Source organism: Nesoenas mayeri (assembly GCF_963082525.1).
Source record: "Nesoenas mayeri genome assembly, chromosome: Z".
Taxonomy (NCBI): Eukaryota; Metazoa; Chordata; class Aves; order Columbiformes; family Columbidae; genus Nesoenas; species Nesoenas mayeri.
The window spans coordinates 66,250,352-66,363,104 of record NC_137542.1 but is presented as its reverse complement, the minus strand read 5'-3'; the positions used below and the strand labels follow the sequence as shown (position 1 = coordinate 66,363,104).

Genomic DNA, 112,753 nt, shown 5'->3' with positions numbered 1-112,753 from the left:
TGCAAAGCTTAATGTTAATGTTTTGTCCTCTTATAATAATTTAATTTTTTTTTCACAGTTTAAAAAAATATTTTACTGTTAATTATTAGTTATGGTGATGATTTCATATAAATAGGTTTGTATGTAGGTGCACTTCTGTGAAATATCAAAAGAAGTATTTTCTTTGATTTACACTGGAGGCATACTTGTTTGACAGCAGATGTATCAAATTTGTTATAAAAGGTGCTTTTCATTGGACAACTAGAAGACACTATTTTGATAAAATTGTGAGCATTCAAGGGGATTTTTATAATAACTCTGGAGGGTTGGGAAGAGCTAGTTTCTTTCTGTGAGAAAGAAGCGAGTTTAACTGACAGAATAGTAAAGGAATGTGGTAATGTGTACATCATAAACATACCTAATTATCTGACCATCATGTAAACAATGCAAGCTTCCTATAAAATCAGCAATTCCAGGTATTATTTGCATACCAGTTCCTCTGTTTTGAAGACTACTGATTTTATATGTTGGGCCACTGAACAGGTGCTTTAGGCTGTTGAGTGGTACTGTAGTTGTTAGAAACTGAAGCTAAAAAAGAAGTGACTTGATTATTATTATTATTAATTTTATGTGTACGTGCTACTTATGCTGAACTGGACATACAGGAAAACATTCCATTTGGATGACTTTCTTCTATTCCAGGTCTTTTCCTACTAGTGGTTCAATCTGCTGCTCTTAGAAAAGATGATTTATAGAATGCAAGGAATGTAGCAACCTTGCATCATTTTCCTTTCAAAAATATTTCCTTGTTGTTAAAGTGGATTTAAATTTTTACAGAAATTAGATAAGGCAGTGTAACTGGCACACCTCACTTGTACTTATTCCCAATTGTGTAGAATTTGAATAGGTGGCTAGATGGACCATTGCCATTTAAGAATGTACATCAGGGATCATTGTACCTCGGCTATTACATGGTGCCTTAAACAGAACTGAAGCTAAGACTTAGTACTTTTTGTTATTCTTAACTCTTAAATTAATTCAACAGGTGTGCCTGTCATTTTCAAATTCCCTAAGAAGTAAGGACAGGTTACATAGCCTTCAAAAGAATAAAAGGATTTTTTTATTATTAAATGATTTTAATATCCCTCTTAGAATGACAATAAACCTATTTTTTCTCATTTCTAGCTGGATTTCACTTTATTACAAATAAAATTTGCTTGGGAATTTGGAAAGCAAAACTAGCTTTAATACCAGCTTCAAATGTCAAAATAGATTGACCATAGTCCTAAGCATGGTTATGTATTTTCTAAACCCTTGCCTACTTTTAATTTTAAAAACTAAAAAGAAATAAATGAGCAGGTACATAACGCAGTGCATGTTTTCAATTTCTATATTTTGTGAGGTATCAGCCAGATTTGCATTTTAATTATGAAGTAATGACAGTTTATAGAGACCATATTAATTGACATTAAACAACTCAATTTTTTCTTCTTAAACATTTCATTATGCAGACACATTAATTTGCTACACTAAAGTAGTGGAATTAAATAAGATAAAAAGCCAAAAAGTGAAGGAGAGCACAAAAAGATCAACTTTATAGAAAAGACTGTGTAAGAAAATTAGGGCTTTTATTTTGGTTTATCTAATGTGTCTGAAAATGACTTTACAGTCATATATACCAAATGGGAGAAAAGCATGTAAAACGAACAGCATATTTATAGCAGACAAGTTTGTTGCTAGAGTTTACATATGCTCAAAATACAGCTGCACATTAACTAAAATGTCCTAACATTATTGGTGTACAAAATTAAAATTTTCATTCCTTTGCAGAATTAGGAGGTGAACCCATTCTGCTCATTCTCTGTAGGTTTAATTCCTACTGATGTCAGTAGATGGCTTTTGCCCCAGTTAAAAGTGAAAGTGAGGTTTATATTCATTATTTCTAAACTCATAAATGCACTGAATCTCATTATAGGTTTTGTTCTCACATATATTGCTCAATGTGTCCTGATTTTTCCTTGGAAATCAGCACATCTGTACCCTTCACCAAAAATGCTAAAACTAAGCTGTGATAAATATTTACTCCCCTTCATTGTGCATTATAAGATGTTTACAAGTAAAATAAAGTGAAATAATTCAACTTTTTTTTTCATTTTCAGCTTTTTTTAATACTGTAGTACTTGTTTAATTTTTTGTGTTGATGGAACTATAATGTTTTCTTATTATTGTCCTTTCTTGGTTTAATGTTGGATTTGTTGTTGCTGAGAACGATTGTAATAGGCAAATCTAGGTTGCCAAAAGAGGTGGGACCTGAGTATCTTTCATTATTTAGCTCCACGCTCCACTCAGTTGTTCACTGCTTACAAAGTGCAAAACAAAACTGAACAAAAATCTGAATACAAAAATGGAATGTATTTCATAGCTTCTAATAAAATAAGTTATCAAAACAAGTTGGAACTATCCCAGATTCAGAAAACTGAATGGAGTTTGTGTTCCTTAAATTCTAAAGATTTTACCAGATTTTTTTAGAACAACTATGTTACTGTAAGCTGTGTTGTATACTTACAGTTTTGGGGGGTCTTCTGTTTTGGTTTTACATTTACTGACGTTTTAATCAAACACTTAGATAAAATATTTTGCACACTCTTGCTACTTAATAGTTGGGTTCTAGTAATCATTGAACTACAGAGATACAAATACCTCAGGCCATATTCTATAATGTGTAGCATGTGGTTGCATTGCTGCACCAGCTCTGAAGTTATTGTTAGTGCTCTGGAGAGGTGTAGTGTGTAACCACAGGGTAGACATTAGGAGAGTTGATATGGTTAATGTGTTTTATCTAATCTTGACACAGAATCTGAAACAGTGGTTTTAGAGGCATTTTCCCCATTAGCACAAATAACACTGAACAGTGTGGGGAAATGGGTGTTGTTGAACTACCTTTTCAGAGCACAGGGCCCAATTTTCAAAAGTTATATGTTTATTAAAATTTGCTGATAGATTTTCATCTTTCTCATGGTAAATCAGTTTTAAAGCTTTCATTATTTCTGTGTTTTGGTTTGTACTGTAGCATGCTCTAAGCACCTTCTCTAAAAAAAAAGTTCCATACAAATTTGGAAAATAGATTTTAAATTATTTATCTATAAATACGTGATTCACAGCATTACTGCTTTTAGTTTAAAAAATAAGAAAATAGATAATATTCTGACATGCAGGAATGTATAGGTCTATATACAAATTTAATTTAAAACGAGGTATTTTTAAGCATCTAAACCACTTCTTTTGCTCACCTCTGTTTTCGTTCTGATATCTTTGTCGTTCACACCATCTGCACTGTCTAGAAAAAAATTTTAATAGAGATGCACTACACTCCAATTTAATTCAGAATTTTTCGCCAAAATAGAAACAACCATTAATAGCCATAAAAGAGATGATGAAAAATAGATAAGCAAACAACAATAATTGTAGAGTTTAAGACATTAATTTGAGAGAGCAGTATGAATTTCTGAAAATTGGGCCCTTGTCTCTCTAACAGGACATCCTCTTTGTATATGGTTTAAAAAAAATCAATAATGGAATTCTAGTATCTCTGATAATTCATTTGGTGATTATAGACAAACAAATAATAAAAACTGGAATAGAAGCATAAACATGCAGTGCTTAGTTCTAGTATTAGAAAATTAATTTGATATAATGCCTTGCATTAACCCTTTGAGCATTGTAAGTAACATAATGGGAACAAAGCTTTTTAGATAATTTATTTAGTCCATTGAGGATATACTTTGAAATAGCTGATAGTGTTGTAGATTTTTTTAAAATTATTTCTAAAGTAAATACTTGCATACTATACGGGAATGGTTTTGTCATAGGAGGCTCAATAGATGTAGGCAAAATATTCACTGCCATTGATGTAGTACTGTCCAATAGAAAATGGTACTTCAGCTTCCTTATTTTGTTAATTTCATAAATACATGAAGAAAAACAAGCATATGTTTCTACAGACATGAAGCTGTCTACTTTAATATGCCTTTAGAAGATAAAGGTTTAGAAAATATATTCAGACTATTTTGAAAATCTGAGGTAGGTTAGTATAGGAATACTGTGGTACTGTAAAAGAGAATCTTAAGACTTGGAAGAAGGCTTAGTGAAAAAAAAATAAATTTTGCAGAATATTTGGTACGTTTGCATTGAAATTTTTGGCAATGTTTTTGATAACAACAAAAATTGCATTATTATATTGATATTCCTTTTAAAACTCCATCACTGCAATAATAACTAGCTAAAAGATGAAGGTTTTATTCATCTACAGGGGCACAGTTTGGATGGCCCTTGTTGAATGTCAGAATTTTAAAAACAACTTAAAAATTGCACAAGCCTTTTGACATTTTAAAAAGCCCCTTTGTTCTTACAAACACTGCTTAAAAGAACAAGGGGACAAGTGTAGTAGCAAGTAGATATTCTTTGAACTTAAAGATAGAAATGCCACCTTACTAAATGAGAGTACAATACATTTTCTACTGATTTCTTGCAATATCAATCAGTCAGCAAACACTAAGTGCAGCTGCACTTACTTAAGTCTAGCTGAGGACAAAAAAAAAGGGTCTCTTTAAGTTATTTAATGGAATTATGTCAGTAGTATAGTGCAAGTAAGTTGTAAACATTTTTAGTCAGTTAATGCAAATTCATGCATAATTAATTAACATAAATGCAATACTCAAAGGGTTTTAATTTAACAACTTTTTTTATTCATAATTTATTGTAAATGCTTCTGAGTTTGCATGCCTTGATCATTGCTGCTAGTGATTTTATGTGCCAGTAGACCTGAGTTTAATTTACCAGTTTACCTAAGAAATAGTAAAAGCCACTTACAAAGTGACTGCCTGGTGTTTCTTTGAAGTAAAATATGCCTTAGTTTGAAAACGATCATTTTAACTCTTGTTTATTCTGATTATTTTTTTTCCCTTTTCCTGTTGAAAAACTAAACTAGCATTTTGGGATTGGAAGCCCTGAGTAGTTAAATATTTGGTAAGAATTGTTCTTGTAAATTGCTCATTAAGGCTGAAATTCGCTGTAGGGAGGAAGGCCCAGAACAAGCCTGTGAGCGTCAAATGAGCCTCACTTAAATCTAAATCAGGAAAATGTTCTTTGGTTGTTCTTAAGCACTTTCTTGGTTATTGTGCGAAACATCTTACAGCAGTTTTCAGTTCTGGATGGATTTTACTCTGAAATAATGAACATCTTTGTAAAAGGAATTTAGACATCAGAGGAACAACCTTGTGTGGATTGATATTTACCAGGAACTCAGATCAATTCTTTTTGACTCACTGATACCAGCAAGAGCTTTTTACACAAAGAATACTTAAATGGTTCCCCAAGTTTTCTTCAGTACAATATTTGAAGTTATTGCCTTGTATTTAAACATTAAATATCCATCTTTAACCCAATTAAACAATTTAAAATATGCTAGGAAAATATCACTTTGTACCAAAGCAAGTTGCCCATCTCCACTCATCTTCACTAAAAATTTGGATTTACAGTTAATAACCAATGAGGCTGTTAAAGAAACTTTGAGTGCCTTTCAAAAACTTGGAAAGTTGTGCCTAAGGTGGTAAACTTTAATTAGGTTAATTCTAGAGCTATCAATCAGTGATTTTGCCATCACTCAGGGCTTTCTTACCTTCTAGGAAACTTCCTTTGTTGCATTTGTTTTATACTGTATTTTTTTTAGGTGCCATCATTTAAATTTCACTTAGTAAGTGGCAGATTACATTATTCAGTCCCACAGCACAGAAACATCGTAACACTAGGACATATTCAAACTTTTATTTTGCAGTTGACTGAATATATTATGTAAATGAGGTAAGCAACTTTTTGTAGATTGTATGTGTGAGATAATGTAATGTTCTTTTCCAGTTTTTGGACTACAGTTGAATATACTTTTTAATTATTTAAAGAAGACATCTTTACAGAATAACGTGATGGTTTTTTTGTATAATGTATTTGATTTTGTAAATACGTATTTCCTGATGTGATTTTTGTGAGAAATGCTAAATCTTTTAGTATATCATGTCCTCTCAAAACTGCAGGAGCGAAATAATAGTTTGTGGGCAATTTGTATTGTGTACTGTACAATAACTGGGGAACTTTTATAATTATAAAAATATATATTAACTTTTAGTGTGTTGTTTAAAAAAATGACTGGAACATACTAAAGACAGTAGGATTTTTCTGAATATTTCAGACTTGAACTCAGGCTAGCTTTCTTGTGTTTTTCAAAACGAAATTGTGTCTTGTCTTTTAAAATCAATAAATTTGTTTTCTTGTTACAAACATATCTGAATTGCTTAATTTTTTATAGCTAGATATTTTGGAATGTGGTACTATTGATTTTGCAAGAAAAAATATTTCAACTTAGGCCTTTTAAATAATTTTGTATTTAGCATCAACAGAACTAAGTAAGAAGAGTGTTTCAGACTGTAAAATACACTAATATTTTGAAGAGTCAGTTAAGTAGCTGTGACATTCCCAGTAAATACAGATCGTAAGATACTTACTAATTTCATCACTAACAATAATCTCCCGTTACACATTTAGCTAGTTAACAGCCATGAGTGAGGGGCATGCAGACTTTGGCCTCCAGGAGTTAGTGGTGTCAGTTCATTACCAGCAGAACGTACTTCTGCAAGTTTTGCTGTAAATATTCTGCAGTATGATAACGCATTGGATGTTTTCGCATTTTTAGAGGCCTAATCTGATCAGGTCATTGTCACTGTTTACTGCAGGGCAACAATAAACCATGGCAGATGCTCTTTGTTAATCCCCCGCCCACTCAACTAAGGAAAGGGAATAGGAGGAAAAGGGAGGGAGACTTGCAAGTTAGAAAAGTTAAAAATGCTTTACGAATGCTACTAATAAATAGAGAAAATAATACAAAATACACAAAACCGATCTTGTATTTCCTGGGTAGGGCAGTGTTGCTGGGGCAGAGCTGGCATTGCTGCGGTAACTGCAGGGCAGGCACCCAGAAACCCTGGTCTGGACTCCACACTAAACCGAAACTGGATTCAGGGATGCAGGCTCTGGAACCAGGCCTAGGATTGCAGGGACAACAGGCGGTGTCCTCTTCAGATGCTGGCCGTGGCCGAAGAGAGCGAGACCCTCGTGATCTCCCACTTTCTTAGGGTGCATGACGTGAATGGGGTGGAATACTCACTTGGTCAGTTTTAGTCATCTGTTCTGTTTGCCCCTCCTTGCAAATATGCCCCTCTCACTCATGCAAAATTTATCAGTAACACTGGGTGCCATAGCAATAAGTCCAAGCCTGGGTCTCTTCTGCATACCACTGCTACCGTTATCCACTCTGGAGCTAACAGTGTCTGAAAAACATGCAGCCAAAATCAGAAAAGTACAGTTCCTTAGAAGAACTTAGCTGAAAGGAAAAACCAGGACATTCCACCCTTTATTCTATACCTTTTATGGCATGCTTAGGCCTTAGCAATACATTCTAGTTCATTACTACTATATATATATATATATATATATATATATATATATATACACACACACACACACATATATGTACATATATACATATACACATATATACACAGATGTATTTCATCATTCCTTTAGTCCATGGATCATCCTTTTGAAAAGCTCATTAAGTACCTATAGTTAATGACTTTAGGTTTCATTAATCACAACAGTCTCCCAGGGCAGGAAAAATGGTACATCTAGTGCATCTCATGCCCACGGTTTGTGGGTTAAAGACATCAACTTTTGAGAAGTTGTCAGGCACCACTTATTGAAGACAGCTCTGGTTTCATAACCACTGCGTTGATCTGAAAGACACTTACTGAACACTGTTAGTATGGCATAGAGCATCGTGTAGCAATTAATATCATGGAGTTGAATATTGAATATTCTCACTTAAATCAAATCCCTTGAGGTATAAATTGAACTTTTCCAGCCTTCTGCATTACCCACCAGGTGCTTCCAGGTCCTGGGGCAACAACAATCCCATGAATGGGCTTGCCTTTGCCTGAGGCAGGAGTAACCCAGACTGCCTTTCCTAACATATTTTTCATGTGAACTACAGGGACTTTACCTCTTTCTACAACATGCAGAATTTCTGTTTGGGCAGGCCCAGTTCAATTGGTTGATCCTCTAGTGTTGACCAACCAAGTGGCTTTTGCTAAATGTGAATCCCAGTTTTTAAAGGTTCCACCACCCATTGCCTTTAGTGTAGTTTTTAACAAACCATGGTACCTTTCAATTTTCCCAGAGGCTGGTGCATGATATGGAATGTGATATACCCACTCAATACCATGTTCTTTGGCCCAGTTGTCTACAAGACTGTTTTTTAAATGAGTGCCATTGTCTGATTCAATTCTTTCTGGCGTGCCGTGTCACCAAAGGACTTGCTTTTCAAGGCCCGAGATAGTATTCCAGGCTATAGCATGGATTATGGCATATGTTTCCAGCCATCCGCTGGTTGCTTCCACCACTGTAAGTACATAGCGCTTACCTTGGCGGGCTTGTGGAAGTGTAATATAATCATATAGTCATATATCGTAGGGGTCTCTAGTACATGTTGCGGGCACTGTTTCATAGAAAGAAAGGCAGAATGTTATTTTAACTGGGAAGGACCCACCAAGTAGTATGTGCTAGAATATAAAAATGAGTATTGGATACCAAGATTGAAACATGTATTTCACACAGAGCTGTGGTAAAGATAGAAAAGCCACATCCTAAATTTTATTTTCTCAGGAAGTCCAACCATTGTCTATCCTTTAATTTCAAATGAAGACCAAAAGCTTAGTAGAGTACAATAGTGTCTCCCACAATGCATCCTGTCAAACCAGACTATAAATTTTCTGCACCAGTGCCAGCGACATGTATGTTTACAGAATACTCCTAATTGATTTGCTCATCGAGACTACATTTCCTAGCTGATGCCCTGCTGACACTAATGGTTTCTCGTTGCATTCACCAGCAACGAGAGGCGTGGAGCTGAAGTACCGTGGTGTGGCAGTACACTCTCCCCCAGCCCCCCTCCTCTGCTGAGAACTGATGTGGCAGCTGCATGTGTGCACACCCCGCCATCTTCCCCAACACCTCCCCCCTCTCCTGCAATGGAACAAGTTAGCGGCTCTTACTGTAAGACCCAGGCCAGAGTCGTTAGGAGAGAGGAGGGGGCGCACCCAGCACAGTAGTGGGGTGCAGAGGTGCCCATAGCCACAGTAGTGGGGTGCAGAGAAGTCGCAAAGCTTCTAGACTGCCCACAGCCAGATCTGATGAGCCTATAAACGGGGTCCGCCGAGGCTGCCTTTTGTGTGGTCCTTTCGGAGCATGGGCCAAATGGTGCCGCCGAGAGCCCTCTCGGGACTGGGACGCCGTCTAAGGTAACCTCCCGAAAGAAAAATGGGACTGCCTCATCTCCACGTGTGGGTGAGTGATAACTTAGATATTTCCTCGCCAGATAAGTGAGTGTATTAAATAACTCCTCGCCACTTGGGCAGGTGTTTTCCTCACTAGACATGTGAGTGTATTCCCTACTTAAATATAAGCATGTGTATTTTCTTTAATAATTCCTTGCCAGATTCAGGCAAGTGTATATCCTTAATATAATTTCTCACTGAACACGTGGGTGTATTTTTCCTGGAGTCAGGGACGGCTCTGGCATTGTTTTTGGTGAGCCACATGTATGCACACTGTGGATCTCCATTATTCTTATTTGCTATACCCCAATAATTTCCTCAAAGTTGATATCTGAATCTGTATTTTATGTTACTGGATTAACTGATTGTATAAACCCCATTTCAAATTGGTTGTTTTCCCGGACTTTCCCAGACAGAATAAAAGCCTGTTTTGGACCTGGCTGTCTGCCTAAAACTAACTTCAGGGTCCCTCTGTGACACATGGCATGCAGCCCAGGCTCCGGATGGATCAGCCAGTGAACAGCATGATATTGAAGTTGTTTCAGGTTGAGAGCATGACATAGCAAGTAGGAAAGCTGTCACTTCTATGTTGTTCAGTGTTGGAATGATGCTCCCACATAACTTGCGGATCTCATCTCTACGTGAAAGACGCGTCCCCAAACACTGCTTGTTTTAAGAGCTCAGAGAGCGCTATCTGGTGCTTTCTTTCACATTTGGTAGGTGCAGCTGTGTCCTCGCTATGGAGTCAAGGCAGACTTCTCTGAAAGGCCTTTCAGAGCATCTATTATGGTCACAGATGTGGCTCACAGTAGCTCTTGCAATGATACTTATCCTGAGAGCTTGCAAAGGTGAATTTTTTCCACAGGAAGTAAATGCTGAATAGTTCTGAAGTTACTTTGGCTGTATGTGTTAAAAACAAAACCACTTTATCCATAAATATGGCTAATCATCACCACATAAGATGTAATTCCCTTCAGATGGACTTCTGGTAGTGGATCCATTATGTGTGTCTTTGGAACACATGATCCTTCTACCTGTACACTGTACGTCCATCCACTTACCTTGGCAAATCCAAATGAAATTCATGCTTCTGCTGCACAAACTGCATCACAGGTAGACAAGAAAATGTCTTGTTGTAGGATGTTTCTGCTGGCTAAATTGCCAAAAGATCTAACAATATCTATGCTGAATAATGTTACACATTTAAGTTTTTTTATGCTTTTCCTATTAAAGTGAATTAATTGGTTTTAAATTCCTGAAAGTTTGGTGGACTTTTTTTTAAAAAATAAAAAAAAGTGGTCAGGTAGCTAATGCATTATAGACAAAGATTATTGCGATGTCTGGAAAAGAAATAACTTTTCTTTTTTAACACCACCAGTTCCTATACCTTTGAACTCACTTAGCAGGATCATAACTGTAGTTGCCATTTTGCCAGTCCGGGCTCTCCGCCAGGCGCCGAGGCCCGTGGGCAGGGCCTGTGGGCCGCCCGAACCAGCGGGAGAGCGGGTGTCAGGGTGTCATCGTCTCCCCACAACGCGTCCCCGCGTCCTTCCCCGCGGGACAGCGCCGGGGCCGCCGGAGAGCGCCCGCTCCGCACCGGCAGCACCGGGAGCCGCCGCCGCGGCCGGGAGGTGTCGCTGCCCGGCGGCAGCCGCCCCGCTCCCCGCGCTGGGCCGCCGTGCGGCGGCTGGGGAGCTCTTCGAGGCGGGGTTTGGGTGCGGATGCCGCGGGAGGCGTGTGAGCCGTGGAGGTGTTCTGCCGGTGAAGGCACATGAGCGGCTGTCCCTGCGCCGCAGCCGTTTTCCCGGGGCTGGCGGGAGGGGCGGCAGCCGCTGTCGGCGGAGGCGGGTGGCGGGATCATGGCCGCTCCGTCTCCGCACACGCAGCAGCTGCTGCTGTGCAGCGTGAAGCTGCTCCTGGCCAGGGAGGAGCTGGCGGCGGGGCTGCAGCTCACCAGCCTCGGTCAGGAAGCTCTGCAGCTGGAGGTGCGGGCGAGAGAGGAGGACGCGGACGTGGCTGTGACAGACGGTTAAGTACCGAGCCCCGTCGCGCCTCTGCCGGTCGCCCTCGGCCTCCTCCTCCCGCGCGGCCCCGACTCCGCCGCCCAGGCGGTCCGCGCTTTTCCCCTCCGCCGGGAAGTGGCTGGTTCTCGCCGGGGCCGGGCATTTCTTGACGGCTCGGGGAGAAGCGGGTCTGTGGCCCGCCCGGCTGTCAGCTCCGACTGTCACTGCAGCGCGGTGCGAGGGGCTGCCTCGGGGGCCGTGCGGCGCGTCCCGGGCCGTTAGCGGCCGTGAACGGCCGGGGTGCGGAGCGGCCGCTGTGCGGGTTGTGGGCGCTGGGACCGCGTCTCTCCCGACGGGGCACGGCTGGGGGTTCGGCACCTGCCCCGGTGGGCGCCGGGCTCTGCAGCGGCTGCCCTGTCCCTGCCGGGCTCAGTTCGGCTCATGCAGCAGATGGCCACTGTAGCTGCTTTCCTCGGGCTTGCCGGGCTCTGGGGCGGCCGGGGAAGTGGAAGAGCGATGAACTGCCGGTGAGGAGCCGGCTCGAACTCCAGACGGGCGTCGCGCCGGCAGCCGGCGGGAACTGGTCCCGTCTGCACGGTGGGCAAAGCGCTGCCCTGTGTGCTGCTGTGCCAGCCTCGGCAGTGAAAGGTTGCTTTATCGGGGAAAGGTACAAACTCGAATGTCGGGGTCATTTTTCCTCTCTGTTTTTAAGCGTTACAGAGTTTGTAGCTAGGGACGGTCAGAAGATATTCCACCCCCCCACCCCCCCCATCTGAAGGACGACGTCTTGGTTTCTTCTTATGTAGCCAAATCAAAGAGATAAAATAACAAAACTGGAAAGGGGAGGAAGTAAAGAAGCCACCCTGTAGTTTATAAACAGCACTCTGTCTTTCTCCTGCTACTGGCAGCTGGGCAGCCGTGCCGCGGGTGTGCTGCGCTGCTGGGACAGTCCGAACTGGTCTAGAAGGGCAGCGCTTAGCCCTGAAGCCTCTCTGGCTCAGCTCATGATCGGTAGGCTGTCCTAAGATGCACAGGTGATGTCAGCATGCACACACTTTACTGATTTTCTCCAAAGCAGTCATTCTTTTGGATTTGTGTATTTACAGGACAGAAGCAGAGTCAGTATTTTAAAATAAAACAACCTACTTGAATCTGGGTGGTGGGAAGACCAGGGAAAACTGAAATTGCTGTAGATATAGAAAGTAATTAGAAATGCTCTCAGTGAGATGGGTGAATATGAGACCAATCCTTAGCAGGTCTCGACACACGATGCCTGTTGTGACTTTGATTTTTCAAAAGCAACCTCAGTAACTTCTGAAAGGATTGCTGGAGTAGATGGATTACAGTCATGTTCATTTTTCAGTCAGCAGTGTAAATCGGTTCAGATGCCAGTTGATACTGAATATTTGCTTGCATTATCAGTCATTTAACATATCATCTTAGAAATCATGAGTGATGATGCTTAATCAGTTGACATGTGCTTCTGTCTTGCATTGTATTGTTTTGAAGATTGGTCTGTGGTTCATCCATGCATACAAGTGAATGAAAGACCTGTTGGCAGCAGAGTGAAATTCAAAGTTATCAGTGTGTTTTGGTGGTTTTACTTTGTTTTGTTTTGTTTGGGTTTTGTTTTTGGTGGGTTTGTTTGTTTGTTTGTTTGCTTGCTTGTTTTAATTGGAAGTGCTCACGTGGGACAGAACTGGAAACTCTGTAGACATGGAGGTTTGTTTTTGTTTGTTTTTGTTTTGTTTTTGTTTAGTTTTTTAATACCCAACAACACTAGAGGGTCATTTACTAAAGACTCATTTAATAAGTTTTGGATGAGAGTGCATCAGTGGGCATCAATGTATTGTTGCCAAGGGAGGAGAACTTTGCAGACCTGTTTTGAGGTGCAAGCTTTTACTTCTTTCAGTAACTTGATGCTTGAATACTTTTATGTGGTAGGTGAGAGGAAAGTGTCTGTAAACAGATAGATGACATACCCTATTATTAGTGCTGCAAATGCAGTGTGTTTTTCTAGCATTAGTATCTGCTCATTAAAGTGATCTTACTATTATGTTGTCTCACCTAGGATGGACAATTTTGCTATGAAGAGAAAAACTGTTTTACAAATCTTGAATAGAATTGATCATACCATGGTGCCTTTTGTTCTTGTTGGTAAGATACAGGTTATTTAAGCAATAAAGAAATTGACGTAATTTGAAGTGTTGACTTTTTTTTTTTTTTTTTTTTTTAGGTGCATACTTCACATTGAAACAATAAAAATTACTTTTTTTCAAGCTTTGTACCTGAATACATCTCCCAAAGCTATGTATTGGTTATGTTTGGAAAAAATAATTTGTTGTAGTTATTGTGATTCTTTAAACACATCTTGCTGTATTTTCTGATTATTTAAAAAAAAAAAAAACCAAGCAAACTAAAAACAAACAAACCCACAAAATCACACAGAAACAGTCCAAAGAACCAAAGCAATAACAACAAAACAAAACAAAACAAAACCCCACAAACAAGCAACACCAAACAACACAAAAATAAACAAACCCCCATTCTAGCTGAGGATACCTTCTACTTTCTTCACTGGTAAGGGAATATTTATCAGGAAATATTTTTCTGGAGAACAAAGCATACACTTTTAATGTACACATTCAATGTGCCCCTGGTCAAACTGTCTGGTCAAAAATTATGCTGATTTTAAAGGCAAACGTGTGAGTCCTGCTGTGGTTGATTGACTGCTGGAGTTCATGCTCCTTACTGGCAGTGTCAGTAAGAATTATACCAGCTCCAGCCTTAACATTTCCCTTTCATTTGGATGCACATGGGGGCAATACAGCATCTAAAGTAAAGAGAAATCAATGCAACCACTCTGTTCCCCAGAAAGGAACCCGAAGCAGTAGAATTTCTCCATAGGTGAAACAACTGGTTATGATCCTGAGACACGTAGAAACTGGCAAATAAATGCGGGATGTTAAAACAAAGAAGAATGAAGGATTATGCTTTATCAGGCAATGGATCTGTTTTATACGTCGGACAGGGGAATGCAAGAATCTTCCCAGTGTAGTATGAATATGTGTAGAGTGGGAAGCAACACTGGACTTTATAATGTACGGGTGCCCAAGGCAGCAAGCAGGTGAGTATGTTGAGTGCTGTAGGGGTACAACCTGCTTGGCTCGAAGGAAGCCTAAGAGCAGATTGGCAAGGGTCGTAAGACACAGGTGTGGCAGTATGGTGGCTTCTTCAGGGCTGGGAGACCTTTTGGATTCCCCTTCCTGTGACAACTGGGAGCTAAACAGGTGGTGACCTTAAAACAGGACCAGTGAAGATCGAACTGGAGGTTTCAAAATTTGGCAATGTCTGGAGGTTTCTCCTAGACACAGCAGCTCAGCTTTAATGCTGTTATATTCTTGTTTAGTTGCTCTGAAATACCATTAGTTACTGTTTCTCTGAAGTACTTTTTGGCTCGCATTGCACAGGTAGTTCTAGCATCAACAGCCTCGTTGTGCTGGTAGAGGGCAATCATTGCCAATAGTTCTGAACAGCAGAACTGATGTAATTCACCATTTCCTTTTCCACTATGAAAATCTTCATTTTCCTAGTAGGGGAAAATCAATTGCTAGAGGAAATTAGAAAAGACAACATAGTTAATATTTTATACATATTATTCATATAACCTCTGACATGCAGGTGACATGGAGGCTCTTAGTTGTCCTTTTCCTCTTCTTTCTACATCTTTAGGACAGCACAAAGGATTTCAGGGGGGGATAAAAAAAGCACTATTTTTTTAATTTCATTTTATTCTATTCTGAGAGGAAATTGCAGGTCAGACAGTTGTTGAAGTGGAATAGTTTGTGTGAAGGAATAGTAAAGTAGTTGAAGGAGGTATGGTTAGAAACAGTAATCCTGCAATTTCCTGTTAGCTGTTTCATATAGTACTAAGTATTCCAGTGGTTAGTTGACCAGATAAATCCTTAAACTTACATTTCATAAGGTTGGTAGTTTTTTTTAAATTATATATCAAGTGCTAGGGTTTTTTTTCCATGCAGAACTTTTGTAACAGGTAAGCAGTTTGCTAGTCAGTCATGGCCCTTTTTTTACCTTGGAAGAGTGACCAAACAAAAAGTGCAAGTTTTGCAGTAGGAGCATGCCTCACCTTTATTGTTTGGTAATTATAATTCATTTTTGGTATTTGTATCAATACAGATAGTGTAACTATATATGCACATGTGTATGTTTATATAGGCAGGTAGATTAATACAGAGATAATAAATTGAAGGCTGAATCAGGAAGCTCAATAATTACTCAGAAAACAACTACAGTGTATACTGTATAGCTTAGTAGGTTTGTGATGGTGGTTTAGGCCTTTTGTTGGTTGGTTGGTTTTGCTTCTACTTCTTTTTATCCTATCTAATTCTCCTTGTGTTCTTATATTGTACCATCACATTGCATATACTGTGTATTATGACAAATGTCATAATACATTTGGCTATGCATGCAAATGTGAGATTTGAGAGGTCTAGATTCAGTTCTGTGCTCTCCCATTAAGTGTATGCATGAAAAATACACCTAATCCTTCTGTAAAATGTGGTGATGGGAATTCCTCACCCATCAGCCATACGGTAAAGCTAAATGTTTTAAAGTTGTGAGGTGCTTGGATACTGTGATAAGACCATCTATAGATGGGTTGAAGTAGCTTTATAGTATCTGGGGCAAGAAGCATTGAAACTGAGTTTATAGTAAATAGTGTTGCCTATAATGCCTTACACTGAGAAGCCACTATATATTCAAGTATGCCGACATCTGCTGGAAAAGTACTAGAGTGAGCTGCAGGCTATACCAGGAGACTGCTGGAGTGCACCGAGGATAACTTCTTAAGCCAGGTAATACACAGCCCTACCAGAGGGGGTGCGTTACTGGACCACTTGCACTGGTCACTGGTGCAAGTGAGCTGATCAGTGACACCAAGATTGGAGGCAGCCTGGGCTGCAGTGATCATGCACTGGTGGAGTTTTCATTCCTGAGGGATGTGGCATAGGCAAAGGGTAAAGTCAGAACCCTGAAGTTTAGGAAACTCAACTTCCAGCTCTTCAATGAGTTAGTCAATAGGACCCCCTGGGAAACTGTACTCAGGAACAAGGGAGCAGAACAGAGCTGGCAGATTTTTAAGGGTGCCTTCCATAGAATGAAAAGCTCTCAATCCCCAGTTCTAAGAAATCTGGAAAGGAATACAAGAGACTGGCATGGGGGACTGGAGACTTGCTGGTCAAACAAGAGGGCAAGAAGGGAATGCACAGGTGGTGGCAGCAGGGACAAGTATCCTGGGAAGAGTATAGGGATACTGCCCGATTGTGTAGGGATGGGGTCAGGAAGGCCAAGGCACACCTGTAGATGAACTTGGCAAGGAATGACACAAGGAATGGTGAGAAGGGCTTCCATGTCTGCTTCAGCTAGAAAAAGAAGGTCAAAGAAAGTGTTCCCCCATAATTAGCGAGGCTGGCAAACTGGTAATAGCGGACAAGGAGAAGACTGTAGTCCACAACTCTTTTGCCTCAGTCTTCACTAGCAGCCATGCTTCCCACACCTCTTATTTGGATGGACTGCAAGATGGGCTCTGGGGGAGCAAAGTCCCTCCCACAGTTAAATAACATCAGGTTCAAGACCACCTGAGGAACCTGAACATTCATGAAAAAGGGTTCATTCTCTTGTACTAATTAACTTGTCATTTTAAGGTACGGTTTGATGGCCCTTATAATAGTATTAGTAGTACAACTTTCTAGGAAGGTTTTCAGAGTTAGCTTTCTTTGCCTGTTTAAAGACTTCTTGAGTGAGTTTATAAGATGACTCCAGCTCTTTCTGAACTTAAACTCTGAATAAGGGCCTTGAAGAAAGAGTGTAGAAATTTCTCAGACCTAAATATGTGCTAGTAAAATGAAACTGCAGGAAATCATCTTTTTGAGGCAATAAATTAAGAATCCTAAATGAACCAGAAGACATTAAATGCCTTGCTGAATAATGGTACTTTCAGATTTTATTACTTCTGCTGTAGCTTGAAATGAACTAAATTAGGACTTTGAACATCTAGTGCTTATGTCAAGAAGAGATAGTGTGGATGGAAATAGTTATCATGGAAAATTATGCATGATTTTCCATTTTTGTACTTTGTACACTTTTTTCCCCTTACTTTCTAAGTAGGTGTCAGACGTCAATGAAAATTCCTACTTAGCTTGTATGTGTTTGCTTTTAAATGTTTTGCAGTGCCGCTGAGATATTTGTAATAAACACAGTTGTTTCTCAAGGATTTCCCAGCCTGACTAGAGCATAGAGGTGAATGATAGAGGAAAGAACGAAAGAAGGGAAGGAAGGAAGGAAGGAAGGAAGGAAGGAAGGAAGGAAGGAAGGAAGGAAGGAAGGAAGGAAGAAAGAAGAATTATCTTTGGATTTTAGATCACAAAGCTAAGGAAGAGGACACTTTACCAGGAAGATTTTAAATCTAGGAGTCAGCCAGTACATGCTGCAGTAAATATTTAGATTGAGTTTAGGATATGCTTTTAGTTGAGGGAGGAGAACGTACTTCCTTCTGAAATAAATTTACTTTTCTGGGTTTGCTTTGGGGGAAAAAAAAAGGAGGTTATTCAGGTTTGTAGGGGCATGGAATTGTTTTGCTGAATTACTTAAATTGCATGCACAGAGAAAATGAATGGATAGATGCCAGGGGAGTTTTATTTAAAGGCAACTGGTATTAGTGAAAAGGTTCTTATTGGCTTCAAGGGAGCCTGGATCAGCTCCTGCCTGTCCCTTTTCTCCAGCCAAAGCCACCTAGAGAGATCAGTGTTTATAGTCAAGGCAACAACATGGCAACTGAAAGCTGGCATCACACATATGTTTTACTAGCTGGCAGAAGTTGTACGCAACAATGCATTTAGTGCATTAGATTTGCACTTCTGTCTCTTATACCCCAAAACCCAGTACTGTTTTGTTATGTGTACTATAGATGATTGAATTAGGGTTTTTTTTAATAAGTAGAAGGATTTACATACAGTAGTAATGTCACAGTCCTCTCAGAGGATACTTGCACGTGTTTGTGGTAGCATAGTAGGAGTCCTTTTGCTAGCTCTGTTGTTTTTACAATCTTTTCATGCTCTGTCTTGAATTTTCTGTGGGTGCATTTTAACTTATTTAAACTGCAGGGGAAACTCAAGCTATGTTCAAATATATTTGCATCTTTAGGTAAATGTCAACATAAATTATTTTCTCATTTCAATAATCTTACTTGCTATCTATAAATTAATTAGGAACTCTGCATCTGAAAGTGCAATGTGAAAATCTTGCATCCATTTGTGTTTAGCTGTATAACTTTGAGTGAGTCAGGCACAAATCTTGATCCTGCAAAAATGCGTACTATTAATAGTATTTTTTCCCTTGTGATTTATTGCCATTGGCTTCAGTTGACAGTATTCCTGGAAGTAGCATGGGTGTCATTACATCTACATCTGTCGGTAGGATCAGGTTCTTTTTATCTAGAAAACAAATTGCAACTATTTAATAACAAACATCTGGAAAACAAACCATCTGCACTGAGGTCATGATGGACTGATCATTTCACTGCCAGCTGCTTGTATGCCAGGTTCTTCTGGTAGCTAAGGAGTGTCTACTAGAGAGAGGCTTTCCATTCATTTCACACTGTCGCATGTACGGAATGTTCCAAATATGCCCTGGACTTTACAGTCACTTCCCAAACTGTAGCAGAAATCCTGTGTTAGGAATTTAGTTTTCCTAAAGGCAGGTCTGCTTATTTGATTTCCATAGTAGCGTGATATAAAGGGAATGCAAGGGAGTGTTGGTGCAGACAGAGTGGTACTAGGGTCAAACATATGAAGGGAATATTTAATGGAAAATTGTTCCTTTTTTTTTTTTTTCCCTAGAATTCTTCAATCTTTATTATTAGTTAATATGTTCTGGTTTTAATACTTCAGTACTCTGCCATGTACAGTGGCTGTGTGTTTCTGACTAGAAATGAAGTAACACTGTTCTCTAGTTAAATGGCAAATAATGTGTTAAAAACATTTGTGAAGTGAAAAAAGCATTCTTGAAGTAGGAAAATTATATCAAACATATCACCTATAATGAAAGTACAATAAAGTAATAAACTGAGATACTTCTGCTGTTTCGTAAGCAGCAGCAGGAGATGGCTGAGAATTACAGACTACATGGCTACTGCAGGGTACTGAGATAAGGCAGTACAGATCAGTGATGACTGAAGACTTGTCTGCGTCTTTTGTTTCTTTCTTTGCGGTTTCAACACACTACTGCTTAAAAAAGATAAATACATCTGACTTGTTGACTAAAATGTAACAAATCTTATACATGTATTGGCCAGTGACTACAATTTATTGATTTCCCTCTTTTAAAATTGTCACTTATAATCAGAAGGCTTGTTCCATTAGAGATCCATAGATAGGAGATTCTTAATTTTTAATTCTTAATTTACTGCTCTCCTCATTTTCTCTCTGATTTTTAAAAGATAATGTTTTCAGGAAACAAACTTTATTTTTTAAATTGACATTTAATGATGCTTTGTAGTAGCCACTAAATATTTAGATATTAAATGTAGCATGTTAGTTTAGTCTTGAGTGAAAAAATGAAAGAAGATTGTATCTCAAAGGATACAGTGTAATTGCTGATGGCATTTTTTACTGTGCTGAACCCACCAATTCTTTAAAAAATATTGCTTTTAAATCACATTAAAAAAATACTACTTTTCTTTGAAAATATTGGGTTTTCCAGTTCAGAGAATATTGTGGTTTTTAAACCATTGGTTTTTTGTTAGGATTTAAATGCAAGTGGTCAACAGTCATGTATCATTGCAGCTTTTCCTTGATAATTTTATGGTAGCTTATTATTTTTAAGTCTTCTTTTTGTAAAACTATAGTTGAAATGTAATGATGCTCTCAGAAATGTATGGGCATAAAATTTGCAAAAATAAAAGTATATCTATATTGTAATTAGAAAAGGACTTGGAAAGTGACAAAAGAAGTGTGGGTGCCTCTTTCTGCAAATCTGGTAACTTTACACAAGGCCTGTCCTCTCCAAAGTGTTTTTGTACAAGAAGGAGATGCACTGAAAATGTAAAGCTGAGTAAACAACAGCAGTATCAAATCAGTTTATGAGTAGCAGTACTGAGGTATTATGATATGCTATTCTTGCTTTTCTTATGCTAAGTCCTTTAAAAGTAAGAGGAGGTAGCTTATACAGTGCTATTGTATTCCTTTATCCTATTTTACTTGAAAGCCCAGCCCTTTGTTGGTGCAGTGTGTCTAAACGGCAGTGGTTTACCGCAGTTATCTGAGATTAATACTTGCTGATTTCAAGTAAATAAAACCATGTCTGTTTATAGTAGAAAAGAAACTTTTTAATACATTTACAGATATTAGTGTATAATTGAGAAATAAATTTCTCAAACTCAAGTTTAATGTCTGTCGGAATAAATATTCATTTTTTTTAAAGTACCTGATTTCTCGTAGTACAATTAAAGTAGGTCTCCTGTTCTGTGTGTCAAATAATTTTCCCTCGGTGGTTATTTCAGATTATTTGCTTGATCTCTAAGTGCCTTAGAAACTACATCCCAGACAGTCAGGGTACCAGGAGGGCAGTTGTCCTAAATGGTCACCGTCGTAAGTCTATGTCACAGAGATTCTTTACACCTTATGGGTGCCAGTTTTAGTCACATATGAGGTTTTAAATGTTTCAGTAAATATTTAGAGGAGGTATCACTATTGAGATTACAGGCAGAGGTGGGTGTTTGAGTGAGGTGGCTTGTGTATCAGAAAAATTTTAGAGCCCATGATTCTAAATCCCAACTTGTCCTTCTGTCTCCGGCATTTTTTATGAACCAAGTTATACTTTTGAAACCTGGATGTGTCAGTTACACCAGTAATTAGAATTAACTTGTTCTAGTCTCTTGTTATTGCAACATGACAATCTTCTTGAGGCTGACCGAATAAATAGGAACACTCTTAAAATTGGCACAAACTGTTCTGTACCATGGTATTCTTCTAACACTGCTTGCAACTGGTGTCTCTTGATCTGCTTGTGATGCCATGTTTCCTTCGTTGAGTTACATGACTGCAGACAAAGGCAGAGCTCTGTTTGGGGGCTGTCACACCTGCACCCTGACAGGTGCACCGTAAGAACCAGCTTTGCCCGCAAAGCTCGGGTTACATATTAACTCAAGACTGTGTTGCCTGTAGATAACTTCCAGGCTTGAGTCAGTGTCTTTGGAAGATGTCTTTTGCTGTGTGAGTGTACCAGCTTTGGTTAACTATTACTGAGGGATGTTTACATTACACTTAGTTGTGGGCGGTAAACATTCTTTGTGGTGTTTGGTGTCTTAATGGGCATCATGAGTCAGCTGAATGAACAGGCAGTGTGATACAGGTGAGCAGGAGTATTTGAAGCCCACTGTTGGTAGGGCTGTGTTTCTTTCATTTTGTGTTTGCATCAATGGCAAAAGACAATGTGATGTTGAAGGATGTGAATTGCTTGGAAATCTCTTTTTGACATTAGCCTCCTACATGCAGTTGGTGCTGACCTGTATTCAAATTGGGATTTATAGTACATAACTGTGTCAAATTATCTCTCTTCTAAAGCTGATTAGCAGTAATTTTTAAATTAATGTAAGCATCATCTTCTTCTTAAACATAAAGGCCAGGAAAATCTTAAATGAAAAATATTTTGTCATGGGAGACAGGATGAAGAGACCTTCCAGGGAAACATCAACAAGTGTTACATTTTCTATTCCCCAAAAACATACTTAGGAAAAGTCATTCTGTGTGGCAAATGCCTTTTCTGGTGATTAAATGTTTTAACTTTTAACAACTTTGGTTTTTTTAAACTTTAACGTTAGTTTCAAAAAGTGTGTACCTGGAGAAGTATTTAAAAAACACTTTGGTTTTTAAATAGTCTTCAGTAGTTCACATAATATCTTAATTGGAGAAAGACCAGTACAAAAGTAAGTATTTACTGCTCAATTCTGTAGAAGACATTTGTGGGTAGAATAGATGTATTTTCCAAGTAAACAGCTACTGCTCATAAATATTTCCAGCAAGAAGATAGGGGGGTATCAATTCAGTTGCCTCTCCTCTCCTCTCCTCTCCTCTCCTCTCCTCTCCTCTCCTCTCCTCTCCTCTCCTCTCCTCTCCTCTCCTCTCCTCTCCTCTCCTCTCCTCTCCTCTCCTCTCCTCTCCTCTCCTCTCCTCTCCTCTCCTCTCCTCTCCTCTCCTCTCCTCTCCTCTCCTCTCCTCTCCTTCTCCCTCTCCTTCTCCCTCTCCCTCTCCCTCTCCCTCTCCCTCTCCCTCTCCCTCTCCCTCTCCCTCTCCCTCTCCCTCTCCCTCTCCCTCTCCCTCTCCCTCTCCTTCCCCAGAAGGCTCTGGGGAGACGTTATTGCAGATTTTCTATACTTACAGAGGGCTTGAAAGAAAGCTGGAGAGAGACATTTTACCAGGGCTTGTTGTGATAGGTTTTAAACTGAAAGAGGATAGATTTAAATTTGATATAAGGGGGAAATTTTGTACTATGAGGGTGGTGATACACTGAAACGGGTTGATCAGGGAAGTTCTGGATGCCTGGAAGGTTGGATGCGGCTTTGAGCGACCTGGCCTAGTGGAATAATACCCCTGTGCATGGCAGGAGGGTTGGAGCTAGATGATCTTTAAAGGTTCCTTCTGACCCAAACCATTCTGTGACACTTTGGAATTGTGTGCTTACTGTGCAGAGCAGCTGATGACTGGCTGTAAAAGCCTAGGTACATTCATCAATCTACACTGAAAGTGAAATTGAAGTAAGATTGTATTACAGGACAGTACTTGTATGTCAGCATAAGTTTCTGGGTAAAAGTACGCTGTACTTACTGTACTCTAATTGCTCTCTGTGTGAACTGCTTTGGTAGCAGTAATGAGATGGTCTGGAGACATGTATTTTTTAATCCAGAAAAGGGCAGATTGTATGATTAAAATATGTTTTCCTAATGCCTAATAGGTTATGCAATACTGGCAACCTCTGCATGTGTTTTGTTTCTAATACTACCTTCTGAGGAAACTAACACTTGCAGGGGGATAAGAAGTTGTTTCTTAGCCATACATTCATAAGCAACTTACAGTAAGTGGATTGGTTTTCCAAAAGTGTTTTCTGAGTTAGAAAAGTGCCCTCATGGTGTGCAGGATTCATGCTGCCTAATTCTAGGCAAATGGCTTTGGGCTTTCTGCAGGAGACTCTTTTGCCATTATTTGAGAAAGTTTAGGGTCCTGAACATACAGACACAGAATCAATAAAGCGGGCGAGCTCAAAGTAAACAAGTAGACACAGTATAAATACCTTTCTCTTGTAATGAAATTGTGTTTTGTTAAGTTGTGATTTGAAGTTGGGTTTGACTCGGAGATGATCTTGTGGTTGAAGTACATGATTAACAGACACTGAGTCTATACATTCTCCTGTTGCAGAGTTTCTGTAAGGGGCCAGTAAGGTTTTAGGCTCTCTTCATGGTACAATATTGCCTGATGTAGTGAATGCAGAAGAACGCCATGACATGTTTCATATGTTATCATGTTTTCACATGTTATCATAAAGACTGTTGAGAGGATTTCTTGGCTAAAAAAATTATTCCATGAACATCAGAACTGATGAATCCTGGTTTTCCTTCAGCTAGTTTACTTTGTTCACGTCTATCCTAGTGTCTTTCTCATCCTTTCTCATTCTGACTTCAGAGCTTCCTTCTCTCTGTCCCAACCCTTTCTGTGATTGCTTAAAGTTACTCCACTGCTATGCATGACTATGAATCCCCCATCTCCTACTTATGTACAACCAGCAGTGGTTGACTCTGGTGTTAACTCGTGCATGAGCTGAGAAGAAAAAAAAGCGTGGTTTTGGCATGTCAGCCAAATTTTATTTTAGTCAGCTGGAGAGTTCAAGAATTAGGAAAGATGGGATTGCCAATCAACACAGCTGCATAAACCAGCTTCCTCAGAAATGGGACTGGAATAGCGGCCATGTGGGAAAGCTAGGCATGGATCTATTTAAGTAAATTCTGCTTTATTCTTTGAGAAATGCCACATCATGCTGTCTGAGTTTAATAGTTTTTAAATCCTCTTCCTTGACTATCAGCTAAACAGAGTATCCATTGGTCAGTAACTTTAAGTGAAAGAACACAATTTCTATCCTTCTCCCCATGCCACTTGGTATATGACTGACCTTTCACCCTCTTGCATTCTTGTTTGTGAACAGATTTTTTGGAAACTTCAGTCATTTAGGTTCACTGTGTTTAAATTTTGGTGGAGTGACCATTAAGTCTGTTTTGCTTGGACAAAATCTTCGTACAAATTTTCTTTTTATTGTTAGTTATCTATCAGACAAAATGCTAGTCATATGCTTGGTTTTCTTCTGAACAGCTATTCTTGACTTTTGTAAAGCTTTTTGTAGTGTTCTGCAGGTGCTGTATGCAGTAGGCTGTGACATAGTTAGAAGAAGATGTGCTTACTTGATTTTTAGACTTGAAAACCTAGAATTTCTTTGAGAGGAATTGTACAGAAATATTTGTATCCTTGAACACTAGCGAGTCAAAGCTGCAAAAGATGGGATGGGTTTATTATCTGTTGTTTGAATATGAGCTCTTATGAGGACTTTAAAACCAAACCAACAAACAAAAAGCCAAACTAAGCAAACAAACAAACATCAGCAAGTACCAAGGTTTGGATTTGTTTGTTTGTGTGTTTTGGGATTGTTTTGTTACTTAATGTAATGCCATTTTTTCCTTTCCATTTCATTTTCCTAAATTCTTTCTTAAACCCTGCTAAGACAAATTGTATGATTCCACAGATCTTGAAATTAATGTGTTCATGACACATTTCTCATAAATCCATTTTAGTTGTAGGGTTATATCTACATGCATGACAGCATAGTAGGAAGAGACAAAAAGACAGTCCTTGCAGTCAACTCTGGTAAAATCTGCCTCACATATTGAATAAACATAAAGACTTGTGGAAGGGAACTAATTTCTCTGACCACAAGAGAAGGTGCTGTATGTGACCTGTTCCCATAGGCTTAGGAGAGAATAATGTATCTTTTTAAAATACTGACTTCTGAGACAAGGGTAAAGGAAATGTCCTTGGGACCCTCCTTTAGTAACCTGTTAGTATTGTAAATAAAATGAACACTCTGACATGGAATTCCCAGTTTGGGGTCTTATTTTAAGGAGCTGCATTGAAGGAGTGTTACCACCTTATGTTTGGTGCCACTGTACCACTGTTTGGGTTATAAACAGTGCATATTGTAGTTTACGAGTTTTGTCTTTGTTTATGAATGGCAATACTTTGGCTTACCATCAGCTCTTTTAGGGAGTCTTCGTTTGTTTGTTTGTTTTTTAAAAAGATGATGCAGTAGAAGAAGCTCTTCTCATTGTTCTTGACATTATTTTCTAGTTTCAAGTCTATTTGAACTTTAGCGTTCCAAATACCAGCCCTTCATGGCTGGATAGACAGACAGATTAATTATCCATGGATTTGCTTTTTTGACAATAAATATGTGAAATGAATGTACGATATTTCTGTAGAGATTCTGAATTGTATATGATGGCTGTGGCTTTAGGGGTTTCAAGCAACCACTAAAACTTGAAGTACTTAATACTCCTATGATATGACCTGTTTGGTATGGTCTTAGTGTGATCACTGTTAACTGTACATTGGGAATTTAAAGTAGAATAAATTCATAATTGCAACCTATGCAGATAGTAAAATTTAGTATATATATATATATATACACACAATATCATTTATATAAACAAAATAGATGCATATTTCAAGAAGGACATAAGAAGAAATAAAAGTGAAAGCATTTTAGTATGTCTATCTGCATTTTTAGATCAACTCAGAATTGTTTGGGGTTTTTTAAATCTCTCTAAGATATTCTCAGCTGTTAATTTCTCATGAAACTTCCCAATGATACATCTTACATTCTTTAGCAAACTCTGTGTACCTAGGTTTCCTTATCAGGACAGGAACCAAGGTCTGATGGTGGTTTCTTTTCATACAGGCATCCATGATCAGGGTGCTGTTTAACTCCAGGTCAGAATCATCTCCAGAGGTTACCAATCATTTACTTAAGGAAGAAGCAGCCTTGAGGCCATTGGCAGACTTTTGACTACTTTCTGCCACTTTGGAAGTGCTGCTTTTTCTGAGCTTGGCTGGGTACGATCATCTTTGCCATGATTCAATGTAACCTGTGAATGACCACCATACAGTTTGACTATCCCAGGAACAAATTAATATCCATTCTGGGATAAAGTTTTCTGTGCTTTGCAGGGTGGTGTTCAGCTCTCACATGCTGATAATCATGTTTCTTTAGGATGAGTGGCTGTTAACATAGCTATTGAGCAATACTGTGCTAACTATTGAAGGATTTGTTTAGTCTGAAATAATCACCATGAAGAGACCATGTATAACATAATCTTTATTATTCTGATGCAGCAAACTTTTGAAACTCCTTTTAATGAATATCTTTATAATGAGGATCTATCAAGGTCCTGTGTGTGATCTTATGAAACACTTGGACTGTTTAACAGGTGAAAAAAACACCAAACCAAACCAACCAAACACACACAAAACCCACTCAAAATTAAGACCTGAATAAAAAAAAAAAAAATCAACATATTTTCATCCTGCTCTGTAAAGACTTCTTCCATGTTACATATTCTGAATGTAAAATGTATTCTGAGAATGAATACACAAATTTTTTCGTTTGAAGATTTTATTATATTTGTGTGGTATGTTATCAGGCAGGACTCGTTCCAACCCTATTTTGTGCACAGCTTTCTGCATAACAGTCTCTGTCTTTGGACCTCACACATGAAATGAGGCAGGAATTTATCCTAATTCTTCATACAAAACGTCAAGGATTTAAAAATCATTCCCAGGTCTGTTTATGTGTGATTAAACTTTGCTTGGTGTGTGGAACATCATAGTAGTCCTCCTATCTGTTCTGTTCACTTCTCATCACAGCAGATGCTGTGAAGTATAAGTCTTACAGAAATGCACGGAGTGCTTGTATGGTATATGCATATGTATGCCTTCTCACTCTGGTCTGTGAAATTTGCTAACAGAATAATATAGCTCAGCTGTGCATAGTTAGATTTTTAGTAGCTTTTAATAATAATAATATATTTATTACATCTCTTGCTTTTCAAGATGTGTATTTTCTTTCCCTTCTTTTTGGCTTTCCTTCAGTTTTTCCTATTGCAAGCTTTTTAGTATATTGCAGTGTATAATTTTTCTGTGTTACTGCCAGTTTGTGAACTTTTGCTTTTAGTTTTCTTTTTGTTTCTATTTTGTCCTAAACATTTTGTTTTGTTTTGTTTTTTCTGGTTCTGTTTTCTGTTGTTGTTGTTGGTGGTTGGTTGTTGCCATTTTGTTTTGTTTTTGTTTTGTGTGTGTGTGTGTGGTTGTATTGTTTATCTCCAGAAGGATAAAATGTGTGTGGGAGATGCATAATAAACAGTTGTTGTCAGCAAAGTAGGCTAAAATGCGTGAAAGAATGATCCAGGGGTATTAAGTCCCAAAGCTTTGCTGCTTGAGTGATGAAGATATCCATAACGCAAAACCTTGATAACCTAAAAGCTTTACATATTGTATACCATGTTCATAACTGCTATTTGCATGAAGTTTCCTTTCGGACCTCTGTCAGGTTTCTGAAAGTGACAATGTGCATCTTGCTTGATGTGCTCACACAGTTGCCTCCTGAGAGCTGCAAGGATGATGGTGAGACAATGTGTGCTGATGTACCGTTCCATGGAAGCCTCTGATTTTGGATCCCCCTCCCCAAAGAGCCCAGCATACAGGCTTGCCCCCACTGTGCCTGTTCCTAGTACTCGCGTGTTCTCCATTGTCTGAAAAATTGCATCTTTTTTTCTCACACAGTAGATTTATTGATAGTTGTCATACCTGGTGTGGTCTGTAATGTGTGTTTACTGGACAAAGCTGGTTTGCTTCTCCTCATTTAGTCAATGTAATTGATCCCCGACTCTTTACACTGGCATTTCATTTGCCAGAGCAGCATCTCTGTTATCACGTTATCAGTACATCAGCACATATGATTGCAGAAGCAAAAGAAGCATTAAAAAATGTTAAGACCTTGTTAGGATTCGGGTAAAAATTAATTCAGTCAACTCTCTTTCCTTCATCTGAGGACAGGGCAACTTCAAGAAACTATGGATGATGAGTGTGATGGAAACTGTAGGTTGCTGGAAAATTGTCTTAAGAAACGTCAGAGAAAGTGTATTTTTGCCAAGTTGTGTACTTCAGGCACATGCTTATGTATATATTTTTAATCAAAAGGGACATCTAATTCTTTATATAGTTTAGGTTTTAATTGCTAAAAGTTTTCTAAAGTATTTTTTTCCCTTCAGCTGATGGAGTCTGTGTGTTTAAATGCTTGGTTAACAGAGACACTGAATACTGTCGTGTGGGAAAACAGTCTGTGTTGATTACATTGGGATACAACAGTGCCTTGCTTCAGTTCAAGTCACAAGCTGGTAAGTACATCTTGGACTTCTGAGTATCTTCTCCTCCCTGTGTTGGTAAAATTCATGTTAAAATCTGTTATCTTCTATATCTGTTTCATATTTAATTATTATTTAATTTAAATATTTAATTTAATATTTAATTTAAAGATTACATTTTGTTATGATAATTTGTGTGACTTCATTTGCTACTAGCCCATTCCAGCTGCCTTTTGTGGAGCATGGACCATTCATGAAGCGAACATAACATTTTTGCAAAACAAATGCAGATTAATTTTCTGAAGAAAGGAAGAGCAGACAACACATTCAAATGACTTTGTAAACTCAAATAACTCGCAAATGCTTTTTGTGGGAAATCTGCCACTTCTTGCTCCCCATTCAGAAGTTGTCTTGCAGACCTGTACATCTGTATAGTTAATTGAGGTAGTTTAGCATACACCTGCAGTTCTTAGGATAAGTATTTTGTGTTTAGTAATGCTGAAAGAGAAACTCACTCTGTTGTAGAAATGGGACTGTATTTTAGTAGAATGTTGAGATCTGTATTTTTATAGTTCCATGCAATGTGCTTTTGTAAATCCAACAGCTGAGACTTTTTAATATGTGATATCCTCATGTCCTTGTATTGGATTTTGGAAAAGCATTCTTAGTTTTTATGCAAGCATATTCTGAAGGCTGCGTATCTCTTCTGAGTAGTGTGCAGCATGGCCACAATTCATTTTGAAATTGTGTGACTGTAAGTAACATACAGCTTCCTCTTTAATAGTAGATACGCATTCTTATATAGCAGCCTACATCAGTAGGCCTGGTGATTTCCAGGAGGATATTATAGTTATTTTAATTTTATATTTTGTGGAAACTGATGCACAAAGCAATTAGATTTTATTTTTGGCAGCTTATTTAAAGACACATACATGTTTCAAAGCATCAAAGGATGAAAATTTTGATTTAGATGGATTTGTTTGTGCAATGAGTTGCTAGTCCTGTATCATGTAGACACAATACACGAACTCTTGAGTCCCATTCTACTAGAAAACACAGATTTTAGACTAACTGTATTTTCTCTTGGGTGCAAAATCTTGGTGGCCTTTGAAGTCCTACCTGGTTACCACTTTTCATCTGTATCTGTCAGGAATAACTATTCACATTTTCAACCTCTTGCCTTGCTAAAACAATATGAATGTAAGCTGAGAATGACTGTGAGTTTCTGTTTTGTTGTTGTTGGTTTTGTTTTTTACATGTATGTATCTGAATGTTACAGATCAGTGTTATGCTTCCATTAAGTTATTATAATTTCTCTTGAGACTGCAATACAATAATGTCTCTTACAGAAACCCACATCAGAATTGAAGCAATAATTGAGATTAGGTTGTTTAGCAATTTATTAGCTCACTGTTCATAATTGAGGAGTCAGGCAAGTTTGTCAGTACTCTTTGGTCTGCAATCTCTGCTGTGTCCTGCCTACCTAGGACGGTTCTGATTCCAAAAGGCATTGATAGTTTGGGATCTCAAGGCAAAATAAGTTTCTCTTAGTGCTCTTCACCACCTTTACAAACAAGTATTTGTAAAAAATCCAGCTGATTTCTGTACAGTCTGCTATTTTTCCTGAGAGGAAAGTGGTAAGTGGTAAATTCAGTCCTCTCTAGCTTATATTCCTTCGTGATTTGTGTTTAATTCATTTATATAGCTACGTATTGTGAAAAGATAATAACAGTATAGATAAGTCTCTTAATGTATCATTTCTGATTCTGCTTGTTAATGTGAAAAAATTGATTGCTTTCTATATTTTTCCATCTTTAAAACTCAGCAGAAAATAAACTGAAATGGCCTGTTAATCCATGCAACAACTCATGGATAAAATGACAGAAATATAATGGATTGGTCAAAGTAAAGTCTGTTCAGATTAAATGACAAACCTATTGATATTAAATGGAATGTATTGGCTGCCGCATTAATCTGAAAGTTACTTGTAGAATATTATTTCCTCTTGCCATAGAAACAGCTTGCTGGTACCTTCTTCAATGTGTTGGGTAAATCAAACATTGTTTAGTGTTGAGGAAGTTTTATGTTTTTCCAAAGAAGTTGAAGCTAACCTTTTGTTGTTTGCTGTGTAGAAGTGTAGGTGTTACCCTCAGTTTTATGTATTTGCAAGTGTGCATAATAAATAAAAATAATTGTTATTCAAAAATGGAATGAAAGGTCCTTTATCATATGTTAAAAGTGATAGTTAGGAAAATGCAATAAGGTTTTTTAAGTCTTCTGTCTTTTAGAAACATAGAGGAAGATTAGGAGTGAGGAATGGGGAGAGAGGGAAATTCATCACCTGCTTGTGCCCACACAGAGAATTGCTGTTCTGGTTCCAGCATGTAGACAATCATAAGTCATAGACTGTATCTTTCATTTCCTGCTGAACATATGTTAGACATCTGAGTATAATCAAGCAGGCAATAAAAATGAAAGTTAGTAGCCTACAGGCTTTACTTTCAAAAACAAAGATCATCTATCTGTAATACACCAACCAACCAGTTTGTAACTCATCTGTGACAGACTTGGTATGCAGCTCTCTGCTCCTTAGTGGAAATAAGCTGCTCAATTTAGCATGGAATTAGTTCGTGAGCACAGGATGAATTGTTGTTTCAGGGTTGTGGTAGAAGACTGGTTCCTTTCAAACCTCATAACACTGGTCTCCAGCCACTTTCACAGTACATCCAGGCATTTGACATGCCAATGGCTGGTGTCTGTAGGTGTTAATTTTTCTAGTTCAACTCACCTTGAAAATTGTGTGCCAGCTCTAATAACTGTGCTACTTGCATAGAAGCACAGTACAGATGGGGAAAAAGGTGTTATTTACTGTTTTCTGTTATTTCTAACATATAGTACTTGTGTATCTCTGCATACAGAACTGACCTAGAGACATATGAGTGTGAGTCTGTAGATGTGTATATATATATAGGTGAAATATATTAAAAGTATACATTGAGTTTTGTATGTGTAAACATACATGCTGTTACTGCAGTTAATTCAAGTAAAGGAACATGGTATGTCTTGCTGTGATTTTCTTTTTTTCCTCAAATTATTATTTCATGTAATGGCATATGGATCTAATGAGCTATGATTCCATTAGCAAGTCACACAGTCCAGACAGAACAAGTTTGTAGAACAGAACAATTGGTGCTGGGGCCCTGGTATGCAGACTGTTCTCATTTGAGAAGGAGGGAAGGAGGCAAGAATGGAAAGTGTGTTTACTTTGGATTAGATCTAGTCTGGTCACATAGACTAAATGACTATTGCCTGTCAAAGTTTATTCCTGGAGTGCATAATTTGGTTTAATTTCATCCAAACAAATTCCAGTTAGCGTCCACTGAGACTATTCGGTCATGCAAACCAAGGCAGTGTACATGGGAACAACTGGCTGATAAGCCTCAAGACCCACAGGTTGCAAGGGTGCTGTTCAGCAGTTTACACCTAGGAATTTGTGTCACATAATAAGTTTGGTGAAGTAAAGGACCAAATGGCTCCATGGTTGCTTGCTAGTTGCTGTCTAAAGTAGTGATTTTGTTTTTCAGAAAACTAAAAAAAACCAACCAAACAAACAAACAAAAAAGTTTCATTACCTGAATCTTGTTTTATTTGAGTTAATTTAGAAAGCAGTTAAATTCACAAATGTATTTAATCTTGCAGCTTGAAACTCTTGCAGAGTTTTATTGTGTAAACAATGAGGTGCAACTTGTTGAGAGGAGAACTTATTCAATGCATTAACTATAATTACACCTCTGCAATTTGCAGCGATTGTGAAATCCAGCATTTGCTAGTCTCAAAAGAGTGGTAGGACGTGCTGCTTCTGGAATGACTTAAAAAAGCAGGAAGGTTTTTACTTCTGATCACATTTGTAATCCCCAACTTCTCACCTCTGGGGCAGAAACTGGTTCTGTGTCATACTCCAGTCTCTAAATTAATCCACTGTCATGAAGTGGCTCTGAGATTTCTAGATGCTTTTCCTGTGTTAACTCGTTTATGTGGCTGTTGCAAACACTGGTGGGCATTGGACATGTGCAGCAATCAGTTTGACCTGTTCAGCTTCAACAGAATTAAGTGTCTGATAATAACCAAAGAAGAATTAATTGGAAAACAAGTCATTTGGTCATCTGGTGAAGCTTCCTTTGCAAAATAGGTTCAGCCCCAAGTTGCTCAGAGCTTTGTACAGTAATGTTTTGAAAAGTTCCAAGGACAAAAATTTCTACAGCATAACCTCTCTAGGCAAGCTTTTCCAGGGTTTTTTTTTTAGTGTTGTGATTTTGAAATTCATTGTCATTCCTAGACAACAAGGACTAAAGACAGTCTTCTGGGTTATCAAACAGTCTTTGCAGAGGCATGAAAATAATGTTGAAGATTGACTAGAAAAGAAAGGACTCAAGCATGTCACTGAATCTGTAACATCATCTCTTACCTTCAGATAGCAAAAAAAAAGGGAGAAGATTAAGAGAATGTGTAATTACCTGGAAAAAATCTCCACTGTCCAGTGTCAGACTTTCTTCTGGTTTTGTCTTTTCATGCAGAGAAAGAAAGAGAAAGACTAATCTGTTTTAAGCTAATTTTTGCATCTTCCAGGAGAAGATTGGCATTGTCTGTAATTTTGACCACTCTTCCTTGTCATGAACTGTTGTAGGAGTTTCCTGTCTCTCTGGTTTAGCAAATTACAGATGTTGTGTGGTCTGCTCTCTCTGTCTTCTCTTGTCTTTGTATGAACAGAAGATGCAAAACTTCCATCCCTGGTTTTATTGTTGTAAGCTATGTTCCTTCCCGACAATTTTTCCTTATAGTGCTTTTTTCTAGATATTTTCTCCACTTACTGTCATGTACCTTTCTTTTAGACATCAAGGAACTACTTTTTGCTTGTGGAGCTGGTTTAATCTTAAAAGCTGGACACAAAAGCCTCTGTGTTATTTGTTTTATTGGTCCACATGATTTTTCCTGTTACTTACCTAATGTGAGAAGTGACCTTGTCAGAAGCCCAAGGGCTATACCTGTCAGCTTTTTAGCTAGATTTCTTCCAAAGGAAGAAAATGTGGTCCTCAGCCTGGCTTTTTAGGCCAATTGAATTTGAGTGTTTTGTTCTTGGTTATAAACCTCCTCACTCAAATCCACATGTTTCTCAATAACCCTCAGTGGTTCTCTGTGTGGAGCTTGGATTGGTTTGTGTAGATTAACCTGAAACAGCAGGTTGAGGCTTTATGTTCAACCACTCCTCACTTAGAGTTCACCAAGAGTTGGCTAAACTGAATAGAGACTCCTTGACAACACTGTTGAATGCATCTGGGTGCTCCTTAAAATCTTTTAGTGGTGACCAGATATTTGCAGGAGTTCTTGCCTGTTTAATGAAATTTGAAACTGTTTACTGTGTATTTATGAACATCATAAGCCAAATGAAACATTCCTCTCAAGTGTGACTGAATGTGTTCTTATCTTGTCTTTGAATGTTTATCTTTAATTACTATCCTTGTAATTTTTGCTACATTCATGTCTTTTCTATTTTTCTTTTCCAGAATACGACACATTTTCAAATGCATTGCAGAGATGCTGTAGCCAGAAGAAGTACTCTGTGTTCAATCAGCGAACAGAGGAAGCATCTGCTGCTCAGTATTTTCAGGTAATGAAACTTCAGTGCCGGTTTGTGAAATCTAAGTTGCTGTTTGCTTGGCTTTAGTAACCAGGTCAATTAGGTAGCTGAGGTTTATTGAGAGGGTGCTTAGGACTTTGGTAACTTAATTACTAAGTAATTTAAGGTAAGATTGATAGAAGATGGACTTTATCTTTTTTTTTTTTTCTTTTTTTTTTTCTGTTTTTCCTCTCCTCCTTTCCTTTTAGTTTTATGGCTGTCTGTCTCAACAACAGAATATGATGCAGGATTTTGTGAGGACAGCCACTTATTACAGAGCTATCCTACAGAACCACATAGATTTTGCAGACAAGGTAAGGTCTATTAAAAGTCTTAAATGTTCCAGTATGCTGCTGAGACTCTAAACTTCAACTTGCTCTGATCAATGCTGATCAGACCGGAGCCTTTTCTCATCTTGGACTTTGTGCATGAATATTCTAATTCATGTCTGCTTAATATATGGAATATTGTGTCCAGTTCTGGGCCCCTCAATTCAGGAAGGACAGAGACCTGCTGGAGAGAGTCCAGCGCAGGGCAGCAAAGATGATGAAGGGAGTGGAGCATCTCCCGTATGAAGAAAGGCTGAGGGAGCTGGGGCTCTTTAGCCTGGAGAAGAGGAGACTGAGGGGTGACCTTATTAATGTTTATAAATATATAAAGGGTGAGTGTCATGAGGATGGAGACAGGCTATTCTGGGTGACAACCAATGATAAGACAAGGGGTAATGGGTTCAAACTGGAACACAAGAGGTTCCACTTAAATATGAGAAGAAACTTCTTCACAGTGAGGGTAATGGAATATACTGGAACAGGCTGCCCAGGGAGGCTGTGGAGTCTCCTTCTCTGCAGACATTCAAAACCCACCTGTACACATTCCTGTGTAACCTCATCTGGGTGTTCCTGCTCCGGCAGGGGGATTGGACTGGATGAGCTTTTGATGTTCCTTCCAGTCCCTAACATTCTGTGATTCTGTGAATATTATTAATGCATTTTATCAAGCACATGGATGACAGTGCATGATGGTGATGGTACATCCTCAGGATGAATGGCGCCAAACATGGATCCAAACATGAGCTACACATTCCTCTGCTGTCTTCTGTGGGCAGTCTGGGAACCTACACATATATGTTTCTTGACATTCTGGGCTGTTATCATTCCATTTGGCATCCTGTAGTTCATATACAATGTTAATTTCACTAACTGTTGATTGTGTATTTCCTATTGTGCCATATAGTCTCTTGCAAATACCTGCAAATGTATTCTAGTTTATATCTCATTCATGGAGGTCTACACTGAATGTTTTTGCACCTCACAGTCATTACAAAGTTAACAAGTGCATAAGTGGCTGGTGTGACTCCATTTGTAGAAGGCAAAGATTTGGAAACAATGCAGAAACTTACAACTTCAGATGCAAAAGTCATCTCCAAAATATGTATTTAGATCTTGAAGACTACTGTAATGAGTATAATGATGTTTGTTACTTCTTTATCTAGTCCTCTCCCTCTCACATTGTCTAAATCAGATACTTCAGCAAAAGACAAAAGGAAAGTTACACTGAGGAGATCAGGGATAATCTGCCTCCTAGCCACAGATGAAGTAATTTTCTAATTTCATTTTTTAGGGCTCTTGAAATGCAAAGCATAGACCTAGTATATTTTACTTCCCTCCACCTCCCCCCCATTTCAATCAGTCACACTAGCTAGAGACTGTCTGACCCTCTCCAGGACACCAGTCCCCATGCACACTCTTCTCTGATTCCACCCTTAATACAGCAACAAATTCTATAAAGTAATCACATGTTGTTCAGAAAAGTATATAATTTAGTAAGATTTTTAATTTATCAGCTTTCTAATGCTGTCATTTTGCTCTTATGTTGTGAGGCAAAGGAATATTTAAGTTCTAATTTTCTTTATATCATTCCTCCATTGTGTCATTTTTTGTTGTCTCTCCTTATGTAGCCTCGCTTCTGAGGTCAGTGTTCCTGGTCTTCTCTGTTGTCTTCTGTGTGAAGAAATTGCACATGCCCTGTTGTCATCCTTGCCATATTTCTCAGTGTCACCATTAATTTTGCAGCGCCTGTTCCGAGCAAAATTGGCAGTAGTTATGTGTGGTAGTGTAGATTGTTCCATACAATTGATTTATATTGCAGAAATCTAACTCCCTAGTTACTTGTTATTGTACTTCTCATGATTCTTGACTTTTTTTCCTGGGACTGCATCTGTCCATTGGCCATTGATCTTCACCAAACAATTCAAAATGCTGTCTAGGCTCTTTGTTGTTGTTGTGGATGATGATGAGTCATTTAGGATTTGGATTGACAGGAACAGTTCAGATTTTCCACAAAGTTATATTAATCAGCACTGGTTCTACAGTGGATTACCTTCACTAGCTCACTCTGCTCTTTAATCACTAGATACTGTGTCATCTTCATTTCTTGCTATGACACTGCTAACCTCTCTTAACAAATTAATAAAAACAGCAAAAAAAGTTGACTACATGTGACTTTCTGTAAGCAAATAGGTAGTTTATAAGCAGCAGCCTAGCAGAAATGTTTTCTAGGTCTCAAAATGTCAGCTGAGACCATGGGAGCTCTGTTTATGATGTTTGGCCGTCAGATTGCAAACAAAAACAATGGTGAAAATGAAGCTGCAATTATTTGTCATGCTGTTGTAATTCTTTTGTCCCTTCTCCTTACCCCTTCCTTTCTCTTATCTTTCTGTGTGCACTTCCTATGAAAAGCAGCCTCTGACTTTAGCTCATGCCAGTACAAATGGCTTTATTACATCACAGAAAATAGTTTTTAATAACATATAAGCAAATACCAAACAAAACATTTTTCTTTAATTGTGTAGCATATTTATGGCCAAAGTGAGGAGAGTCGTAAATGTGAAATTTATCTGCATAGTTTTAAGATCATTATATTTTAACTATTAAGTATAGTAACAAAACCAAGTACAGCTGATAATTTTTCTTTGCCATGCAACTTCGGTGAACGGTGCATGTTTCAGAACTACACGTAACTATTTACTTTCATAGAAATGAATAAAACCTTTATAGAAATTAAACAAATATGTTTCAGTCTCTGTAATTTGTTTCAGACCTGAGACAATCCTCCTCTCTTACTTAATTCGATGAGGTTAGTAAACAAGTGCTGTGCTATGAGCATCATAGAATCATGGAATAATTTTGGTTGGAAAAGACCATTAAGATCATTGAGTCCAATCATTGACCTAGCACTGCCAAGTCCACCACTAAACCAAGTCCATACGAACCTCATCTACACATCTTTTAAACACCTCCAGGGATGGTGACTCAACCATTTCCCTGGGCAGCCTGTTCCAATGCCTGACAATCATTTACATGAAGAAGTTTTTCTTAATATCTAGTCTAAACAGAATCAAACACCAGAGCATGTGGTATTGGATGATACCAGCTGGGTACACGAAGCTACTGTATTGTTAATGGATTATATATGTAGTGGAATAGGTAACTTGAATATATGGGAAAAGAAACAGAAAAGAGGATTTGATTTGCCATTGTCTTCTTGCCAAATAGGATGCTCCAATGTCATATTGCAAAAGGCAGATTTATCTCTGTAGGTAACATATCCATTCCGATTTTTTTGTGCCTGCAGTAAGGAACTGAGGTTTTGCATACTCTTTGCCTCTGTAGGAAATCTCGCTGCTGTGTAGCAGTACAGCTTGCTTGCCTTAGCTCTTGGTTTGTTTACTTTCCCAAATGTTGGAGGTGCTTTGGCTTCTCTTCAGCATACCTAATACTAGGACTATTACAGGCTGGGTGGTGTCGACCACCCACCTAGAAAATGATCTCTCTTTTTTCTGATTCTGTTGAGAAATGGCAATTTTTCAGGATAAATGTAGCTGAAAAAACTGCACTTCCTACATTGTAGCAAAATGCTTTGCCATGAGAATGTGAGAAACCCATTGTGCTGAGACTTGATCTGTTGGTAACATGCAACTTTATTTATCCTACATAAAGAAACTGTAAGGCAGGCAGAAACATTTAATAATGGCAGTGAGGAGATTAAAAAAGCAAAAGGGAAATAATTATTTTTATTGGAAAAAATTTTATTCAATTGCTATTTATCTTTTTTTTTCCTACCTACTCTGCATCCCCCCAATATATTTCTTCACCTTTGCTATCTACTTCCCTAAATTCTGTAGTAATTTATTATACAACTATTATTGCATATAGTGGAATAATATGAGGTGATGAAGTGTTTTTTTTCTTACTCTAAGCTTTGTTTTTGAAAAAAAATCTTTATGAGAAAGTTCAACAGGTTTTCTAACTTGTGCTGGACAAAATTAATTCTGGAGCCTTTGAGAAGGATCTTGGTGATAAATTCAAATACTGTCTGTGAGAGGTGAACTACTTTAGGACAACTGGGAATAGTGCATGAATTGACCATTTTTACCTATAGAAGCTTAAAAGAATAAGGATAACTCATTCAGAACCTAACAAATCTGAGGCTGGATTCTTCACATTAATATGGTAATTCTTACCCACAAATACTCCTTTGTATTTTCTCTTGGAAGGATTCACCTTAGAGCTTTCAGTAACTTTTTTAGCAAAACTTTGTCTTAGATTTTGAACTGTTACAGAGGCAAAAGGGAGAGTTCAAAGTGTTTTCATTAGTTATGCTAAAAAAAAAGACTCATAAATAAATTTTACAGTAGCAGTGTATAATGCTGTTTCAAACTGAATAAAGGCTGACAAGTTTACACTTGAGCCTTTTGAATTTTTCATTTGTAGTCTATTTATGAATAGTTTACTTAAAAGTAAAGCAACTAGAATTAGAATATCTGCAATGATCCTGGATGAAGTATCACACAAATTAAACATTCACAATGTGCAGCCAAAGGGAAATGCTAAAAAAAGTGTATATATATATATATTATTTTTTTTCTTTGTATAATCTTGGTGATATATAGTAATTTTGAATGAAAAATGTCATTGTTGATATATGACATTTTTGCTTTTGGTTTTGTATGTTCTCCCTGTTGTTGCTCTTCCTTGTTTGACCTATCTGCCTCAAACCTATCTATTCAAAAGTGCTTTTCAGGACTCTAATCATGCACGTACTCAAGTATACACACATGTTTGTACATGTGGATAATTCCCATTAAATTCCCATTAAGAAAGTTATTCATCTATGTAGATGAAAGCAGGAGCAGCACAGCACTGTGGACAGGAGGGCAGAGTGTAGGTTGTTCCTGATTCTGATTTCTGATAATCAGTGAAGTCACTGCATTCACATTTCAAAATAAATACTGAAGCACATACAGTCTACCACCTTTCCTCTCAATATGCATGACACCCAACTATCTGTTTAAAATTCTGCTTTGCAGAAAAACACATGCTAGTACCATGTATTGTTATTTCACAGCACTTTGTCTTAATGGCTGCTCCTACAGCTCTGTTAGGATGCTTTTCCTGTCTACAGTTAGCAAAGCTTTCTGTAGGAGAAGCCAGCAATAACACCAGTGCCACTTGGAGAGCGAGCTATGCTATTACAAGTTCAATTAATTGAAGTAATTTAGGTCAGAAAGAACCTCTGGACATCTCTAGTCCAAACCTCTACTGAAAGCAAGGCCAACTAGACCAGATTACTTAAGGTCTGACCAGTTACATTTTGAATGAATCCAAGGATGGAGATGCCACAGACTCTGTAGGAAACCTGTTCCAGTGTCTGACAACCCGTACAGTGAAAAGTTTTACTACATCTGTTGGAATTTCTTGTGTAATGACTTGTCTGTTGCCTCTTGTCCTATCACTGTGTGTCTCCTTCAAGAAAAGACTCTCAGTTTTCTCTGAAATCCTATTAGGCAGATGAAGACAGTAGTAAGCTCTTCCATTAGCCTGCCTCCTCTTGTTAAAACTAGACAAACTGATTTCTCTCAAGCCTCTCTTCATTTCATGTCCTTCACTCACCTATTATCTTGGTGGACCTCCATGAGACTGCACGTGTCCGTAGGTGTCATGTGCTGAGGATATCAAAAGTGCAGAGACCCCCAAGTGTCATCTTAAAAATGGCCTTTCCCTGACCTCTACTGGTTGCACTCTTTCTAATACAGCCCAGTAGGCAGCTGGTGGCCTTAGCTGCAAGGGCTGACTTGTATTCAGTTTGTTGTCTGTCAGGAGGACCCTTAGGTCTCATTTTTTTTTTATAAAGCTGCTTTCTAGAAGTTGTCCTTTCACTAGAGGCGGGGGATGTTTGTTAGCAGCTCAGCTTATTGATCACTACTATCAGAAAATCATCAAGATACTCCAGAAATCCCTGGATTGGTTGTGCCCCACCATACCACCCTTCCAGAAGGAATTAGGGTGGTTGAATTTCCCAATAAGTAATGGGCTTATGATCATGAGGCTTCCTCCAGAAAGCATCATTTCCCTCCTCTTCTTGCTCATGTCCTCTTCTTGATCAGATGCCTACGTCAATAATATCTGTATCCCTACACTGTGTCTTCTCATCCCTACCCATAAACTCTCAGCTAGCTCATTGCCTGTTCCCAAAGCTCCGTGCACTTGAGTCATTCTTCGCAGAGAGTACAACCCCTCCTCCTGACCTTGTCAGCCTATCCTTTCTGACAGCCTTTAGCCATCCACTGCAGCATTAGATATGCAAGCTATCCCACCATGCCTCTGTAACCCCAGTGAGATGAAAGCTTATTAATGTTTACAAATATATAAAGGGTGAGTGTCACGAGGATGGAGCCAGGCTCTTCTCAGTGACAACCAATGGTAAGACAAGGGGTAATGGGTACAAATTGGAACACAAGAGGTTGCACTTAAATTTTAGAAGAAACTTCTTCCCGGTGAGGGTGACAGACACTGGAAGAGGCTGCCCAGTGGGGTTGTGGAGTCTCCTTCTCTGAAGACATTCAAAACTCACCTGGACACCTTACTGTGTAGCCTCATCTAAGTGTTCCTGCTCCATGGGGGGATTGGACTGGATGATCTTTCAAGGTTCCTTCCAATCCCTAACATTCTGTGATTCTGTGAAAGCTGTGCATCTGTGCATGGACTTCAGATTCCTGTTTGCTTCCCATGCTATGTGTGCTAGTATATGTGCATCTCAGATGGCTCTCTTGTCATGCTGCTTTTACAAGGGGTGCATTGTGCTGTCTTCCTGAACAGTTCTCATCATGCCTTCACTTCTCTTGAGGCTACGATGACCTCCAACAACATGTACCTAGTTTTTTAGCCCACCTTGTTAGGTTGGAAAACTGATGCCAAAGATACACTCACCCCATGGTCCTGTCTCTCCCCATCAGTCTTAATTCCTCAAGAAGGTACTGTGCTCATAAAAGCCAAACTTCTATCTATGATACCAGCTGCACAGCCAAGTGTTGATGCTCAAGGCTTTTGCCTCTAAAAAGTGCCTGTGAAGATCCCAACTATCTCCTGTTCAGTCTCCCCACTGAAATCTTGGAAGATTCCAGTTTCAAGTGGCTTAAGTCACCTAACAGGTTCATGAATTTCAGATCTTGAATAAAAAAATTAATGGGAATTTCAGCCACAGGGACAGGAAAACCATCGCTTCTTGTTTTCAGTCAAGCACCAACACATAGGAGAAGCCTGAATGGTGAGCTGCTCTGTGTCCTGTCCCAACAGATGGGATGAGCGATGAGTTAACTCTGAATGTGACACACGCCCTGACTCAACAGATGAGATCAGGTGTGAGTTAACTCCAGGTAGTTCTGCACAGCAATGTGAAGTGAATGGCAGACAATCACTCAGGGGGTCCAATTATGAATTTACTAAAAGCACATGGTGGTATACAAATTACAGCAATTAGTGACTTGGCAAAAGTATGTTATAGTACCACAGAACTTATCAATACATTGACAGCAAAAGCCTTTCTAAAAATGGTGGGTTGGCAAAAATTAGTAACTGTAATGCAAAACTTAACAAGACTTTAGCAGCAGAACTTACAATGATATTACTTTATATGTTTAAGAAAAAGGAAGAGATAGAGAGAAGAGGAAAACTAAGATATCAGAAAGGGAGAGAGAGACACAGAGAGGGAGAGTAAGATATCACCACTCCACAGGTACATCAGTCCCACGACAACCTCTGGAGGGGGGGACGCGTTGAAGATTTACAAGCCACCAGCCTGTATCATACGTGAGGTTGTTTCATAACCCAGTTCATTTACATGTGAGATAGGAGAAGGCGGTTCATCTCCTCCCTCTGCTTGCTCTTCATACTAATTAGGAAGACTCTTCTGGAAATGGGTCTGGGGTCTTCAAACTAGGGGAAAGTTCATGGTATTGACCAGAAGTGAGTTGTCTTTCCTGTCAGGGGTAGCTGTTGGCTCTTGGTTTCTTCTGGTAGCTGGTTGTCCAACAGATGGTTCATCTCTATTATCCCAATCAGGCTTTTAAATATATATGCTGTTGCTGCTAAAATACTAAAATAAATAGTAAAGGCATTAAAACTCTTCATTAAGAAGCTTTTTCACTTTTTGGAGTGAAATTAGTAATATTTTTACATAATGCCAGGTTTACTAAATGCAGGGTACAGCTGTGGAAATTTAGTCACTTAAAAGAGGTGTCAGGAAGTGACTCTTTGATTATTTTGGTTTTTTTGGTCTGCCTCTTGTTTTCAAGGTTGTCCTAGATGTTGGCTGCGGGTCAGGAATCCTTTCATTTTTTGCAGTGCAGGCTGGAGCTAGAAAAGTCTATGCAGTTGAAGCCAGTTCAGTGGCAAAATATGCAGAGGTAAGTGTTTTTCACCTTGCTGAAGTGTTAGAATGATGTAGAGTGAAAATGTTAGAACTGTGCCTGAAAAAGGCTTCCATTTGATTTTCCTAAGAAGTCAGGTCTCTAATGGCCAACACTTTTTGGAAGGTAATTGTTGAAGGTGCTCTAAATGTTCTAACATGTGAAATAAATAAAGCGTATGATTGTCGTTTCTGTGAAAAAAAGGTGGTGTCTTGTAACTGTGATTAAACTTTTTACTTTCAGAAGGGGAAAAAAAAATTAAACCAGATGTTGTTTTCATAGGTTCTGTGCAAAAACGTTTGGGTGTTTTTTTTCCTAAGGCTCTTGGACATCTATGTTATCAGAGAGTTGAGTTAGTTTCCCGCTAAGAGTGATCGGTTAGGTCTCTTAGCCTTCTTACAGAACTGTGTTCTTGGGATTTAAAAATGACATGTCCAAAGAATTCACTTTATTTTTTTAGATATTGTTTTTTCTAAGCATTCTAATGTGATTTTTTTAAAAAAAGTTTTCATAGTGATATTGGTAACAGGAGAAGGAGAAGGAGAAGGAGAAAAGGAGAAGGAGAAGGAGAAGGAGAAGGAGAAGGAGAAGGAGAAGGAGAAGGAGAAGGAGAAAGAAGGAAAAGTTGACTTCCTAAAATGTGCTAATCCTAAATAGTAGCAAATTTCTCAGTGTTTTTTTCTCACAGTCTCTACTTATTTAGATGAACATCAGAATGTGTGGGGAGAAGTGTGAGCATTATTATTATAAATTTTGTTTACACTGACCACCTCTAGCTGAGTTTTAAAAATAGTTTTAATGTGGAAGAGTGTGAAAAGTGGTGAAGTGGAGGATTTTTCATCCCATACCTAGAAAAAGTTTTCAGTATCTAGATGTTTATTTTTCTTTTTGCTTTACTGATCTATAATATAAATGTTCATGAGCAACTTTGGGAGTTCATAGTTCTCTAAGCCCACAGCATGCAGCAGTTCAGTGAAAGCTCCCTTATGTCCTGATGCAGCAATCCAGCCTTGCTCTTGGTGAAGGCTGGCCAACACCTGCTGTTGACTGTAACACTGTGAAGGAAATGCATTGGTATAGGAAATAGAGATAATCTGTTCAGGTCTTAAATAAGAAAATGTGGATATTATATTTTTTTTTATTTCTCTTCAGATAGGAGTAGCTATTAATGTATGAATTTGTGGTGGTTTTCATGGTAGTGTAAATACAGGACTCCATAATCTTCCCATATGCATTTTGCATCAACTTATGTATTGAGGAAAGGTGTTGTTTCATACAAGCATTTTCCACTTTCACCTCATTCGTGTTGATATTGACAAATGTTTTCTTATTACGTGCATTTTACTTTTGGAATTGGCAAGAATTTACTAGCCCAACTTAGCATGTACGTTCTGAAAGAACATATAGATTCTGCCCACAGCAGGAGGTTGGACTAGATGACCTTTAAAGGTCCCTTCCAACCCAAACCACTCTATTACTCCTTGTGTTCTTTGGAACTAGTGTAGGCTAAACATCTAATTCACAGACTCCTAGCTTACCTCTATATTTAAAAGGCTTGACAGTTCACATGAACTCTGAAGTGTGGACCAAGCCTTATATTTTAACTTCTGATGTAAGTGTAATTACTTCTGAGACCTCTGGTTAGGTGAGGTTGGGAAAGTGACTTAAAATCTTGGATAAATGCAGCTGCTACTGAAGTGCAGACTCTTAGAAGCGGAGATGTAGAAAGCTGCCTGATAAACTAACCTTACTAATTTGACTTTCTTTTGCAGGTGCATAACTGCACTCTTACCTATGACAACTGATGATTACAGCCAATTAAAGACTCTGTCACGTTTTTGCACAGGGGCTTGGGTGGGTCATCTGTCATTCTTGCTGTTTACTTTTCAAAAAATCTATAGATAATGTGTATATCAAATTAACTTCACAATTTTGTTAGTGCTTTTTGAAGTGTTGCACAAAGGCACGTTGTTAACACATATATGTGTTTACACCTACATCAGTCTTCTATGTAGTGGGAAGAAGTTATGTTTTCTCTGTATCACCCAGCATTCAGTATGTTAATAAGTTTGATTACAGAAAAACTTTCAAACACGTAGTTCTTAAGCATCTCTAAAAATATATATAGTTGCTCAATCAGACAGAAAGCCATTGGACTATTTCTATTTCAGTATTAAGGGTGATGTCATGCTGTTTAGTGTTTTGTCAGAGTTATATATATATATATATAGCAGTGCTTGCACAGATTGTCTTTTAAATCTATGTGAAGTACTTCGATCTGTTTGCAGCTTTGAGATTCCTTTGGGAGTCAATTATTTCATTTTCAGAGTTTTGTTTTTGTTCCATGAGAAATTTTTGCAGACTTTTGTTTGGTCTCCACAGAAAACAGACTCTTTATTTTATTTTGGCTTGGATCTCGGTGTCAAAACGTAAAACAGTTAATGATATTTTATAGAGTTTCATGATATTTCTAGGGGAAGTCATATGGAAAAGGCTTGAATTATTCATGGCTTTGTATAATCCATGACATTGATTATCAGGCTTTCAGAACAATTAGGCATCTTTTTGTGTCTTTCTTTCACTGGGTGAGAGATCAGCTGTGTCTGGATATAAAATGGGACCTTTCATGAGGAGAGAGATATGTGAGAAGCTTCTGCTTACCTGAACTTTTTACAGAAATCAGTTTTGATCTAGTGCTGGTGTTTGTTTTAGTTTGTTTGGTTTTACCAAAGACTTTTGAACATTTGATTTTTATGAATGCTGCGTGAAAAAAGGTAAAGGAAAAAACAGCCAGACACAAATAAGACCACATGTGGTGTCAAACTGACACAACTCATTTGAAGTGAGTGCATATACCAGATACAAATTTAACTGTGTTCTGGTTTGTGGTATCAATTTTATTCCCCATCACTGTAATTGCCCTGCTTTCAATTTCTCCTGAAATCCAGGAGAATCATGAGAGCACGCAGCTGTTGAAAACACCACACTTATTTCACGCATTGAAAAAATTATAAGGTACTGGGTGGAAATTTTTTTTCCTTAGTAAAGCTATAAAATACTGAAAGTACTTCACTCCTTTTATTCACACATATTGTGCTCCTCATAACTTGGTGATTTTAGGAATTTATTAAATAGTGTGTGGGAGTCGAAAACATTGTCAACACACCCACTCAGATATACCTCTTCTTGTGCCACAGATTTGCTGTTGATTCCCAAAGGCACTGAGTCAAAAAGCTCTACTGCCATCACCCTTAGCTTCTTGCTCTTCATTTGCCCTTAAGATTTTTAAGAGGCACAAAATTTGCTGTTATTTAAAAAATAAGCTTCAATTTAGATGAGAAAAAACAGCAATCTGTCAAAATGAAGATATGGCTTGGGAATTTCAGTATAAGAAATGAAGGAATAGGGAAGTCTTTTAAATTGCTTGGCCAACATTCCTGCCTGAGCAGCAAAGCCGTATTGGTGATGGCAGAAATAACTTCCTTATGTGTAAAACCCTCAGTTCATTAAGGTGCTGCAGAGGGTGAATTAATTTTAAAATCCTGTCGAAAATAAGGTTAGTTTGAAGAAGATGGAGGTAGTTGGGACAAAGAGTTAGTATGTAGCTGTTAGCTTATCACCTCTTCAAAATGATTAGTTAATTTATTTATTTTTAAAGCTCAGTTTTGGACTAATATTGCCTGGAAGTAGACGTTAGTCTTTTAAGTGCATTTGATATAATACATTTGTGTTCTGTATCTGTTGTAAATCAGTTCTGTTACTTCTGTAGAATCTTCCTCTTGTACAGAAGAGGTGCATGGAATTTGTGGGAGACTGTAGCTCTCCAATATTTACTCTGAATTAATTGATTTTTGCTTCTGTTCTTGTAATAATGAGCCACTAATCAGAGTTTATGAATGCAAAATTGCCTTGATTCTTCACATCACTGTTAGAGCATATTAGTGGGACACTGAGAAGAATCTTGTGTGAATAAGCAGAGGTTTCTCATCTGTAAGGCTTTGGCGCCAAAACCCGACATCAGCTAAACTCCTTTTAAAAATGAAGTTTCCATCTGTGATAAGGTTCAGAAGGCCAAGAGTGCAGGAACATTAGCTTTCCCAAGTCATACTACAATCTAAAGGAAAGGATTAGTACTGATAGTGTTTCTTTGAATTTTTTTTTTGGTTTTGCACTGTCTGAGGGTAGAAACCAAATAAAAATTGACAATATTTTTAAAGGTTGTGTAATAATACTAATAATAATAATAATAATAGTAATACAGAATAGCAATGAAAAACCTTTTCTAAATGTCTCCGTGCTACTTCAAGTAAAAGTAAACATTTTTATACTGTAAGCATCTCCAATGGATGGGATAGAGATATTGTAATATTCTGCTGCCCTCTAGCCAACTATGTGAGTAATGTTGTAGTCTTTGAGGGTCTCAGATGATTTAGGCTTCTTGCCTTTTGTACATTCATGCTGCTGCTGAGCTGTCATTTGACAGTTTGTTATTTTTAGATTCAGAATTCACCTGTGAGCAAAGATGTTAATTTCATTTCCAAAATAAAATCACATAATCTGTCTTCTCGTGTATTATCTGGTCTAAAGGACTTTTCAAATAAAATCTGTCAACCTGTTCTTGGAAACAAATGCTTGTCAGTAAAAGAAGCAGCAATGATATTTACCTAATTGTCAGCATATTAATGTACAGTGGGTTTTGGTTTGGTTTTGTTTTCTAGTTTTATTATCATATTAACATGTAGTTTATATTGGCAGGTTATGGCTGAAAATCCTTAATTGTATCACTCATTCAAGCTTTCATGCAAGTCCTTCACACAGATGTTATATTTATTAGGTTAGCTATAAGCAAAAAAGTGTTATAACTCCACTGCAGAGTATTGAGAAGGTATTTAATGCCTAGCATTTCACTTTGTTTGAAGGAAGCTAAATAATTCAAATATTTGATATAGGATCATGAAATTATTAGGACTTTATTAAGTATTCTGGTCTGTTCTATAAATTATTCTGGGCTGGGTACCAGCAGTACCAATGGCTTTAGCATATTCACATTTCAGTGAATTAGCTAATAACAACATGAGTCTGTCTTTCTCTAGTTGGAACAAGTAATAAGTTTCATTGTTGTTACCTAAGGCCCAGGCTGTTTTGGAAAAGATTTGCTGAAGTGATTATGTACTTCTGCTGGTGTTACAATTATACCAGTGCAAGTACATCTGTGATGGAGTGTTTTCTATGGCTTACTGGATTGTGTATACTTCTTTTCCCTGGTGTATCTGTAAATCAATGTGTACCTCAGATTACTGTGAAATAATTGTTTCTTTATAAGTTTGTGTCAGAAGAACCCAGATTCTACTCATTATTTAAACATTAGATGTTTAGATATTTCCCCTTATGTCTGAGTACAGTACAGCTAAATAGGATACACATCTATATGTAGATACACAGAGGCTTTGAAAAGGTTGTTATTTTCCTTAAAAGCTTGCTGTATTGAACATAAAATTATAGGTAAATTGCTTCTATTCATTAGACGTTTTGCTCTGAGGTTCACTATGCACACAGAAATAGATAACTCTTCAGTATCCTAGCTATAAGTACTGGCCCATTTGAATGTGTTAATGTGAATATAGTGCTTTGCTCCATTTATGCTTAGACATTCCTCAGTGCAAACTTTTCAGCTCTTGATTTTCTTTATCTTTTCATGACTATGTAACTCACTTAAGACAGTATTTTTAAAAATTTGGAGAATTATGAAGACCCTTTCTTTATAATCTTCTGTATTGAATTGAAATATCCACTTTTTTCTGTTAGCTATTTTTTCTTGTAGATATTGATTACAGTTCTCTCTTACAGAACAATAGTACTTGTACTGTCAGTTGCTGATTCCACACAATACATTTCTCTGAGTTTGCTCCAGTGACCCCCCAGTCTTTAGAAATTTTGATGTAGAAAGGAAGAATATGCTACCTTTCTATTTTATTGTGATTAACAGATGGAGTTAATTAGTTTACACTATAGGGGGTTTAATGCTAATTAAGATTTCAGATATAAATTCTGCTAATCAAAGGAGTCAACACTTTTTGTGTGCTTTTGTTTTCCCTCCAGCTGTTGGTGAGAAGCAACAACCTTTCTGACAAGATCACAGTTCTGTTTGGAAAAATCGAGGAGATCTCCCTGCCTGAGAGTGTTGATGTGGTAATTTCTGAACCGATGGGTTATATGCTGTTCAATGAAAGGATGCTGGAAAGTTACCTGCATTCCCGAAAGTGGTTGAAATCAAATGGTGAGTGTGGCACCACAGTTAAACCCTGCATAGAGAAAGGAATAATTGTTTAGGAAGTGAGCTGAAATTGTGACATTTTGAGTAAGTCACTAATATTTAGTATTAGTGAGGTTTGGAAAGTTTCTGTCCCAAATTCTCTGCAAACATGTTAATATTGTCCCCACAGACAGTTTTAAACAGCATATATTTTGTGAGTTGGTATAGGTTTTATTTCAATTCCTGTAGACTCTTTCTACAGGATGTATTTACAAAAGGAAAACTGTTTCCTTTTCCCTTCTCTTATCTGTCCTCCCATTCAACTACGCCTTATGTTTTATACCAGATGAAAAAAGGTAAAGAAGTATACTGAACTGCAGCTCAAAATGACCAAGCTTTGTTCCTGCTTCCATTGGCACATGCACAATAGAACACAAGGGCTTTTATTTAAGCTGCTAGGCAGTCTGATGCACTGTCCACAGAAAATAATGGAAGGTAATTTCTCTGGCTTCCTGAGCCATTAGAGTGTGAGATTCTAATGAAAATTCATTCTTGCAAACTAGTAGATCAGGATTTCATTCCATGCTCTGTCACTGATTTGCCACTTCGTGCAAATAAAATTGTGTTTCTTAACTTGAGCATCCATTAAAAAATAAATTTAAAAAAAAAGTGGAATATACATTTTTGTGTTTGTAAAAATTTCAGTATTTACTCTGAAGTAAGTACGTAAGTTTTTCTGGGCTGAATTTTTTACTAACTGCTTTATCATATTCACATTCCGGTTGCACATATGTTAATTAAACTAAATGTTGAGATATCTGAAGTGTATGGCAATTGCTGCTTCTGAACTGCTGTTTTCTTACTAGTGAAGACATTCCTGTAGAGATACCTGTGGGACTAGAGAATCACGGAATACCCTGAGTTGGAAGACACTCATGGTGATTATTGAGTCCAACTCCTTACTCTACACAGGCCAAGCTTAATGTTAGATAATTTATTTAACAGTGTTGTCAAAATGCTTCCTGAAAACTTGCCTTTCTACTTTGTATTGTCTTTTGTTTACTAGGAATGATGTTCCCAACATACAGTGACTTTCATTTGGCTCCTTTTTCCGATGAGCAGCTGTACATGGAACACTACTCCAGAGCAAATTTTTGGTAATGATTATTTACATTATTTTATTTTTATCAAAGATTCAGTAGAAGTCAAAGATTAAACCAGTTATTTGATTCAGCATAAAATGTCTATCAACACTGGAAGAGAATGCATTTATGTTTTCCATGCTCACTTCTGCTCTGACCTATAGTCATGTTGTTTATTGCACAAGTCTGAAGGATGTCTCAGAAAGTGCTAGACCTGACTGAGTCTCTTTTGAAAGAGAAATTGACTCCATGCAGTACAAGAAAAACAGCTGAACAGATGCTAGTGTTTCCTTTGCTGCACCAAAGTGTAGTATGCTGTGAACGCTGATGGTTGTACTGACTCAAGTCCCAGGTGCATGAGCACGAGAGAGATTTCTTGGCAGTCTTTACAGAGAAAAGGTATTAACTCCCATGTCCTGAACAATTCCTAATTTGGTAGTTACTTTCTCTCCACCTACACTTTTCACGCAGCTTTAACTGGAAGTTGTACCCCTTTTGCCTTGGAGTATCCTCCTGCTACTATCCACTGTTGAGCTGTTGCAGTGTTCTATGTAGGAGGAAACATTTACCGCAATATTCTAATGACAAGATTGACGTGATACCTTTTTAGCAAAGGGCAAGTTTGTTTTTAAACATCTCCAGTCCCTTATATGATACAAATCCATTTATTTGTAGATAAGCCATTTCTAAATTATTATTTAAAGGTTTTGGATAAAAGGTACTGTGGAACTCCAGGGTCAACTATTTTAAAATCTTCTGGAAGATTATAAATTTAGCCTTTCAACTGTTCTTTCGTCTTACAATGTGGAATGTTAATTTTATGTAGTCTTCATCAAACCTATTTTTTGGTTTCTTAAAGGGAAGGGATTAAAGGGAACGTTTTCTTCCATGACCAAATTACAATATAACTGAAGGTTTCTTCTGGTGTCTCTGAAGTAGAGTTATGATGAAATCTTACTATTTCTATGCTGATTAAAGGAGTGAGAGAAATTTGAGTGATTTACATGCTGAATTATTTGCTAGCAATGTTACTTTATACAGCCAGTTTGTGCCCTTTTGTCTCACTGGGTAGGTTTGGCCAATTATGAAATGTTCCTATCGTATGTTTACAATCACAAAAACTGCAGCAGTACTTTTCTATGTTAAGAGACTGAAAAAAGAAGGTAGAAGTACCTTCTGATAAGTTTTCACATCTCCAATGCCATTCTGGTCCCTGTTCTCAACGATCCTGTTATTTTTGCTTATATATATGACACCAATTATATGTATTGGACTGCAAATTACGAGACTGAAGCACAGCGTTGTACCATGATGCAGATTCTTAATCACTTAAGAAGGAAAACAGATGCACACATAGATACATACACACTAGTTTGAGGCAAAAACGTAGCTTTTTTTTCCAGGTCTACACAGGACTGGGTGTTACTACTAATATGAAAGTATTTGATTTCAGACTGCTTGGGATGCTTCATCTTAATTTGTAATAAATATAAGACCCTTGTGGAATATCTGCAGGGTAGATACAGTGTATGAGTGTGTATCTCCATGAACACTGAGGTATATGGGCATGTTATTGGTGGTGGGAAAAAATCTGCTCCCTTTCGTTCTTTAAGGAGTGTACATCTGGGACTGAATAGTCCAGCTAGATAAGTTTCTTATACCTTGTTAACACAAATACACCATTTGCATTCTAAAAAAAAAAAAAAAATGCTGACATGATTTGATTCCAGATGTTCTACACGCATGCTTTTAACAAGCTGAATTATCTGTCAACCACTGCAAGGCTTCCAGAGAATTGCATTAAGGGGAAAAACAAATTTTTCAAATCTGCTTTATTAACTTATTTCTCTTTGCACCAATAATATTTCTGTGATTGACATTATTATCACAGACTGTAGTAATATTCTGTAATTATGACAGCAATCAGGTTGGTATCTAGATCACAACATACTACAGCCCATCATCCACCCATCTTTGCTAAAGGATGTCTCTCATTTTTGACAGATCTTTTTATTACCTACTTTTATTTTTTTATATGAGAATGTATCAACCAAATTAGCCACAGAAATGTCACACAAATACCCTTCATGATACTTTTTGTAATATCAGGTTCTATTTGACTTATTCCTAGACAAAATAGTTTGTGTGCTTGCAACACAATTTATTGCTGTCTTGAGACATGCCCTGAGCAGAGGGATATAGTATCAGTCCTCATATTGGTCCACATAGTTGGAGCTTTAATGGATGTATGTTCAGGACATTGATTGTGCAAGAAGATTAAGTACTCTTGAAGCTACTGAGTGCTCTAGAGACCAACAATTTAATGCTTCTAATGTCTTTAACCAAATGTGGGATCAAAATATTCTAAGAGTGCAGTAGTTCCGCTTCTCCACCACTCCAGGACATTTGTGTTCTTAGTATTAAAAGGTCTGGATATCATGATAGATTGAGAGCTATAAATGTTCTATTTCAGACAAAGCGTTTTCTCAGGGCTTTCTTGGATGTTTGAAGTAAATGAGCAGTAAATAGTTGGTGACAGCCTGTGATTTGCTAAGCTCCAAATTCCAGGCCTGAAGAAACAGCTTTCATTCATTGTCCAGCTTTGTTACTTGAAACATTTTGTGTGTAATTAATCCTTTCTTATTTAGCTAAATCTACGTCCTGTGTTTTAGAGATTGGATATGGGTTTGGATCCAATTGGGTGATAGTACTTGAGCAAAAGACTGAAAGAAATATCTAGATTTGCAGCTTGAACTTCCATCTGGCAAAGGCACCAGGACTTTAAAAAACTTTCAAAATGCAATAAATCATGCTGTGTGTTCTAACATTAGATGCAGCAGTTAGCATAGCCTGCTTACTATATAAAGGAAAAGCTACATGTTTTTCATACCTGGGAATTATTGTCTTGGATCTATACTGTAATAACAATTATGAGACTGTGTAAGAGTGCTTTGTTTCTCTTCAAGTCTATAGATTGGCTTACTGTTGAGCTTCAGAGTTGCATATTAATTTGCATTTACCATACATAAAGAGATGTATCATCTGCCACAGAGGAGCAGAGTACTCTCTTTGTTGGTGAAAAGCTTGTAAAGTTAGAAAGATACAAAGCATAAATACACAGAAAGTAGTTAAAAATAGTGTGCATTTTGTCTGTTTCTCATCAGTGGTAAATAACCAACTCAATTATACAGTACAGCAAACATATAGAAAAGGGTAAAAGAGCTCTTGCAGTTATTGGTGTCAGCTCATTTCCTCTGCTGTGCTTATTTGAGTTCCCTCCTGAAAGATATGTTCACAGACGTATGTCAGGCATGCAGGCTTCTGGGCATCTTTCCTTTATGCAATTAGCACAGAACTAGTAATGCAGAATTTATCAGTATTCAAGGGATATTGCCAGATTGGTTTAGACTAAGTCATGTACTTTGAAAACAGTTATGATAGTTTATGAGTTGTATGATGTTGTAACAATGTGGACAAACATTTTAAGTTTCTATCCCAAGGAGTTGAACTTCCTTGCCCTCTCCCCTTTCCATCCCCTTTTGTTTATATTATCTGGAAGGCAAGGTACCTATTACATTTTTCAATTAGTTGATCAGAGGGTTTTATGCAGGAGGAAAATTACAGCAAGCATGTATATCTTCATTTCAAATTTCATGCTGAAAATACTCTGAGTATACATTAAATACACATTTACATAATTTAGTAAGATAAAAATACTATCTTCTTCTCTACTCGGTATAGGATGACCTTTATTTTCCCCTTTAATGTCAATAAAAAGAACAAGAATTGCAATACAGGTGTCCTCATCACTATTTTGATTTATATAGGGTCCACCTCACCCTTTGAATAGCTTAAGATTACAAAAGGAGGTCGAGTCCCTCAGTCCTTCTCCCTATTTTCTGCTTGCTATGTGAGTTCTTGCAGAGGTATGGCATTAAATGTCTCTGCATGTCCATTTGAGGTGACATGATCCCCTCAGTGCTGTATAGGATATCTGTGGGGAAGGTAAGCAAAGGAGGCTGCAGTTTGGCTTTTTGGCAGACAAGAGAAAGGTTAAAGAGGTGCTTAGCCATGCTTTGCCTGCCATTTACAATTATTGTGTCTGGGCCTGGTTGGAACCCAGAAAAACCATCTTTTCCTAAACATTTTATATGTTACTGTTTCTAGGTACCAAGAATCCTTTTATGGGGTCAACCTGTCCAGTCTGCACAATGCAGCTGTGGATGAGTATTTCCAACAACCTGTTGTGGTAGGTTTTTATATCTGGGGGTTATTTTTTGCATTTATTCCTCTCCCTATCTCATTCCCTCCACAAAATCGTACAGGTACAGTAGCCTCCTAGTTTAACAGAGCTCTGTCTCTGTTCAGTAGAGATCCAGGAACTAAGCCTGCAAGTGTGAACAGAGCTGCTGTCAAAGGTTAACTACTATATGTTATATGCCTGGTTTTGCTATGGATAACAGATCTAGAGATATGCACCTATTAGGAAGCCACAGCACGTGAACAACTGTCTTCCTAACATGCAACTATCTTCCCTCAGTGTTTCCAGTCACTTAAACAAGTGACTTGACCTTGACTTTTCCCTTCCCATCTCTGACCCACAAATTAAAGAAAAAGATAAAGTAGCCAAGCAAGCAGGTTTCTGTACTATGAAACAAACTTTTAAAGATATGTAAATATCCTTGTTTTATTGGTAACATGGATCTAGCACCTGCCATTCCCCTTTCTTCTTTTTAGTAGAAGTCTACATGGTACCTATTTAGAAAGAATGTGGGAGAAATTCTTCTCACCTCTCTGGGAAAAAAACCTAAACAATTCCCACCCCCTGCCACAGTGTAGAGCTTCAGTGTAGGTGCAATGAAAAGGTTTGCTCTCAGAAATTTCACTGCAACAAATCTTGGGTAGCTTTAAGCTAACTAGTTTAAGTAGAGACAATGTACCTGCTGTTGCACAGAGACTCTAAAACCTGCCCAGAAATCTGGAAGGGCCACCAGACAACTGATGTGACCTTCTGCACTCGACTGCTTTTAATACTTGAAATGGATAAGAGAATATTCTCATTTTTCTTCATAAATTTTGGCCATATCTTTGACTATAGCATGGTCATTCTCAGTACTAGCTATTTAGCTTTCAGTTAGAGAATGCAGTAATCCATAGGACTGCAGCACATACTTGCATCCTGTGTGTTTGGCTTTGATTTCTCAGCTGAGATTCTTCCTCCCTTGAAGATCAGAAATGTGTTCCTCAATAAAGGCCACGTTAAATTGTTATTTCTTTTAAAAAATCACATATCTCCTTAGCTTCCCCTTACTCTGTAGACAGATTTTAGTCCTGAGATGCGTTCACTGGCGGGGAATGTGATACAAGGCTTTATGTTCAGTTTGCTTTACTTGTGAAAGAGCTTGTGAATAGTGATAGAATAGGATTAGCACATGTGATTAAAGAAAGAAAAGAAGCTAAAAGTTTTCTTTTGCTGACTGACTATTCTAATTTTTTTTCTAGAGCGCAATCTCTACCAAGTAATTTTGCTTCCTGTACTTGATAATTTAATTTTCAATTATTTCCATACTATCTTAGTGTGGCTTACCTAACTGTGAAGTGCTGCAGAAGAGGCCATTAAAATGTGTGTAGTTTTAAAAAAAAAACCACCAACACAAAACAAACCAAACAAAAAAATAACTAATAATAAGAAAACAACGCTAAATAAACCAGCCAAGTAAAGCCACCAGTCTTACAAGTGATCAATTTCTGGACAATTTTTTCCTTTCTCGGCTAAATAAAGCAGTCTTTGATAGTTGTGTAAGCTATCAAATATATTCAATCCTGATAATAATGCAAAATCTAACTGTGTTCTAAGGAATGTCAAAGAAATGAAACACTTAAAGTAAGTTTCTTGGGGTGCAGGTTCATTTTTGTCTTTTTTTTTCCCATTTTATTTAGCATAAAACAAGTTTATATTCTGACAAGACAGAATAGTAACACTTTCAACTATTTTCTTTTTCTGTTTTTTTTTTTTTTTTTTCTGTTTTTCCACCCCATAGGATACTTTTGATGTGAGAATTCTGATGGCCGAGACAGTGAAATACACCATTAACTTCCTAGAAGCTGTTGAGGAAGATTTACATAGGTCAGCAGATGCCAGCAACGTACTCTTTCATTTTTGTAACTGTCTGTTGATCGTTGGTGCTCAGAGAAGGAAGCTTTGGTAGTGAACGTGGAGGAGAGAAGGTAGCTTGCCAGGATGCTTATTACAACACTCGTAATGGACCGGGGCATTCATCTGCATGACGATTTGTCTGTTATTAACAACGAAGCCTATTTATGAGCCTGTAGAACACCAGAGATCAGTCCACAAAATTTTCCTAGTGGAAGGGATAAAATGGGCTCTGGAGGACAGTGTTTTCTTCTTAGCATTATGTGTTGTGACACACTTAAATCTAATTACAAAACAATTTTTGTTTTCCTATGTAGACACCCTAAAAGACCTTGTCAAATGGTGCCATCACAAGCTACCTTGCTGGACGCTTGTACATTTTATTTTAGAAACATTTTCCAGTCTAACAGGAGTCAGCTGCATCTCTTTACTTCTCTCCAGAGCTCCTTCAAATCTTTAGTTGTAAAGTCTTATATATAAACCAACCCACATCCCCTGTGTCCCAGAATGACAGTAGAGAAGACTCCTTCCAGGACATCTGTGAAATAAAATGTACCAGATGGGAGAAATTGAGGAAGTACTTCAAGTCCTTGCAAGACACTGTCATAAGGGGAAAATATCACGTACTGTCTTTGAAACTCTGAACCCTTATTGTTTGAACATTACTCACAACTAATTGTACGAAAGACATGGTCTAGTGAGAAAGAATAATTGCTCTAAGAGGGATGAAACAGCTGCAGAATGGCTTTCTAGTTTCAGCTAGCTGGTACTGACTTCCTTCAGTGGTTCTCAGAACTAACATGTTCATACCTGAATGCTGATTTTACGACATGTTTCCACAAAACTGGATGAGATTTAGGTTCAACTACATAGCCAGTAATAGGTCTTTTGGAAGGGAAAATATTCCAGCTCTTGTTCAAGCAGCTCAATTTTTCCTTCTGGTCCAGTAGTAGTTCTGTTTGTCAAATTCGTAGTGGAACATTTTCCTGTTCAAAATAGCATTTAAACTAAATCCATGTTCTTCTGGGAATGGGAAATTTTCCACTGGGAAGACTGAATCTCCATATTTATAACAGTCTGCAGTGTTGCCCCAAATTATGCATTAACAGTTGTGTAGTGGCATACTTGATTCTACTATTGAATAAGGCACATGAAAAACTAACACCTAAATTGGTGTCATTGATTAATTCTATTGAAACAGAGAAAAAGAGCATATCCTTTTAAATATGTGGAAATTTGAGACATAAACTGATACCAAAGGAAATACGTAAATTATTACAAGGTAGGTTTCTGGAGGAATTTCCAGTATTTTTTTGGAAATTACTTCAGCAACATATTGTTTATTCTCCTGCAGAGTGGAAATCCCTTTTGTTTTCCAAATGATACAGTCTGGACTAATCCATGGCCTGGCCTTCTGGTTTGATGTGGCATTTATAGGATCGCTGTAAGTACTTTTTCCTATTAAATACCAACTACAGGGGAAAAAATTGCATCTTTCATACAAAGTGTGCCAGAATTAGACCTTTATCTGGTGCTGACCTGGTTTGTAATGTAATTCCTTCGTATTCAAGAAATTATGCCTTCTAGAGGCAATAAAAAGTGTGACAACCTAGTGCTAGCAGTATGACTAGATGATGATGATCTTGCTTTCAGGGTGCACTGGGGTGCACATTATCTGTGGTAGACCACATCCAGGAATTATGGAAGATCAAAATGCACTGTTCTGCGCAATGCTGATTCTTTGTAGTATTATATACCTTTCTGGTTTACATTGTAAGTAAATCAGCAGCATTTGAATGTAAGTTGGATTTCCCTATTTGGGCTGGTCTTATTTGTAGGCAAAAAGGAAGGCAGGTTACAAGTTCCAGCTAACAAAATGAAAATGCAGAAAATTTCACCAGGCCCGGGAAGATTTTTCACTGTAGCACCAGACATTTATTTCAAAATCGAGACATTAGGTGGAATTTAGATGAACTTGCTAAGGTAGTCAATACATTGACTTCAGGTATCTATATTTAGCTCTTAGATAGGAGTTGTTGATTTCTCCGTTAAATTGATGTAGTTTTAGATGAGGTGTTGTTTTTCAATAAAATGTAAAACACACTTCTATTTATATGACAAATGCCTTTTATTAGCCTTTGAAATGAGGATTGACAAGAATTCACAATAGTATATCCATTAAAAGAAAATTGACATATGTGCATTTGTATTTAACAGCTGATAGTAAAGTTTTTAATCTTAAAAAAAGGAACCAGAAGCTCCACATCAGTTAAAACAGTAGAGAAAATTGCAGGCTTGTAGGAACTGACTGAAGTCCTCCACTGAGAAGGCCTCCATTTTGAAGCAGGCAGTTGCTTCACCAGCAGCTCTTTCATGTTTCTTCAACTCTGTAAGTTCTTTGTCTCAGCACTTGGAATCTCAGTGGATCAGGCTCATGGTATTACTTGCGCTATCCCTTTCTTCAAACCTTCAGCCCCTTTCTACATATTATGGAAATACCGCTTGCAGGTGAAAACTAGGGACTTCTTGGGGAGTGTTGTATGGAGGATGAAACTACCATTGTGAAGAATCACACTGCCACATTCAGGACAAATGTTTCCTGTGGTTTCTTGAAATTGTCTGAGTGAAATGAGTATTCTCTGTCCTGGAAGTGTGGAAAGAAGAGATGATAGGAGTCTGAAGTCTCTTTTTCAAATGTCCATGATTGGCTTAGGCTAACAGATCTGGTGGTAAGAGTCATAGTATAGATAAAGAAAGAAAATGAGGCATATTGTCTTGATCTCCCAACATAAGGTAGAATCACTCTCTCAGTTCACTTGAAGGCAGTTTAAGGTTTATTTTATGCAGTGGAGGGCTCACATACATAAAGGCCTAACAACTTAAAATTGTTTCTAAAAAGAGAAGACAGGAGAGAAAGTCTAGATAGTTTTTCTCATTTGTTTTAGGGTAACCGTTTGGTTGTCCACTGCACCGACAGAACCCCCCACTCACTGGTATCAAGTACGCTGCCTTCTTCAGACGCCTCTCTTTGCTAAAGAGGGGGAAACGCTCTCAGGGAAAGTCTTATTTGTTGCCAATAAGCGGTAAGTGTAAAAGCTTCTCAAGCAGGTTTTCTAGTGTGGCTGTTCTTGTTAGAGCTACCCAAAAGACACCAGTTAATTTTTGGGTACACTTGTACTAACATTTGTTATGTCTGGTAGTATTACCAATTCATATGGCATCACTGACACAGTTACACAGACTGTTGAGGAAAAAATTCTTCACGGAAATGGTTGTCAGGCATTGGAACAGGCTGCTCAGGGAAGTGGTTGAGTCACCGTCCCTGCAGGTGTTTAAAAGGTTTTTAGATGAGGTTCTTAGGGACAAGGTTTAGTGCTATAGTTAGGTTAGGTTATGGTTGGACTCGATGATCCTGAGGGTCTCTTTGAACTGAAATGATCCTATGATTCTACGACCTTGTAAGACTGCTTACCAAAACGTCTCCATGTTCCTTCTCTTACACCTTCTCCTTAACCACCTCTCACATCCTGCCCTTGCTCACAGTTCTACTTGCAGCTTTTTGTCAGCTTTCCAGTCTGCTGTCTTTCATGCACAGGTTCTCAGGTCATGTCCAGTGATGTTCCACACCTTGTTCTGGTAGTGTAACCTCTGGCCATGTCTTTGTCAGCAGCCTGGTTGTTTGCCTGAAGATCTGTTGTCTCTCAACAAGTCCTGTGCAGAGACAAGGACAAGCAGGGTTGATGCCAAATCCATTACATTTTTTAATTCTGGAATATAATCCTCATGGATGTGCTCCCCTGTTTAAGAATAGTGCTTTTTCCGCGTTGTTTGTCCTTCCACTGAGGCTGATGAAGATGTCTACTTTTGGAATGGCGTATTTCCTCACTAGACTGCTCTGCTGTTCCTGCTGTCAGTCAAATGTTTGGTAACTCCATTCCAATGCTTTATGTTGAAAACAATCCTCAAATGACGGGGTTACAGAAGTTGCGGCCTGGTTTGCTTATGTGTATGTGTAGCTTTAACAGAAAGGAAACCCTTCTCTCTGCAGGAAGGTGAATTTTTTCTTTTTCTGAGGGGGCAGGGAGATGGGGGGGAAACACACTGACCAGTCAGGGGATTCCAGTGACACCAAAGCTGTCAGTAATTCTTCCAGGGTTCTTTAACCACATCAGCAACAAATACTTGATTTGGCATTTGTCAAATTTCCAGATCTTCTGCTTAGAAACTCCTCATGTAGAAAATAAATAATATAGATCTTGATATGTCTCTTTCAAACTGAAAATGTATTGATATTTTAATACATTAAAAAGAACACTGTATACCACAAAGTGATCCCACAGCCACTGCTGTAAATACATGAATACATAAGGCATATCTACAATGGAGCATAGCTCAGAGACACCTGAGCTAGTGACCCTGCCAGACTGAGAATGTGGAGCACTTGAACCATCTCCTAGCACTGAGCTAACAAGTCCTACCACAAAGCTGATCTGCTTTTTGGATCAACATAGCACCTCTGTTCTGTGCAGGAGGACCTTTGCTTGCTATACTAAGTGGTTATTATTCTGACAGTCACTACACTGCTATTTTTTTCACACAAGATGTTATAGTTGGTTTAGTTCCATTACCTCTTTTTTATATTTCTCTTTCTGATGCAGACAAAGTTATGACATTCAAATTGTGGCTATGGTGGACCAGACAGGATGTAAATCTGGTAACATTCTTGATTTAAAGAATCCAATTTTTAGGTAAGATATGCTTTTGACTAAAATAACCATTGTAGACTGGTAACAAGTTTCTGACCTCTTGCAGTGTACTTTATTTCTATAGGTAGAAGGGAGTAGTTACTTATATAAGGCAATAGGCTGTTTAGGCTGTGTGACAAAGAGCAAAAGAAAAAAGCTTCATTTAAGATGTCTAATGATTTAGTGCTGTGACAAAACAGTAGACATTTACTTGCTTGAACTAATGTATATTTAAAATCTTTTGCTGTTTCCTGTTATGTGATGTGCATCATTGTGACTCAAGGAATCAGCAATATGCCGAGAGGCACTCTGTTAAGTACATAAATTGCTCCTACTATTTGACATGAAGGACCTGTCCTTTCTGTATTAAATGGGGGGGGGGGGCGGGAAAAACCTACCTGCTGCAATCCTTTCCAACCAAGCCGAGACCTTCCTTTGGCATTGCTACAGCACCATATTTTGGGAAAAGCTGTCAATTACAGATTGGAACAAGCAGGAGGAAGGAGCCAACAGCTTTTCCAAAGGAGAAAAACAGGCTGGCTGTGTTCTGTTCTCATTCTTATGCTGTATTAGGTATAAAAATAGGCTAATACAGCTGGTGAAATTTATTTTTTCCAGAGGTATACATGGGAAATGCTTCCCTTGTTCACTTTGTGTTTCCTGTTTCCTATTTTTTAACTTACACCTATATGACAATTCCACAGTAATCCTCTAAAACAAAAATATCCATTGTGTCTGATGAAAACTGACTAATTTTCATCTGTACATCAAATGTGCAGCACATCAATTCTTTTGGCCTTAGAATGGGGACCTTTTGATTTAATTCATAAAATGCTTTTGTAATAAAGACTGTTCATGTAAGACTGCAATAATTGTAAATAAAATAATGCACTGGAAAATATGTATTTTCTCAGATTTGAACTGTGACATGGACAGTGTCTAGCTTGCTTATGTTTTTGGTTTGGCTAATGCCAGTTTTAAATCTAAAAGCTTTTTGTGAGGATGATTATGAGTAAGTTTACTGGTCTTCTAAAATCTCTCCACTTACTCTTAGCACAAATTGCATAAATGTGAGTGACTTTTCAATGATATAAGACTACTCATTTAGAAGCACAAGCAGCTTTTGTTAAAAGAGTTTTTAACCTACATAAAATGTAGAAATCACTTTCGGAATACTATCACTCATTTGCAAGAAAGCAGGGAGGGAAATGGTCAAGTTGTGTGTTACACAGAGAAGTACTTTAGGTTATATGAAGCAGCATTCTAGTTTGGAAATTGAATATAAAAATGTCACTGTGTGATTTCATGGTTGCTAGCTAGTTTGCCATATCGAGTTTGATAATTTAGACTGTTGTTCTTTTATACATTAATCCTGAGAGTGCTTGGTTGTGAAATCCAGCCATAACACACTAACCTTATTTAATAGGCTTCCCCTGTGAGGTTAGGATTTTTTGTTGTTGTTTATTGATCCTATTCCATTCTGCCCCTGCCTTCCCATAACAATTACCAGAACTCTAAAAGAGTTGAAAATCAAAGGCAAAGAATACTTCCCTAATTAAAAATGCTCATTTATAAACACAAGGTAACTTTCAAAGTGTTCATAAAGTTTTAAAAAAACTAAATATAATCCAGGTTTTAAACTAGGACATTGAAATTACTGTGCATGGTGTAATGTTATGCCAACACATCCAGCCCAGCTCTCTTCTATGTCACTGCTTCACAGAGTCCCTGATACAAATATTTATCTCTGTACCACAGGGATGGATAGCAGGGAAGGGGCAATTCTGGTGGACATTTATTCTCATTTAAAACAACTCCACACTAATTCTATAGCATAAGGTAACAAAAACAAACAAACAAACAAACAAACAGACAACTACACTGGAAAGCCTTTCGTTTCTGTGAAGGCAATGGACTGAGCTGCTATATGTAAAAGCGAAAGAAAGCCTCAGCCTTTGTAAAATACGCTACAGTGAATTTGGTAGCATTTTACACTTGCTTGCACAGCTGCAAGTCTAAATAAAAAAGACAATTTAAATTTGAAATCACTCTGCATTTAATAAATCCAGTAACAGCAAGGGGACTGATTTCTTAGCTTTATTCCAATGAGACTTATCTGACATACATTGGGTGAGTGCTTACACAGAAGTCATTAAATATCAAAAAGCTATCAATTGTTTTTATTCCAGAGTAGAGTAACTTACATTAGAATTTATTAAATCTGCTTAGTTCAGCTAGTGCTGTAAGCTATTGAAGAATTGTATATTTTATTGTAACTATTTTATTCTTTCATCCATTTTTAGGTATGCCTAGAATATATTGTAGTATGACATCTGAAAACAGAAGCGAGATTCTCACCAAGCTGAGGTGTTAATCTTCTATCTTTCCAGAGAACTGCATTAAATACTTCAATTTTATCTCGGTGAACTCATTAATTTAGTTAATTTTAGAGACGCAAACCTAAAGTTATCTTGCATATACTTTGCAAATGTTCTTGAGATTTCCCTACTCCTATAGAAGTGTAAGAGGACACATTTGTAAATAACTCCCAGCCTAGTGTGATGATATGGTATGTGTGACTTTCACTTTTTCTGTAGGTCTCTGAGAAGTATTGATAGTCCAAGGTATACAAAGAAGTATTTTTGGCTTAGGTACCTAGCAAATGAAGAAAACTAGAAAGTTGTAGCACAGATTTTAATGAGATCTCTCTCCAGACAATGTTACCCATAGAGACCACGAAGTGACTTCTACAGAATAAGTTTATGTCATTCAAAGCATAATAAGCTGGAGTCGCATCAGAAATGTATACATCATTTCACTACCAAAACCGTAACTGCAGTGATACCTCCAGCAAGACATAACCAGCCTTCCACACAGGGGCAAAGGCTGGTTTGAGTGAAAAGCCTCACAAAACCTGATCCTTTTCTCAGGAAGTTACATACCACTTTTGATCAAAAGACCAGCTAAGGACACCTGCTAGGAGGAATTGAGAAACAGCTGTAGTTTATGAGGTTTTTCTCCAAGTCAACAGCCATTTGCAGCTATTTAAAGATAGTGGAAGGAGACTGTAGAAAGTAGTCCCTAAAACTGTGAAGCTGGTAGAAGTAACATGAATGTGAAACCATTGAAGTGTCAGAAAATTATTGCCTTGTTATTTCCAGTAGCATTTAGTACAGCAGGTGAGAGACTTCTAGTATAAAAATGTAGATTGCACAATAAGATACTGTTTTGTTACTCAAATATATAATATTTATTTTTAAAATGTATTTAATGTGGGTTGCTGCCTCAGAAATTATCATTCTAACCTGTACAAGAAGTGTAATGAGATTTCTGATGGCTGGGTATCTGTCCTTCCTAAATTTAGTCTGTACAGTGGTTGGTGGTTTTATATGAGACAAAAAACCAAGTCCTGGAATGTCTAAATCCAAATACCAGGCAGCTGCAGTTCGGAGTTTTATAAAGTTTGGCAGGCTTTCCTCAGCAATTATGAAAGGCATATAAGAAACTTGAATCTGAATTCAGCTTATAGATTTGTAATGTCTCCTATTGACCTGCATGTCTGTCTGGATCTCTCATTTCAGTTTCAAACGTCTTCTAAAAAGTATCTGTGTATCAAAGACTACTATTTTCTATAGGGACAAAACTTACATTATGAACTTCATGTGGCAACTTCAATTGTTTTTAAGGAAGAAAGTACATAAAGAGGAGGAAAAACAACAGCAGCAGACAGCAGTGTCAGGTTGTGCATCTTGTTTTATTTCCAGAGCAAAAGGTGTATGTATCTAATAGCCGCACCTTCAATATGTATAGAAAAGATTGTTTCCTTACACACTAACAAGTATAAAGAATATTTCACAGTGATTGCTACTTTGAAGTGATTTGGATGATCCAGGACTGGTGTTTATATTTCTCCGTACTTCAGGAATTCACTTTATTCCAGATTGTATGCTAAAGCCAAAGAGAAGATTGAAATCAGACACTGTACCATTTGCAGTTTGAAATAAGGTCCTGTGACTGTCTTCATTTCCTTATCATTTAACATTTTCTTCTTCTTTCTGACTTTGAAACAGTCCCTCAATGACTACAATGTACTGGTTTCACCTTACAGGACTTTCTGGGTATAAACATGAGAATATAGTTGTAAAGTATTTTTGAAAAATTTTTGAAAAATCAATGAAAATATTTTATTGAAAAAAATACTGGTGTTTTGTTTTGATTTTTTATAAAGGCAACATTACTGAATCCTAGAGATATAGGAAAACTAAAGCAGAATGGTAGTGATGCTGGAGCAAACAGTGATGATGTAGTTTTATAACATAAGACACTTGAACAAATTTGAACACATAATAAAATACAGCGTTTCCTCATTTATAGTTCAAGAGGCTATAATAATCTGTTTGAAAAGTGATACATTGCCTTGCATCCAGTAGACTCAAAAGCCACAGTAGGAAAGACAATGAATATCATATTAAGGAGCTATACATTTTCATGCTTTGTTGTATCCATGGTCATTTAGAAGATTAATCGTCAAGAAAGAAATGCTTTTAACAGCTTATTTTTCAACACTTGCAAATGGTTATTTTCTTTTACCATCACCCCAGGGAAATGCATTTAAAGTTTTGCAAGCAGTCATATATATGTGGTGATGAATGATAAATTGCATTTTCACTAGTAAAGACTCCCATTTTGAATGTCTATCTCTATGAATTCTCCCATCTGAATGGACGATTAGAATATTCGTTTCTCAGGAACAGTATAGGAATTCTATTTGGTTACTGTTACTATAGTGGTTGCTAGAAGTAGCGATTTACAGCATACCCTGTGGACTAGACCCAGAGAAATCTTTGTGATAACAATTCTTCATACTTATGACAACTATGACATCGAAAAGCAACCTTGATGCATCTGGATCTAAGAGCAGTGAAACACAATGCAATTGCTGTTAATTTGTTTAGCTAAGTTTCTGCAAGTTGTGCTTTTTTTCTCAACATGTAAAAAGAAAAAAAACAGAGTGGGGTAGAAAAAGGTATTTAGAGGTTGGAAAACAGTCTCCAGGTGGTTTGCATTTTATTCTTCCTTCAGCTTTGACACGTGGTATACAGGGTTTCACTCTTCTTGATTAGATAACACCCATAGTGACAATTCTCCACTGATCAAAGTTGAGAGCTAAAACTGGGGAAAGATACACTGTCAAGATGCAGATGAAGAGTTGATAGAATGGAAGTCAGCAGTTCAACAGGAGATTGCAGGCAGAAAAGTTCGTTTACTGCTCGAAGCACCCATGAGGGTATAAAATACCCGAGACTAACTGTTCAGGTTCAGCTCACCAGGTTTGACCCAAACTGATTTTAGCAATATTCAGATGCACTTGTTTCCAGAAGAAAAAGAAACTAATGTAAAGTGAAGAAAACCACAGATAAAGGAGAGGGAAGTACAAAAATGTCTTTCCTGAAGTTGCTGTGTCTCCCTAGGTTGGCCAGCTTTCAGGCATGCCATCTTACAACACTGCTGGGCCTTCAGCCTGATTTTGCTGGCACTTCAGCCTAATTTACAGGAGGCTTTAGATGTCCCTTAGTTAACTGCTCAGTCAGTAGTCAGAAATCCAGTGTATCATAATTAAAATCTGCTGTGAACAAAGCATTGCTCAATAGCACTGGAACTTACAATAATAAATCGTAATTTTATTGGCCTCTGAACAACAACCAGCATTCATGTTTCCCTTCAGATCACTGCCTTTCATTTGAGTTTGGTGAACAATAGACATTTTTGAGTATCTGTGAAGATACTCAAAGCAATCTTTAGTCTTTTTCACTAACACTTCTTCAGTGGTGGAAGAAGCCAAAACTTTAGTTTCATGGGTGTCTTTCTTTGCTTAAGTGCTACAGCTAACAAGACAGAAATCCTCTAATGTACATTAATCCAGTAACACTACTGTGAGTAGTAAAAGAGGATGGTACCTCAGAACGCTCTTGAGTTCAGGAAATAGCATAGAACTAAAACAATACATTGAAAAAATCACCATCACCCAAAATCCCAACAGTACAAGTTTTCCTTTGCTAATATATAATTGGTGTGTACTGAGAGCAGGAACATGGATCCAGTTTTGCTAGAATTCAAGTGGAATTTCCAAAGCATTTAAAGAGAATAGTGCCTTCCCAAGATCTGCTATGAACAGAGGCCTTGGTCTGGCAAACCTGTAGATCAAAGAGCACTTACAGTCTTTATATGAAAAACAACACAAGAGAAAATGGCCCATCTTCACTCACAACATTTAACTATAATTCTGGATTTCAGAGGATATCAGAAACTCTTCCAAGAATACTGATGCGAGGACATACACATTAATAATCTTGTTCTTTGCCATACTCCATCCACCTTTGAAATAGTGAGCTAAGAAATGAGAACAAATGACTCTGCAGCTGAGTGTTTTGAAACGACTTTGGAAACAGGGAAATATAATTCAGTTCAGATGTCATGTGGACAGCAGTTTTATTTCACAAGAAACAACAGTGAGCATATCAAGATGCTCAGGAAGCCTGCCCTGTGTTTTGCTGAACATGTGGCCAGATTACTTTCACTCTGTCACTTCTGCCAGGTATCAGTGAGGGTATCAAATACTTTGGAAAATGACTGGAACTTCAGTCCTCTGTCACTGACTGAACTCACCATAGCTCTCCTCAAGCTGGAAGCCAGTGCCAGAAAAGTGCTGCATCAGGGACTGGCCCTAAGTGTGAGTCTGCTAGCACTGCTTCTGGTACTACTGTAACAAATTAATTACACAGAGAAATCAGAATGGATGAGGATGCACCGTGTGAAAGACAAAAAGGCTGTACACACTTCACGATCATCTTATCCAGCCTATGACTACTCAGTGACACATACTCTTGGAATTCTTACTGCTCATTTTTGCTGCTCAGACAGCATGATCCTTGTTTTGTTTTGTTTTGTTTTTAAAAAGTTGTCAGAACTACATTTTCAAAGGTATGAGAAAAAAAAATGCTTGGGATACCAAGTTGGATACCTCATGCTGAAGGAGTGACACACAATTGTGTGAGCACAACACAATTTTAGAAGAATCTGAAGGTAGATCTGGATCTTGATATGAGGCTTTCGCTAGAGAGACAGACTGATAATACTGAATTTCAACATCACATACCTTGTTCACAAATTACAAGTGCACTTTTCTGAATTTTTGTATTTTGGTTTCTTTAGTATCTCCATGGAATAAAAACAGCATCCAAGAGAGACAAAAAACAAATATAAAAATAGACATTAAAATATCTGTGCTGACACATAACTCTGAACACACTTGGGAATATACTGGAGACGTGATTAGGTCAAGAACTATGTTCTACAATTACAGCCTGTTTTAAGGTACCGGAAGATCTTTAAGAAACCCTTAATTAGTTTTCATCAAGGATAGATGCTTGGATCTGTAAGCTGCTAGACTTTAAATGTCTGGCTGACATTCAAAAATGTCATTGGTTTACTCTCTGTGAGATGTTTGCATTATATCAAACAGGCTGAGTATGGCAATATATTTTTTAATGTCTTAACTGGATGTAGTCCTGATTCTTAAAAAGAAAACACACAAAAAATTGGAAAATGTAATTAGTGTGGACAATAGACTTATCTCAAGTATCTATTCCCAACACTTGGGCTGTGAAAGTGTACCAGCTTGGGATATTATGGCCTTTAAGCCAAGCTTCAAAATACACACTCTTCCTCCCCCCTTTTAAAACACATGCTTTACATGTAATATTGACAGGCACAATCTCAACATTTCAAGGAGTGAGAAAACTAAGCACCATAATCCTGTTCCCTCTATCACCTATGCCTGCTCTATTTTGTTAGTTACTGCCAAGTGCTTCCCAGGAGACAAATACAAGAAAAAAAGTATTATCACCAGCTGTACAGAAGAAAAAGCTTTACTCCACCAAATAATTTCCCTCTACATCACTTCTGTACTCAAATATGTTACAGGAGGTATTATAGAAGTATTTGCTATGCTCTGACTTTGTGTCATTGCTGGTGTAATCACACAAACTTAATAATTACATTTATGGTTATGGGTCCCTTTTCTGTTTGGAAGCGATGACTTTATTGAAACACATGGATGTGAAAAAACGCTTCTGCCATGAACTGTTCCATCTGGCGTTCTCCTGCATCAGTGCGGCTTAATCTATACCTCGGTATGCTGCCTTGTTTTTAAGTCGGGATTTCACTTGTGCAGGGCGCTGGGCGGGCTGGGCTCCGGACGGTGTGTGGGAGGGGAGGCAGACGGCAGGAACACAAGGAAAGCACAGCAGATCGTCACAAAGTGATGCCATGACAGAATGAAATAACAGTAGGAAAAGGCCCCATGAGTGCATAATTTTAAACAGCTGTGTACAACTGAACAGTGCTGAGTATGTGGCAGTGTAATTGTTGAACCAAGATTGCACGTAGTTTCTTTCCCTGGGTTCTGCTAACAGTTACTATGGAAATGTAAATCAAAGAAGTGCCAGTGTGTCGAACTATAAATACACCTGTCTGCCGTGCCCAATTTTTAAAGCAAAATAATTTTGCATTAGATGTTGTGAAAAATGCAGTTGTGATTCATTCTAAGATGTTTAATGTTTACAGGTATAACCAAATGAGGCACGGACTCTGAACTTGGAAAAGGGAAAGGTGGTTAAGTTCTATGTAAAAAGTTATGAAACTTTTTTAGGAAGTTATATTGATAGAAGGAACTAACATTTTAAGGGTCAAGCAACTATATAATAAGGGCCTACTAACAAGCTAACATTAATAATTAATATCTAGTTTAGAGCTGTATGTAACTAATTGTGCTAAAAAAAAAAAACAACAGGACTTCATTAAATGCTGAGATAAGAAGTTTTACAGCACCAGCTGCAACCTTGAGGAGACAAGATAGCCAAGATTTACAGCAAAAAGGAGGCACCAGTCTGGTTTCAGTCGGTTTGGTAGATTGGATTCCAGGCAGTTCCTCCTAATGAGCCAAAGGTAAAAAGTCCACTGTGATGAAGCTGAAGGAGCCTTCATCCAAAGACCCCTAAAGACCCTTCCTCAAATTCACCAAGTGACATTGTGCAGGCGCAACAGGGGAGGATCAAGAAGGGGAATATGTAGATGGTTATCTGAGACTCATTTTAATAAAAAGCGGGAAAGGTCATGAATATGTACAGGCGTTCCTGGGGTCATTATGAATATGTAATACCTTACTGTATTTAAGCACACTTCTTATTGTTAAGAGTGTGGGTGTTGGGCGGAGCGAATCCCCCGCGCACCCCGCGCTGTTTTGCTTATGCTCTAATGAACACGTGTTTAAGGAATACAAGGAATGTTGTTTATCCATAGAAAAAGCGTAGGTTATTTATTTCAGATGTAAATGCAAGAAAGTTTTTCCTGAAACAAAACACAAAAGACCTCCTGTCATCTTCACAGACTTGCTCCCCAGAGAGCACTCCCGGATCTGAGCGAGAATTTATGCTGATTTCGGGATACAGTAGTAGATGAGGGTTTCATAATTGTTTTGGAGGGAAAGAGGAAGAAATCTTTGATTGGAGAAGGCTCTTTATGTTGACAACACAGAACTCCAGAGACAGCTACAGCGCAGTCACTGCAAACCCGCTTGTTTTACAAGCAAAATATGTTACAGATTCTAATTATAAAACCAAAAATATGTGCTTTAATTTGGCATACAGACAGAACTTCTCTTACTATTTTCCTAAGTCTTGAAACTGCCAAGGATTAGTTCTGAAATACCAGCTATTCAGCACACACAACTGCTACTGTCAAAAATAGATGTCAAAAGCAGATGTCGAAAATAGGTGTCAAAAGTAGATGTCAAAATACATGTCAAAAATAGGTGTCAAAAATAGATGTCAAAAATAGATGCCAAAAATATAAAGTGTGTTTGATATCGTGTTCTGGCTCAAGATATGTATCTGTCCAACACTGCACTGTGATGTACATGTAAAGTGGTCTTAGGGAAAACATTTGAGATTAAACCAAAACAAGCACCGCTTGCCGTCTGATTTGCTCATTTTCTTAAACCGAGAAACGGACGCCGCGGGGAGGCGCTTTACGGCACGCCGCTTCGGCACTGTCGCGCGGCAGCGGCCAGGCGGGCCAATGGGGAGCCGCGCCCGCCGGAGGAAGCCGCAAAGCGCGGGCGGGGCGGCACGTGTGGAGAGAGCGGTGGGTCCGGCGGCGGGTCCGGGGGCCGCGCTGGGGGGCGAGGGGGGTTTAGGGGATTCCCGCGGCCTCACGGCCCCGCACCCGTCTGCGGGCCGGCGGCGTGCTGCGTCCTCCCGGGCGCTGTCATTGCGCTCGGTCCGGGGATCCCTGGGGAGCAGGGTCACGGCCGCCCAGGCCCGGGGAAGCGCGGTCTTGCCCGGCCGACCCCCCGCGCCCACCGGGCTGCGGGCGGCCCGTTCTCGGCCCGCAGCACCCAGCAGCGGCCGCTGAGAAGGGTTTAGCCTGCTGAGTGCGTTGAGGGGTGTTGGAGGAAGGGCAGGCCTGTTTTCCACACGTCAGTAGCCGGGGAGACGCGGCGTCCCGGTAATGCTGACTCTTGCTCCGTTTGCAGTGTTGCCACTATGGAAACCAAGGGGAAAAAGAAGTTCGTGGGGAGGAGTGGAAAAACACCTCGCGGAAACGTGCCACACGGGAAAAGGAAATTTAAAAAGGATAAAGGTAAGACGGCAAAGGCACCCAAACAAGAGTCCTGGACAAGTGATTGTTGTTTTGCACAGGCATGCTTGGACTTCGGTTTTTATCTTAGTAAACTTACGTTATTGAAGGATTGGCTTGGTAGATGAGTGAAGAGACGTGGATGTTGTCTAGCTGGACTTCAGTAAGGCTTTTGACAGTGTCTCTCAAAAGATCCTCACAGACGTGCTGATGAGTTGTGGTCTGGGTGAGTGGACAGTGAGGTATATTGAAAACTGGCTGAATGGTTGGGCCCAGAGAGTGGTAATCGGTGTGACAAAATCTAGTTGGAGGCCAGTACCTAGCAGCATACTTCAAGAGTCAGTAGTGGGTCCAGTACTGTTCAGTGTTTTCATTGATGATCTAGATGAAGAGGCAGAATATGCCATCAGCAGGTTTGCTGATGACAGAGAACTGGGAGGAGTGGCTGATGCACCAGAGGTTGTGCTGCCCTCCAAAGGGACCTCCATGGGCTGGAGAAACAGGCTGACAAAAACCTCATGAAGTTCAACAAGGAGCGAAGGGCAAAGTCCTGCAACTGGGGGGGACACAATCCCATGCACCGGTACATGCTGGGGAAAAGCAGCTTTGCAGAAAAGGCTCTGGGGCTCCTGGTGATCACAAAGTTCAGCATGAACCAGCAGTGTGCCCTTGGGACAAAGGCAGCTAATTGAATCCCGGGCTGCATTATGAGGAGTGCTGGCAGCAAGGGAGGTGTCCGGTTCTGGGCTCTTCAGTACAAAAGAGACGTGGACATACTGGAGAGACACCAGTGAAGGGCCGTGAATATGATGAAGGGACTGGAGCACCTCTTCTGTGAGGAAAGGCTGAAAGAGCTGGGACAATTCAACCTGGCAAACAGAAGGCTGGGTGGGATCATGTCAATGCGTAGAAATATGTGAAGGGAGGGTACAAAGACAAAACCAGGTTCTTCTCAGTGGTGCCCAGTGACAGGACCAGAGGCAGTGGGCACAAACTAAAACATGGGAGGTTCTCTCTGAACATCAGGAAACACTTTTTTACTGTGAGTGTGACTGGTACAGGTGACCCAGAGAGACTTTGGAGTCTCCCACCTTGGAGATAGTCAAAAGCCACTTGAACATGGTCCTCGGTGACCATCCTGGAGCAGAATGGTTGGACCAGGAGACCTGCAGAGGTCCTTTCCAGCCTCAGTCATTCCATCATTCTGTCTTGCATGCAAAGCTATGCTGATGGTATGATCAGATAACCTGGAAAAAGTAAAGTTAAAATGCTTTAAATAGGTTGCATTGCAAGCCCTTCAGCTCTATTTATTTGACCTAAAATACTCCTTAAATTAAAAGTTTGAAGTTGATAACTTTTTTATTCTAGACTTTGCTTTCACACATTAAGAAAAAGTTTATTTGAGATGTGAAGCTATGGTGTTATGAAGCGCTGTAGGTTAGGATTGAGAAGATACCTTTCAGTGTTTGATCTCTTCTGCTTAGAACAGATTGGGTTTGATGACTTCGATGTCAAGGGTGGTGAAATTCTTAATTTAGAATAATCCTTTTTATGCCTGGGCCGTTCTGCTTCTGTCTGCAAAATACTGCCTCAGCAAAAGTTCTCTAGGGAAAACTGACATCCAGGGACCGCAATGAAAACCACTCTCTTTAAGTAGCATGTAAGAATTATTGTTACATATATAACTGTTATTACAAATTATTTCAATTCTTGGCTCAGTAATAATTTGTTACTTTGAAGCAACATTAGGTCCAGGATAACATTTTAATTTCTGTTTTGTTGGTTAATAGATTCGGGTCCACCAAAGAAATTTCTTAACAAAGGAGATGAGGAGGGAAAGCCTAAAACCATTTCCAAGAAATTCGTGAAAGGACAGTTAAGACCTGGAAGAGGTAGTATCAAACAATTCAAGAATAAACAGCAATCAGAAAAGTTTGCAAAGAAGAGGAAGCTCCAGGATGGTGAAGAGGGAGGTGAGCAGATTTTTAAGGCTGGTTATCAATGGAAAAATAGGTTTTGGGAAATACATTGTTCATCTAAGTCTTCCTCTTTTCCCTTGCCATGTTATCATCCTTCAAAATTGAATGACTCCAAGTTTACTTCATGTGTAATCTTTGCTGTGGAAAAATTTACTTCACGTGACTAAGCTTGAGCTTGCAGTCATGAAAATCATCAGTTACAAATTTTCTTGGAAGTAAAAAGTAAAGGTGCAGTAATAAATCCAAATAATTGGTGTGCCATCATAAAGCTATGATTATTTTGATGACAGTATGAAGTGGGTAGCTTGAAACTTGCTGTTTTCACACAGATTTGGAAAATGCAGAGTTTTTCACAGACTGTTTTAGAAATAATCCTGTATTCTAAAAGTACTGGCTATAAAATTTGGAACATAAAAATTCATGAAACAAAGTTGATTATCCTTTTCATTTTTTTTTTTCTGTGGTCCAGACTAGTTAGCGCTTCTTTTTTTTTAAAAAAAAAGGGGGATGGACGGACAATATAATTGATGTTATCACAGCATTTTACATTTTACAGCTTATTTTTGTGTTTATACAGAAAGGCTAAATAGATGTCTGGTTTCATCAATGTTTACAAGGGTTTATTTTGTAACTTTGTTTCTGGTACATGAGAACTTCATGTTGTTCCTTCCTCTGCTGTGAAGCAAAGCTCTACTGGCACAGTTAAACAGCACGGTAAAATGAGAAATGGAGTCTTATCTGAGGGATTCTGAGGTTCTGCAGAAAAGCGTTAGTTATTTGGAAAACAGTAGGAGGTGTTGAGTATTTTGCTTTTGTTGTTGCATGTTTGCAGTAGGGCTTCACAGGGAATATAAACTAGATGTCTGGAAATTTAATAGCAAGAAAATGTTCATATTAAGCTGCTTTAAAAACCAAAAAAAACCCCCAAACAACAAAACAAAAGACCCCACAAACCAAAACACTAAAAAAGCACAACAAAACAAAAACAAACAAAACAAAACAAAACCCCAACAAACACCAACCCTAAGCAACACAATGACAAACCTTAAATGTTGTCTATAAGAATAACAGAAAGCTGGTGTGTATTGCACAGTGGCACTGCTCTGAAAGCAAAGTGTTACTGGTTTGGGGTTTTACTTGTCACTATTACTTTAGGAGAGTGATAGAAAAAATTGTTAATAAGCTTTGTAAAAAGAGAGCTTTGGTTTTGGATGGGTAAGACAGTTAAGTGCGTGCTGCTAAATACCAACAAGTCGTTTGTTAAGGTCTAAAAATTGAAAGCTGGGTCTTAATTGTTCCATATAGAAGTAATGGTTAACATGACTTGCTTTTTTGAAACTGTGTAATATAAGATGATGGTTTTTGTTAAGGTATGAATAAAACTGAGATAAAATACTTGAAGTTTTTTCATAAGTCATTTGTGGCACTTTCTATAAAGTTACTTTAAATGAGTTTGTTGTGTGGCAATGCATAGCTGTGGTATAGTAAAATCCCATGTTTAAGGGATTTCACTAAATAAAAAGATAAAGCACTTTTTTACTTAGGGTTCTTTTGAAAGAGGGAGAAGGTATGCATGGGTACAGGATGAACTAATCAGGGAGAATTAGCTGGGCAGCCATAAGCTGTTAGGTTCATCTTGAGGCAATTTCCATTGAAAGGTTTGTGATGCATCCTTTGACAGAGCTTTGAGGAAAAATCATTGCTTGCCTTGTTCTTCCAGTATTTTTCAAGTAGAAATTGCTAGCTTAGCATGTATATTAAACATTTACACTTTCATACTAGCTAGCTGGGTAACTTCAGGCAAATCTCCTGGATTGTTAACCGTTCAAGTTACAGAGCTGCCACGGTTTATACTAATAAAGGATTCCAGTGCTTCTCTTTTATTCACTACAGAAAATGTATTTATTTTTGTCTACAGGGTCAGAGTCTAAGAAGCCGAAGTGGAATGAATTCAAAAAGAAAAGGAAGGAGTTAAAGCAAACCAGGCAACTTAATGATAGAAGTAATTTTGACATAATTGTAAAATCAAAGCAAATATGGGAAAGTGTGAGAAGGTAATAGTAATATTTTTTTTCTTTCATTCAGTGGACTTCTAGTCAGAAGTTACAAGACACTTTCTTTCTCCTCTCGTAGTTTTTCATAACTGTATTCCCACAGTGAAACTCTGTGGATGAATGATAACATTACAGGCAATCAATGCTTCAAGCGGAGTGCGGTGATGCATAGTGCTAGAAGTGTCTGGATTGAGCTCACTTGTATTTTAGGCTAAAATTGTAAGTAAATGCTTATGGAGTTGTATTATTTTTGAATCCTGAAGCACAGAGCACATACTGATGTAGCCTGATCACGCAGAGGGATCACTGCATGAGTTTTTTGTGGAGGTTTATATATTCTCTCTGGGCAGGTGTAATTCTCAAACTGGAGCCCCACATCAGGAGGAGTTGATTTTACTTACTCTGAGTGTCTGTGCTTTGCAGTACTGGCCGATCTTTTGATCTGTAAGCAACTCTGGCTGCAGTTTTAAGTTTGTTATTTTTAATAGTCCTGTTACTCAAAAAATAGCGATTCTAAAGTGTGGAAATCTGGTTTGGTTTCTAGGAACCAAAGCTGCTTAATTGCATCTCGGTACAGGTTTAATGAATTACAATGTAAATTTGGATTAGCAGGAGCTAACTTTGTTTTGTACCATCTTCTTAATCTGTAGATATAAGTGAATCATACTACAAAACATGTGCTTCCTCACTTAAGATCGGTTTACTCTTTTTTTGCTTGTAGGAAGAAGTGTGATAAGGAGAAGCGAGAAAAGCTGATGAATGAACTACAGAAACTTATCCAAGGAAAAATTAAAAGTGTAAGAAAAACTAATGTCATAGTGCAAAAATTCACAAAAGCTCTAAAGAATGGTGAAATATAAATTAACTTATAATATAGTACTCACCTGTTTTTCCAAAACCTATACGGAATTTTTTTTAACTGTCTAAAAAAGAATGAGGACAAGGTTGAAAAGCTACATTGCCCACCTGGATTTCACGGCAGTGAAATTTCACGTGGATGCTTTGTGTGTTATAAGACTGTTTTACCAGGCAGCTTTAGTTCAGTGAAATTCTTTGTTAACTGAAGTTCAAAACAGGGCACTTAGAGTTTTGATTAATTACAATTGTTGCTTTGCAGCTTTATTTTAGAGAAATTAATGCCCTGATACTTAACTATACTAAAGAGTCTTTCCACTTGATTATTGAAATGTATAAATTTGCAGTGGAATACATGTTGGATTTTAAGGTGATTCTTGCTATTCCATGCTGACATGGAGCTGCATCATCACACTCCCTCTGAAATGACAATCACCTGAGAGAAAACATGATACTATTTCATGGTTCTCTTTCAGTATTAAAACCTTGATGCATATCTGTGATTGTCAGCATCTGCAAGTATTGTCCATGTTTTGTTTGACAGAGTGCTTATAAAGCAGTAAAAACCCCTAAACCTTAATTTGTTATAAGCTGATAACTTTATAACTGGCATTACGTGCTACTTGTGGCATAGAACTATATCAGACAAAAAGTGCATTAAAATAAATTTAGTGCATAATGCTGTTTGAACAGTCTAGGATAATGAAATATCTCTGTCCTGTAGCTGGCATTTGCACATGATTCAACTCGAGTGATCCAATGCTTTATTCAGTATGGTAATGAGGAGCAAAGGCAGAAGATATTTGATGAATTGAAAGGTATATTATTTCCATTTACATTTTACCTATATGCTTCTGCATTGTTGTTAGGGTACATTAAAACAAGCCATTATTTTCTCTTTATTTTTAATTTTTTGAATATTTTTAATTTTCTGCTGAAATGATGCATTGTTCCTAATGAGATCTTAAAATTTACTGAAATAATGGCAGCTGTTTTGTAGAGTTAGTGTAGTGAAAAATTAAACTGCCTGAATGTTTTCCCCTTTTTCTAGATAGCCTAGTTGAATTAAGCAAGTCAAAATATTCCAGAAATATTGTGAAGAAATTCCTTATGTATGGGTGAGTATGAGGTGAACTTGCTTAGCTGTGTTGCATTGTTTCATTTCCAGTGTAAATACTGCTTTTAATCTATAGTGCATGGATCTTGAATGAATATGCCTCTGGAAACATTTTTATAATGTTGGTGAGACAGGAGAGTATCTGGTATTTCTAAGAACAGTTTTTCCTTTGCAGAAAGTAAAGCTAAAGCTGTACATATTGAGGAGAATGGGCATGTTGATCTTTGCTTATACAATAAACTGGTTCTTAAAAGTTTTCTCTGCTTAGTGTTTTAGGAAGGCATCCTTTATTCTGTAGAATTTATCCACTGGTTTCTTTTATTTCCCTCAAAATGCCTTGTGATTCTAGATTCCTGGCTTCCTCACCATGTGTTCATACATGCCATAAGGCTGATCCAGATGCATATGTTTCCTGGTTTCTGTGCTAAAACTTATCACCTAAGTGTGATTCCAAAAATCATACTATTGATAAGTCAGCTTATCCCTAAAGTTTTAATTCTTGCTATCTATCCTTCCCTGTGAAACAGGACAAAACCACAAATTGCAGAAATAATAAAAAGTTTTAAAGGCCATGTGAAAAAGATGCTCCGTCATGCTGAAGCATCTGCTGTAGTGGAATATGCATATAATGACAAAGCCATTCTGGAGCAGAGGAATATGCTGACCGAAGAACTATATGGGAACACTTTCCAGGTGTACAAGGTGATGTTTCTATACTTCCTGGTGTAAGGTGTTTTAGCATTTAGAATGCTAAGCTGTTTTAGGTTTAGTAATACCTTACCTATCTCACCTACTATTTCTTTTGATTACATGTCTTTTTGTCAGCTGTCCAAATGTAGTCAAGTTTAGCATGTTTAAATGTTACAATTGCTTGGACATTTCTATTATACATTAAATTGCTTGGTTTTGTTTTGTTTTCAGTTAGAACTCTAAAATATATTTTGTTCATGTATGAGCATGCTCTGCTCATCAAAGGCAGTCTAATATCATATAGTGGCAGTTGTCGTAGTGTCTAGCCTGAGGTTGTCATCCTGGCTGAGATAAGGTTTAGGCTTAATTCCCATTAATGCTGTACTCAGCTTTTGTTACAGAACTGCCTTATGTCTCATGAGAACTGAGTGTGGGCAGAATGTGCCTGTATCTATATAGAGAATGCCATTTAGGCTTTGTTTTTTTGTTTGTTTTCTATTCCCATGGAGACTATAAGACTTGAGTCCAAACCCTTTTGAAACCATTTAGTTGTAGATCCTCTCCAGGCAGTAGGAACCTTTTTAAAAAGTACAACCTCCCTTCTTTTGACTTCTGTTTTACTTTCTTTCTTGCTGACTTGGAAGGTTGGCTTCCAACAGAGGCACAATTAGTTTTGTTTGCTATAAAGTACGAAACACAAAACTGTGTTTTACACAGTTATTGACTACACTAGCATGGCTTGCGCACCCTGGTATACAACATAGCACACTTTTACCCAAGATTTCTGTTATAGTGATATAAGAAATCAACAGCTTATTTCTGAACTGTATTGCTGTTTTTTTCTTTATAGGCTATTTTTAGTAAAGCATTTTGTAGCACTGTAATAGAAAAACATGTTTGCTGTGTTTGTGGGCTGTAATTTGTGCTGGAAGTAAAATAGCCTCTGAAATCAAGCACAGTGTTAGCTTCCATCATTCTGGCATTCTTGGTGTGAGTTCTTCAAATAGTCTTACATTGAGGTGCAAACCTGAGATTCAACAGCATATGAGTTTATAAGAAATTACAATGTAATCCTTAACAAGACATGGAATTTCTTAGAGGTTTGAAACGTGTGTTTTACTTCTCTCCCACTTCCCACTTCCAACTCTTCATTCTCCATTTGACCCCCAAACAGACTGTTCTTCTAACAACAGGTTATTTTACAAGACTTACCAGTGTAATTGTTTAGATGAAATACCAGGAAGTACTTATGTATTTAAGGTATATGTTATATATTCCTCCTTTCTGCTTTATTTGAGCTTGAATTTCCTGGGCCTTGATTAACTTCTCAGTTCATTGACTTGTTGTGCTGTTGCCCCCTGAGATGTGCATACTATCATGCAGGATTTTTGCTGTCTCAGGAGTCCCTTAGCACAATGTCAGTTTTGTGTATTTTACCTTGTATTTGACCGTCTTGTGAAGAGCTGACCATAACTGGCAACAAACAGTTCAAACAACAGAAGTATCTTTTGTTTGCTGATTATTAATATAACTTAAGTACACAGCTTCTGGCATACTCAAAGTAGATAAGCTTTTTACTTTTAAAATTTTAAAAACAGTTTTGCAGAAAATTCATTTTGTTTGTGATGTTGTTTACGAATTTTAATTGAAAAGGGGCTAAATATTGTAATTTTAACTCTGATACTTATTGGGAACAATTAAACCTCTGTGTGTTTATTTCAGACACCAATTGTCTCAACACTGGATAAAGTGTTAGAAGCTCAGCCTGAAAAGAGAGAGGCCATCTTGGATGAAATGAAACAGATTCTTACACCAATGGCACAAAAGTAAGAACAAAAATTTATTTAAACTGTGATGATCTAGCATTAATTGGTTTGTTTCTGACATATGAACAGTAATATTGATACTCTTTTCTGCTGTAACATTGCTGGGTTATATAGTAAGTACCTACAGTTTTGTCCAAAGTGTCATAATGAGTGTCTTATCTTAATTTTGAATGCCATTTTTATAAACTGAACTGTCCATTGCCCCAGTGGGACAGTCAGTTGAAATCTCACAGTGTGATTTTCTTCCATAATGCATTATTTGATAAGTTTCTCCAGTGTTTTTTGCGAAAATGTATTTTGATAGGTTTTAGAATTCCTGAGTTTTCAGAGAGTCTTCCACATATTGTAAATGCTAAACATTGTTCCAGAATGACTGTATTTTCTGCACAGCACACTGCCTAACTTCATAAAGTACAAATGGAGTATGGATAGCTTATGTTAAAACCATTACTCGTGTGGGACTTTTTGCATTATTTTCTTATTTTCCTCTTCCCAAATACAGAGAGGCTGTGATAAAGCACTCGCTGGTACATAAAGTATTTTTGGACTTCTTCACTTATGCTCTTCCAAAACAAAGATCTGTAAGTATGTTTTCTTTGGTTTTTGTCTTATTTTGCCTTTCAGTGGAGTGCTTTAATCCTGTGGTGAAAGTGTAACTAGTCAAAAATATGCATCTTACATGTATAGATTTTTACACATCTGGTGATTCCAGATAGATGACTGGGGAGTAGTGTGGTATGTAGGTTTACAGTCACAGTGAACTTTCACACTAAAGCCATAGTGTTTGTTGATATTTGAATTAAAAAAAATACAATGGAATTACTTCCGTGTCTCCTTTCTCCATGCTAAATGGCCCTTCTCAATAGCTGGAGAATAATTAAAGCCAGGGCTATTGCTTCCAGTAGTTTAGGTTTCCAGCACATAGTTTCTTAACCATTTCTAGCCATTGCCCAAAAACCTCTTGACTAAAATACAATGAGATTGGGCCCTTCTGTCAGCAGCCAAAACTTTGTCTTCTGCCTCCTCCTGAACCAAGCATATGGCTTGTATCACCATGTCTATATTAAATTCCACTTTTAAGCTTACCCCAGCCATTCTTGCGAAAACTAGGCCTAAATCTGTCTTTATGATATGACATTATATAAGCTAGTATCCTGCTGGACTTCAGCTGTTTTAGGCTGTGTCCTTCAGCCTTGCCCTGGTTCTGCAGCTCAGCACCATCTCACTCCAGGCCAGGTGGAGCTTCCAGACCTGCTGTCCCTTACCTACTTCTGCCGGACTGGACTCCTGAACTCTTTTTACTGTTAACAAACGCAAAGTGAAGGGTAGTGAGGTGGATTATTCATGGCCTGTTTTGAGTCCAGATCTTACCTAATTAAAGGTTTCTGTGCATGGTTTTGTGTAATGCTTTGTCAGAGAATGTTTCTGTATTCTCAGTCTTTAGTGAATCAGGGGAGTAAGGGTATACCTCTTTGTCTGGCTTTTGTGTGGATGTGGTAGCCTATGAATGTTCTCTTTGGGGGCTGGAAACCCCTTTTGTAGATCTGTTCCTACCTGTGAATGTACCTAGTGATGCCAGTTGTATTGTGACTGAGCAGTTTATAAATAAATGGTAAAATTCTTGGAACCTTTGACTAGGGAACGAGAAGAAGGTAGGGTTAGAAAGGGAGTTAGGTGGGAGCTTCATGTCAAAGAAATCTATCAAAGAGTAACAGAAGTGGTATCTATTATGATAACCCAGGAGGTGGCTGGTTTGGTTTTTCTTTTTTGGCTGGTGGTGGTATTTGTCAGATGACTTCAGAACCTTGTTCCTTTGATATGAAGATTTTTTTTTGGCTGAATCTTGCTGTACCTGATTTATATCATCACCTGGCACTTAAATGACCTTTTAGTTCTTTTTGTTTTCTGGCAAATACCGTGTATGTATAAACAAATTGCATCACTTTCAAAGTTTTTCTTCCTAAACGGATGGTTGTCTTTGTCTCTTCTTCTGATTTCTGTCTCAGTTCTGAGCACCCTTTCTTGAATTTTTTGTAATGGGACAACTGACAAGCTTCAATGCTGTTCTCATCTCACAGGATGAGCATGATGGATGTTGTAGCTTTGAAGGGAGAAAGCTTTTATTATTTACAGATTTTTGGTTCTGTAGAGGCAGTGGCACTCTCCATAGTATTGTGAGCAGACAAAATGTCCTCTTGCATGCCCTTGCCCACCTGCTTTGAGATTTCTCAAGCCTCTTCTTTCACTTTTTTACTTTATCACCTTTTATTCTCCAGGAAATGATAGAAGCTATCAGAGAGGCTGTCATCTACCTGGCACACACTCATGATGGAGCCCGAGTAGCGATGCACTGCTTGTGGCATGGTACTCCCAAGGTATCATTTGGTTTCTGTCTACCCAGTCCTCTTTAACAATAGTCTAGTCTGGGGCTGTGAATCTGATTGCTCACATGTCCCTCTGCCAGTGCACATTTTGATGCAATTAAGTATTTGAGAGCAAGGTTAAAAAGTGGCCCCACTGTACGTAGTAGCAAATATAAGCAGTAGTTTTTCATTAATCAAGTGCTTTTGTTAGAACTTTAATAGTGGAAGCATCTCCTTTTATTTTTAGCAGAGTTCTTGGAGATGACACATAAAGCTTTTCCATTGTAGGATTATTGGCCATTCATTCATCCCATAGATTTCTTAATGCAGGTGGAAGTGACAGTAGGGACAGGACAGTAAAGAAATCCTAATGTGGAACAATGTTTGGCTGTGGCATGAAAAGACTTCAAAAATGTTGTAGGAACTGTGTTTTAGTTTTTTCTGCTAATACAGTATTGTGAAATACTTGAGGTGTAACACATGGTGTCATCTTTTGGAAATATTGTAATGCCTCCCATCTTTTTCTCTACTTAAAAAAAAATAATTTATTAAAATAATCTGCTCGTTAAAGAGTGAGAAAAAAATACAAAGTTGCTAGGATCTAGGGGTAGTAATGAGTCTAAAGAAGACTGAGCAGTGATTGCAAGAGCTAAGAGTATAAGCACCGAGGAAACTGCCAAAAAAATACTGCTAGTGAAGAGGTTTTGCAACAGGCTAGAATACTTGCTACTTTAAATTTTTAGGTTCTCTTGAAGAAGTTTCTTTCTCAATGAAGAATTGAAGTGCATTCTTCTTCTGTAGTTAGTGAACAAGATATAGGTGAACATATATGGTTGACTGGTTGGTTTGTTGTTGTTTTTTCAAGTTGCCCTTTTTGGCATCTCCCATTGGTGGGCTGGACTTATCAACATGTCACAGCACCTCCCTAGGATTGAGTCTTTCACAGTTCAGGTCTAGCACTTCGCAATATTTTTAGGTGTTGACTAATAGTACAAATGTGAGATTTTGGCAAATAGCCTTTGCTTTAGTAAGCAGATTGACAATTATGTTTTTGAAGGTGTAAGTAACAGTTTAGTTATTCAATATATTGGCCCTATAGGCTCATTTGAGTTTTATGTTTTCTTTTGGATAGGACAGAAAAGTAATTGTGAAGACTATGAAGACATATATTGAAAAAATAGCAACGGTGAGTGTTCATTAACTACTTATTTCATAGCCTCTGAAAACACAAGTGATTTGATAGAGGCTAATTTAAATGTGCTTTGATACTGAGAATATCTATGAGATCTTAATAAAATGGGGTTTAAAATAGTGAAGGTGTACTAGATAATGTGAAATATACTGAACTTTATGGAATATTTAGACACATAGTGGGAAGCTTCATTGTGGGCACTACATGTAGTCCTAGCCTTTAAAGCAGCTGAATTACTTATAAGTCCTAAATTTTTTTTCTACCTTTTTTTTTTTATTTTTTTTTTTGAGTCCAACGTTATATTGCTTTTTCATGTGGCTCCTTGGTTAATTCTCCTTGGTTGGGAGTAAAATAACATGTGTGCAGAAGAGGAACAAAAATTATGATGAGGATGTCATTGGAAAGGCCATTTGAATGTGCATATTTCTTAGAAGATGCTCAATAACTTTTTAAGTCAGGAAGCTTCAGAATTAATTGATGCTGAAGTGACATACAGTGGAGGAAGCCTGTATATATATTTTTTTTTTTTCTGAGTAACATGTATGTTTGGAGAGTGCAACACCAATAGAGTAACAATTGCAAACAGATTTCATAGTGCTGGGCAAAACTGCAGCTTTGAAGAAAGATTTTTAAACTTCTTCCTTTCCTGTTTCCCGTGTTGTTCTGTTTACGAATAGTTGATGTTGTCTCTGTCAGTGGTTTCCAGACCTTTTAGATCCCATGACACTGAGCACACATCCGCAATATATGTATATTTATGTATAAATTATGTGTGTATAATACTGTACTAGTATATGGTATAAAACATAGCAAGAAATAGAAATTTTAAAAGGATGAGATAAAGATAACCAGTGGTTATTTTTATATATTCATAAATGGTGCAAAATAATATTTTCTTCCTGCACCACAGTGGATTATCTTGTGCATCCCACTTTGGAGGCCACTTGGTCTAAGTAATGTTACTCTCCATAATCTTCAAGTACCAGAATAAATGAGTTGTTATATTTTATAAAATATATAGAAACCTGAGACAGTGGGTAGATAGTAGCTAAAACACTGGAGCACTGAAGGTCTGTCTTCACTGTGATGTAGAATCTCACTGACACATAAGTGAATTGGGTTGTGCCTTTTTGGGTGTGCCAGAGACTTGCTCTCCAGCAATGCAGCAGAGTCTGTGTGGCTCAGTGCAGAGACATGATCTCCAAAATGTGGTGTGTCATTTATCTCAGTTTTAAGCAAAGCCACCATAGAAATAAAATTTGTATGTAATGCTCCTGTAAGGCAAATCCTGTTATTTCAAATGGTGATTAAACAATAGGAGTAGGTTAATAGTTTGGATGTGATAAAGCAGTATATCAAGTTATAATGCCAAATAAACTGAATCTACCTTTGTTTTAACAAAATGCTTCTCTTAACAAGCTTTACTTTCAGAGAGAGCCTAAGTGTTTGCCTTCTTATTGTGTGAAAGTAGACAGAATGTGTTTGTGGTTCATGTTGTGTCATGTTTCCAATAAACTTTCAGAAATGTTGTTTGTAAGTCAATTAATATATTCCTAGAACTTGACTGCATGTGGTTTCTCATGTGTCATCTTTGCAGGGTGAATTTTCTCATCTGGTCTTGCTGGCAGCATTTGATTGCATCGATGACACTAAACTTGTGAAACAGTTAATTGTATCTGTAAGTAATTGATTTTTTCTGACATAGCATCAGTGTGTTTGTCAGGGTATAGGAAGACGAGAATAGGAATCCATCTGCTTTTCTCAAACCATTTAATCCCTTTCCACTATTTCTGTTTCATTATACTTGTGTATCAGGATTATTCTTTCCGTGGAAGACCTTGGCACCATTTCATATGTTACCTTTAGTTATTTACTTGAATTAGTTTTCAAGCTAGATTCAGTGCTTACTGAAAACTACCCTTTTTGTACATGTTCATTCTGGCAAATGGATGACTGGAATCTCTTCAAAGTCAATATCTTTGTCATAGAAGTTTGAGCTCTGCTAATATTTAAAGAGATTGAATTGGTGGAAAACTTTAGAATGAAGATGTCACCTAATCCATTTTAAAAGGAAAACCTAAAATGTCAAGAATGTCAGTGCCTAGAATGTCCTTACTGTGCAAACTTGTTGTATAAAAGACTATTTAGCATATTTAGCTCATTTTCAGAAGTAGCATCTCAGAAATTGATACTTCAAGATAAACTATAGTAAACTTTCCGGAACATGGCAGCAGGTCTGAATGTAGTATACCATGACTTCGAACAAGAAAAAGTACTTGGATACTTGGGGCTGGATGCTGAAACCATTAACTCATATATAATTCTCAAAATTTGACATTTTTACATAGTATGTTGATAACTAAACAATAACTAACATTCTGGATAAAATCTGTGTAATATTTTTATTTGCTTCCAAAATGGAAGCACTCTAGCTGTTTTGCTCCACCAACATGTAATTGCAGAATGAACAGTCAGGATAGTACCATCTAGTTTGCATCTGCTTCCTTTGGGAATGCCCCATTTCCCCACCTTGCTTGAAAAAATTATTAAATAAGGTTTCATGAAGTGTTTATTGTTAAGATTCTGTTTACATGCAAATTCTATCACTTCTAAGATGTTTTAATCTGTAAATTATCATGAAGTTACATTTTCACACTGATAAGAGACTTCATAGTGTACAATTAGTTTTCAAGCAAGCAGGATATTTAACGGTGTATAGGTTGTAATGTGCTCATAGCAGTACTCATGCTATAGCTTTTAGGACTAATGGGTTGAGATACAATGTTAGGGATGTGAAGAGGAGGCAAATACGCTCCATGTGGAGAAGGACTATGAGGAGAAAGTGGTTATGATGAGGCCTGCTTTAAAAACTATGACCACTTCTTCGCTGAGCAACTTTTGAATTGGGTTTTTGTACCCCAGCATGGAGATCTGGCCTTAACACTGTACCTCTCTGATAGGTGTGGAGAGTTGAAAGCATCCCAATGTGGAGATGGCTTTTGTTTGTTGGGTATATTAGCTGTAATCACAGCTGTGGGTTTTGTTTCCAGTCCAGTCTGCAATGCAACAACTTCTGGGCAAGTCCCAAGCAAATAAAACCTGACAGATCAGAGCTGTCTTGATATGAGGTCATTGAGGTGTGCCCATACTATGTTACCGACAATTCGCTTTCTGCGGAGTTTATTGGTTCAGATAATGTGTTTGGCTTTAGCTGAGCTTCCAAGGTGTCATTTAATTCCTGAATCATCTGTGTTTTTCCACTGTCTGAGATCAAAGATGATGGAGTGTTTACTGTTTGGTCATCTTACCTCGTCAATCTGGACAGAAGAGCAAAGGACATTAAGGAGGAGTGGCCTTCATGTATACAGAATTGGCCTGTCTGGGTTTATATAAGGTCAATAACAGGGAAAAAATGTCAGGGAATAGGAAAAAAGTAACGAGAAAGATCAAAACCAGCTTTTCAGGTGGTGAATGAAAACAAGTAGCAGAGAATAAGGTAGAAGCATCTAGAAATCAAGCATTGAAGCATACACGATACAAGACTCCAAGCCTCAAAATTATCTTAAAGAGCAGCTAGACTTCTAAAACACCTTATATCGATTATCATTCTGTCCATACTAAAATTTAGCTTAGGAATGTAAGGAAAATAAAAAAGATTTTGTGGGGAGAAAAAGCAGTGTTTGAGCAAGTCTTGTCTTTTTTTTTTTTTGTAGTTGTGATAAAACCGATCACTTATGTGGATTGTCAGAATGGCTGGAAATTTTTATGTAAGGGAAGGTTTTAAGCTCTTTCTATCCTTCAAGAAGACTCTTCTCGTTATCTCTCACTCTCCACAATCCAGAACCAAAGAATATTTATAGTGCCTTAAACTTTCCTTTGTGATGGGAACTGAACATTGTGAGCTGGCATGTGTCAGGATTCAGGCAGATTTTAGTGGGAAATCCTTCTCTTTCATGAAGACTCTAAGTAGGCAGTGCTAGGGAGATGTTACTGACAAGAATGCCTGTGTTGTTTATAGTTTCTCCTGGTGTTTTTTCCCAGTGACATACCAGAATGTATGTTGTTGTTTGTACTTGCATGTGTCAGTGAAAACAGATCCTGTCCTTGTGTAGGACATTGACATCAGTGACATTGATGCATCTGATGAACACATTTTAAACCTTGTTTTTTTTCTCTTACTTCTCCAAACTTCCATTCCGATTAGAGGGGTTTTATTTACTTTCACAAGCAGATATGAATCTTATTCATAGTATGTAGTTTTCTTTTCCTAAGCTTTGCATTTGAAAAGTAATCAGTAATTACTGATGGCTCAAAACTGTTATTTCATTAATGTTTTGTTGCTCTTTGTTTACTTTTACAGGAAATAAATTCTTCTTTGCCAAATATGATAAACAACAAATATGGAAAGAAGGTCTTGCTGTACTTGCTAAGTCCTAGAGACCCTGCACATTTTGTTCCAGAAATCATTATGCTTCTGCAGCAGGGAGATGGAAATGCCTATAGGTAACTCAGATATGAGGGTTAAGTTGTTTTCGCTAGAGTCTAGAACAGTTCACACAACGTTCTCTTATGATCAATGTACTTTCAGCTTCATAATATATCCAAGTAATGTAAATTTATATGAATAATACCTAAGATATGTCAGTCTGTAGTCCTTATTTTTGTAGTTTTGGTTTAAAATTTGTATATGATGATTGGTGACCAGCAATATTTTGGTGATTAGCAGTTTACCCACTTTGTTAAGGAAAAAGTTATCATGTATTTTTCTTTAAGCTCATAACTCTTGAGATTTACTGTCACTTAGCTTTAAAAACTATGTGCTTTCTCACTGTATGTGTTCCTAAAATGTGTGTCCAACTTGTGCTTAATTGTGTGTGAAACAGAAGGAACAATAATGCTTTATTTTGATGTTCCAGTAGTTTATGGCTGCCTCAAATAGCCCATGTGTTCTGAGTTTCTTGTTGCTTGATGTGTGTACAGAGCAAGGCTTCCACATTAACATGCTGTCTCTTTCAACAGTAAGAAGGATACTGAACTCCGCCGCCGTGAACTGCTGGAAGCAATTTCCTCACCTTTGCTGGAATATTTGCAAGAACATACCCAAGAAGTGGTGACAGACAAAGCTGCCTTTGTCTTGGTTGCTGATATCTTAAGAACAGCTCTTGGTGACATCCAGCCTACACTAGATGCAATTGCTAGTTTAGCAGCAGAAGAGCTGGTTCCAGGTGGCCGTGATGGGCAGGTAATGTAACAGAGGACAAGGTGCTGAGGTCTTGCACAGGGTTTGCTTATTTTGTATTACTAAAATGAAGTCTGCTCAGTTTTTCCTTTACGTGAGACATCAGCATACTGCCCTGATGGCACGCGTACGTTAGACATGGTTTCTATTTTGTGGCATTTGCCTTTCATCGTGTATTATTATTGCTTCCGGAGTGATGAAGGTTTGAGCCAGCATTTCATCTGAGTTGTAGAGCAAGGTACTTCATGATCTTGAATCTTCAGAACTGCTTTAAACAGTTTGTGGGAAGGCAGCTGACAGTCATGTTACAGAGTGTCTCTTTTAACATTACCACCATGCAGTCAAGCAGTTAGTAAATTTTAATAGTTCATTTAACTGTTTACGCAGAGAGTGATAGGGTCTCTTAGCTTTCAGGTATGTGTATTTCCATGCAAGGAAAGATCTTAGATAATAGCTGTTTGTCCTACAGTAATAGTTGTTTGTCTTTACAGTATGACCTTCTCTTCAAAGTCTGCCCCTGCCCTATTTTTTTTGGATTCAGCTCTGTCAGATATGTAGAGCATAGTGTAGTGAATTTTGAAGTATGTGACAATGTGGAAAGTTTGGAAGCTCTTGTAGAAGCAGCTAGACCTAAATATTCTGCTCAGTATGCATGAAGTCCTTGGAGGAGTGGATGAAACTTCAGTTGAAAGGATTTATATTACCGAATGTTAGATTGCACAGGGAGGGTCATAAAAAAATAGAGTAGTCAGTCTAAATAAGAACTCACATACTTACATTGTTGATATTTGCATAGGTGATGACTAGGTGGATCAGTGTGACGTGGCATTTGAGGGCAGAGTGGATAAATCAAGCAGGAATATTTATGGACAGACATGTAACTGTATTTTGAAATATCATCAGTAAATAATTTGGTTTTGTTTTGGTTTCTTTTTTCCCTTAAAGCTTCACATTGCAGAGCATCCAGCAGGCCATCTAGTTTTGAAATGGTTAATAGAGCAAGATGAAAAGATGAGAGAGAGTGGAAAAGATGGTAAGTTGGAAATTCAGCTTTATTTGATCGATTTATGACTTCAGAGTAATCAGTTATCTGACCTAAAAAAATAATGCTGCATTTATTTCTTTGAATATACTAATATTTGGAGAATTTGACATATCCATTAAGGTTATTGCTTCTGTCCTTTTGCTGTTGTGAGCTATTATATGAACAGAATGCCATGGATATGTTTGCCTTTTCTGCAAAGCAAGTAGTGGTCTGTTGTTTTGGTTTTTTTACTCAGGGTTTTGCTGTGTATTTGGGTCAGGGTTCATTTCTGTGCTTAAAACGTCTTGATAGGTTTGCTAAATTACACAGCAATTTAAAGGATAATAATAGAAAAAGTAAAGTCTTTCTAACAGGAAGATTTCTTTCATTAGTGCTTGTAAGCCAAACAGTAATCTTTACTGTGTTCGTTAGTGCTGCTGGGTTGGTCCTTTGTGACCATTATTACAATAACTTGTGCACAAAAATAGGACATCTTTGCCATTTTATATCCCAGAAGGCAGAGATTGGGCACAGATGTTCTCATCTTAATTTAGCTTTTAAAGTTATTTTATTACATAACTATAAAATCTTGTTGTGTGAATCACCATATCCTAATAGAGATTACTTCTTATAATACAAAACCCTCAAAAAATGAAAGGAAGTGGGAGTGACATGGTATAATCTGGAGGGAGCTTATCTTCTGTGTGATGGTGGCTTTTTTGTTTGTAGAATTATCACACCTTGTTAAACTTCTTTTTTTTTTTTTTCTTTTTTTTCTTGCTACCTTCATGTATCTCCTGTTTCCTTTAAAAATAAGAGTTAGTTGGGCTTTATTAAATGGGTCTGAAAGGAGGCTATTTTGCTACTTCTCAAGTGAATGATTAATAGTGTGCCAAGGGGAAGTTTTACTTGAGTATCTTTCAGAGACTAGCCTAACTGAGACGATGATTGTTATATGGGTTTATTTCTGCTAGAAATGCGCAATTCCCATTTTAAGCACAAGCTGTTTCCTTTAGTTTCTTTTCCTCCAAAGAGTGCACTGTACAGAATTGTCCTGAGTTTATGGAATTGGCGTTAAAAATCAAACAAATTGTTGTCATGTAGGGAACAAGTTGAATTAAAACTGACCTGTTCTTCCGATGGAATTGTGACCTAAAGCGACAGTGAAAAATAGCTTCATTGTTTGTTTGGAGGTTGGAGTTGTTAGGGTTGGGTGGGGATTTTTTGGGGTTGCTTGCTGATAACTTTGCTGATCGTGCAAGTTATAAGAGCAGTTCTCCTGAAGTTCAGTTCTTCAGATTCAGCTGGGGACTTGAGGTCAGCCTCGGTTCTTTCTTTTGTATATGCCGTTAGTTCAATGAATCTGCAAGTCAACTTAAGCTTTCAAAGCTGCTGAAGAAATAGAGCACTGTAGCATGAGTACAGCTGAAAGAAACGAAGTTCCTAGTGGTTTTCATGCATCAATAAAAGATTAGCTCTGAAGTTATAAGTAACTTCATCTTCGCAAATTCTGTTTCTTCAGTTGTAGAGTCAGGTGCTTAAACCTAGCATTTTTCAGCAGAGGTGTGTATGTATTAGTATATTGCATATAATTATCTTTTGTGTTGTGTTGTTCTTACTAAGTTATTTCTTTGGAGTGAATGCCTTCTTTAAGACATGAATAGCCTTTGACACCGTTCAGAAAAAGAAACTGCAAGTTTGCCTGCTTTACACTAGTAAACTGTCACACAGTGCTGATATTGTCTAACTAATTTTAAGCAATACTTGGAAGTAGTTAAACATCTCTAAAGGTATTCATTGCACTGAATAGTCAGTTATTTTCAGAGCACAAAACTTTGTGATGGCTAAAACCGTCAAGCTTAATTTTAATTAAATCACAGCTGCAGAGAAATTTTAACAGGCTTTTTTGCATAGAGATACTAATCTTTTTCTTCTCCCTACCCCCTTCCCACATTTTACAGTTTGCTTTGGAAGGACATTGGTGGAACGTGTTGGTATTGAGAATATGAAGACCTGGGCAGAAGTAAATCGCGGTGCCATTATTCTTTGCTGGTATGTAAGGCACATGGCTATTTCTGAACAGCTAAGAGAATATCAGTTGACAACACCAAGTTGCATGGGAGTGTTGATCTGTTGGAGGGTGGGAAGGCCATACAGAGGTATCTGGACCAGCTGGATCGATGAGCTGAGGCCAGTTATATGAGGTTTAACAAGGCCAAGTGCAAGGTCCTGCACTTGGGTCACAACAACCCCAGGCATCCTGGCTTGTACCAGAGTCACCAGCAGGACCAGGGCAGTGATCATGCCCCTGTACTCCGCACTGGTGAGGCCTCACCTTGAATCCTGTGTTCAGTTTTGGGCCCCTCACTACAGGAAAGATATTGAAGTGCTGGAGAGAGTTCAGAGAAGGGAACAGAGCTGGTGAGGGGTCTGGAGCACAAGTCTGATGAGGAGCAGCTGAGGGAACTGGTGCTGTTTAGCCTGGAGAAAAGGAGGCTGAGGGGAGACCTTATTGCTCTCTACAACTACCTGAAAGGAGGTTGTAGCATGGAGGGTGTTGGTCTCTTCTCCCAAGTATCAAGGGATAGGATGAGAGGAAATGCCCTCAGGTTGTACTAGGAGAGGTTTTGAGTGGATATTAAGAAAAATTTCTTCACTGAAAGGGTTGCAAAGCACCGGAACAGGTTGCCCAGGGAAGTGATTGAGTCCCCATCCCTGGAGGTGTTTGAAAGACATGTAGTTGAGGTCCTTAGGCACATAGTCTAGTGTCAGAGTTAGGTCATGGTTGGACTCAATGATCTTGAGAGTCTCTTCCAACCAAAATGATTCTATGATTATATGAAATTTCTTCCAGCAAAATGCTATTTTTTCCTCAGTGTGTTCTCTCTTTCATGCCAGTGGTAAGTCTGCGATGGAACAGGGTACGGGAAAAATTCAAACCAAAGTTTCCATAAGTTGTTTCTTGATCTCAGGCCTTTACAGTACTGGAAAGTAGCTCAGTGTTGGAAAATCCAAAGATTAAAAAGTCAAATTTATTTTTAAAATTGTGCTTACTATGTCTTGTTTTACAAGCATAAAATTCTCAAGTGAGCACTGCACAAATAGCAACATTAAAATAATTAACTCTGAAATACCTGTGACTGGTGGCAGCATAGAAGAGTCCAGGGGGGTTTTTTGGGTGGTTGTGGTTTGGGGGTTGGGGTTTTTTTTTGGGTTTTGTTTTCAATAACACTGCTTTGTGTTGATGCCTTAACTATGAATCCTAAGTATGTCTCATACTGAAGTGGAAAAGTGCTTGGAATAGACCATGCAGAGGCTTATGATGAGTTAACTGGCTCAAAGCTTCGGAGCAGTGAACTGTGCAACTAGTGAGATCAAAAAGACCCCACAGGAATTGGGCTGACATTAATATTTTCTTTTATCAAATGCGGACAGCTGTGTTAATCATCGCTGTTTTCACTGTGTAACTACCTGTCAGTGGCAGGTCATAGAAACCCAAGATTTTGTCTTCAGCTCGCAGTGTGTGGGCTGTGTTCTGGAACTGCTGGGTCAGCTTTGCACTGCTGGCTCCTCATAAAGAATTGCACTGAGCCAAGATCAGCAAACAATTCAGACAACATTATTTTAAAAAATAAAAACCTCACATCCCTATTTTCCACCCCGCTTCTCCCTCTCCTGAAGTTACTTTAGACTCCTTGCTGTTTGCTTTCCTTCTTTGCTTTTATGACTTTAGAGTGAGGCTACTTTGACGTCTATGCTCTTTTGCAAGGTGAATAACAAACTGCTTTCACTAATAGGCCTTCTGTTAATCTGAGTTCAATTCTAATTTTGTTCAGTATTACCATTCAGAGCACTAGTGAGAAGAATTGGTAGTAGAAGAGTAGTTGCAATCCAGATATTAAACCAGTTTACACAACATTGTAATAGTCATATGGATCTGGTTGTTAAGACTGTTCAGCTGCTAAAATGGTAAAACTTTTTCTTTGCCTCTGATAACAGGTCTTTAGAATTCAATAAATGCATCTAATGCCTTTAAGTTATCTGATCCTGCTCACAGATGTTCAGGAGAGATTTGGTACTATATAAAGGCTTGTTCACTGACAGTGTATTAATGCTTAGACTTTTTCCCTGAACACAAAGTTGAGGAGGTTCATTTAACATGTGGTGTTGCTGGTTTATGTACTGGACTATTATATTTTGATTGTCCAAATGAAGTTGCAAAGTAAATGAGTGGAATTTTTTCCCTGTATAACACTTCAATAACTGTTCAGCTGTCACTGTGACAGCAGTCTCTTAGTAGCTTTGGAAGACTTACAGAAATAAAAAAACACAACAGAAAACTAGTAATTGCTTATTGGCAAAAGCCAGCACAGGAGTGGTGTATTTTAGGACGTGTCTGTAAGGAAACTCAAGCTTTCGCTCTCTGCTATTACTCATGTCACTACAGGGTGGACCTTTGACAAGTGTGGTTTGTTACCAAGCAGGGGAGCTTATTTCCCAGATTGTCAGTCAAACATTTTTCACCAATACTGAAACTCAACAGGAAAGAGAGAGAAAAGTATGGGTGAGGAGTGTGTGTTTGCTGGAATTTTAGTTTTAGGAAAAAAAAAAAAAAAAAAGAATCCTTTGTAGATTTAACTTCTCTTGATTTTTGAGGCATGATGCCCTTCTGTTCAGTCAGCTGAGAACACATGAACGTAACCAGCTGCTTTTGTTCCATTTCCTGTGACACCTGCTTACCTCGCTAACACATAGTAATTAATCTCGTCTTTGTTTAGCTGCATGCATTGAAGCCTGAGGTTACCTAAATCATACAGCAATTATAAATTTGATTTAGTTTGGTGTGCATAATAACTGCAATATTTTTAACGTGTAATAGTTGTTGAGTCTCAACTTTCTCATTTTAAAAAATATTCAGATATTTCTGTTGTCATAAAGGAGCTCAGATCCCTCAGACAGAGGTAATTTTCAGGCTCTACCAGTTCTCCCTGAAGCTGTGAGTGATTTTTTTGTTGTTGCTTTCAGAAGCTGTCACTCGTGTGCAGATCTGAAACTCAGAAATTACCTAGAACAGTCCATTTGAGATTTTTGTCTTTCTAGTTACTTAAGGTTATTCACCAGCTGTGAGCAGTTCATTGCATGTGCTTGTTTGCTTCGTTACCTGGTATCCTCTGGACCCTCTCCTTTCATTGATGAACTTGCCTCTCCTTTGATTTGTATAAAGAAATTTGGAGCCTGTTTCTGACCTAGTGCAAGCATGGAGAGTCCTAAGGTAATGAGAGGGCTCTTTGCAGACATTACAATCCAGCTTAGTGTAAATAAAAGTGTTGTAAGTACTTGAATGTCATGGATGCTGGTCTATTTAGATTTCTACACCAGACCTCTCCTCAGTATTTTTTAATTTGGCAATAATGTGTTCCATCAGGGTAGCAAATGGATAAAAATGTACCTTGGCAAATGACTAATTAATTTGCGTATGTAATTTCTGTAACACATAAAGTTGTATGTTATATCCACAAAATACATAGGTGCCTGCTTACCAGATCTTAGAAGAACTTTCCTAATAATAATTAAAAAAACAAACAAACAGACAAAAACCCCCTACGTTGGTCTTTTGGTTGTATTATCAGACATGTAGATATTCTATAGGAAGAATAGGGTGTCTTGAAATATCTGTGGATACCAAGAATTTGAAAGCAGCTTTACATGCACAGCTGTTGGCAGATGAAATTCATTTTCAGAAATAGATAAAATGCCGTAGAGACTGGCTTGCTACTTCATATGCTCTTTGTCCCTGGTAGTGAACCATGCGAATCTCTCCATGTTAGATACCAGTATGTTCAGCGCATCCTTTGTCTGTACTCGTGGCTTTCTTGCTGTGATCAGGGGTATGTGAGTCACAGAAAAGCTGGAAAGTGTTGCAATCACCTCTGTTAATTCAGTTTTAATGAACTCCTCTTGATTAAATAGTACTGTCATAGCTAAAAGTGCAACAGAAGTTGATGCTAGAAGTTGTTAGTCGTAGAAATAAATCTAGGAATAAAGTAGGTGGAAATAGTGGTGGCGTCAGGGGTAGCGTCCCATACTTCACTGCCTGTAGTCCTGTCATCCAGCACAGGATCTGGAGTCCTAAGGAGACAAAATTTAAACCTCACCATAAGCTACATAAATTTTCTGTCTTACTTAGTTCAGCTTGCCATGTCTAGTCCTTGTTTAAAAAGTAGGCAAGAAACAAGCCTTTAAGCAGCTGCAAATTTGGGAACTGTTTGGAAGAATCCTAGGGGTGGTAGAGAGTTGCAGTATCCTGCAGTCTTCTTGGTGCAAGTGTGTGTGTGTGTGTGTGTGTTACAGTTTGTTTCCTATCTCAGTTCCTTCTATGCCAGTGCAACTTGTAATTGTTCTGCATTGCACACATTGGCTGTAGAAGACATTAAGTTTCTTACGCAGTGTTTACTCATCATTTTGAGGTAGTAAATTAGGTGTGCCATTACCTGTACAGATTTTGTATTATAATCCAAGAACATTTCACTGTTAGCCGAAGGAAGGGGAGAAGGGCAATCACTGCCTAGGCTGATCTGGATAGTGCAGAAGCTTTTTCTTTCCTAATAGTATTTTAGAGCTTATGATTAATTATCTTGTTTCTAGGGGAGAAAAGTTATCTGGGAAAGCTCGTTTGTTTTCCAAAAGTAGTGTCTAAAAAAGAACACAACTGGTAAGGCTCTGTAGTCCTGCTCTGAATGAAGCATGGAAGTACAATAGCGAAAGTATTACTACTTTATATGCATTAGATGTACTTCCCTGCATCCAGTTTTAGGACCCCTGTTACAAGAAGGGCATGAACAACTGGAGTGAGTTTAATGGAGGGTGACCAACGCACGCAGGGGGTGGATCCCTTGGCCTGGGTGGAGAGGCTGTGGGACCAGGGCTGGTTCGGCTGGGAGAAGGGACGGCTTTGGGAGCACTCAACAGCATCCCCAACACTGGCGGGGATGGACAAAGCTGGGCTTCAGACAGCAGTGCGTGTGTGGTGGGAGCGCCGGAGGCAGCGGCAGAAGCTGAAGCACAGAAGGCCCAGGCTGGATATAAAGTGAAGCCTTTTTCCCATGAGGACAACCCAGTGGTGGGGCTGGGGCCCAGGGGCGTTTTGCTCTCTCCTGCATTCCAGGGTTTCAGGCTTGAAATGGGCAAAGCCCTGAGCAGCCTGTTCTGACCCAATGTTTGAACCTGCTTTTGAGTAGGGATCTGCAGTTCCTTCCGGTCTCGTTTAACCTGTGTTTGTTCTGTTCTCAGTTGGTGTTTCAGGCTTTCTGGGAAGTTTTGCATCTTGTTTTAATAGGAAGTGATAGACTCTGCCCTGAACTATATTCTTCCTAAAGAGTTACTGTTCCCTTACATGGGCAGCTTTTCCTATAACCTACATGCTGACGTTTGACATCTTTTTTGTTTTTCTTCTTTTCTTCGTAGCCTTATCCGGAGCAGTGATCAAAAAGTGGCAAATACAGTCAAAAAAGGGCTGAAAAAGCTTGTCCCAAAATTGAAGCTGAAGAAAGATGTAAAAGGAATAGAAGCGTTACTGGAGAAATTGACTTCCTAGTGTAAATGAAGCTAAAAAGACAATTTACATCAACGCAACTCAGAATTTGTAAGATTTGCACCATGGTTGTTTAAAGAAGCAGTGTCTGCGTTTGTAAATTAAATAATTTTTAAAACAACTTGTCTGTTGTATTCATTTTGTTGTGTGTGGTAAATGGTTGTTCTCAAAGATTGAAATCTCAGGAAGATTTAAGAGCTAGTGGAAACTCCTGATGTAATCAAGAAGTTAAATCTTTCCTGATAACTTGCAAAAAAATCTTCCGAGTGTTGTATTTGTGTGTATGTTGTCACAGTCACCATAGAAACAGAAGCATCTGTTCTGGAGATATTCTTGTGTACTGGGCAAATACACTTGTTCTTAATCCCCTTCCCTCCTGATTTCCTCAAAAAACAGAGCAGAAAAGCAGGTCAAGTCCCATTCTTACCCTGAGAAGGAGTGACGGGAGGCTCTCATCCTTCAGGAATTAACAAGAATAGAACGAAAATAGTGTCTCTGACTTTTTTCAAAGAAGATCATGAAGGAGAGGCTGACTGTTTCAATAGAACGCAGTTTGGTTTTTGTTTTTCTTAAGTCTTCTGAAAAGCACAGACTTTAAGACCCTAATAAACCAGAGGGATTTGGGGGGCGGGGGGGCGGCCTTAGGTCTTCCTTGTAATAGGAGAGGGATCTGCATGATATCAAATAAGTGTCTGCTTTATTTCTACTGTATCCTCTTTTGATTTAGAAAAAACAGGTCAATATTGGTTTGGTTTTTTTTTAATTATAAGTAAACAACACAAACCCCTTTCCTAGTAGGGCATTCATACAACACCCTGGTGGTGCGTAATGCCGTGGTGACGTACTGATGCAGAGGGCCAAATTAGTTAAATTTTCAGCTGTAGGAGTCACTTTCTACGGTTGCTTACCCTGACAGGATGGACCTCCACATCTAGTAGCCGATAGTTTCCCATTATTTCTCCTAAAATACAGCTTCCTCAACATATAAAATACAATGCAACTAACTGGAAGTTGCCAGTGGTTAAGTAAACTGGCTTTAAGTTTCTGTGTTTCATGTATTTCAGTCTTGTAAATAACTGATCTTGTCGTCAGAGGTCATGGTGATCCACAGCTGCTCCTACAGTCCATGGGGACCTGGGGTTCTCAGCACTGGTGAAGACCAGATCTGAGGCTTCAGACTTGCACCCATAGCATGAGGTGAAATACTCCAGTTCCTTGGGAGCTCCTCTATGTATACAGGTGCTAAAAGTATGTTTTCTAGATGTGTATGTTCAAGTATAAATAGTTTGGCCAAAGGAATGAAGTGCATTGTTTCATCTTGATAAGTAATGTCTAGCTTCTCAGTGTCTAGGAGGAATATCTTCTAGTATTAAAAAAAAAAAAAAAAAAGGCAAGATACCTGAATAGGCAATTAAAAAAAAAAAATTGTAAACAATTGTAATGCGTAGTTTACTTAGGTTAATTTAAGCAATACATGAACATCACAGTTAGGAGTAATGTTTCTAATGTTCATATCTGTTGATTTACTGATACTTCGCTAACTGTGCTTCCCTCTAATTCCACCTAAGCTTATGAGTAGTACTGAATACTTTAAGGTTAATCCCAATTAGATGTGATTGGCACTGGCATTAAGTGTTCGTGCTTGTAAACACATCTTCTCAGTTACTGAAGGTTGCAGCTCATTAGTTTCTGTAACAGGATTTTCTGTTGTGGTAATAAAACAGATCATTTTAATTAGCAAAAGTTAATGAATTTAAACAGTAGTTAACTGTTTCTAAAGAATTCTCAGTTACTTCCAAAAAACCCAACCTGAATGAAATACGCGATATATTTGTGAATGAACAATTAAGGGCAGAGTAAAGCAGTGGACAAAAAAGATTATCTGATAAAACCCTTCTCCATTTTCAGGTTATTGAAGGGAATAAACTACTACTTAGAATCTGGCACTTATTTCCAATCAAGAAAATTCAAAGGGGCAATGAAAATAAGTCATAGCTAAAGATAGCTTTTTGCTATTCAGTTTATTAATACCTATGTGAGAGTGTCTGCTTAGGTGAATCTGATTTGAGGCTTTGATGTGTGCTTTAATTCCCATTACTGCAGCTGAATGTCTACCAGGCAGCATATTTGCATTTTTGAGACTGTGTATGTGATTTATTTTAAATTACATGTAGTAATTTAGAGTGACTGACTACTGATTTTCCTTATCACAATTTGAGAAATGCCACTCTTGATTAAATAGACATCAGTTAAGGTTATGCTGATGATGCTATCATTTTCCTATCAGGGATAAACCATAAATTTTACTGTTAAGGTGTGTCTCCAGTGTCAGTTGAAACCGAATTCTGAAATAACCTTATGGGAGGAGAGGAGAAGGAGGTTATGGGAGGTACTAAAGGTACTAAAGGTTTTAAAGACACCATTCAGAGGTGAAGTGACTGTCCCTCCGGCCATCCAGAGCCAACATCTCTCACTGTATGCAGCAGAAGTTGGAGGGTGAACAGTGAATATTTAATCATTGTGAATTCTAGGGCAGATTAGGGCAGAAATGGTGGTGATTATTATTTTTGGTTCTTAGAGGACCCATTACTTTGGTAATAGTGTATATTAGTGTGTAATAGTGTATTTCCTATTCGCTTGGAAATATAGGTAGGTACTATTGCAACTTCATACTTCTTGGCTTAAGGTATGAAAGGACCAGCTTTCCCCTTTCCTTCTAATGGCAGGAGCTACAAAGAACAAGCAGTGTTATGTTTTCCCTCTGACTCCACCAACTTACCTTTTCTTCAAAAGTAGAAAATGCACACAGGGCATTGTAGATTTGTCAGAGTGAACACAAGGCCATACCCTCATATGCTCACCACCTGGCACTTCAGCTTTTCTACCTAAGCCTTCTCACTCTTCCTGCACTATGTCTAAAAAAAAATATACATGGTACTAAACAGATACTAAAAGTAGAAGGATTTTTGTTGTATGTTTTTTTCTGTTTCTTGTATCTTTACAATAGATTCATATAAATGTTCATTGCACAAATAGAATTCCAAGTCTTTTCATAGTGTACAGTGAAAAGAACAGGCAGTATCAATTCACAGACATTTTTGAGAAATGTCTGAATGATTTCTCTTCAAAAGAATTAGAAATTGTTCAACTTGCAATTTTACATGTCAAATTTCAGGGTATTTTATTAGCCAAGGGCTAGTCATGAATGAGCTACTGGAGTTGGTGCTGCTCACCAGCCTCCACGAAACACCAGTGATTTCCCTTTTAAAATGTCCTATTTTAGACAGCACCATGGCTAATTTGGAGGACATTTGCTCTCACAGATGATGATTCAGCTTCACACTGTCTGAACATTTGCCTCTTTCAATTGCTGCTTGGGTGTTCAAAGCGCACATTGGAACCAGCCCTGGAGGCACGCAGTTACTGACAGAGCAAATGGAACAAGCACTGTAACAGTGCATCTCAAATCACCTGTTTTCTTCTGCTTTGGGTGCACTTCGAGTGTCTGCTGTCAGTTGCACTTTGTCCTTTAATCTTTGTGTGCTGCACTAAAATGTAAAATTTCTGCATATGTTGTCTGCTCTTAGGCAGCGTGATGCCCCTCAGAATGTAATTGCTGCAATATATAGGCTTTGCTTTCTAACAAGTAACTTGTGCCATGTTGTTTTTAACTCTTTTTCCCACAAAATGATTTTTTTGTTTGTGAAAACTAAATGAGATAAGCAATGTAAGTTTCAGTAAACCGAGCTTATTTTTAGCTTTAAAAAAAAAATAACATAAATATAATAATAGAGACGGGTACGAATGAAGCCAAAACCATTTTATTTTTGCAAAAGGGAAGTGTTGTCGCTGAACTGGACTAACCACTGTTTTACTCAGTATTCTGGATGATGAACTGAAACTGTACATGAAAATTTGTTTTCAGACAGTTACTCAAAATGCCTTAGGATAATGCACTAACGTAGTGAATCTGCGTCTGTAACAGTGAACTTTATCACAGAGAATTTATCTGACTTGATCTGAAGGTGAATTTTCTGGTAGAATTTGTATTAAAAGCAGAGGGGACAGTGTGCAGAGAGAAACACAGGGAGAAGGCACCATGTCAAGAAGAGGTCTCCTGTGCTGTACCAACAAACTGAACCTGTAAACGAGAAGATATTTGCAGATTTCTGAAGGAGAAGGGATTGGGGAAAAAGGACTTGTTGAAGAAGAAAAATTGTCTTTGAAAAGCAATGCCACAGCGAATTGCAGCGGGACAATGCAAGTGTATTAGCAGTATCACAGCTGTGCAAGTGTAGTGGAGGCCTGTGGAAAGAGGTGAAACAGGAACAGTCTGCTTAGCGCCTTCTGTGTCCTTCTCTCTTCTCCAGCCCCTCAGCAGACCTAATAAATGCAATTCTGAATCCAGCAGCTTGCTCGCTGCAATGAGAGTCAGTGGTGTTTTTCCTTCTGCCTTTGAACAGAAGATGCTGCAGCCGTCTCATTACGGTGGCTCTGGCATTTCTCAGGCTATTCACTAAATTGGTTCAGTTCACAAACCTGTTAGAGATTTGTGCGTGGTGTTCTGCATAGAATCTTGTTGAATTAGTTTCTGTTAGTGAGCTGGTAAAATGCACTGAACAAAGGGGAACCTGCTTGAACACCACAGCACAAGCTAAGCAGCAGTGTTGCGTGAAGTCTGATGCTGGCCAGGAGCAGACATTCTCGTTGCAGGGGATCAAATTCATCTTTTAGGTTTATTGAGCTGTATGATCAAACTTGTATTTCAAATCTGTGTATAAAACAGCCCTGTTCTCTCTTCGGTGCGTGCAGGTTTAGAGAAACATACATTGTATTGCATGGAAAAACACATGCAGGAAATCAGTATTGTTTTAAACCTGCTGTGGAATGACAGGTGGTTGAGACCTGTGTTTTGACTGCTTCTGTTAAATCCCATCAACAAAAACCTGGACAATACTCCCTATTTGTCTAAAAACAATCCATTCAACCTATTGTTAAAGTAACTTTATCTTGAACTTTGGTGTTCCCTGACTTGTTTTCTGGTGTTAAGTGATGATAATTTTGTTTTTTAAACTGTTCTAGAAATGTGCAAACTGAGTATTAAACATATCGTGGTGTCATCCAGATCTGCCTAGAACAGAAGGAATGGGGAAATGAATCTCCAGTGTAATTAATGCAGCATTAGACTGAAGATTCATTTAGTTCACAGTGATGATAATATAGACTTTGCAATACAGATTAAGTTTTACGTTATTGTGAACACTCTTGCTGACAGGACTCCAGGCTTTCGGTAGACTGTACCTGAGGAAGATGCAACAGAGCAGAGCCAGCCAACAGCAGGTAGCAGCCACTAGATTTGTTCTTTTAAGGAAAATAACAACCTGGCAGCCTGTAACCTCTGGGCGGCAGCACGGAACAATTTTGCATGAAAGGGACTGTACTTTCCCCAAGGAGACCCATTTTTTCCTCACGAGGTGTTGTGGTCCCCCATCACAGCAGGACGTGCTGTCGCAACCTATGTGTGATTGCCTGAATTTTCCTGAATTTCTGGAACTTTTTTTTTTTTTTTTTTTCTGTTTGCTTATCCAAATGAAATATTTGGATGTTGAAGTATTTGGATGTTAAAGTATTTGGAAGTCAGACCAGCCTGACCCTCAAGCATTGGCTGGAGGAGACTTGAGGAATGTGGAGTCCCTTTGATGTCAGTATCGATCCATCTTATGCCAGGGCTTGATCACAAAGGCTTGATCACCTCAGAGCCCAACCTTGATGTTACGGGTGGACTATGGCATTCATCTGCAGCCCAAGGCTTTGCCTCCATATGTAGTTTCTGGTAATATAAAAAAAAAGTGTCCTATTGAGCAAGGCTCTTCTTATATGGATATTGAGAAGTTCCTCTGAAAACAGAAGTTTTCAGTGACGGTGCTACCTGTTTTTGGCCATGTAGAGCTATGTCAGCTCGGCAGCCAGAGCAGGTTGTGCCTCTCTTTGCCAGCTGGCAGCCCAAGTGCTTCTCAGGCATCTCCTGTGCCAGAACCAGTGGAGGGAATAGTGCTGCATGGGTATGTGGTGGCCTGAAGAACAGTGATTACTGGAAGTGAAAGACTGACTGTTAAGTATGGCACTTTTTCACCTGGTTATTAGCAAGGAGGAAATGCTTTTGCTTATAAACAGAGCAAATCTGCTTCAGAAGTTAAAATGACAGTGCGGAGTCATTTTGTAGGGTAGAATTAGACTCTGACAAGTTTTATTTAAAAAGCTTGATAATCTTTACCTCAGAAGCTACCTGCAGAATGCTTTAATTTTTCTCAGCATATTTCCATTAAATTACCTAAGTACATAAAAAGCTAGTACCTCCGACCTTTCCCTTTTTCAACACAAGATAACAAGCTGGATTACAGTCAAACGCCATGTAATTTCTGTACTACTGAATAAAGAAGTTAATAAAGGTTTTGTAAATAGCGGATAAGCATGAATCAAATATTTTTACATAACATAAAAACAGAACATGCTAAACAGTTGAAGCTATTTTTTAAGCAATGAAACCATTTTTCCTTCCTAGGCTTGTAGATAGTAATTATTTTTCTCCTAAAACACTGAAGTATGCCTAGTTTATTATCCCCAAAATTATGCATATTTAAAGACTGAATTTTGCGCTTTACCTTAGAAGCCTGGGAATAGCACCAGATGCCTGTTAATCTGTGGCTGTACTGTAGCGACCCCTTTAAGTGCTATCTTTCTGAATGAGGAAAGCAAACAGCTGCTAAATTGCATTGAAAAAGCGATGTTCTTCTAAGACAAGGATTTGTGTAAGCGTATATTCTAATTGGAATTCTTTCCACTGCCTCGTGTAGGGACAGGATCTTTAAATTTCTACCCCACTCTTATTTTTTTTTCTCCTTTTTATTTATTTTTTTTTCTTTTCTCTATAGTTCCTAGGCCTGAAATGAATAGAAGAAACAACACCTAGTTGTCCTATAATGAAGCCAGGCCATCCACATAAACTGACTGTTTTTTGTCTACCAAAGACAACATATTTGCTAAGTCTGTAGTGAAACATAATTAGAGAATATACTTTACTTCTCCCTCTGAGGCTCATTAATATCAGCAATTAGTTAAAAAAGAAGATTTCAGCACGATCACATTCAGAGAAGTTTCTAATTTCTCAGTGGCTTGAGAATCCTCCACCCTGTTTCCCCTATAACTTAGCTATGCCAAATTAATACCTCATAAAACAAGCCATATCTACTTTAGCTTTACTAGTATTGCCCATCTTTGTTGTGTTCAAGCACATTTTTCCCTTGATGTGGTTATTTTGAAATCTTTTGATTGTCAAAGCCCTGTGGCAATCAAGTAACCAAGATAACCAAGGCTCTTCTGCATTAGTTTTGGATATCATCATATGAGCTTCCTTCCTCCTAGGTCCTTCCTTCCTCGTAGGTCCTCCAGCCTCACACAGGCTCTCATGGGAGGAGATGACCTTGTGGGAGGACCTTGCTAGTATCCATCCACAGAAAAGGCTGGTACTGTCAAACCTTTGGGCATTCAGAATGTCTGGCTGGTATAGTGGTATCTCGACTTTGTGCACACTCTTTCCTATTGAAACGCACAGACTTAAGCTTGTCACCCCTAAACTAAGATTAGTTAAACCACAAGGCAGAAAGCTTCATAAGGTAATCCAGGAAGTAAAATGATGAGTCTTTGACTGAAACAAATAAACAACCACAACCACCACCACCAACCAAACAAAAAAAAACCCAACTTTCAGTTCGCTGAAAAATGCCTTACTCCACTAAGGACCTATTTAACTGCTGAATGCAGCAGAGCAGGTGAGCCAGGGAGTACAAAGCAGAAAAACAGCAGCTTTTTGTAGCCTTCTGCTTATTTTTCATGAGGCAGTTGCCAGAGGTCTGTCTTCCAGACTGCACACTTCTACCATGGATCCTGTGTCAGCTCTAGCACTTGTCAAGAGCTAGGTCAAGAAACAACCAAGGATCCCCAAAACTGTCACATTTGTGTGTTGAGTCAGAGCACAGAAGAATCAAAAAGGTACCAAAGCTGCCATCAGCAAGATGGTTGGACTGGACAGCAGAGGGATGAGGGGGCAAAGTGCACTGAGAAAGACGAGAGTGGGGCAGCTGCTGAGCTGAGCTGCCCGAGGTAAGATGGCCTTGGTGTTCAGAGTACCCAGATGGGACCTGGTGGTACTGGTTACAATGTCTTCTTCTCCTGAGGGGACAGAAATTGGTCTCATCCATATTGGGAAGTGTTTTGGCCCACGGCCATTACCCTGCAGGGTTCTCTAAGTAAGAGTCTTGTCTTTCTGTGGCAGCACTGTGCCAGGGACTAACTGTGGAGTCTTCCCGGTCTAAATCCTTCATCCAAAGATTGCTTGGGCCAGGAGAGAGTTAGTGTTTGGGAAGATTTTGCTGCTTGGTCAGGGTATATTCAGAGCTCTTTATTGAAGCGGGGACTGTGACCCTCAGGTTTTCCCCCAGCTGAGTGCTGCTGACACCAAACTGTATAATCTTTGTCACTGGTGGGTTGTTATTGTTACTTGGTGCAAAGTGGAACAGCTTCAGTTAGAGGAGTGGGAGAGACCCACTCCAAGCTGTATTTGAATGGTTAGAGCAGAACTATGTGACTTGTGCATTAAAGTCTCGTTGGAGAGATAAGAAAGCACTTGCTGAGAGCATTCAGTTCTGACTCCTGGTTAATACAAACAGTCCTTTTCCTCCTGCTCATGTTTTGGGTGGGAAGTCTTGTATGTCTGGAAGAACATCTACTTCAGAGGGTCCTGCACGTCAGGGAAATGGGGTGCAAAATGAGGCCAGTGGTTTGTGTCAAGTTGGGGGCTATGAAGAAGTCCAGCCTCAGCAGAGAAAATGCTCAGGCTCTGGATTTCTCCATGTGGCAAGTAGCTGCTGATCTTGCCATGCAAGCCTGAGCATCTGCATCCTGTCTGTGTGGTACACGCAACTACTGTTTCCTCCAGACAAGGAAATTAATTTAGGGCGCCCCATAACTTGGAAAGTTGAGTAATCACCAACGTTTAAGTCCTTTAAATGAATCTAACCCAAGCTGCATGTTGAAAATAACACACAGTTGTGCTTTTGCATGCTTGTAACCTGCCACCTCACCGAACTGCAGTGGGGGCCTCACAGAGGAGCTTCCTGTGGCTTCAGAAAGCTCCTCATCCTGTTGTTGCTGTGCAGAAGGGCCATGCAAATTCAAACCATCCCTAGAGCCAAAGTAAAGCAGCTATTCTTCTCAGTGAGTGCCAGGATTGCGCCTGCTGCTTTGTGTGCAGTCCTGAACAGCAAACATCTATCACATTCAACTCCCAGGGCTCAGCTGTGCCTTAAAGACATGGTTTAGCTTTTAACAGAGCTGATCAGCACACAATGTGCTGACTGTCATTCCTAAAGAACAAAATGACAGATGGGCTTATGATACGTTTGTCTGGAGGTAGAGAATGAGAAGAGCAACTTGGTTACTAATTACCTTCTCACCATTGAAAGGACAAATGTCCCTGTGCTTGACACAATTTGCATGGACATGGCAAAATTAATGAACTTTATCACCCTCAGCTGTCCAAAGAGTAAGCTTCACACTATTGTCTCCAGTGCGGCTCTGAGATTTGAATGCAGCCATTTGCATTCTGCAGGGCAGCACAGACAGCATGAGAGTTCAATAATTTTAATATGCATCCCTGCCATCAGGCTTTTTTACAGCAAGAGTGCTGCTGACTATCAGCCATGGGTCATATCAGTGATGGTTACCATTGGTTCTTTTTGTTACCCCTTAAAAAATTCTATCTGTATCTGCGTATCAATAAAAGAACCTTTCTTTCAGATATGTTATTCAGGTCAGTATTTCTAAACTGGTATGACTGTTCCTGATATGCCGTGAAACTGATCCAGAAACTCTGATTCCCTTTAATTGTTGTTGTTACTTGTTGCATGGGTTTTTGGGGTGAATTTCTGATGTTTGAGAAATTGCATCCAGCTGTGCAGGAAGGCTCAGTAATCCAAGGAATTAAGGTACTCATGGTGTGAGCTGCAGTGTCAGAATTGCGTCCTCAGTGACTGTGTGTACCAGAAAAGTATCCTAACTTTAAATTATATTTAAAATTGGTTACAGATAAATGCTGATAAGATCCTTTGTATAAAAAGTCTTTATGAGATATTATCCGTTACATGTTTCATTTGATCTTTTTAAATGCTGCTCTAACATTTATATCCTGTGATATGCCTGTTATTATTCTAACTATTCAATAAGTAGATACATTAAATGCTGCAAAATAAATTTAGTTTATCACTTAATCCTATATCTAACAAAGGTTTTGGTTTGGAAATGTTTTCAAAATTGATCAGTGACATTTATCAACTCAGCCTCCAGACTTATTCCCTTGTTCTTGGCATAATGAAAGATGATAATGGAGGTGTGTGTGGGGGAAATACTAAAAGCAGTGTGTTGCTTGCCTAGGTATGAAAACGGCAATAATTTTCAGGGCTGCATTTGGAAAATAAAATAGAACTGTGAAGCATAGCTATCTGACAGTGGAAAGAGAAGCTGAAAGCTTAAGGAGTATAGATTCTGCTAATATTAAGGTAAATGCTCTGGGCTGTTTTCCTGTTTTTGAAAGCTGGTGGAAAACCAATTTCAGCAATGCAGTCAATATATTGAGTATTCTATTTGTTTAATTTTTGAGACTGCCTTGACAGCAGCAAGGTGGCTGACCCTTAGTGGCAGCAATTTGTTTTCCTTTTGTTTGATTATTGTGGGTCTAATCAGTAGCAGGGGCTTACATTTTCATGTGGGTCTAATTCAGAGTTGCTGGGTGGTTAATCTGAAGAGTGTCATTCAGTTGAGGAGCGTTTAAGTGCTGCTTACAGCCCAAAAAAAGCCAAGAAAAGTAATCTGTTGTTCTATGTTGTAACCTAAGCCTTAAAAAACAAAAACAAAAACAAAAACAAAAAACTAAAACAAAAACAACAAAAAAAATCCCCTTTAAAACAGATCTCACCATTTACTTTTGTTACTTTTGGCCTTCTCAGTTTATCTTCAGTTAGCCTGGCTGATCTGTTTCTCTTCATCATTCATCTCCTCTCTTCCCTCACAATATCCAAGCCACAAATCGTATCAGTGGTGTGACAAATGGTGTGTTACATGTTCTCCACAGCATTCGGATAATTTCTTTATGGCTCTCCGTGTAAACTCCACCTTTCCCCTTTCTTTCTTGAGAGCTGTGTACTCGTAGGCCTTCAGCTTGCTGTAATAATCTGAGAATTTGTTGTAGAGAATGGAGATGGGCATGCCGTTCAGGATTATTCCAAACGCGATGCAGAGGAAAGCAAACAGGCGGCCAAGGTGAGTTTCTGGACACATGTCTCCATATCCCACTGTGGAGATGCTGACCTACAGGCAAACCAACATTCAGCTTATTAGAAGAAGCGTACAAACAGGTATGCTCAGGGATCAGGGACAATTTTAAAGCTAGCATTTTTGCACTTTGAATCATAAATCTGAAGTATCCTCTGCTGCCTTCTTTTCTGTACTGTCCATCGTACGCAAAAACCTCCAATTAAAAAAACCTCCCTCTCATGCAGTAAAGAAAGGCAGCAGAGCAGTTTGATGACATTCAGGAGGATTTTTAAAAGCTCTGTCCTGCAGAGGGAATTTGCAAACAATTTCTGCACCAGCCTGTGCAGAAGGTGCATTTGCCTGGCTGCAAAGAGTGGATAGAGCTAGCTCCCCGAGCGCGCAAATCCAGATAACCGCAGCCCTGCGCCCTCATCATGTTACTTGGAACAGATGTTCTGTGTTTAAATCCTGTGTGCTTATAAAACTCAGTATTTTGTGACTTATTCTGTGGGTTGTATTTTCAGTATTACCTTTGTTTATCATATATATTTTATGAAACAATGAAAAACACATTAAAAGCTTCAGCTAATTTGAAATATATTTTTATAGTGTTTACCCTAGAGGAAGAAGTGAGCCAGAACACTGAAGTTTCTAGATAAAATCCCCTTTAATAGTTACATACCTACAAGGAGCTCTGGAAAAAACAAAGATCTTTCTCTGTTGCCTGGAAGATTTTGTTCAGTATATGCTTGCAACATATATATATATATATAGGGCTAAATTGTTTGATCTTTCTGTTCAGCTGTATGTCAGAGGTTACAAAAGTAAGATGTATGCATGCCTTCAGTAGGGAATATTCCTGTTTGTTTTAGCTGACAGGTACCCAGGTGGGAAATTTTTACTGAATTCTCTTTTGAAGAAGACTTTGGGAGGGTTTTTTTTGTTTGGTTTTGGTTTTCGTTTGTTTCTTTTTTTTGTTTGTTGTTTTTTTAAGTATATCCACTTTATATGAATCTGTATATATTACCATCATATTGTCTACATAGTTTCATAGACTTTTTTCTTCTCAGCCATGACCATTTTATGTTTTTAGCCTGTGGACGTATGAAGGAACTGTGTTTTATATGTACCTGGTACTATACCAAATACTGCAATAGCTTCTTTGTAAAATCTAGTTTCAAAAATTCATGGATGTTTGCTTATGTGGATGATATATATGACTGATGTACTGCCAAATAGTCAGCATACACCAACTTTATTTATTTACTTCCACTGCAAAATTCTTGATTGTTTAAAATTTTTACATTTAGTAAATACAATGTATTTTTCTCTGGCAGGTAAAACTTGCATGTTTCTGCCATCTGGCACCCTGTAGTCTGTGCAAAGGAGGGGAGGTGCCAATTCATTTTTTATTCTTTTTTAACAGCGTCTCGACACACCCTATGTATCTATGAAACAGATACATAAATAAACCACAGGCAGTCGGACTTTCACTGTAATGTCCCTGTGGCTTTAGCACTGAGATAAGTCTTAGGAAGGTCACAGTGTGCAGCCTGCCATCCACTGACATGCTATATAAAATGTTATTTCAAACGAAGAAAGCATTAGGGTATATGAGACAGCACTGGGTAAGCACATTTGTAGGATGCACCTGGTGCTTCCTGTGGAATAAAAAGGATTAGTCACTTGGTTTAATGGAAATTAAGTCACTGGATTTGAATGATAATACAGGATAAATATCTCCAAAAATAAATACTGAGATGAAGGCAAGATGTTTATCTCTACCAGCCAGGACAAAACCATTATCCTGTGATAAGGTTCTGTTCCACTGGCATAGTCTTCTACATCACCTGTGACAGTTTGGGACGGATACTTGTCCTCCTGTGTGTATGAGGCAGTGAACACTGTTGGATTTTAATGAAATTAATAAAATCTTAATTTTCACTCTCAAAGAATGAATAGGCTTTAAAAGGAGTTTTATGTCTTGGAATTGCAAAGTTCATGCTACAGTCATAGTCCTATAGGTTTATTAGAAGTATCTAAATGATCATCTTACTCCTTTCCTGTCCATTTACATGGGCTTCCTTCCCCAGTGAAGTGACTGGGACATAGCCAGCCCCATAGCCTGGCCCAGGGGTCAGAAGTGCTCCCGGGGCCCTGCCATAAACATGGATTGTAGAGGCCAGCATCAGCTGCTGCAAAATCACATGTATGTGATGACAGACTAGAAGAAGCCATAGAGTTATGGACAGTCAAGATACGGACCCTTTGCCTTCTCTCAGCACCTGCACTGTCTACCTGCCCTGTGTTTTGATCCAAGCTGCTCTATATCCATACATCTTCTGCAGCATAAGAGGGTTGTTGTTTTCCAGCTCTGAGATACCATAGGCAGCAACACAGGCTGGGATCAACTTTCCCCTCTCCCCAGTGTCCTTCATAAAACCACCTCTTCCTTGCCAAAAGATTGCTGTAAAAATGATGATTTTGAAACTGCCATACTTGGGCATTAAGATTATCTGTTAAGCATTTACTATACTTAGAGCCTGCGTCTCCTTCTCCATTGTCTGCTAGTCTTGATAAACCCAGAAGTGTTTTGTTTGCTGTTGTGGCTCAGCTTGAAGGATGTAACTATCGTTTTGATCTCACAACAGTTTGAGAAGTATTGGTTGGCCTTCTGTAAATGAATGTATGTCTGTCCTTGGGTGTTAAATGCAATCCAAGCCTGGAGCTGAACTGCTTCCTGAGCCCTTTAGAGGGGCGTATCGAGTTTAGGATGCTGTAACAGTGCTGCCAGGACAGTGCTAGAGCCAGGAGTCACTTAAGCAAGGTGGAGGACTTAAAAATCTCATAGCTCTGTGTTCCTGTCTAAATCTTCATGCCCCTGAAAGATGTAAACCAAACAGCCCAGAAAATGCTGCCTCAATTAACACCCCTCCACATAACACGGTATAATACAGGTCAGTGATAGTTCAGACCTCTCAACGAGATGTGTCTATGTACCTTAGAGCACTAACCCAGTGACGGTCTCTAGAAACGAGGTCATTCTGTCTTCATTTCTGAAGCTTGTCAGCTGAAATTCAGCCAGTTAT

The 112,753-nt window shown here is 38.3% G+C and overlaps 3 protein-coding genes across 4 annotated transcripts in view; 2 read left to right on the top strand and 1 right to left on the bottom strand.

Annotated features, from left to right (window-relative positions):
* Positions 1 to 11,278: 11,278 nt before the first annotated feature.
* Positions 11,279 to 61,676, top strand: LOC308051523 (histone-arginine methyltransferase CARM1-like; the record flags this gene model as incomplete). Its single annotated transcript, XM_080361971.1, has 12 exons — positions 11,279 to 11,447; positions 28,863 to 28,988; positions 34,517 to 34,620; positions 34,839 to 34,943; positions 43,262 to 43,372; positions 49,475 to 49,652; positions 50,695 to 50,785; positions 54,938 to 55,019; positions 56,812 to 56,897; positions 58,279 to 58,368; positions 59,870 to 60,007; positions 61,583 to 61,676. 12 exons carry the CDS (start codon positions 11,279 to 11,281, stop codon positions 61,674 to 61,676), a joined length of 1,374 nt encoding a protein of 457 aa, XP_080218097.1.
* Positions 61,677 to 71,830: 10,154 nt separating this feature from the next.
* PUM3 (pumilio RNA binding family member 3) lies at positions 71,831 to 98,355 on the top strand. Of its 2 annotated transcripts, XM_080363116.1 has the most exons (18): positions 71,831 to 71,872; positions 72,264 to 72,370; positions 74,158 to 74,340; positions 76,265 to 76,400; positions 77,122 to 77,197; positions 77,980 to 78,073; positions 78,307 to 78,373; positions 78,900 to 79,074; positions 80,785 to 80,888; positions 81,391 to 81,469; positions 83,165 to 83,263; positions 84,384 to 84,437; positions 86,041 to 86,121; positions 88,804 to 88,946; positions 89,463 to 89,685; positions 90,628 to 90,715; positions 92,668 to 92,758; positions 98,171 to 98,355. In XM_080363116.1, exons 2-18 carry the CDS (start codon positions 72,274 to 72,276, stop codon positions 98,298 to 98,300), a joined length of 1,920 nt encoding a protein of 639 aa, XP_080219242.1. In that variant the 5' UTR covers positions 71,831 to 71,872; positions 72,264 to 72,273; the 3' UTR covers positions 98,301 to 98,355. The 2 variants fall into 2 exon arrangements, with proteins under 2 accessions (XP_080219242.1, XP_080219243.1); XM_080363117.1 differs by lacking the exons at positions 71,831 to 71,872; positions 74,158 to 74,340 and having other exon boundaries at positions 72,145 to 72,370.
* Positions 98,356 to 108,930: 10,575 nt separating this feature from the next.
* The window catches only part of KCNV2 (potassium voltage-gated channel modifier subfamily V member 2), a gene marked incomplete at its 5' end in the record, with an annotated part of 6,080 nt that continues 2,257 nt past the window's right edge, over positions 108,931 to 112,753 (bottom strand). The window contains one exon of the mRNA XM_080362901.1: positions 108,931 to 109,718. Coding sequence (XP_080219027.1) covers positions 109,443 to 109,718 — 276 coding nt within the window. The 3' untranslated portion in view covers positions 108,931 to 109,442. The remainder of the gene's footprint in view (positions 109,719 to 112,753) is intronic.

Coding starts and splice junctions, on each gene's coding strand:
- PUM3 (XM_080363116.1), top strand. CDS start 72,274: ATGGAAACCAAGGGGAAAAAGAAGTTCGTGGGGAGGAGTGGAAAAACA. Junction 80,889..81,390: donor CTTACACCAATGGCACAAAA/GTAAGAACAAAA, acceptor TCCCAAATACAG/AGAGGCTGTGATAAAGCACT. Junction 83,264..84,383: donor TGTGGCATGGTACTCCCAAG/GTATCATTTGGT, acceptor TCTTTTGGATAG/GACAGAAAAGTAATTGTGAA.